The 144179-nt window shown below is 41.2% G+C and overlaps 7 protein-coding genes and 2 long non-coding RNA genes across 10 annotated transcripts; 4 read left to right on the top strand and 5 right to left on the bottom strand.

The window, feature by feature from the left end:
* Window positions 1-2855: 2855 nt before the first annotated feature.
* On the bottom strand, window positions 2856-10966 carry LOC117470100 (hydroperoxide isomerase ALOXE3-like). Its single transcript, XM_034114652.1, has 15 exons — window positions 10741-10966; window positions 8723-8884; window positions 7989-8193; window positions 7789-7870; window positions 7569-7691; window positions 7338-7441; window positions 6819-6991; window positions 5425-5568; window positions 5094-5297; window positions 4287-4373; window positions 3969-4135; window positions 3732-3853; window positions 3514-3614; window positions 3174-3344; window positions 2856-3074 (listed from the first exon to the last, which is right to left on the bottom strand). Exons 1-15 carry the CDS (start codon window positions 10771-10773, stop codon window positions 2895-2897), a joined length of 2058 nt encoding a protein of 685 aa, XP_033970543.1. The 5' UTR covers window positions 10774-10966; the 3' UTR covers window positions 2856-2894.
* Window positions 10967-14785: 3819 nt separating this feature from the next.
* LOC117470099 (complement C1q and tumor necrosis factor-related protein 9-like) lies at window positions 14786-18931 on the bottom strand. Its single transcript, XM_034114651.1, has 4 exons — window positions 18896-18931; window positions 18223-18321; window positions 16451-16502; window positions 14786-15294 (listed from the first exon to the last, which is right to left on the bottom strand). The coding sequence occupies exons 3-4, from the start codon at window positions 16464-16466 to the stop codon at window positions 14900-14902; spliced, it is 411 nt and encodes a 136-aa protein (XP_033970542.1). The 5' UTR covers window positions 16467-16502; window positions 18223-18321; window positions 18896-18931; the 3' UTR covers window positions 14786-14899.
* A 4203-nt stretch (window positions 18932-23134) lies between these two features.
* LOC117469975 lies at window positions 23135-44529 on the bottom strand. Its single transcript, XM_034114472.1, has 4 exons — window positions 44098-44529; window positions 34977-35137; window positions 34660-34756; window positions 23135-25069 (listed from the first exon to the last, which is right to left on the bottom strand). The coding sequence occupies exons 1-4, from the start codon at window positions 44527-44529 to the stop codon at window positions 24980-24982; spliced, it is 780 nt and encodes a 259-aa protein (XP_033970363.1). The 3' UTR covers window positions 23135-24979.
* Window positions 44530-49675: 5146 nt separating this feature from the next.
* Window positions 49676-70792, top strand: LOC117470056 (hydroperoxide isomerase ALOXE3-like). Its single transcript, XM_034114580.1, has 15 exons — window positions 49676-49711; window positions 50553-50714; window positions 58411-58615; window positions 58734-58815; window positions 58913-59035; window positions 59187-59290; window positions 60830-61002; window positions 67155-67298; window positions 67427-67630; window positions 68351-68437; window positions 68591-68757; window positions 68873-68994; window positions 69121-69221; window positions 69391-69561; window positions 69657-70792. Exons 2-15 carry the CDS (start codon window positions 50568-50570, stop codon window positions 69834-69836), a joined length of 2010 nt encoding a protein of 669 aa, XP_033970471.1. The 5' UTR covers window positions 49676-49711; window positions 50553-50567; the 3' UTR covers window positions 69837-70792.
* Window positions 70793-85871: 15079 nt separating this feature from the next.
* LOC117470057 lies at window positions 85872-87110 on the top strand. Its single transcript, XR_004554646.1, has 3 exons — window positions 85872-86011; window positions 86136-86339; window positions 87060-87110. It is a non-coding gene; the product is annotated as an uncharacterized LOC117470057 (long non-coding RNA).
* A 244-nt stretch (window positions 87111-87354) lies between these two features.
* LOC117470058 lies at window positions 87355-87843 on the top strand. The gene is made up of 3 exons (XR_004554647.1): window positions 87355-87462; window positions 87578-87699; window positions 87826-87843. It is a non-coding gene; the product is annotated as an uncharacterized LOC117470058 (long non-coding RNA).
* Window positions 87844-108476: 20633 nt separating this feature from the next.
* On the bottom strand, window positions 108477-109559 carry LOC117469974 (putative nuclease HARBI1). Its single transcript, XM_034114471.1, has one exon. The coding sequence runs from the start codon at window positions 109557-109559 to the stop codon at window positions 108477-108479; it is 1083 nt and encodes a 360-aa protein (XP_033970362.1).
* A 3660-nt stretch (window positions 109560-113219) lies between these two features.
* On the bottom strand, window positions 113220-114444 carry LOC117470015. The gene is made up of 2 exons (XM_034114531.1): window positions 113973-114444; window positions 113220-113747 (listed from the first exon to the last, which is right to left on the bottom strand). Exons 1-2 carry the CDS (start codon window positions 114408-114410, stop codon window positions 113367-113369), a joined length of 819 nt encoding a protein of 272 aa, XP_033970422.1. The 5' UTR covers window positions 114411-114444; the 3' UTR covers window positions 113220-113366.
* Window positions 114445-117217: 2773 nt separating this feature from the next.
* Window positions 117218-136006, top strand: LOC117470014 (hydroperoxide isomerase ALOXE3-like). 2 transcript variants are annotated; one of them, XM_034114529.1, is made up of 15 exons: window positions 117218-117435; window positions 127944-128105; window positions 128674-128878; window positions 128999-129080; window positions 129178-129300; window positions 129452-129555; window positions 129902-130074; window positions 130228-130371; window positions 130499-130702; window positions 134103-134189; window positions 134343-134509; window positions 134625-134746; window positions 134871-134971; window positions 135112-135282; window positions 135382-136006. In XM_034114529.1, the coding sequence occupies exons 2-15, from the start codon at window positions 127959-127961 to the stop codon at window positions 135559-135561; spliced, it is 2010 nt and encodes a 669-aa protein (XP_033970420.1). In that variant the 5' UTR covers window positions 117218-117435; window positions 127944-127958; the 3' UTR covers window positions 135562-136006. The 2 variants fall into 2 exon arrangements, with proteins under 2 accessions (XP_033970420.1, XP_033970421.1); XM_034114530.1 differs by lacking the exon at window positions 117218-117435 and having other exon boundaries at window positions 128023-128105; window positions 128678-128878.
* The last annotated feature ends 8173 nt before the right edge of the window (window positions 136007-144179 follow it).

The following is a 144179-nucleotide window of genomic DNA, read 5'->3' as shown; positions in this document are numbered from 1 at the left end:
CCAAAGCAGAAGAAGACGAAGTGACGTCAGCGGCTCATTTGCGTAATCTTCCCTCAGGGAAAAGTACTCCGGTGTGAACGCGATCTGTACTAAATGCCCTGGGGTAATAAGTGCCGGGGCACTGAGTGCCGGCACTAAATACGGCAAAGTACTTGGTGTGAACGCGCCTATTGCTTTTTTGTGGGGGGAACCATGGATGTAGGGAACCCATGCGCAGCTCACTTCCGGGTTTTAGGACGCGTCACTTCACCGCTCTACTTCAAGTGTTAATCTGTACGCCTACTACCTAAATCTGCTTTATGGTTGTCAAGTTCTGATTGGGTTTGGTTGATTGACTCCTGCCTAAACTTGAAAAAAGGCCTGGTTCACTCCAAAGGACACACGGGACAACTCAGTCTTGAGTCTTTCCTTTTTATTTGAGATACTGTAGAGTTCTTTTAGCTCCATGCAGCTTCATTTAGCTTCCATGTTGCTCATTCAGACGTTTTAGGTTGAAAACCAGCAGTGTCTCTGGGTGAATCCTTTCCAGTCAAGCCTCTCCTTTCTGCCACTCACAGTGAAGTGTTTCTCCTTTTGTCCTCTGCTGAGAGTGTGCTGTGCATCTCCAGGTGCTTTGCATCAGGCTCATTATATACGTGACTCTTTGCTCTACTTTGAGCCACATCTGTAGTGGAACCACATATTTTAGGCTCCCTGTCACCACCTGCTGGACTGGAGCCAGATTTACAATTTGCCCTTCACTGTTTTTATCTGATATCATTATCCTTATTTTAATATTGACTTTCGTCTCGACAATGGTTTTCATAGTGTGTGTGAGCTTAACTGTATGTATTAAACTAAAACGGTAAACTTAGAACAATTACTTATTTATTGTTTAAATAAAGGTGAATGTATTCTTGAATTAATATCCCGTTATAAGCATAATATGTTACATAGTTTATCTGTTAATTATGGCTGTCTTTTCACACTTATATGGTCTTGACGTCCTCTACAGTGGACATACTGTAACATTTAAAATTACATTTAAAAAGTCTAAATTGCAAGATGTTTTTTTTAACCCTAAATAGGTAGGAAATAAAATAAACAACAATTGGTGCTCTGATACTCGTTTGATTCTGAAATCATATATATATATCCAAATCTGCAGCCTGTTGTTGTCTCATTATACCACATTGTGAATGAATTGAAAGTAAATATATACATTTTGATTTTGGTGAACATAGTTATGCCCATCAGACTGACTGTTGTTGTGCCTCCTTTCATCTTTAATGGACGTCGCTTTAAAATGACCGCTCAAAGGACAGGATTTCGAATTTATTTAAACGCCTGTTATTTCCACTCGTCTCTCCTCGATTTCCCTCCTCGACTCCACCGATCGCATCTCCTTTGGGCGGGACTAAGACGCGAGGCGAGGAGTCGAGGAGGGGGAAAATGAGAAATGAGAAAGGGATATTGACTGTATGGTGTAGTCTAAAATTACTCGGACTGTGTTTTGAAAAGTGTGGTTTGCATCAAAGAGGAGGTAGAAAGAATGAAGTCCCACTCTGTCAGAATAAAAGTGCATCAAACATCAGCGAAATCAAAGTGAACTCGACAAATAGAACTCACAGTAGATCTACATACAGCTCTGGAGACCACTGCAGCATTTTCAGTGTCTCTGGTTTTACTATGTACTGTATATATATGTGTTTGAGTAAAATGATTTTAAAGACAAGCAGAAGTTAAATAGCTTTTTTATTAATTGCTAATAGAGAAAAAGAAAGAGGAACCTTCACTAACGTTAAACACACAGTAGCTGCATTCAATATACATTAACCTGTTAAACCCTGAGCCTGTTTTTCAGGCCTCAGGCTCGAAAATGACATGCCCAGAACAAATGACTATATCTTAACTTCTAAAAGTAAATTAATAATCTTTTTTCTCAAAGCAATTATACACTTGTGAGTTGGCTGTAGAAGTGTCAGAATCAATATAGATGTTTTTATTTTAAAGTAAATTCAGATTGAACATAGTGAAAACATTTAAATGATAGTTTCCGTCTAAAAATAAAACATTACTTATAGCTGAGTTTCTTCCCGCCGGCGGGGGCAATCGGGCTTAAGTGGTTAAGAAGGTCTGAGACAACAAAATACACAGAAAGAAAAAAGAAAACATTCACCCTATTTTTTTATCAATTTGCCTGTAATCGATAAATAGGGGCCAGAGCAACACCTTACTAAATGAAGTTAACTTGTTAACCTAGGTTCAGGAGCATGGCCAACCCTGTCTCTAATCACGGCCATCTCTAATTATTCCCGGCCAAACATCCGGCCATAGCTTGTCTCCATCCTCTCAACCCACCCTCCCCCTACCATCTACCCATACGGTTCCCCTTCTACCTCATACTGAGCGATACACCTCTACATCTATTCATCCCTCAATCCTTACATCCCGTCATCCAGACATCCCTCATCCCAACATCCCTTCATCCCAACATCCCAACATCCCTACATCCCATCATCCCTCCCTTCCCTCATCCCAACATCCTCTGCCTGTCACCATTCATATTTAACTTGTGTATATTTTAAAATGTCTAATTCTAGGAATTGTCTGGGGGCCCGTAATCAGCCCGAGCAGATCATGCCGGAGACGGAACCCCCACTCTAAGTCTCCCACAGCACGTCCTCCCAGACCAGAATATCTCATCACCCCCTCCATATCAATTAATTTGTTACGTCTTGCAATAAACCTACAAACATCACACTTTTTTGGCGTGGTCCCTTCTAGTGAATTATCCATTACACCTCATCTATCTGCCCCAGCTTTTATACAGTAGTATTATATCAAAAGTACAACTGACCTCCCAGAATGTAAAATAGGTGATGAGAAATACATGGATACAATCGCAGATCTGCTTAAGTACAAATACTGTTCTCTATCTCCGCAGGGTCCAGGTATGTGTAGGGTAGTTCAAGATGTGCGTTTCTTGTTGTTATTGCTTCACTGAGGCACGACAATGCTGCTTGGAATTCCTCTATCATCTGCTTAGGCTCAGGCTCATCAAATCGTTCCTCTGGGTATGTTCCCAAGGGAATCTGCCAGAAGGATGAAATCAGGAAACAAAGTTTGTGGTAAAAAGAACAAAACATCAGGATAGGACATCCTTCTGTAAGTATTTATGACGCCAAACTTACATAGTCTGCGTATCTGTCTGAAAGCAACCAAGTAAATGCTGCTAATCTGACTGTATCGCCAACATTCGGGAGGGTCTCCAGGACCGTCTTCATGCTTGACTGCCCCTTGGTGGTTGGAGGAGGTTTGCGCAGAAGGAGCGTGCCGTTGGGGGCCCAGGAGTTGTAGTCATACTAAATGATGAAAAAAAACATTATAGAAAAAAAGGCAACCTTTACTCCATTGTAATGCTCAGCTAATGTCCTGCAAACACAATGGTTATTGTAAAGGAAACTAAAGCAGTTGGCTGGTCTGCTAAACTTATACTTGATCAATACATATTCTAATGCCCCAACTCTTTACCTGCCCACTGTTTACGGCAGCATGTTGAACCGTCGTTGTGAAGACCACCATGGTTGTGAACTTGACCACTTCCACGACAGTATGAAAGGCTGCTGGAAACCCTGTTGGCAGCACAATATGTTCATAACCACATAATGGGTTTATATTGTATCACTATGTGCATTCAAATATACTATTATTATATGTTTTATATTTACAAATGACTATGGGACAAATACCTGATGCTTTGTTTCCTAAGAAGCCATGTGTGAAGACCTCACTGATCCAGTCCTGCAGCTCAGTGTCTCTATGCACCTCACAGTCTGAGGGATAATAGTGCTCCACTACTGCCTTCACAAAGCTGGTAAACACAAAACAGTTGTAGTTTTAATAATATGAGTGCCTGAGAAAGTCTCTAATGGTGTTTGTACAATGAATCACTGTGGACAGTCACAATATCTATGAATAGGTAAAACCTTTGGATGATGTTCCACAGCTTCAGGCCATCATCTCTGTAGTAAAAGTTGGGGATAGACTCCAGTCCTCGTGCAGCGATGTTCTCCGGCAGACAGAGAGAGCTGTAGGTCATTTCAGAGAGATCCCTTCTCATGAGCTCCATTAGTCCATCAAGTCCAAGTGAACTCTAACAAATAAAAAATACACATATACCATCAGACACGTTTATTGACATCAAATTAGAAACCATCCAAAACGGCCTAATCTAAGCTGCGGTATGAATTTGATTTGATTTATAATTGTAATAAATACAGTATCTCAATTTTAAAAAGCCTTACATTACTTAAAACACCATCAGGTCCTAATAGAATTAGGCGGCCGTTAGTGTTTAAGTCAAGAGTGTGCCGGAAGTGAGGAAACAGCAGCTGAACAGACAGAGGGAAAAAATATAAAAGTCCAAGTAAGATGCTTGATTCAGTAGACAACAGGCAGAACATCATCAGTGTAACTGAAGGAACCTATAAGCAAACACAACTGAAATCAATTACAATTTTTGTATTAAAAGTTTGACTTTTTCAATACATACAAAAATAATGGTTCATAAAACCATATCCACAGATGATCTCTGAAAAGTAAGTAACCAAAAAAACAGTGAATGACAAATAACAAAACGATCTTCAAGTACAATCAAAGATACAAAAACAGTGAGACACACATGTAATACACACATGAAAGTTGTGTTTCATGCTTCAAAAGATGTGTTTTAGATGTGTGCAACATCTTCACGGATACCTCTCACCCCAGCCACAACCTGTTTGCACTTCTGGCCTCTGGCAAGCGTTTCAAAAAGGCCTTTCTTAGAGTACTGTAGTTTCCTTTGGAATTCACATGTTGTGTTACGTTAATCTCAGCATAGTCACATACTTTGCATTCAACCTCGAAAAGTAATAGGGTTTAATCAAGGACACTTCTTTGCAAGCATTCCTCTTTTTATTTTGAAAATGTCCTGTCTCAGCTTCACTATCAACCATCTCTATTATAGACACAATATACCATAAAATCAATCAATACAAATTATAAGCATTATTTCAGAACAAGGGAATACAAAAAACCTGCACTACCTCTGTTGTGTGGAGTACTTATACCTTGTACATTGGGTGAATCACAGGGAAGCTGCGGAGAGCTGCAAGAGCGAAAACCTCTGCCAGAAAGTGAGTTCTCATGAGGTGATGGACTGTTTCGTGATCCATGCAATCTGCATTTTTTATGAACATCTTGGCTAGCAGCCAGTCAGTTTCTGGATCACTGGGCAGGAAGATGGGGTTCTTCTCAGATGGTTGTTGATTCAACTGGAAATTGATAAGAAATGGATTATTAACTCTCCCTTTACGATACCTCAAAGACGGTTTTCCATAGACTGACCATGGTAAAGACCCATAACATTACATGCTGGCTTTTAAATGGATTTTACAGTACCTGTATTGCAATTGGCATCAGTTTGTTTTCTGGGTTCACGTTGAGCAAACAGAGACCAGCAGTCACGTGCAGAGGTTCACCATTATAGGCTGCGGGGGGAATTCCATCCATCTTCTTCTGGTCATAAAGGAACATATTTCCTTTCTGGAAAGACATCAGAAAGAAGTGTTTAAAACATCGAGAGGTATTGCAGAATTGTAATAAGTCAAGGAAGCAGTGGCGACTGGTCATTAGGGGCAGGTGGGGCATAGCCCCACCTAGTGTCAGCAGAAAGTATTACAAATAATGATTACAAAAATGCAAAAAAAAAAATAAAAAAATATATAAAATATATTTTAAGATCATGTTTAATCATCTGATTCGTCTGTACATTGCTGTTTTAGTCTGTGTTCTTCTAATTAGTGTGTCTACAGTCCCAGTGTGTGCCTATTGAGCTGTTTAGAGCCATGTGGGACAAAACCTGATCATGCCCCTTCCTCTCGCTGTGAAGTGAACGTGACTGTAAAAACTACACTGCGCATGCTCAGAGTATTTTGTAATGTAATGTGTGTGGCAAAAAAATAATGACCAGAGGGGCACGGAGCTACCATCCCCACCATACGTCATCTCAAATCATTCAGAGCTGATTGGCTGTAAGTACGAGTGCCGCGAAAAGTGTGCTGTGTGAAGAGGAGACGAGAGAGCTGCAGTGACGCGTCCTAAAACCAGGAAGTAAGCACAAAAGATCAATGAGATTTCTCCAGAGGATTTTAGAAAATAGCTCAAAATAAGATCTGTGGGAAACGTACCTGTTAGATAAATGCACGTTTTGATTAGCCGGATAACATCCACATGTCTACCCTACTTTTATAATTTTTTTATCATAAATCTATGGATTAGATTTATGATAGACTTTTGAAACTACAAGAAGATAAGGAGGACTTTTACAAAAAAGTAATAGAAATGTTTGTCCAGAAGGATAGGAAAATGGACTTCATCTTCAAGTCAAGGTAAGACCGCCATTTTATTGAAAATGGGATCTTACTAAGAGAGAACAATTCAATATTTAAATGATAAAATTACATTTTTTGGGTATCCTTTTGTTGAACTGTCTGTTTAAAATTAATCGAAGCATCAGACAAAAAAAGCTTTTGAAAATAATATTATATTTTGGTTTAGGTCAAAATATAATATTTGTAAACCTGAAGAGTCAGTGCCAGTGCCTCACCAACCATGAACCTCACTGCACGTCACTGCAGAAGCTTATATATAGACATCTAAGTTTTTTGTGCCCCACCACTTTTGTACATATAAAAACGCCACTGCAAGGAAGTATGACAGAGGGATGGTAAATGGACAAATCGTGATTCCGAAACAAAGATTACCATCCATTTAAAGTTAATCTTCATTCATACCTCCATTTCCTTCTGCAGAGAGCTTCCCTCTTCCAGGAACGGCTTTACCATTTCCTCTGTGACCGGGAAGTTTGTGGGAAGCTCTGAGCAGCGCTTTATAACACCGGGGTTGACTCCATTCAGGAACTGATATCCATAAAAGTCATCTTCCATCCAGTGGTCTGCAACATACTCTGGAAGAATAGCAATTGATATATACAAAATATAACATAATTATATATTGGGTTTAATAAGAATAACAATTGGTACATTTAATAAATAATATAATATGATTTATCTAAAATGTTTTTGGGTGTTTCAGGTTCAACATAATCATCATTGTCATTGACTGTAAAGCAAGAATGTTGGTCAGGTATTTAAATAATTGGAACTTTTACAGAAATACTTAACTTTGTAGAAAACAAAACATTTTACAGAACAGAAAAAACATCTACTGAATATCTATCTGTTGTTATGAAACCATGACATAGATGGGGTGAGTTACACTGACAACTGGTTACTGGGATAAAAAGAAAATACCTGACATTGTTGTCTTTTTAAAACAGAATATGTTTTTTATGTCTTCAATGCTCTCCCATTCTGCAGTAGATCCGTGCAGCCCCTTAACCTTGAGTTCAATAGCACTGAAGTAAAACAAGGAACAATTAGAACACAGGAATAAACAACATACAGAAATGAATGGCAATTTACCCTTTCCCTCAATATATAGAAATCTAAAGAATAGAGCTGTATAATAAGAAATATATACACATTTTTTTTTTTGAGTAATTGATGTCAGCTGTTCTGGAATCGGAGAAGCGGATTTCAGCTGGGATCTCAGACACGTCATTGAAACTGTTGATATGGGGTAGTCCTTCACCCATACTCTTCCATCTAATAAAACAAACAAAGTTACCCAAAAGCACAAAGACATTTCTCCAGATAAACTTTGGCGACAAACGGCAGCTCTACTGCACATATGGAAACTTACAGGAACAAGCTCTTTTTGAGCATCAGCTCTTTCTTCCGGTGGTCAATCAACAGGGGGTGATCATCCTCAAAAGCTTTCATTGCTGAGACATGAAAAGAACATTATAGCAGTCAAATTTAAATGTCCAAAGCCAACAAGATGTACAAAAACTGACAATAATTATCTATATTAATCAGTTATTTGGGGACATTGATGCAGACCTCTCCCTCCTCTCAGCTCCACCATTTCTCCCCTGCCAATCCATCTGTAACAGGGGTAAAGAATAACATCTCCTTCTGGAGTCGTCACCACCATTTTGGAGAAGTACCACTCATCCTCTGGGAGACATAAATACTGGTCCTTCTCAACCTTAACCAGCAGAAGTTTGCCCAGAGAAAAACTGGTTTTCAAGGTGTAGCTCCCTGGCTTGGAATAAGAATAAGAATAATTATTATATTATGATACAGATTATTAGAAGCCTCAGCCAAAACCAGATTGATAGCCCATTACGTCAACTGGCTGGGTTGATATTTACAGTATAGAATACCAGAGCCCAGTTTGTTAACATTAAGGTTTTTTCTTTTATAATAGTGGCTTATTTCAAATGAGTCCTCTCACTCTCACCACTAAAGTTAAATTTATCATTTGACTGTACCATAAATGTAAAAGGCCATTAGATTGTGTTTATATCATCGTTGCACATTGAGAGTAAGAGTTATAGCAGTTAACGTCACATAGATCACACGTTAAAGGATTTGGCGACTCATTACAAAAATGTGGCTTACTGTATTACAGATCAATATGGGTTTAAGGTATTTTAAAGATGTTGAACTAGTGTGGTATACATTTGCGCTAAGTCTTGCACTAAATTATGACTTAAAATCTAAAGTGCTTACTTGATGATGCAATCTGTTATGTACAGACAAGTGCAGATGTTTAACTGGGTTTTACTTACTGCCCCTGTTTGAAAGTCGAAGCCATAGTTGTCCATCAAAGTTCGCTCACTCTGCCCCTCAGTTCCAAATAAGGTGACATAAATGTAGTCCGATGTTCCTGCATATTCCACGTCACCCGTTGTTATCTCTAGCTTGTACTCAGCCATGGTCACCTGTGGAGACTGTTTGGAAAAATAAACTCATTTGAGTCTCTTAATTTACAGAATGAAGGCTCCAATACGCAGCAAAACAAAACAATGCTGACATTGCCTGTGCATTGTGAACCTTCTTTCATGAAAACATTTGAAGTTGGATACAATGCATTTACCCAAAACATGTTTTTTGAAACTCGAAATATTTGTCCACAGGCATCCAAAAACCTTATTATTGTGGCAGTCGCCGCAGAGGGGAGGATAGGTGAATGTATTTGTTTAAAGTTGGTTTGATTACACCCAGGGGCGCTCCTTGCGAACAGGCAAGGCAGGCAACTGCTTGGGGCCCCGGACCAGAAGGGGGCCCCCAAAGAAGGTAAATTAAGAAGGTCCACAGCAACGACAACATGAAACACCCTTTAATTTACTGCAACGACATGTCGGGAATCCCCCTCAAGGCGGCCCCATGCATAGCGCGCTGTAAAATGCTGCTTCTCATCTTAAGTTTTGCTGTCGGCTGTGCGTGGTGATGAAAAGCTGGTTCGAGGGGCCCCCCAGTGAATGTTCGCCACTGATTACACCATTCACAATTCCGACAAGCCACCTTGGGAGTTTCACCCAAGGAAATATGAACAGGTTTTCTGTTATAGATAGGACACACAGGTTCGAATACTAATGGAGCAGTGCCCTGTACTACGAAGCCAGTTCAACAGACCCTGGATATGTTTGAGTTACCCGGCTTAACTAACCCTAACAAACGACATCTCGCTAAGCGGTCCTACGACGCTGGTTATCAACTCGGTAAATCAACCCAGGGTTTCTCTTTCCGGCTGAGAGCGCGTTCACGTGAAAGGAGCAGGGTTATCAATATTTGACCAATCACAAACAGGGACAAGCGCAGCGTCATACTTCCTGAATGAAAAGTAAACTGTCACGTTAGACAAATACGAAGAAGTTAAACTTTAAACATCCATGATTTAAACACTTTATCCAGGATAAAAGCCACCTGCAAGGTGTAGGAAGAACAGCTGGTTGAATGCATACATTAACAGGTTTATGATATCACTGCCCCGTCTCCTAAAGACACGAGTGGATCTGACTTTAATTACATTTGACTCGAGTGTTTCGTCAACTTAATGTGTTGTTTTAAATAATACTTCTGCATACAGTATGTGACACTGTGAGTGTTGCACGGCCAGATACGGCTCGAGAAGCTGACTCAGATAAGGAAATATATGATACATTATGATGTGATATGATCTGATATGAATGATAATGGGACACATCGATGTCTGCACTCACAGTGTCGCGGACTGTACGTAATGTTACTTTGCTCCGGTTACTTCTGTTGTGGCAGATATTTAAGTAAGCTTTCTTAACGCTGATGTTATAATAGTCGGATTGCTCTGAAGATGGGAGGTGATATTCTATACAGTAAATGTTCATGTTCACACAGTAGGTGATTTTTGCCAGACCTCTTTCCTGCATACGGCAGTTTAAACTGTATTTATTTTATCCTGTAATATGACTTGATAGCTTTAAACTCCGCACACTGAGCTCTGATTGGTCAGCAGGCGGTGCTTTCACTGAGTTGATCTCTTATCTGAAACTCTGAAGCAGGTTTGGTGTTCAGCATAAGTTACCATGGAGATCTACCCCTGTAAGAAGTGAACCAGCGTCGTAGGACCGGAAACCCAGAGTTAACCCTGAAGTTACCTTCGCTAACCGAAAATCCGGCTTCGTAGTACAGGCCTCTGGTTTGGTGGTTTCAATTTATCAAAAATATACAATTTTATTAAGCACAAGTCAATTGTTAAAATGCAGTTTAAAACAGTCACACAGGGCTGTAACACAAAGGGGAAAATGAATTAGGGGCTGAGGCTTACCAGTGGGGAGATAGGGTCGACGGGGGAGCACATCACACACAAAAGAAGGGAGGAAAACCACCAGCTTCAGCTCTCAGTACCTACGTTGGGAAACAAAGAGGGAAACGCAGTTAATGGGGGCAAAATACGTAAATCAAATAATAAACAAACACAATATCAAATATGTTCTCATAAACAAAAGATGATAACAACTAATATAGGCACTTAAAATAAAACAAATCACAAGAGAAAAGGTTCAGTCAAACAAAATAAACAATTAACTAGAACAAAATAAACAAACTAGTTTAAATCAAGTTGGCCAAAGTAAGAAAACATGATAGAGGGAGTTAGCCCCATAGTTCAGTGACTTCCACACTTCAGTGTTTCCTGAAGCGAGCAATGTTGGTGTATAGGCTACTGCCTGAATAAGCTTAATGAAAGACAGGTTTTCCTGTAAATTAAATCATTTAAAATTCTTAATATGTTATTTTCTAAGGTCACATTGTTCTGTTGTCTTACATAATACACTTCAGTAAAAAACATCTTAGTTTTACATTTTTTCTCTTGGATTTATTTGCATTGCATTGGATATTGAGTTAATCCAAAACTGAGAGAAAGTAATCAGGTTACATTCAAAATCAAATTCAAAAGCTTGTATTGTCATTGTACAGAATACAACGAGATTTATCGTTACTGCTCCAGCGAGTGCTTTAAAAACAGACATATTAAAACACAGATTAAAATGTCTGACAGTTACGACCAGCAAGTAGTACATATTTTGTAATGAATAATTGCAATGGGTAACATTGTACAAGTAACTCCCCCGACTCTGATAGTTTACGCTTATAAATGACATCAACAAAAATAAAGAGAACATCCTTTTAGCAGTAATTTACATTTCACTCTCTTCACTTGACTTTCATTGCATTTCTCAAATCAATGCAAAACAAAAACATAATAACTCTAAACGAATAATTTGCAAATCCTTTTAGTAAAAAGTAATGAGGTGGATTGACTGAATAGATCGCCGTACAGCGCACACCGATCAGGCTTTCCTATTGATGACGCCGAGAGGAGAGAGCTTCACGCTCTTTATGGCTGTGTTGACAGGCGGCACCCGGAAGACCCTCCACTAAGCAAGGCAAAGCAGGGCTAAGTATCAATACGCTGGCAAATTGCAGAACTTTTCCTGAAGCGAGCAATGTTGGTGTATAGGCTACTGCCTGAATAAGCTTAATGAAAGACAGGTTTTCCTGTAAATTCAATCATTTACAATTCTTAATATGTTCTTTTCTAAGGTCACATTGTTCTGTTGTCTTGCATAATACACTTCAGTAAAAAAACATCTTAGTTTTTTTTTTCTCTTGGATTTATTTGCATTGCATTGGATATTGAGTTAATCCAAAACTGAGAGAAAGTAATGAGGTTACATGTACTGTATAGTGTATTTTGTTATGAAATAATTGCAATGGGTAACATTGTACAAGTAACTCCCCCGACTCTGATAGTTTACCATTATAAATGACATCAACAAAAATAAAGAGAACATCCTTTTAGCAGTAATTTACATTTCACTCTCTTCACTTGACTTTCACTGCATTTCTCAAATCAATGCAAAACAAAAACATAATAACTTTAAACGAATCATTTGCAAATCCTTTTAGTATTCTTTTTATGGGTCTAACTGGAACAAAGAGCTTCTTACCTGTTGCTGCCTCCACGAGAATGTAGGTCATGCTATAGGAACGTCTGGTTTTATAGGAACCAATTCATTCAGCCCGGAGGCTTTTTTTGATGGCATTTAGATTCCCATGGGAAAGTTCACTTTGGAATAACAACAGCAAGCACATACATGTACATTAATTACATACTATTAATTGAATGATGTTCCAACAGAATCAGAAATCCTTTATGTGTCCCACAACTGGGACATTTACGGGTGTTACAGCAGCAAAGGTGCAGTGCAAAACGAAAAAGAGTAGAATTACACATCGAATAAAAAAGGCAAGCACATGTTATTGACATCTTTCCATATGAATCAAGAACATCTGTCCATATGAATCAAGACAAATATACTTTTAAAGTGAAAAGGTTAAGGCTACTCCTCTGACTGTATGGGGTGAGTTACTGAAAACACAGTTAAAGGAGATAAACATTTGTTTTTAAAAGTACTACATTAAGATTAAGATTATACGTTACGATATAGAAAATGATTTACATGTAATCTGGATGTACCAAAATACTACGTACAGTATACTCTTGCAGAGTAATCAAAATAATCAAATCAAATATTTGCACTCATTTCATTTCATTTCAAACCTTTATTTAACCAGATTGGTCCCATTGAGATCATAGATCTCTTTTTCAAGGGAGACCTGCAGAAAGCACTATTGTTCTGGAAAGTGGAAAGCTGTCAAGATGAACTCAATCTAACTGGAACAAAGAGCTTCTTACCTGTTGCTTCCTGCACCAGAATGTAGGTTATGCTATCGTAACCTCTGGTTTGATGGGAACCGATTCATCCAGCCCGAAGGCTGTTTTTCACGGCATTTAAATTACCATGGCAAAGTTCACTTTGGAATAACAACGGCAAGAATTTTTTTTCTTTACATTTTTGTCTTTTTTTTAATGAAGGATCATTATTGCCGCGATTGCTCTTCTAATTTAATGATATTCCAACAGAATCAGAAATCCTTTATTTGTCCCGCAACTGGGACATTTACAGGTGTTACAGCCGCAAAGGTGCAGTGCAAAAAGAAAAAGAGTAGACTTGTAGACTAAAAGGCATCACTGTTAATCTTCCCATTTGAACAATATATATTTTTCTTTTAGAAAGAGAGCGGACTTATCACTGTTACTGATGTCAGTCCTCTCTGGTGTTTGGAGTTATGTCTACAGCTGTCTGCAATTTAAATTCATTACAAAATATTAAGTATTCGGAGGCCCAAGTGAAGGTTACAAATGGGGGATTCAGCACCTTCAGATCTACAGGTTTAATGACAACTGTAGAGGCATCCGGAGAGAGGTAAGAAAGCTAATGCTATGCTAACTGAGTGCTAACAAAACGTTGGCGTATCATGCACAAGTAATCTCCCAGTATATGTAAATAATTTGCAATATTCCCTGTTTTAAATTATATTCTCAGACTCAGTGTAGTGGTTTGTGTTACTGTAGTTCCGCAGTAAACAGTCAGACGGCTGACATCCAACACATTGTGCATAGATTGGCAATGTTTGCTACGTCTCCCTCGTTTGCCTGTTAGTTTAAAAGAATAAGATGTAATCCTGTGGTCCTCTTTTTTGTTTTGTTTGTTGGTCATTGGAGTGGCTGTTAAAGCCAGCGTCATAGCAGCAAAATAACAAAATTAAAACTGTGTAGAGGTAGGGTGTAGAGGGAGGTTTGGAATTGGGACTAACAATCAGAATCAGAAACAGGTTTATTGCCTTGGTGTACATGGTGCATACTTAAACACAGTTAAAGAAGATAAACACATTTTTTTTTTAAGTACGATATTAAGATTAAGATTATACGTTACGATATAGAACATTATTTACATGAAATCTGGATGTAACAAAGAACTACGTACAGTATACTTTTGCAGAGTAATCAAATTAATCAAATCAAATATTTGCACTATTGTTCTGGAAAGTGGAAAGCTGTCGAGATACTAAGAGAGGTAGCTTGTGTACAAATGTGCAAATCAAACAAACAAAAACACTAAATTATCTCCATAATTCTGGTTGCAATAAATCTATAACTATTGTTGATTAATGTGTTTATAACTTAAATGTATTAGTTGTTAAAGTAAAAAACTGTTGGATATACATCCTCGGATATATGTTGATTTATATTTTTTATTAATAATCTGAACCTGCAATGTACGTCATGATGTCAGACAACTGTAATGGAGTTAATAAGAACAATATCTGCCATAGTGGTGTACTAGTTTAATGTTGCAGAAAATGGAAATACACAAGTAGCCTACAACAACCTCAAATAAGCTTAACCAAACTTGAGTAAATTAATGACATTATCATATTCTAATTGATATGAAATGAAAACCACATTTAGTAAAGCATTGATATTTTTTATTGAAAGCACAAGGTAACATTCATGTTACACACTTCATCCACTGATATATGACTGAAGTTGCACTCACCAGACTTTATTAATGCTTTGATTAACCCAAACGAAACCCAACAAAAACAGTTTCGTTATCTTCAGTTGCAAAGATATTGTTTCTGCCCGGCCCCCACAGATTCACCCACACCTTGTCGTCTCCAGTCAGTTGGATCACGCTGCTCATGCTGGCCACCTCGCTGTACTTCTGAGGGAGAGTGGAGTGATACAGAGACACAACTTTCTGACCATTTTTGTATATAGCACACTGTCCACACCCAACCACAGACACATGCATACTGAAGTGATAGAAGCCGTCCCGTGGGCATGTGAAGATCCCAGTGTCGGCCCTGTATCCCCCTCCCTCGTTGATCAGCACCGTGGCAAACTTCAGCACTCCATTGCCAGGCGGGTAGCTGTCCTCCACTTTGAGCTTGGCAGTGAAGGCCACAGTGCCTAGAGAGTGTGCAATGTAATGATAATAAGAACAAGGCATGCAATCAAAAGCAACAAAACCTTTAAAATTGTGCCTGAAAGGGGCCCTATTCCGCTCATTTTCAGGTTCATATTTATATTTTGAGTCTCTGTGACATGTCTGCATGCTTTAATGTTCAAAAAGCTCTTTATTTTTCTCATACTGCCTGTGCTGCAGCACCTCTTTTCACCCTCTGTCTGAAACCAAAGCCCAGTCTGCTCTGATTGGTTAGCTGGCCGACTCTGTTGTGATTGGTCAACTGCTTAGAGATGTCCCGCCCCTTAGCCTATCACGTACAATGTGATAGAACACTAGCGAAATATTAGCACGGGTGTTGCATAGTGATGTCACTAGTCCAATGGAGGCGTTTCATGCAGGGTGGGGGAGTGTTTGGGAGAGAAACTCCCTCTGGAGGGAACACAGGGATTTAAGCCTTTGCTAAAGCACCCAGGAGGGGGCGCCCCTGCCTTTCTATCGACCTGCTTCCCATCAGAAAGTGTGTTTGACTCTCTGATCTAACCCTTTTACCATGTTCACATTTTGCACCTTTTGGTTCAGTTTGGGTCAAAATGCGCCACGACAATATTTGGGTCTAAAAATACAGAAATAGAAATATATCTCTAAAATTCCCAACAATATAGGAAACATTATTGTTTGGAAATACTCTCTGTTCGATCACATTTAACAATGCAATTATTTTGTGATAAAGTTGTTATTTATAGACTTGGGTTGCATATTCACGCTTATTTAGCAAAATACAAATTAACATTTTTTTTTATTGATGTTTATTATTAACTGTATTTTCTTATAATCAAAGAAAATATGAATATTTGATTCATTATTTAATGGAAGCATTTCAACATGTGCCTCTCCTTCGCTCTGCCACCTCTTCATTAGTGCATGTCCGGTTTGTGCACGTGTGTGTGTATTTCGGGTAATTGTAGAATAACACCAGAGTAAAAACTGTACTTCTCCTCTGGGATTAATAAAGTTCACTTTAACAGAAAATAAGCGAAGAGTTTCAGGTTGTAAAAAAATATCATTTTACTATTTCCCTTCCAGTGAACATTTTAAACTGGTTCAAATATTAATAATAATGATAATAATAATAATGTTTACATGATGTGGTTGTTTTACCTGATGGACAATCCATGACAAAAACTGCTGCTGATGATTGGGTGAGTTTTGACTGTAAAAATAATAAAGGTAACACCACAATATCAGTAATTTTACTTTCTGCAAGCTGACACTTTGTAGACTTGTGAAATAAAATTGAATTACAAGATTATAGTCATGTGAGTAAAAGGCATATTAGTTTACTGGCTTGGTGAGTAACAAATTACATGTAATGGATAATTAGAAAAAATAACAAAAAACCATGTAAGTAAAAATCTAAGGGCTCAGATTGTATTTCTTCTGTGTAAACTGTACTGTTCTGTAGGCTAATACTTCAAGTGTGAATCTATACGCCTCCTGCCTGAATCTGCTTTATGGTTTTCACTTTCTTTGGTTCATTTGTTGAACCTGTATGTTTGTAAGATAGTATGTGTGAGCTTAACTGTGTGTATTAAACTAAAACGGAGCATTTTCTGTAAACTAAGATTTTATTTCTGCTTTTTTGAACTGTAGTATGTGCTCATGTGTTTCAATGTTGGTGGCTACTGCCTGAATATGATTAATGAAAGGCAGGTTTTCCTGTAAATTAAATCATTTAAAATTCTTAATGTGTTATTTTCTAAGGTCACATTGTTCTGTTGTCTTACATAATACACTTCAGTAAAAAACATCTTAGTTATAAATGTTTTCTCTTGGATTGATTTGCATTGCATTGGATTTTGAGTTAATCCAAAACTGACAGAAAGTAATCAGGTTAGTAGGCGACGCAAAGCTGGCCAGAAGCAGCAACCAGAAGCAACAATGATGTAGCCCAAACACTAGGCAGGATCAGCAGCACATGTGACGTTACTGCAGACAAAAACACTTTCTCCGGTGAAGCAAAACAGCACATGTCCCTTAAACATTGGATTGGCCCTAGGTTTATGAATAAATACAAATACAGCGTTAATATTAAGAAAAGTAATGAGGTGGATTGACTGAATAGATCGCCGTACAGCGCACACCGATCAGGCTTTCCTATTGATGACGCCGAGAGGAGAGAGCTTCACGCTCTTTATGGCTGTGTTGACAGGCGGCACCCGGAAGACCCTCCACTAAGCAAGGCAAAGCAGGGCTAAGTATCAATACGCTGGCAAATTGCAGAACTTTTCCTGAAGCGAGCAATGTTGGTGTATAGGCTACTGCCTGAATAAGCTTAATGAAAGACAGGTTTTCCTGTAAATTAAATCATTTACAATTCTTAATATGTTCTTTTCTAAGGTCACATTGTTCTGTTGTCTTACATAATACACTTCAGTAAAAAAACATCTTAGTTATAAATGTTTTCTCTTGGATTTATTTGCATTGCATTGGATATTGAGTTAATCCAAAACTGAGAGAAAGTAATGAGGTTACATGTACTGTATAGTGTATTTTGTTATGAAATAATTGCAATGGGTAACATTGTACAAGTAACTCCCCCAACTCTGATAGTTTACCCTTATAAATGACAACAAACATAAAGAGAACATCCTTTTAGCAGTAATTTACATTTCACTCTCTTCACTTGACTTTCACTGCATTTCTCAAATCAATGCAAAACAAAAACATAATAACTCTAAACGAATCATTTGCAAATCCTTTTAGTATTCTTTGTATGGGTCTAACTGGAAGCTGGAGCTTCTTACCTGTTGCTGCCTCCACGAGAATGTAGGTCATGCTCTAGGAACGTCTGGTTTTATAGGAACCGATTCATGCATAATGAAGCACTGGAACTCCCTCCTCCAAGACCTCTGTGACTCTGAGTCTCTCACCCTGTTCCAGTCCCGCCTCAAGACCCATCTCTTCTCATCAGTACACTCATAGCCCCCTCCATCGTTCCCTGTCTGTCGTTCGTCGTTCGTCTGTCCTTCCTGCACCAGAATGTAGGTCATGAGTAGTTGAAAGACAACTGCTTTTGTCAAAAAGAGATTGATTAATAAGCCATTCAATGATGATAGTATGACTTGTTTCGGTCACCTGTTGTTGTAATGCCCTCTATAAGGTAATGTTCTTTAATAGTGTGGGATAATACTTAGACCCTCCAGAAAAAAACAGGGCTAAAATCCTTGATTATGCGGGCTAAAATCCTTGATTATGCGATTAAACATGCAGGGTTTTTATGTGATTTTATGCGGTGAAGTTGCGAAATATGCGGAAATATGCGAAAAGTTGCGAAATATGCGGGAAGCGGAAAAAAGGTAATTCTTCTCCCACACCCTGTTACTAGGCTACTACTGAATGAAAGTGAGCCCTTTTAAAGAGTTCCTATGATAAACAAGCATACTAGAAGCAAGCTACATCACAAAGTGTTATTTATGTATTTATATATGGGCTATTTTAATCACTCTCTCACACACACACACACACACACACTCTTCTCCGCCTCATTCTGTTTTCATTTACTCGTTCGTTATCTGACCAGCTTCAATCTTGTAGGCTACTCACCTCGTTTCTTGTAGCCCTCGAAAGGGTTTTGGAGGTTGATGCCTCGGTGAACGTGAGTTGTTTGGCTTTCTTGTCCGCAGCAGCAGAAAGCATTTTCGAATGTTTGAATGAATCAAAGTGGGTCGTCACCGTCGATTTTATCTTATGCTCCAACACACAGTTGCACGGGGTGCAGAATAGTTTCCCCCCACTTTCGTGCAAGACATCAGGGTACTGCTTTGCCCGGTCTTTAGCAGAAATGTTCGTCGGTAAATGAGATGGATTCGATTTTTTGATCTTGGTGTGTTCTCTCTCGTGTGAGTTCCACACGTTCACTCTACGGTGTTGTTTACCTTCCGTGATTCACGTCAAGACGAGTTCACTTTTTTTTTTCTCAACTTTGTGTCTTTTTTTTTATCTTATGTACCACATGTAATTTAATAATTAATCTTGAATTACTAATAACTCTAAAGAAGGCAACAATTTCCAATGTGAATTAAGGTTAATACTTATCCAAAGTGTGTGTGTGTGTGTGTGTGTATGTGTGTGAATGTGTGTGTGTGTGTGTGTGTGTGTGTGTGTGTGTGTGTGTGTGTGTGTGTGTGTGTGTGTGTGTGAGACAATTCTTTCTCAATGTTCTTCCAATGAAACTGTCACCCTGTCAGGGTGTGTGACTTCCACAGAACTGATAAAAACACTCCCATAAACACACATGATGTGTGGACTCATTTGGTTTTGGTGATTGTTTTAGCATGAATTCAGTATCATTTCCCTTGGAATATGACTCCTCCCAGGTAATGATTGCACAATGACCCACAGCATCTCTGTTCCATTAATGTCATTGCATGTAGAGCAGCCATAGCATTTCTGTGACTGCACTCAGCCGGACTGTAGCAGGGCAGAACTGGGTGACTTTTAGTGAAGCCGTCCAAGGCCATAGACAAAATGGAACCACGTACTAACAAAAGGGACACAATAGCCGCGTTCACACCGGAGTACTTTTCACCGTACTTTTCGCGTTTAGTTCCGTTAGTACCCCTTATGTCGCGTTCACACCAAAAAGAGCACTTAATCTCGGGAACTTTTACCCCCATTTTTAGTGCCTGCTGAGAGATGGTACTTTCCTGGGGGAAAAAAGTGCCCCAGTTCTGGTTGGCTGGGCGAATTGCAAACCACGCCTCGTACAACTCTGAAATGTTTTGTAGAGCCGCCATTGTATTATCCTCGCATTAGCATTATTAGCATTAGGCTCAATCGGCTAGCTGATTCTGGTAGACGGCGGTGGCAACACTGGACTGTGACTGGACGAGAGATGGCAGAGGGAAGTGACGAGGCAGGAAGCGAGTTAGGAGACATGGACGTAACAGGCGCAGGCGGGAGTTGTGAAAATGGAAAATGGGATATAGTGAGGAGAAATAAACGTAAAAAGGGAGGAAATACTAATTCGGATGAGAGCAATAGTGAGGGTGAAAGGAGAGAAAGAGTGGTCGGAAATAGGCAACAGGAGTTCATGGTGGTTGTGAAACTTGCGCAAGAGGGAGCTTCGTTTGGCGTGTGGAACCCAATACGGTTAACTAAATCCATCAGTAAAGAAATCGGGGAGGTGATGAGTGCTAAAGTATTGAGGAATGGATCAATGTTGATCAAATGTAGGGATAGAGAGCAACAGGGGAAAGCAATAACGATGAGTACTGTGGAGGGTAAGAAAGTGGAATGTTCACTGTTCAGTGGTAGAAAGCTAGTCAGGGGAGTTGTGACAGGAATCCCCGTCAGAATATCATCTGAGGATGTGAAAGGGAATATAACAAATGCAAGAATAAGTGATGTCAAACGCATGAAAGCAAACCGCAATGGGATCAAAGAGGATAGTCTTTCGGTTCTGATCACTTTTGATGAAAAAAGTCTTCCGGAAAAGATACTCATTGGATATATGTGTTATTATGTGAGACCGTATGTTCCACCACCACTAAGATGTTTTAAATGTCAGAGATTTGGACATGTGGCGGCAGTGTGCAAGGGAAAACAAAGGTGTGGCAGATGTGGTGGAGATCATGAATACGGCAAATGTGAGGAAGGGGCAAAGCTGAAATGTTGCAATTGCGGAGGGGAGCATAGCTCAGCGTACCGTGGATGTGAGGTTAGCAAGAAAGCAGAAGAGGTGCAGCGAGTCAGGGTGACGCAGGGAGTTAGCTATGCAGAGGCAGCAAAGACAGTTTCAGGAGGAACGCAGGTTACAATGGAAAACAACAAAAAGAGCAAAGAAACAGAAAAAGTTCACAACTGTGTTAAGTTGAAGGAGGACACTCTGATAGTGAGTAAAAGAGAGTTTGTACTGTTTATGGCAGAGATTATCAACTGTTCAGCGCAGACTAAAAGCCGGAATGAAAGAATCAAAATAATTGTCAAATCAGCTGAAAAGTACCTTGATGTGAAAGGGATGCACTGGGAACATGTGAAAGATATCCTGAATGATGACATCCAACAATCTCAGACATGGAGTGGATCATCCTGATGGTGTTAATTGTACTGCAGTGGAATGCTAGAAGTTTAATTGCAAATGGACAAGAGTTCAAAAAATATATTGACAACCTGGGAGAGAAACCTAATGTACTTTGTATCCAGGAAACATGGCTGAAACCACAACTGGATTTTATTGTGAAGGGATATACTGCAGTTAGACGAGATAGGGACTCTGGCAGAGGGGGAGGAGTTGCAACATTCATACAGAGTGGTATAAGTTACAAAGTTATGCATGTAAGTACAGAGCATGAGGCAATAGTTATAAGGGTATGGAATGATAGAGGACCTATAGATATAGTAAATTATTATAATCCATGTGGGAAATTAGATCAAAGTATATTAGAGGATGCTGGGGGTTCACTGCAAGACAAAGTAATATGGTGTGGGGATTTTAATTCACATAACTCGCTATGGGGAAGCAGTAGCACAGATGCAAATGGTGCAGTAGTTGAGGAATTTATAGATGACCACGGGCTAGTGTGTATTAACACTGGGGAAGGAACACGATATAATTGCACGAAGAATATAGAAACAGTACTCGATCTGACATTTGTATCTAGTGCTATAGCAGGTATAAGTACATGGGATGTGGTAAAGCATACTACAGTGGGCAGCGATCATTATCCGGTGATGACTAAAGTTGGAACCAACATGAGTTTTGAAAAGGAAAAGAAAATTCCTAGGTGGAAATTGGGAAAGGCTAATTGGGATGCCTTTCAAGTTGTAAGTACGAATAGATGTAAAACACTTCAAGAGGAACATTTTGATGATATAAATAAATTAAATGATGAGCTGGTCAAGGTTATCATTCATTCAGCTAAAGAAACAATTCCGAAAATTGCAGGAGCTAGGCGTACCAAGAGTGTACCCTGGTGGAATGGTGAATGTAGCAAGTCCATTAAAGACAGAAATAAAGCATTCAGGCAACTCAAACAACTCCATTCTCAGGAAGCTTTGAATCAGTATAAAAGGGCCCAGGCTATAGTAAGGAGAACAATAAGAACGCAAAAACGCACTTTTTGGAGGCAATATTGCAATAGTATTGGAAGAGAAGTACAGCTTGCAGATGTTTGGGGCATGATTAGGAGAATGGGGGGAATTCGAAGGAATTATGAGTTGCCAGTTTTGAGCAGAGGGGACATAATGGCTGTCACAAACTTAGGAAAGGCGGAACTTCTAGCACAAACATTTAGGAAAGTTCATAGTTCGGATAACCTTACAGAGGAAGCCAGGCAGTGCAGAAATAATACACTAATGGAAAACCCGAGAATATTGGATAGAGTAGAAGTGTTAGGGGATCAGTTGGACCTGCATTTTAGTATGTTTGAGTTGAGAAGAGCAATTATTAGTGCTCGTCAAACCACTCCTGGGAAAGATGGTGTTTGTTACAAAATGTTGGAACACATGACAGATAACACTCTAGTCATTGTGTTAAGGTTGTTTAACAGGGTGTGGGATTCTGGCCAACTTCCTTCAGTGTGGAAAGAAGCGATAATAGTGCCCATCCGAAAGCCAGGGAAAGACCCTTCAGATCCATCTAGCTACAGACCTATTGCCCTGACATCTCATTTATGCAAAATTATGGAAAGAATGGTTACAGAAAGGTTAACATATATCTTAGAAAGTAAAGCTCTGTTGTCCCCATATCAAAGTGGGTTTCGTAGGGGTCGGAATACAATGGATTCTATATTGTGCTTAGAATCAGACATCAGGAAAGCACAGACTAACAAGGAAGTAGTGATTGCAGTCTTCTTTGATATTGAAAAGGCTTATGACATGCTCTGGAAGGAAGGACTACTAATCAAGTTAAAATCATTGGGAATTGGTGGTAAAGCATATAATTGGGTTATGAATTTTTTACTGGACAGGAAAATACAAGTAAGAGTAGGTGCAGAGTATTCAAGTGTTTATGCTGTGGAGAATGGTACTCCGCAAGGTAGTGTATGTAGTCCGTTGCTGTTCAATATAATGATACATGACATTTTTAATCAAGTTCATCCAAGTGTGGGAAAATCTTTGTATGCAGATGATGGGGCTTTGTGGGCAAAAGGTCGCAATGTAGCACATGTTGGAAAGAAAATACAAGCTGCAATAGTTGAAGTGGAGAAATGGACAAATAAATGGGGATTCAAACTGTCAGTAGCTAAAACGCAGGTCATTTGTTTTACAAAACGGCATAAAATTGCTCCTATATCGTTAAAATTGTATGAGCAACCTCTTGAACAGGTTAATACAATAAGATTTCTTGGTGTTTGGTTTGACGGAAAGCTAACATGGAGCAATCATATAGGCAAAGTTCAAAATAAATGTAAAAAGGTCAACAATGTACTTCGGTGTTTGGCGGGACAGGAGTGGGGAGCGAGTAGATCATCACTTCTGAATATATATTGGGCACTCATGAGACCTGTAGTAGATTATGGGTGTATAGCGTTCATGGCAGCAGCAGAATCAAACCTTAAAAAACTGGATGTCCTACAAGCTCAGGCCCTGAGAATATGTAGTGGAGCTTTTAAAACATCTCCAGTATCAGCAATACAGGTGGAAATGGGAGAAATGCCTTTAAGGATAAGAAGAGTTAAGTTAATGTTGGCATACTGGGTAAACCTTCAGGGGCATTGTGATAGTCATCCTGCGAAAAGTATTTTGAAAGACTGCTGGGAGCACAATGAGTCACATTTAACAAGTTTTGGATGGATTGGTGATGTTAAAGCAGCAAGTATAGGTTTGAATAAAATACAGTATTGCCCCACAGTTCCAATCTTGTCCATTCCACCCTGGTTATTCCCATTGCCAAGGGTAGACCTCAATATACAAAGGGAGTTGAAGGAAAAGAAAGAACTACTACCAGTATGGCGCATAGTCCAGAATTATTTTGCAAGTAATTACTCAGACTCAACAATCATATTTACAGATGGCTCCAAAGATCCAGAGACAGGGCGTGCAGGGGCAGCAGTTTATATCCCAGTGAGTAATACACATATAAAGAAAAGGGTAACAGACCATGTGTCAGTATACACGACAGAGTTGTGGGCATTGGTGTTGGCATTGAAATGGATAGAGGGGATAGAAATACATAATAGTGTAATTGCATCGGACAGTTTTTCAGCATTATCGAGTATACGATCAGGCAGATCTTCATTTAGAATGGACATAATAAATGAAATATTTCTAATTTTATATAAAATGCAAATCAAAGGCATAGCAACTAGTTTCATCTGGGTTCCTGCTCATGTTGGTGTGGAGGGTAATGAACAGGTGGATATTCTGGCCAAACAAACACTCAGAATTATGAACATAGACATAGAAGTTCCACTTAGCAAAGCGGAGGTTAAAACATTCATACATAAATATGCACAAACAACATGGCAAGAACATTGGGACCTTAGTGATACAGGAAGACATCTTTATAAAATTCAAAGGTATGTGGGGGATGGAAGGAAGGTGGGGTTTAAAAGAAGGGAGGAAAATGTCATTTCTCGGATGAGAATAGGTCATACAGGTCTCAATCATACATTGAGTAGAATAGGAAAGCATCCAACCGGAAAGTGTATACACTGTAGCCAGCCAGAAACTGTGGAACATGTTTTAATGATTTGTGGGAAATATAGTGTTCAGAGAGGTGTGTTTTTCCAGACACTGAAGAGGGCAGGATTCAGTGACTTGTCGATGCCGGGGCTGTTGGGGAAAACATCAGGCAATATTTATTGTGAGATTATTAAGTTTTTAAGAGAAACTGATACATTTAAAATAATCTAGAGTTTTGGTTCTTTTTTGTTTTGGTTTGTTTGGTTTGTTTGTTTGTTTTGTTTTTGTTTGTTTTGTTGTGTTTTATTTCTTTTGTTTATTGTTTTCTGGATAGTCTCTTGTCCACACTCCAGTCCAGTTGGTGGCGGTAATGCACCTATAAGTTGGTTTGCCAACCGCCAATAAAAACTAAAGAAGAAGAAGAAGAAGATTATTAGCATTAGCATTCGCCCAGCGCACAAACGCAGAGAGACTAATTTATGGCAACACAAAACAAAACATGGGAGCGGTGGAGACAGTGTTAATTTCGTCAACGAAAACTATGACGAAAAATGTTCGTCAACGACCTTTTTTACATGACTAAGACGAGACGATAACGAGCTAAAAATAGATTCTTGATAACGAACATTTGACGAAATGTATATTTAGTTTTCGTTGACGAGACGAGACGGGACTAAGGTGTTAATGGTGGACTAGCGGACATTCAAAATGCAGCATATTTTCCCCCAATTGCCCGTCTTGTCTGTCAAAATGCATCTTACATTTCTAACTTGCAATATCATTATTTCCGCTCTCTTCACTCCAAAAGAGCGATCTCCCTGTCTCTCTCTGTGTGTGCGGGGGGCGGGGCCTAACAGACACGCTGCAGCGGCACACAGAGATCTGCCGGGGACGGAGCGTTCAGAAGTATAGAGACACTACAAGGCTCGATGTGGACAAAGCTCGTTTGCCATGTTTTCGCGTTAGCGCGTTGACACGAGTAGAGTAGTCTGTCCAAACAGCCGGCTAAAAGGCGTCATATTCAGTCGGAGAAATGCACAATTTTCGACTTCCTTAACCTGTTTCACGCCTTCCCCCCGGTACCGGGCGGATAAACGCGTCATTTGCAGGAAACAACGTCTAAGGAATCTTAATATTGAATAAAACTATGAATGTGTTATATCCATGTAACGGGAAGAAACTCAGCTAACTGATCTTTTTAATTTTTTTTTTCAAAAAAAACCCACAATGCTAGCACTCAGCCTCTGAATTAGCCTCGATCGAAAAAACGGGACCGACAAAGACACATAAACTCACTCAGAACTCCCTTATTACTTATCCTAGATGCACAACCAAACACTATTTTTTGGTGTCCTGGAGACACTGAATCTAACGGTGCCCACCTCAACACTCAGTGATAAACATTCGCGACGCTATCAACGAAAGCGTACATCATCACATGTGGAGCTCAGAAGCTAAACACGTAAATATATCTTACCTTGGTCAAAAGTGGTCTTCAATGGCATTAAAACGATAAAAAAACGATGCTGCAGTTAATCCATAGGTTCATCCTATGTGTCTGTGCCTTCTTTGAAATTATTTCTGATAATCCATAAGCAATACAACTGCGTTTTAGTTAACTCCAGAAGGAGACATTCCTCCAGTTTAGTTTCGCTTTCCACACGCGAAGCGGCAACATTTTTTCTTTACAATGTGTGTCTATGTAAGTATCCTCCTTCGATTCTATTGGCTCTAACGGTCACAAGGGTATGTCAACCAACCAGATCGAGCAAGGGGGGCCAGAGATAGGTCAAATCCACCCAAATGACCCCAGATGGCCCAGTTTTTGGCTAAATCTCTCTAAAAAGGTCAAATTTCACTTGTTTTGCATCAATCTTGATACAGGGTACTTATTATATGTTGTACTTTGGATTCCTAAAGCTTTTAGTCTACTAACCCATCATCCAAGGGTAGTTTTCACTATCTGTAAAAAATAATTTTTGGACGGACACTATAATTTACAGTTTTTTACTATGTAAAATCTGAATTTTCTTTAAAATAAAAAACATTTATATTGATTCTGACACTTCTACATCCAACTCACAGGTTTATCATTACTTTGAGAAAAGATTATTAATTTAACCCTTTTAGAAGGGAAGATATGGTCATTTGTTCTGGGAATGTCATTTTCGAGCCTGAGACCTGAAAAACAGGCTCAGAGTGGAACAGGTTAACTCGTAGCTCTGTTGCCCCAATTACGAGTAACGTTATCACATCAGGTGTGCAGAGGTGGGAGAAGTACTCAGATCTTGTCGCTAAGTAAAAAAATACCATAGTGTAGGCAGAGTTCCTCAAGTCAAAGTATGATCATCAAAATATATTTAAAGTAGCGACAGTAAAAGTAGTGATTGTGCAGATTGTTCCATTTCAGAATAATATATATGATATGTTTTATAATGATTGATCATTAAAGTGTTCTCAAAGCTGGTAAAGGTGCAGCTAGTTTGAATGATATATTATATATCTGTATACTGCAGGGTAGCTTGTGAATTTACTAAAGTCTGAGTTAACACTTGATTATATTTCACATCATTCATCCACATCTGTAAAGTAACTAAAGGTATTAAATACATGTAGTGGAGTAGAAGTACACCATTTAACTATGAACTGTAGTGGAGTAAAAGTACACAGTAGCAAAACATTTAAATACTCCAGTAAAGTACAAGTACCTCAACATTTTACTCAAGTACAGTACAATATTTTAACATAATTATATATATTTAATTTATTTCACATTTTAAATAAAGCAATTAATTCGGTTAACAATTTGTTAGTTTTTTCCTTTAAAAAATAACAAAAAGTAAATACAAGAATACCGTTAAAGTACCGGATCGATAAGCAGTATTGATAAGACTAGCAGTACCGTAGAAAACCTTAATGATACCCATCCCTAGATATTACACAAGTAAAGTGTTAAGAGAGTGAAATGTTGCTTTACGAATTTCAACACTTGATGCTGTCCCCTTGATTACAATGTCAGATACCTGTATTTGCCTAACTGAATTGGTTTAAAGAGAGAAAACATTTTGACTAAAAGTTGACTAAAATGTAATTTTTCATCGACTAAAAGTAGACTAAAACGTTTTGAGTTTTCGTCGACTAAAACTAGACTAACACGTTTTGAGTTTTCGTCGACTAAAACTAGACTAAAACTATGAAGGATAGAAATGACTAAAATGTGACTAAAACTAATTACCATTTTCGTCTAAAGACTAAGACTAAGACTAAATCAAACAGCTGCCAAAATTAACACTGGGTGGAGATGAGGAGGTGTCGGCGTTCTGGCGATTTACTCGGAAGGCTTCAGTAGAAGCTGCTGGGACTCCCAGCAGCTTCCACACAAATTATGATTTTTTTTATGATATCACTGCTGCCCCGTCTAAGACACGAGTGGATCTGACTTTAATTACATTTGACTCAAGTGTTTCGTCAACTTAATGTGTTGCTTAAAATAATACTTCTGCATACAGTATGTGACACTGTGAGTGTTGCACGCCAGATACGGCTCAAGAAGCTGACTCAGATAAGGAAATATATGATACATTATGATGTGATATGATATGAATGATAATGGGACACATCACCGTCTGCACTCACAGTGCCGCGGACTGTAGGCTACGTAATGTTACTTTAATCCGGTTACTTATGTTGTGGCAGATATTTAAGTAAGCTTTCTTGACGCTAATGTTATAATAGTCAGATTGCTCTGAAGATGGGAGGTGATATTATTCATTTTCACGTTCACACAGTCGGTGATTTTGGCCGGCCGTCTTTCCTGCAACGGCAGTTTAAACTGTATTTCCTTTCTCCTGTCATATGAATTGATCGCTTTAAACTCCGCACACTGAGCTTTGATTGGTCAGCAGGCAGTGCTTTTATCCTGGAACCTATCCTGCTCCGGAGGCTAGCCGTTCAGAATAAGTTATCTAGCCCGCTAAAAAGTGAACCAGCTTCGTAGGACCGGAAACCCCTGAAGTTAGCTTGCTAAACGAAAATCTTGCTTCGTAGTATAGGCCCCTGTTCTCTAATCTCTACTAGAATAAGATAAGTGTGCATGTTTGGGTATTTTAACACACTTGTATGTACCTAATCTTATTATCCTTTTCATTACAGAGCTGAGAAAATTGTGTATTGATTAGATTCTGATCCGTGCAAGTCCAATTTTGACTGACTTTAGTTCTAATGTTAATTTGAATTTGAGTTCAACCCATAAGTAATTCTTTAAATTAACTCAAAATGTCTCATGATGATGGATTAGTGTTCCACATTTGTTCCACTAATTTGTTTTACAATTAGGCCAAAGGTAAAGAGAGACATTGATGGCCTTGTGTCCCTTTTGTTAGTACGTGGTTCCATTTTGTCTATGGCCTTGGACGGCTTGAACCGCGCCCCGTAAAACTCCACCAACGGAGAGTAGTTTGTTTTGAAAAGCAGTTATGGCAAGCATCAATAAATAATCGAAGCGGTGGAGTGATGAGGAGGTGTCGGCGTGGTAACAACCGGAAGACCAGTAAATGGTACGAGCGCTTGGATTCTCTGCTAGGCCACAGACCTTTTCTCCGGGACAGCATCGACCTTCGATTCGGGCACCATGGTGTGGGAGGCCGCTCAAACGGCGGATTCAGTGGGCGACCACGACGAAGGTAAAATCAACTACATGCACTGGTGTTTTAATCTGCACAATAATGGTCTCAGATGTACTTTTATTTGCTCAGTAGATCAAGCTAGCCTTGCTAGGCTGAACTGGCTAACACCGGCCCCGAAATGGCTAATAACATCTAGCTAGCTAGATATTCTCGGCCGCTATGAAAACGTTTTGACTTGTGAATAACTGTGCAGTGTTTTTGCAGGAAACGGAGGACAAGATGCTCACGATGATGGAGCGCCAGGCTGAAGTGTTGAAGCGGCAGATGGAGCGCCAGGAGCACCAGGATGAAGTGTCGGTGCAGGATGAGCGACTAACCACTTTTCAGAATGGGTTTCTGGAAGTGCTTTCCCAGCTAGTGAAAGCCAACAGGTCTTCCTCCCTATAGTTGCCACTGTTAACAATGTCTGCTGCTGAGCCTATCTCTACACCTGGGACAGTTCATTTTGTATTGTTTTTATTAATACTGACACACAACTTTGCACTAAGGTGTGTATGTTGCTGAGCCTATCCCTACACCTGGGACAGTTTATTTTTATATTATTGTTATTACTGTTATTATATAGTCTTGATACAACTGACACTTTATTTTATATTGATAATGTTAACTTACATGTACAACTTCTATTTTATTTACATAAAAAATGTGAACTTCTATTTACTGTTATGTCTTGAGAGAGAGAACCTACATGGCAATTAAACAGATCCTGTATCTTGCTTATTTCTCCTGACACTTTATCTTTAGTGACCTGTGTAGCATCCTATACATCACATGTAAGTGATTATTCTGATACCATCATGTTTCATCAGTTATAAACTGGCGAAGCTTTATTTGTCATTTATTTATCATCAATGTTGCAACCTTGTGGAGGAATGGCAGGGGCTCATACACAAATATGATAATTTATATCATTTTAAATATTATTTGACCTAAAACTAAATGTTTTTATGATTATCCTCTGAGGAGGACATGGGGATTTGCAAACTTTTAATTCCCCCCCATTTTACACAACACAAAATGGAGTCCACTATGGGCCAAAACTAACATGTAGGTTTCCATAGTGTTTATGGCAGACGGATGCAGTGGGTCTCAGGAAGATATATAATGAATAATAAAGGTGGGTTTGCTGCTGAGCCTATTTACTGTGCATACAACACACTTGGCAAGGTTTATTGTTATTATATTGGCACACTGAACACTATTGTAATGTTGCCTGTCTTGACTGGAAAATAAAAGAAAGAAACAAAAGTACTGTACAAAAGATCAGCTTTATTGTCAAAATGTTTACAATGTACAATTTACACGCTGTTCAGATGCCTCATAAGGGCTGTGCGCGTGTCTTGCCCCCCAGCCTCGGCAATGGCTGGCGCTGGCCCATCAAGCTGGGTTGCCGGTAAGGCAGTCCATTCGTCCCTGTACTCATCATCATTACTTTCACAAAGGTTATGTAATATGCAACATGCTGCCACCTGGATTTTGATCTTGTCTATCTTGCAGTCGTTTCTTTTCATCAAGCACCACCACCTGCCCTTCAGTCTGCCAAAAGCGTTCTCCACCACTACTCGTGCTCGGCTTGTTTTGTTATTGTACGCAAGTTGCTCAGGCTGCATTAACTCAGTTACAAAGCTGTATAACATGAGCACAAACAGCACAACTTCAGTCGACTCCATCTCCATCATGTCTGAGGTCGGAAAGGTAAACAACAGACGCCTAATGTACAGCGAGTGGGTGGGCGTCGCAGTATACGCGGGAATTTTTTCTTCTTCTTCTTCTCTTGTTTTTGTAGCGGATTGCAAACAACTTTAAGGTGCATACCGCCACCTACTGTACTCGCCGTGAAGTGGTTTGTGGCCTGCCAGTAAACCCAAAGCAGAAGAAGAAGAAGTGACGTCAGCGACTCATTTGCGTAATCTTCCCTCAGGGAAAAGTACTCCGGTGTGAACGCGATTGGTACTTAGTGCCCTGGGGTAAAAAGTGCCGGGACACTGAGTGCCGGAACTAAGTACTGCAAAGTACTTCGTGTGAACGCGCCTATTGTCTTTCTTGTTTTTAAAGTATATGCTTTGCATTTTGTGTCTGGTGCCAAAACTTGCTTCAATTGTCCCTGTTTCCGTACTGTATCTGCTCTATGACCAAGGTATATTTCCTGTGGCTTAATAAGATGAAACTTTTCTGAAAAGTGTTTGTTTATTTTAAAATTGGTGTCTAATTCATCGAACATATGCTTGGCACTTTCAAACTGTCTTTTATTACTGGTAGAACAAGTTCATTATCAAGTGGTACCCCAATATTACATACATACAATGTTGATTATTCTTTCAGAACTAGCTAAATACATGGGTAAAGGTTCTACTTGAGCCCAATTTGAATACCATAAAGAAAGTATTAAAGCCAGCTCAAGCTAAATGTCAACAAGTTTGAACCTTGTGCAGACAAGCTGTATACACACACACACACACACACACACACACACACACACACACACACACACACACACACACACACACACACACACACACACACACACACACACACACACACACACACACACACACACACACACACACACACACACACACACACACACACACACACACACACCACACACACACACACACACACACACACACACACACACACACACACAGAGATCATATTGTCTTTCTTGTTTTGAAAGTATATGCTTTGCATTTTGTGTCTGGTGCCAAAACTTGTTTCAATTGTCCCTGTTTCCGTACTGTATCTGCTCTATGACCAAGGAATATTTCCTGTGGCTTAATGAGATGAAACTTTTCTGAAAAGTGTTTGTTTATTTTAAAATTGGTGTCTAATTCATCGAACATCTGCTTGGCACTTTCAAACTGTCTCATGTTTTGGAAATCTTAGACCTAGTCAATACTCAGGAGATATTACAATCAGAATGATCAATCAATAAAATGGTGGAAACAGAGTTGTCTTTCTGGATCTTTATTTGAAGCTTCAAATAAGGCACAGGTCTTACGGAGTACAGAGTATTCTGAAAGAGTGCGCACAGAGAGAGAATTGCGCATAGGTTTTATAGCATCTTTGTTAGTCCACAGTTCAACAATAACTCGTGACCTGTCACTCTGGGGGGGCTGGATGGGCAGATAAGCTAAAACCCACATTCCAGAGGAACAGAAGCCACACATGGGCAAGGTAGTAAATCAGGAACTTAGTAAAACAGGAACTGGGTAAAGACAGATGGAAGTGTTGAAACTCTAACCCCCAATGTGTTAAGGCCAGGTGAAATGAGGACAGCAGGAAGTCATAGAGAGTTCAGAACAGATATAAACAAGGAATGAGGAATTCATTGCAAGACAGGGGAAACAAACACAGGAACTTGTTTGAGACACTTGGGGACACTTCTTCACTTTTGCTTATGACCCTGTTTCACCCCCAGACATCCCTAAGGCCAGTTATATGTTGAACAGAAGGCATGAATTAAAATACCTCCACATGGGGACAAACTGCATAACATTTTACCATATTAGGTAACACATAAATTTAGTTTGCACATCATATAAAGTTTACACTACATATAAGTATACACTGTTATAAAGTTTTCCACTACACTCATTACTGGTAGAACAAGTTCATTATCCAGTGGTACCCCAATATTACTGAGTACTGATGTCACTGACTTTTGTAAGTCATCTACAGTTGTTTTTACAAGTTCTTTAACCTGTTAAGCCCTGAGCCTGTTTATCAGGTCTCAGGCTCGAAAATGACATTCCCAGAACAAATGACCATGTCTTCCCTTCTAAAAGGCTTAAATTAATAATCTTTTTTCTCAAAGTAATGATAAACCTGTGAGTTGGATGTAGAAAAGTCAGAACAATATAGATGTTTTTTATTTTAAAGAAAATTCAGATTGAACATAGTAAAAAACTGTAAATTATAGTGTCCGTCCAAAAATTATTTTTTACTTATAGTGAAAACTACCCTTGGATGATGGGTTAGTAGACTAAAAGCTTTAGGAATCCAAAGTACAACATATAATAAGTACCCTGTATCAAGATTGATGCAACAAGTGAAATCTGACCTTTTTAGAGAGATTTAGCAATTTGGGTGGATTTTCCATATCTCTGGCCCCCCTTTGTCGATTTTGGTGATTGACATCTCTTTATAACCGCTAGAGCCAATAGAATCGAAGGGGAATCTCCCCACACACATACATGGTAAAAAAAAAGAGGTGGGGGCTTCGCGCATGCAGTTTTGCATCAGAGCAAACCTATCTCTCGCTCTGACATCTGGAAACGGAAAAGCAGTTTTATTGCTTATGGATTATCAGAAATCATTTCAAAGGGACACAGACACATTGGATTAACCTATGGATTCACTTCAGCAGTGTTTTTATCGTTTTAATGCCATTGAAGACCACTTTTGACCAGACTACGACACAGGTAAGCCATGTTAGCGTTTTTAGCTACCTAGCGCCACATGTTTTGATGTCTGTTTTTGTTTATAAAGTCGCAAGTTCGTATCATAGAGTGATAATGTATGTACCCATCGATTCTGTGTCATCTCACGATCAGATCGATGGGTTGGATGTGCAGAATGGATAAATAATAAGGTTTTATGAGTGAGTTTCGGTGCAGTAAATCTGTTAGCATTTTTCGCTCGTTGCTAATTCAGAGGCTCAGCGTTAGCATTGTGGTTTCTTTGTTGAAAAAAAAAAAAGAAATGATCAGTTAGATGAGTTTCTTCCCGTTACATGGATATAAAACATTCATAGTTTATTAAATGAACATGCCCTCAGACACTGTTTCCTGCAAGAAGGGGGTGCAGTGGTAAAGTGCTATTTTTATAAGTGGGGAGTGGACCTGACACCCTCTAGGGGGGTCCGGGGGCATGCTCCCCCGGGAAGATTTGTTTTTAAATATTGAAGTTAAATGTAATTTAGATGTTGGCCCTAGCCTGTACTTTCACAAAGTCATTGAGACAAAACTGCTGTTTTCACACTAAAATGAATTATTAAATTAAATCAGAATTTTCAATATTTTTCGATATTTTAGAAAAAAACGTTATACTCACAAAGCCTTCTCCATAGCCACCGATTTGAACATTCAGCTGAGGGAATATAGTGATGAGATTCTTCGCAAGGACCACGTTTTCAGTGTTGGATGGATAACTAAGGACAAAAATGTGAGCTATTTATTTTTCCTTTTCAAAAAGAATACAAAAAGTTCTAGCATACACATATTACAAATGCGTGATGATAAAGCAATTGGTTATAAAGAATGTCCTTTGTATCAAGCAAATAAAAAAACAAATGTGCGATATTTTTATAACCAATATATCACTTAAATGCAAAAATTATATATAAACACATTTCACATTCATATACTTACAACCCATGCCTCTCCACCAAGTCAGAGATGCAAACTTTGACAAGTTTGAGCCTGGTCTTCTCGGTAAGAATGCCATTAGTTTGCAGTTCATCAAATACTTCTGGAATTTTCTTCTTAAGTAGATCAGTTAGGCCATTCAGAAGAACTGGTTCTTGTGTAGGCTGAACAAAACAATAAGAGCAAGCACAGCACAAAGTAAAGTTCTGACCTGTGTGATTTTTTGAAACACAATTTAACAAGCATGGTAAATGTATACCTGAGTTTGACAGACTTCTCTTAGGACAGGCTGACGATCCGGTGCTTCAGAAAAGTGCACTTGGAATCTGTCAAAGTTACTTATGTTCTCACTTCTATCAACATCTATAAACTCTTGGAAGTCTGTGTTGTATTTTAAAATTCTATCAAGGACAAATCAAAATTCACCTGTTACTTCCAGGAGATGGTTTGTGCTTTGGACATTGTAGATTTTTCTTTTAATTTCCTTTCCATTCTTAAATGAAATTGCAAGGACTTTAACAGAATCCTGCTGCTCATTCCCGCTTCCTGGAATTATAAGAAAAATACAAATTCATCCTGTTGTTGACTAATCATATTATGCCAGATTAAATTAAATTAAATCATCTATCATCTTCTAGTTAAACCCATTAATACACACATTATATAAGTTATAAGCAGTATGGTAATTTTAAGCTAATTAACTTCACCAATAAAGACAACTTCTAGAGAAGCACAGGGGAGATTCTGCTCAGCCTCCTGTGGCATTTTCTCCTGGAGGCTGGGTATTTCTTTATATTTTTAATTTGTATTAAAAAACATCTCTCCGCTGTTGTCAGTGAGTATTTTACAAAGACTGAAACAGCGCCCCTCTTAATTTATGTGTGGTGAAACATAGTATTGCATGCTGCACTCACTCTATAGAGAACAGAGATGCTGTGGGTCATTGTGCAATCATTACCTGGGAGGAGTCATATTCCAAGAAAAATTCTACTGAATTCATGCTAAAACAATCATTGGAATTGGAAGAACATTGAGAAAGAATTGTGGTGCAAGAAGTAAAAAACACACACACACACACACACACACACACACACACACACACACACACACACACACCCGAGATGCGGCCCGACATATTCGCAGCACCATCGAAGCAAAATCCCCTGAGACGCTCCAGTGGCAAATTCAAGCGCAGAAAAACATCCTTTATGCAAGAAAAAAGTGTTTCTCCAGTTGAATCAGGTGCACTGTAAAATCCAAGGAAAGCATTCACTGCCTCAAGTTTTGAATCCACGTATTGCAAAGTAATGAAAAATTGCTCTGATGTACTTATATCAGTGGTCGCATCTGCAGTAAGACCATAGAAAGAATGCTCTCTCGCTTCGGACACGATTTCTCTTTGAACAGCATGGGCTGTCATTTTGTACCGTATCGGACATCCAGTTGTCTCTTCGCTGCAGCCACCCCCGGCATTTTGTCAATGTAGATGTCCGCTCCATCATGAGTTTCCATAGCACCCCATCTCGATTGTTATGGCCTCTTAATGATAGTCCTAAGCTGCCGATGAATCTTACTGATCTGAATATTAGCTCTAGGACTGTTCTGGCCGTTGTTTGCTCTTTCTCAACTATGTCCGACAGTAGAGCATTAATGGGAGTGTTGTTGAGCAGCGAAGCAAGCATTCTCTCCGATTCTGAGTGAATGTCAGACAACTCGTGCTGGCTAAACTTTGTGGTTGCTTTACGCAAGTTACAAAAGCCTCCTACTGTAAATGAACTTGTCTTTCTGTCATTATGTCTTAAGCCCTTCTCTATGGCTTTGCAGCAGGTGAAGCAAAGAACGGTGTCTTTCTCCGTGACATAATGCACCCATTTCCACCGGGTAAACCAGCTTTTCTGAAATGACCGCTCGAAGGTCTCTGTCCCAATTTTCCTGAAAACGTATGTCTGGTCGACACGGCTCATCAAACCCCAAAACGTTAGGTGTCGGGTCTAGCTTGTCAACTGCACCACCTGGTGTGTGGCCATGGCTAGCGTTAGCCACAGCTGAACTGCTAGCTCCAGTTTCGTCGGTGCTGCTGCTAGGAGGCTGGTGCTCGTTGGTGGTTGTTGTGGTGGTGGTGTTGGTGGTAGACAAATGTCCTGCCCCTGCATCTTCTAATTCAATATTTTTAGCAGATTTAGCGTTTTTAGAGAGAAAAAATTCCGAGATAAGTTTTTGCGCCATGTCAGTTAGTTGTGTTGTTGTGCGTCACGTTAAAAGTAGCCGACTAAAAACTAACAACAAACTTTTTTTCCACATCTTTTTTATTTTTCTTCCCTTAAGCAAAATAATTTATTATATAGTTTTAAATTATCATTTTAATAATAATATATAATATAAAATATAATCTCAGGCACAATGAAATGAAATAAATATATATAAAATAAAAAATGTTTTCGCAATGTAATGATAATAAGAACAAGGCATGCAATCAAAGGCAACAAAACCTTTGAAATTGTGCCTGAAAGGGGCCCTATTCTGCAAATGTTCAGGTTCATATTTATATCTTGAGTCTCTGTGACATGTCTGCATGCTTTAATGTTCAAAAAGCTCTTTATTTTTCTCATACAGCCTGTGCTGCAGCACCTCTTTATATGATATATCCAGTCTCTGATAGTATTACGCAAAGTGTTACGTGATTATGAGAGTGCTCTCATACTTGTTTGATTCTGAAATTGTATATATTTATATAAATATATATACAGTATAGATATATATCTGTGTGTATATGTCCGCATCTGTAGCCTGTTATTGTCTCAATACCGCACTGTCAATTAATTAAAGTAAATATATAAGTCATCATGAACACAGTTCTGTCCATCAGACAGAGTGCTGCTGTGCCTCCTGTCATCTTCTTCTTCTTCTTCTCTTCGTTTTTTGGCAGATTGCAAACAACTTAAAAGGTGCATACCGCCACCTACTGTACATGAGTATGAATCATCATATCATACCAACTCTTTAACCTATGATCTAATCAAAATAAATAAATAAATCAACAAAAAACAAAAAACAAAACATGAAATAAATAAAACAAAAATAAAAATCTATGTTCTTTCTTGACCTAATGTTAAATTCTTTTTCCTACCCCAGTTTCACTCAAGAATGTAAACAGTGCCTTTCTGGTAGCTCTTACTCCCTCTCCTTTTGTTCCCAAAATACCAACCACACTCCATTCCCTCTCTGCCTCTAAAACTTTAGCCTTTAGTTTTTCTCTTTCCGCTTTATATATGTCACAATGTATCAAGATATGTTCTACATCTTCTTTTACTCCACAGTTCCCACACTTGTCACTGTCACTTTTCCCCATGACATACAAGGTACCATTCAATGCTGTGTGATTTATTCTGAGTCTAGCGATCGTGATTTCCTCCCTTCTGTTTCTTTCTTTATAAATATGAATTGTAATTGTCTTTTGTACTTTGTGATATTCTTTGCCTTTCTGGTCTTTCTCCCACCTTTTCTGCCAGATCTCCATCCCTTTCTTCTTAATTACTGCTTTTCCTTCTCCTTTTCCAAGTTGAACTGGTAATGTTATTTCCTTTTGTAGTGCACTTTTTGCTAATTTATCAGCACACTCGTTCCCTTTCACCCCCTCATGTGCAGGCACCCAGCAGAACTGCAGATCTATGCCGCCTCTGTGCAGTCTTAACAGGCTATGATTCAGTTCTATGAGAATGTCTTCTCTGGCAGTTGTTGTTGATTGTATGCTTTGTAATATGGACAATGAATCTGTGCACATCACCACCCTATCTGGTCTGACCTCTTCAACCCACTGTAATCCTATTATTACTGCCAGCATTTCTGCTGTGTACACTGATAATTGATCAGACGCTCTTTTTGCAATAGATATTTTAAATTCTGGGATGTATATACCAATTCCAACACACTCTTCCTTGTTCTTAGAACCATCTGTGTAAATTTGTAGGCAATTGTAATACTTTTCATTCAGATACATACTTGTTTTAATTCCCACTTCATTTACTTGCCACTCTTTTTTCCTTTCTACAATACTCATATCTATTTTAGCTTCTGGGAAAAGCCATGGGGGAACACTGCTAAATGGGGTTGCTTTAGCAAACGTGATATTGTCCACTCCATATGCCCTCGTTCTCTCCTTACTCGTCCAGCCAAACCCACGTCCCTGGAATTTTGCATATTCCCAGCAATCCTGTAATATTCTGTTTGAAATATTTCCTTCTCCACTTCCTTGTAGCCTGACCCAGTATGACAGAGCAAGTTTCTCTCTTCTGATCTCCAGAGGTGTCTCTCCTGCTTCTATCAGAACTGCATTGATAGGGGATGACTTTATCGCTCCAATACACAACCGCAATGCTTTATATTGTATTCTATCAATTTTTAAAAGCGATGTTTTTGCTGCTGCTCCATACACTATACAACCATAGTCTATTGTGGACCTCATAATTGATCTGTAAATGTCTATTAATGCTTGTTTGTCTGCGCCCCAGTTGCATCCAGCTACAGCTCGCAATAAATTTAATACTTTTTTGCATTTTGTTTCCACTTGTTTAATATGCATTTTCCATGTATATTTGCTATCAAACCACAGTCCTAGGTATTTGAACTCATTCACCTTTGTCATTGGACGATCATATAGTGTTAGCTGTTGGCCATCAATCTTGCGTTTGTTTGTGAATACCATGTAGCATGACTTGCTTTCTGACATTTTGAATCCCCAGTTATATGACCACCTCTCCACTTTTTTAATCGCTCTAGCTATATTCTCCATTACGTATGGGGCATTTCTTCCCCTCATCCAAATAGCCCCATCATCTGCGTATAGAGCCGATTGAATGCATGTGTCTAAACATGTAAATATATCATTGATCATGATGTTAAATAATATTGGACTGACTGCACTCCCTTGGGGGATACCATTTTCTATTTCAAAATAGTTGGAAATATCTGCTCCAACCTTTACTCTAAATGTCCTGTCTGTTAAAAAGGCCCTTACCCAATTGTACATTCTCCCTCCAATACCCATTCTACTCAATTTGATCAGTAACCCATCCCTCCACATACAGTCATACGCCTTTTCAATGTCAAAGTACACTATTGCCATTATCTCTTTCATTTTCAATGTTTTTTCCACATCATTACTCACTCTTACTAAAGCATCTATTGTGGACCGCCCTTTACGAAATCCGCTCTGAAAACTACTCAGCAGCCCTTTCTGCTCCAGTACATGTGAGAGCCTACGGACAATGATCTTTTCCATCCATTTACATAGGTGTGATGTAAGAGCTATTGGTCTGTAGTTACTAGGGTTAGCTGTATCTTTCCCTGGCTTATTGAATGGTAGCACGACTGCTGTTTTCCACAAACTTGGCATATCTCCTTCTCTCCAGATTTTATTGAAAAGACTCAGCACCATTGTCATAGTTTCCATAGGCAACTGTCTAAACATAGCATAACATAGCTGGTCTTGTCCTGGGGCTGTATAACCTGTACCTTGTAAGGCTATTTTGAGTTCTGACATTGTAAATTCCACATCAAGAGCTGACCTATTATCCTGTCTCTTCTCCTTCACGTTTTCATTCTCTGCTAGTAACTGCTGTTTTTGCTGCCTATGAATATCACTGAGATGTTCCCCGCTATGTACTGCTGCAAGTGTCCTTCCTAACATGTCTGCCTTCTCTTTATCTGTCACTGCCAGCCTCTCCCCATCAACCAAAGCTGGAATTTTAATGGATTTCCTTTTCCCACTCATCCGCTTAAACATGGACCAGACATCACCTAATTTTACTCCTCTGCCAATGGTAGAACAAAATTCTCTCCATGTTCTTTTTTTTGTGTATTTGATTGTCCTTCGAGCAGCTGCCCTTTTCCTTTGAAACTCTATAACATTATTTTGTGTCATGTTTTTCTTTAATTCTCTAAATGCATTATTTCGCTCTTTAATAGCCCTGCTGCATTCCTCATTCCACCATGGCACCACTTTCTTCCTACCCTTGGTTGTTGTTTTGGGTATACTGTTCTCTGCTGCATTTAGAATATGTTGCGTTATTTGGCTTGTAATGACCTCTATGCTTCCCTCTGATGTTAGCAGGTGTACCGACTCCTCACACCATATCCTAAATTTCCCCCAATCAGCTTTAGCAAAGCACCACCTGGTTATTGCACCTCCTTCCTGTATATATACATTAGTATTCATTTTAGTAAGCACTGGATAATGGTCACTTCCTACTGTGGATTTATTCAAAACAAACCATTCGCATGTATGAACCAAACAGTTTGACACTAATGTCAGATCCAGGCATGAAACTTTCCCCCTGTGTACATCTACTCTTGTGCCATGTCCATCATTAAGGCATACTAGTGTTCTTTCCTCCAGCATTTCTTCCACTATATTTCCGTTACTGTCTGTATGGTTGCTGCCCCATAGACTGTTGTGTGCATTGAAATCACCACACCAAACTTCCTTCCTATGTTTATTGCCTGCTATTTCTTTAAATATATCAGTGGTTAGATTTTTACATGGGTTGTATAAATTGATTATCCTAATGTTATCTTGTTTCCTAGGGTTGCAGATTTCCACTATAATACACTCTATATCATCAGGAGATTGCACCTCCCTATATGCCACACCATCTTTGAGAAACGTGGCACACCCTCCACCATTTTGATTATTATCTCTATCATGCCTTATACAGCTAAATCCTGGAATGACAAAGTCTAATTGAGGTCGTAACCAGGTTTCTTGCACACATATTACCTCAGGGACTACCTCTAGATCATATATATATTTCTTGAATTCTTGACCATTAGCTATGAGGCTTCTTGCGTTCCACTGTAGTATGTGCAGCACCATGATTAAGGATCTAACCCTCATCCTGATTTTCATTTTCCCCAGCTCCATTTATAGTTAGCATTGCATGTATCTGATCTGCTTTAATATCTTTCATGTCAAGGAATTTTCCAGCTGCCTCCACAATGGCTTTGATTCTATCACTTTTCTTTTTTAACTGCAATGCAACATTTACAGTATGGCATATAAATACCACAAAATTCACCTTTTTCACTCCTAAAACATCATCATCCTCTTTACTCTTGGTGGCGCTGTGGGGTTGGATTTGAAGATTACTTTTTGGTGTGTTCCTGACATTTTGTATTGTAATGCTCTGCTCCATTCCACTAGGGTTCTTATTGATTGTTACTGTTCCCCTTACTTTCTTTATTGCTTCTGCGTATGAAACTTTGTTTGTAATCTTAACTCTCTGCACCTCTCTGGCCTCTCTCTGCACTTCACAACCTCCAAACGCAGCACTGTGATCTCCTCCGCAGTTACAACATTTAACCTTTGCATCCTTTTCACATTTTCCATACTCATGTTTTCCTCCGCATCTCGCACACCTTAGCTGTCCTTTACACTGCTGCGCTGTGTGCCCCATTCGTTGACATGCGTAGCACCTGAGAGGTTTGGGGATGTACTCCCTAACCATGAAGTTCAAATATCCCATTTGTACTGCCTTAGGTAAGATTCTCTCAAACTGAATGAGAACTGATAATGTTTCTTTGAGTGTACCATCCCGTTTGCTTTTAAGCCTTGTGACTTCCACTATTTTGCCTCCTTTTAATTCACTTTTCACATCTTCCATTGACATGTCCAATGGTACTCCTGAGATTACTCCTCTCAGTTTCGCCATTGCTCCTGGAACATGCGCCTTCATTTTCTCCCCATTCAGTGAGTTCATTCCCAGAATCTTTTCCTGCTGCTGTTTGTTATTGGCATGTATCAATACCCGCTTATTGTTCATGAATTTAGCAAATTTAATTTTTCCAATCTCTTTTTCAATTGCTTTGGTAAGTTTAATCGGGTGGTAATGCCCACCATCCTGATTCAATTCTATTACCACTTTCCACTCGTGTTCTATTTCTTTATTCAACATTGCTTGACTGTCATTTTGACTGACTCTTGATTTTTTGTTTTGCTTAGCCTCGTCTGCTTCACCCGACCAATCCGACCAACTTCGAGCTCTTACTGAACTATCTCTGTCTCTCAAAGATCTTTTCTTCTTCGCAGCTTTGGCTATCATCCATTCCATATTGTGTCTTTGGCTACCATCTGAGCTGGTTGACATGATGAAACACTCAATGTACAGTTTATGCAAATCCGCCAAAATAACAGTCCAATGCTACCGTTTCTGTATGTATCCGAATTTCCGATTCTCTGTGAACTTTCTGCCACGCGTCTCCAACTTCACTTCCTTCTTCCGGCCGATCCCGGATCACCGATCATGCTCCGTCCCTCAGTCACTTTCAGCAACGCAGATTTGAATCTGCCAATCAGATCAATCTATTGCTGGAGAGGGGGGGGGGCTCCCCGAAATCAGCCGGAAGTGGCGCATTCGAATACTGTTTGGGCTGTCTGCCGTGGATGGGCTTCGTTCCACTCCAAATAGCCGGTCGGCCGTAATATATGCATAGATATATATGCGTGCATATATGTATATATATATGCGTGCATATATGCATATATATATATATATATATATATGTGAATATATATATGCATATATATATATATATGCGTGCATATATGCATATATATATGCGTGCATATATGTGTGTGTCTATATATATTTATAAACTGTATATTATTTTCCATCATTCAATGGACAATTTGTACTTTTTTTATATATAGGCTACCATCAAACATATGTTCATATAAAGTGGGTAACTATACAAAACGAAGTGAGATAACTGTTTATGAATATCTGTTCAATTTTATGTAAACTTGTGTAACTCATGAAAGATAAATGAGTGTTTCAATAAAACTATTACATATAAATGTATAGTGCAGTTTTTGTTTTCATTGCAATATATTTTTTTTATATGTATCAATATATAGCCATACATGGTCCATGCATATATTGCAATATATTTAAAAATATAAGGACTACTTTCCCATATATGGAAATGTATGATCCAATATATTGTATTATATTTACCAATATATTACAATATATTTTTGTTTCATAAGGGTGTCTAGCTGAATAGCGGAGTCAGGGATGTTGTTGTGGAGCCATGTTTCCGTGAACACGTAAACACAGCAGTCTCTCACCTTACGCTGGGTTGATTGTAGTAGGCGTATGTTGTCTATCTTGTTATCCAGTGAGCGGACATTTGCCATAAGTAGTGATGGAATTGCCGGCTTGTGTGGGCTAGCCTCTAGCCTAGCCTGGATACCTCCACGTTTCCCCCTCTTCTGCTTCCTCTCACATCGTCGGCGGCGTCTCCTTTCCGGGTGGGGCTCGACGCGAGACGGGTAGCAGAGGAGCTTCAGGCGGCTGAGTTCCTCTACGAGTTTAGCTTCCAAATTGAAGAAGGTTGATCTTCTTCCAAGAAGAAACTCACGGCTGTATTGTTGTCCTTTACGGTATAAGTCCAACGGAGACGACGAACAAAGTGACAAACTCGACAGATCTGACGAACAAGACGAAAACACTGTTTTTTCTAGACCGCGAGGGGCCGCTGCGACTGCTCGCGCCGCCATCTAGTCACCTGTTGCTATTGTATTTTGACTTGGTGTCTTTATTATTTTTTAAGGATTCTTTTTAATCCTCAATTTTTGTTAAACCTTAATAAATCCGGTTTGTACTTTGTACACTTCGACCCAAACTCCTGGTCTCTCTCTCGTGGTTTCTGAAGGTATCTGCTTGGTTTTAGAGTGAGGTAAGAACACCCTTCCTTGGAAAAAGCTAACATTAGTTGATAATTTGGATTTAAATTGTTTAAGGGGAATAGAAACTCTGCTATGGTTAAACTATAGCTTCACATTGGTTACTGTGGTTGAGGTGGTTTTGATGAATGTTGAAATATGACATATGCTCTGCTGATGTGGTAATATCACTGCTGTGATATTAAATATTTGACTCTGGCTGGTGATGTCACTGCTGTGACATTAATGTTTGACTCTGGCTGTGTTTGATATTACATTTGCATTGTTTTGATTGATATTTGGGGATCAAGAGAGGGTGGGGTTAGGGACTGTGGGTTCTGAAGCTGCCCTAATTACCAGGGAGTCTCCCATTAACAGAGGGATTCTCCTCCAGGGGCAGTTTTGATACTGCTCTGGGGTTCTACCAGCCCACCAACACCTACTACACTATCCACACCGTTTTGCTCGAGTCACCAATTTGATGACTTTGGACTCGACTTGACAAAATCACAAAACACTTGCGACTCGACTTGGACTTGAACACCAATGACTCGGGACTTGACTTGGACTTGAGCCTTCTGGCTTGAGGTGACTTGATAATTTAATTCAGGGGTCTCCAACACGCCGATCGCGAGATGCCGCTAGAAGAGCAGACTCCCGTCGGGGAGAGCAGAATCTTCAGCCGCTGCAACTCTTGCTGAGAATCCATGCAGGCAGGGGCGGGACTTTATTTTGCTGAGCCACCATGCGGCCAATCATATGCGAGGACACACTAGGATCATACCATTATGTGAAAGAAGGGTGGGGGGCAGACGCTCCAAAGACAGCAGGTGTAGTGGTACAGGCCACATACACAGAGCGACGGGGAGACGGGGAGACGGATTTAAATGCAAGCGCTTCGGAAAAAATCAAGAAATTTGCGAAAACCGAAAAAAGAAGCAGCTTCTGGCTGCATTTCAATGATATTGGAGAAAGCAAAGCTGAGTGCAGGATTTGTAAAATGAAAATAGCCTTCAGAGCAGGGTTTTTATTTTGGTAACCACTCAGGATTTATTGTCAGAGGTGGGAGAAGTTCAGATCTTGTACTTGAGTAAAAGTACCAGAGTGTAGGAATACTCGGTTACAATAAAAGATCCTGCATTCAAAATGTTACTAGTAAAAGTACAAAAGTATTAGCATCAAAATATACTTAAAGTACCACCTGCAGAGGGATCTAGATTCAGGTGTTCTTTTCCCCATAGAGACCGCCTCGCTGCACATTATCCCTTGCATAAAGATAGATTGTGGGTCCCTTATAGCATGTTGTACACAGTGGAAATAAACATTCTGGTTACCTCAACATCAGGGATCTTATACATTAAACTCCTTCTGAATCAAACCGTCACGGTAGCCTTACCTTACTGACCCCTCTTACAATAGAAGAAAAACACGTTACTTTACCAGCAGAGAGAAAATGGATTATTAAATGATTAATGTGACTAATAGTAGTTAGCAGTTTAATTATTAAGTATTATTCTGTTGATCGATGTCATTACATTTGTTGAAAAGCACATAAGGACTTGTTTAAGACTCGTTTTGTCAAAGTTTAGGACTTGGACTTGACTTGAACTTTCCCATCCTGACTTGAGACTTGACTTGGACTTGAGCGCAAAGACTTGAGACTTGACTCGGACTTGAGCGCAAAGACTTGAGACTTGACTCGGACTTGCAAAACAATGACTTGGTCCCACCTCTGGAAATAAGTGATAGGACGGGCAGCGTGGTGTTAGAGGCCACGTGGTAAACGCCCCCCTAAGCAGATTACGTTGATCTTGCGTGTAGATTCTGGGGGGTTTTGAAGTCCTAAAAAGATTGGACGGCCGTTCACCGGAGCCTTATCAGCTCCGGAGTTCGGTATCGGAGACGGCCTAGATATTAACATTGGTTGTATCGAAGCTAGATTCCTTTTCAATATGATTGGAGACGAAACAGCCAATCAGAACGTTAACAATTCATGGGCGCCTCCCGCAACCAATTTCTTGATTGGCAGCAAAAACAACCAATCACAGCAGTGCTTCTCTGGCTGGCTCTGTCCAATCACAAACAAGAAGTGTTCTCCCTAAAGGAATACCCTTTCCGTAAAAGTTGAAATGTTGAAGTGTTTTGTGAAAAACGGTGGTGTTTTCTGAAATGCTGTAGTGTTTTCTGAAATGCTGTGGTGTTTTCTGAAATGCTGTAGTGTTTTGTGAAATGTCGTTGTGTATTGTGAAATGCTGTGGTGTTTTCTGAAATGCTGTAGTGTTTTCTGAAATGCTGAAGTGTTTTCTGAAATCCTGTAGTGTTTTGTGAAATGCTGTGGTGTTTTCTGAAATGTTGTTTTGACTTGCACTTCAGGGCCACCGTAAACATAATACATTTCACAGTAATTATAATAAAAAATAAAAACGATTTCCTTAAAAGATTATGGTTCGTCATCACGCTCGTGACCCCAGGGTGACACCACCAGCTCGCAGCCCGCCGATTTAGTAGCAGCTCTTTCCCTCAAGAACGCAAACGAAACAGCTCTATAATGGCAGGCAAAAAAACGTTACTTGACTTATTTTCTAAAAAGTATATCATTCACGAGAAGAAAGACAACCTGTACAACCTGTTGTCTGTACCTGTACACCTGCCACAAGTGCGCGCATAACATTGTTATTCCAAAGTGAACTTCCCCATGGCTAAATGCCATAAAAAACAGCCTTCGGGCTGAAAGAATTGGTTCCTATTAAACCAGACGTTCCTATAGCATGACCTACATTCTCGTGGAGGCAGCAACAGGTAAGAAGCTCTTTGTTCCAGTTAGACCCATACAAAGAATACTAAAAGGATTTGCAAATGATTCGTTTAGAGTTATTATGTTTTTGTTTTGCATTGATTTGAGAAATGCAGTGAAAGTCCAGAGTGAAATGTAAATGACTGCTAAAAGGATGTTCTCTTTATTTTTGTTGATGTCATTTATAAGGGTAAACTATCAGAGTCGGGGGAGTTACTTGTACAATGTTACCCATTGCAATTATTTCATAACAAAATACACTATACAGTACATGTAACCTCATTACTTTCTCTCAGTTTTGGATTAACTCAATATCCAATGCGATGCAAATAAATCTGAGAGAAAACATTTATAACTAAGATGTTTTTTACTGAAGTGTATTATGTAAGACAACAGAACAATGTGACCTTAGAAAAGAACATATTAAGAATTTTAAATGATTTAATTTACAGGAAAACCTGTCTTAGACGGGCAGTGATATCATAAAACTGTTAATGTACGCATTCAAACACTTTTTTTGTGTACCAGCTGTTCTTCCTGCACCTTACAGGTGCAACTGTGTTGCTTTTATCCTGGATAAAGTGTTTAAATCATGGATGTTTAAAGTTTAACTTCTTCGTATTGTCTAACGTGATAGTTTACTTTTCATTCAGGAAGTATGACACTGCGCTGTCAGTACGCTTGTCCCTGTTTGTGATTGGTCAAATGTTGATAACCCTGCTCCTTTCACGTGAACGCGCTCTCAGCCGGAAAGAGAAACCCTGGGTTGATTTACCGAGTTGATAACCAGCGTCGTAGGACCGCTTAGCGAGATGTCGTTTGTTAGGGTTAGTTAAGCCAGATAACTCAAACATATCCAGGGTGTGTTGAACTGGCTTCGTAGTACAGGGCACTGCTCCATTAGTATTCAAAGCTGTGTGTCCTATCTATAACAGAAAACCTGTTCATATTTCCTTGGGTGAAACTCCCAAGGTGGCTTGTCGGAATTGTGAATGGTGTAATCAAACCAACTTTAAACAAATACATTCACCCATGGGCGTCGCAGCCATTATATGAGGGTCCCCCACTTTTTCAAATGATTAGTTTAGACCCCCCCACTTTTACTATGCGGAAAGTCCGTGAATCGGTCTATCCACTCGCCACACTTTGTAGAGCGCTGTGTCAGTGCTTCACTATCAAATGAAATCCATTCCACTTGCTTATTGAGAGAATACCCAAATCAATGAAACTCCGTACCATGTTTTCACTGCTACTTTGTACCAAGGCAGATTCTCACATAGCGCCCGCATGTTCAAGGAGTGTTGTCATAGTTGGACGGCTCAGATCTGTTGTATGAAGCGATGCCGGTAGCGGAGGTAAGGCACACACACCAAATGTTCAGGAAATGGTTAATACAGCGAAAATCAAAGCTGACGATCTCTTTGTTTTGATATGTTTTCTCCCCCAGACAACATGGACATAAGAACATTTTTTTCAAAGAAGAGGAAAGTAAGTCATCAGCTGGTAGCAGTTAATCAGTTAACAGTGATGGCGGCGTCTCAATTCTGGAGAGGAGTTTCGTCTTTATGTCATGATAGAGAGATACAAATACTGAATAGTTTAGATGAGAAAAGGCATCGAAATGCCAGGTTACTAGTATTTATCATGTAAACAGGGAACATGAATAACCCGATCTCTCTGTGCTCATGTAAACACCATATCCCCAATATGATAATAACCGGGATAATACTCATAAACGGCTTACTGATGTCCATGTAGAGACGCAGTCAGTGTGTTTTACTGGAGCCTCAGTTCGATAAGAGATTATTTTCTGAGTTCTTTAACTTAGGTACTCTCTCTCAAAATGGTAATGTGCATTATGTTTTAATTATACTTCTTATCATTCAGAAGCTTTTTGTGTGTGTTTATGTTTTACTGAGTGCTTATAGGCTATTTCCATCCCAGTATTCAGTTAACTATTTATTTTCTGTGCACATTACATAGACTAGCTAATATTCTACCTACTGCTTGGGACTTTGAGTCTTCAAAATGTCCAATGTCACAGACTGGGACTTACTTTAGAGTCAGTTGTATTTACATTCAGTATGACTTGTTATGATTCAATGTTAAAGAGTATACTGCTCAATAAATAATGATCACTTCACCACCTCTCTTGACATCTAGGCACTTGAGAGTGAGTCAGAGGCAGAATACAGGGACAGTGGAGAGAGGTCCATTGCTGAGGTGAGTGATGAAAGGGAAATGACAGTTGAGAGTAAATTGTGATGTGGACTCTCATCCCAGGATTTTAAGGAAATCAGTGGGGATATTGAACAGGAAACATTTCAGTCAAGGGGCATCATATGATCAATATAGACAGAAGAGCAACATTTATTTGAACATTTAAGTCAATGATACCATTCCTAGGTGAACTTAACATCCGTATGGAGTCAGATCAGTCTCAATATTAATAAATGCTCACAGAAGGATTCACAAATGTATTTTGCGATTTATATATAAATGACTCTCCACAACAATATCTCTCAATGCACTCACACATATATTTATTGTTGTATATAAATGTACAAAAAATGGGCATTTAAACTGCTTTTTATTAATTCAAAGACAGCTCTGAATTAATAATCAAATATGTTTCCTTTCTTTACTACTGGATGAAATTACAAAATGTACCCATCATTTCCCTCATGCTAGTATAGCCACATAAAAGTATCAAACCACCTGTTAAAATGCACCAGAATACAGGAAATCTATTTTTTTTTTCTCCCCCACACCCCCCGTTAAAAATGTCCCCCCCACATTCAGGATGCTTCCTACGCCCATGCATTCACCTATCCTCCCCACTGCGGCTACTGCCACAATAATAAGGTTTTTGGTGCCTGTGGACAAATATTTCGAGTTTCAGAAAAAAACATGTTTTGGGTAAATGCATTGTATTCAAATTAAAATGTTTTCATGAAAGAAGGTTCACAATGCACAGCCAGTGTCAGCATTGTTTTGTTTTGCTGCGTATTGCGTATTCATTCTGTAAATGAAGAGACTCAAATGTGTTTATTTTTCCAAACAGTATCCACAGGTGACCATGGCTGAGTACAAGCTAGAGATGACAACGGGTGACCTGCCATATGCAGGAACATCGGACTACATTTATGTCACCTTATTTGGAACTGAGGGGCAGAGTGAGCGAACTTTGATGGACAATTATGGCTTCGACTTTCAAACAGGGGCAGTAAGTAAAACCCAGTTAAACACAACCCGGTATCACAGCAAGACGTGAACATGTGACGATCTACCATGCTGGGAGACGTGAATATGTCACGGTTTCGTCCCTTCAAACGTGACGGTTACACGGTATTGTTAACATGGCCCAACCAGTGGAGAAATACCCGGAAGTGCCAAGCAAATGGTCTACCGCGCCTATTGGTCGGTTTTTATTGTCAAAATTAGATGTTTTTAATTTATTTGTGAATCGTCACACTCGATTTCGCCGATTTTCTTGTTGCCCTAGCTGGTCGACACCTCTTTTAGCAGAAACAAAGGCTACATTAATGTATTAAATCGATGTTAATCCATGTGTGTGGATCATAGACTGTATAACAAGTCTGACAAACAGGAAGCACTGCCACCAAAACTGAAAACGTGACGTGGATCATAAATATATCAGCAATTAAACAACATCTTACATTTCTTTTCACACAATACGTCTCCTTGCAGTATCAATACTAATTCGGCTGACTTTTATATTTGATCCAATTGGTAGATAGCGGTGCACAGCTGATAGAAAAGGACTTACTTTAAGATATTACTGATTTTCTTTGAATATAAGAATGTAAATACTGAGTTGAGAGAATAGTCAGGGGATTTGGGTGATGGGAGACACATCTATGGAATCACAATTTCAATAGCTTACTGTTAAATGACGGATATACCTTTCTGTCTGTGATGTTTTACAAATCAGATATTAGAAGTAAAACATGTGAAATAATATAGCAATATCCTGTACAATTATGTGAAAACATGAATAAAACTACACATCTTCAGATGTTATACATACACAAGTGTCCTACACTAATAATACAAAGTTATTATGGCTGTGTGTACCTTGTGTGCACCGCCTAGTGGTTAAAGCACGTTATTGAATTAGTTGTGTATATGATATGTCAATGAACCTTAGAAAATCTTGAAATCTTGAAAGGGATATGCAAAATAGCCATTATATACAGTCTTTAATTAACTATTAGTAGAGAATAACGAGTAATGAATATACTTTATAGGGATCTGCAGATAAATGTTTAGTCTTCTCAAGCAGCAACTATCAAATATCTCTCCTGATTGTTGGCACTTGACAATCACCTTTCCCTGAATTTTACTCAGGTGTAACTAAAGCCTGATTTAAGGGTTGTTTATATTTCACATCATTAATCAGAATCTGCAAAGTAACTAAAATAAATGTAGTGGAGTAAAAATACCAGGTTAACCTCTGAATTGTAGTGGAGTAGAATTGCTGTTTTGTTTAGTAATGGATATTGAATATGGAATAAAGGTTTTGACAAGACCTGGTGTAACAATAATCAAAAAGGACATTAAAAGAGCTCCAGATGTTAATGATCTAAACAAAACAGCACACCTGAAATGTATATTTAAATACTTTATTAAGGGCAGTGAATTAGTTTTTTCTGTATGTTTTTCAAATCAGTGTTATACAGTAATGGCGCGTTTCCACTACAGCGCGGAGCACGGTTTAAGAGGGCTGTGACGTCAGCGGCCCGTCTTTGGTTGCGTTTCCACTTGGCCTAGTACCGGCCGGCGGGTCCTAATTCACAGTTTTTCTGGCCTCATAAAATCGTGGGTCTAGGGCCAGAGACAACGAGGCTGAGTCGGGCTGAGTATGCTAAACTAGAGAGAGAATCGCTGGTAAGGGGGCTACAACTACAACAAGATGGACATATTTGACCGTGATTTAATTGTAATACACGTTTCAAAATGATGCCGAAGTAACAACATACTGATACCGGTTAGTAAAAACCATGAATTAATGCTTTGACAAGTCTGCAGACAGACGGCAGGGGAAAAACCTTTTAAAATGCGTGTTTTCTAAATGGAGATTGGCTAAGCTAACGCAGTATATGCTCCGACCGTCCACGCTCACATCAACGGCCTATACAGACATAAATAAAGCAGCGACTGTATTCGCCATGACACAGGCAGTCTGTGGTTTGTACTTGTTTAACTTTTGTCTAGTTTCTGAACATATATGAGGAGCTGTGAGCTCTGAGTGCTAACAGCTAACGGCTGTGTTGTTTTTCTGGGGTTCTCATTGAAGATGACGTCACGGCTCCGCCTACACTGCGTTACTATAGATACTACCCCAGTTCCTAAACTGTAATGGAAATGCGCCATAAAGTGAGCCAGTCCTAATGAGGCCTAGCCATACCGAGCGAGGCCGAGCGAGGCCGTGTAGTGGAAATGCGCCACAAGTGTCATAGACAGTGTTACATTGCTATTATTATCCTTAAAATATATGTAAAACAAAACCACTTATGATCTTTTTATTTGAGTGGTTTACTAATGACAGTTAATTCTGTTTTTGCTATTGATGGTTTCATTTTTGTGAAAAATAATAAAATAATAAAATTCAATAACGTGCTTTAACCACTAGATGTGCCTTTCTATCAGCTGTGCACCGTTATGGTGTAAATACAGCCTATCTACCAATTGGATCAAATATAAAAGTCAGCCGAATTAGTATTGATACTGCAAGGAAACGTATTGTGTGAAAAGAAATGTAAGATGTTATTTAATTGCTGATATATTTATGATCGACGTCACGTTTTCAGTTTTGGCGGCAGTGCTTCCTGTTTGTCCAGAAGTCTTCTCATCAGGGCTCTATAAATACAGAACTACGGCAGATATGTCATATTTAATGAAGCCGAACCGTGTATTACAATGCCGTTATGTGATGACTTTCAAAGAGAAAAGCAAGCACACTCTGAGCAAGGCCTCCTAAGGGTGCCCCGAACCAGGCTAAAAACTAAGGGGGACCGTGCCTTTGAGGTGGTGACCCCAAGGCTTTGGAACAAACTCCCCCAGACACTAAGAGCCTCTGCCTCAGTAGAGATTTTTAAGGGGCAGTTAAAGACCCACCTCTTCCGTCAGGCCTTTGGGGCATCGGAGGAGGTGAATTAGTAGCTGTCTTTTATTGGTGTTTTATCGTATGTTTTATCCTATGTATTACCTGCTGTTGTTTTATGCCTTTTTATGCCTTTTATTCTACATTTTAGTTGTACTGTGAATTGTGTACTGTACTGTAAAGCACTTTGTACATTCGTGTTGAGAAGGGTGCTATATAAATAAAGTTTTACTTACTTACTTACACTCGGAATAAAGTATTATTTTATTTTTTTTAAATGTTTTCGGATTTCACATCGCATAAACACCATTTCCCAACGTGCATTGCGGCTAAACCATCGAATCACCGAGCTGAGGACCTTGCCTACGTCTGTTTCCGGTATTTTTTATGACGTTTGTATTTTGTTATACACACATTCCTTCACATTTAAATTTAATTATAAAACGGACAAGTAAAATCAAGCAATCTGATTGGTTCTTACCCGTGGTATACTGAGCGTATACCACGGGTAGAATTGTAAGTTACTTTTCACAACAACTCAGTATCCCTCCGCGTCTGAGATAAACAGTATACAGTTGGACTGAAAAGCAAACTGCCTGCAGTTTGCTTTTCAAACTGGAACAAGAAAGCAGCGGAGAAGTAACGGGGCAGAAACCCTCCTTTTTACGCAACGGTCCAGACATAGACATCAAACGGCAAAAACATATTCAGTGTGCAGTTCCTTTGGCATTAGGGCAGGGATATTTAGATACTTTCCAAGGTTTGACATAATGAGTTGTGCTACTTTTAAAGCAAGCAACGATGTTTTCAAATCTGTAATCAAAAAGGTCCGCAAAAACATTTAAGATTAACTTCGACCTCCGGGGGGGGGGGGGGGGGGGGTCTTACGGAGGAGTGGATTGAGGAGTGCCTATCTCTAGAACAAAAAGCACCTAAACGAAGACATGCAGAGCTACGTGAAGAGCAGGTAGACCAACTGGAAAAGTATCACCATTCAAAAGCTTTCTGATGCCGGTCTTGAAACAAAGCAGAGAAATGATGACCGTTAGTGGCCACAGGTGCGAAAGCTCTCTCCAGAGCTACTGGAAGCCGAATCTCGGGGACCGGAGAAAGTGGAGCAATATTCTCGCCACGCCAAGCAACAGCCTAGAACAACCTCAACCTATACAAGTGACCACGTAAGCCATGCTACTGATGCTGGACAGTTTTTCAGTGAGTGCACAATAAACGGCAACATACACATTAATGTAAATAAATAGCCAAATAATGGATCAACGCTCTCTGTCTAATATGTTCGCTAGCTGTTGTTAGTGTTGTTGCATAGCAACCACCTCGCACTATGTTTCGTGCAGAAGGCAACAGAGGGACTATTTTATTTTGAACATCATTATTTACTAATAAAAACTATTTAAATTAGAGTGTGTATTTTTCTTTCATATTGCCACACTTGGTAACCGTTTTATAAAAGCAATAGCTCACTTCAGGCCGTGATATATGCTCATTATATCACAGCTAAGGGGGTTGTCGACCCTCCGCTTCGCGTCGGGCCGAACCACGCCCCTTAGCTGTGATATAATGAGCATATACCACGGCCTGTCGTGAGCTATTGCTTAATTATAAAACGGACACGTCAAATCAAGCAATCTGATTGGTTCTTAGCCGTGATATACTGAGCGTATACCACAGGTAGAATTGTAAGTTACTTTTCACAACAAGTCAGTATCCCTCCGCGTCTGAGAAAAACAATATACAGTTGGGCTGAAAAGCAAACTGCTTGCAGTTTGCTTTTCAAACTGGAACAAGAAAGCAGCGGAGAAGTAACGGGGCAGAAACCCTCCTTTTTACGCAGCGGTCCAGACATAGACATCAAACGGCAAAAACTTATTCAGTGTGCAGTTCCTTTGGCATTAGGGCAGGGATATTTAGATACTTTCCAAGGTTTGACATAATGAATTGTGCTACTTTTAAAGCAAGCAACAATGTTTTCAAATCTGTAATCAAAAAGGTCCGCAAAAACATTTAAGATTAACTTCGACCTCCGGGGGGGTCTTACTATGGAGGAGTGGATTGAGGAGTGCCTATCTCCAGAACAAAAAGCACCTAAACGACGACATGTAGAGCTACGTGAAGAGCAGGTAGTAGACCAACTGGAAAAGTATCACCATTCAAAAGCTTTCTGATGTGGGTCTTGAAACAAAGCAGAGAAATTATGACCGTTAGTGGCCACAGGTGCGAAAGCTCTCTCCAGAGCTACTGGAAGCCGAATCTCGGGGACCGGAGAAAGTGGAGCAATATTCTCGCCACGCCAAGCAACAGCCTAGAACAACCTCAGCCTATACAAGTAACCACGTAAGCCATGCTACTGATGCTGGACAGTTTTTCAGTGGGTGCACAATAAACGGCAACATACACATTAATGTAAATAAATAGCCAAATAATGGATCAACGCTCTCCGTCTAATATGTTCGCTAGCTGTTGTTAGTGTTGTTGCATAGCAACCACCTCGCACTATGTTTCGTGCAGAAGGCACCGGAGGGACTATTTTATTTTGAACATCATTATTTACTAATAACAACTATTTAAATTAGAGTGTGTATTTTTCTTTCATATTGCCACACTTAACCGTTTTATAAAAGCAATAGCTCACTTCAGGCCGTGATATATGGCCATTATATCACAGTTAAGGGGTGTGGTTCGGCCCGACGCGAAGCGGAGGGTCGACAACCCGGCCTGTCGTGAGCTATTGCTTAAATGTACATTAAAGTATTTCGTGAGGCCTTCTAAAATGTTTTTAAATATAACTACGGTTCTAGTTGAAGAGTTTGTAAATTAACATGAACCGAAGCTGTTGCCTGGCACAACGTCACGTCCGTTAATTCCACATCCACACCTTTATATATACAGTCTATGATCCACACACATGGATTAACATCGATTGAATACATTAATGTAGCCTTTGTTTCTGCTAAAAGAGGTGTCGACCAGCTAGGGCCACAAGACAATCGGCAAAATCGAGTGTGACGATTCAAAAATAAATTTAAAACATCTAATTTTGACAATAAAAACCGACCAATAGTCTTGGTAGAGCATTTGCTTGGCACTTCCGGGTATTTCTCCACTGGTTGGGCCATGTTAACAATACCGTGTAACTATCACGTTTGAAGGGACGAAACCGTGACATATTCACGTCTCCCAGCATGGTAGATCGTCACATGTTCACGTCTTGCCGTGATACCGGGTTGGTTAAACATCTGCACTTGTCTGTAAATAACAGATTGCATCAACAAGTAAGTACTTTAGATTTAAAGTCATAATTTAGTGCAAGACTTAGCGCAAATGTATACCACACTAGTTCAATACCTGTAAAATACTGTAAACCCATATTGATCTGTAATACAGTAAGCCACATTTTTGTAATGAGTCGCCAAATCCTTTAACGTGTGATCTATGTGACGTTAACGGGCCGTCTCCACAGCAGCGTTAAACAATCTTGAAACGCTTCTGCCCATTCACTTTGAATGGGGTGACGTCACTTTCCCTCACTTTTCGCCGAAATGCATTGTGGGCAGGCGAGCGGAGATTTTCAGGATTTTGAGGATTCAAAGTTGAACAATGTTCAACTTTTGAGGCTGAGGTGGAAGCGTCAGCCAATCAAATCCCGTGTACGCAAATCTGACAGTTCAAGCTCTAGCCAATCAAACGGCGTGTATGGTGGGAGAGAAATACCGCAGGTCATTTCCTCATATTCCAAAAAATGGAGGAGAAATTAGCGGTAGCGAATCAATCACCCGGTGCTTTATGACCAGACCTACCGGGATATAAACCGGAGGAGCCAGGCATGGAGGGAGGTGGCAGAGACAGTGGTAGGTTTTCGCCTGTTTTGGGAGTTTATATCCAGTTTACTTCGGGCTTTTTTGCTTCGTATGTCGCGGGCGGGAGATTCATGTGATTGGTTGCTCGCAAAAAATCCTCAAGCTTCAGATACGCCCACCTCCAAGATTTTTTTAACGCTGCTGTGGAGACGGCCCGTAACGGACCGTCTCCACAGCAGCGTTAAAAAAATCAGGCGAAAACCTACCACTGTCTCTGCCACCTCCCTCCATGCCTGGCTCCTCCGGTTTATATCCCGGTAGGTCTGGTCATAAAGCACCGGGTGATTGATTCGCTACCGCTAATTTCTCCTCCATTTTTTGGAATATGAGGAAATGACCTGCGGTCTGGCTCTCCCAGCATACACGCCGTTTGATTGGCTAGAGCTTGAACTGTCAGATTTGCGTACACGGGATTTGATGGGCTGACGCTTCCTCCTCAGCTTCAAAAGTTGAACATTGTTCAACTTTGGATCTTGAAAATCCTGAGAATCTCCGCTCGCCTGCCCACAATGCATTTCGGCGAAAGCGAAAAAAAGTGACGTCACCCCATTCAAAGTGAATGGGCAGAAGCGTTTCAAGATTTTTTAACGCTGCCGTGGAGACGGCCCGTAACTGCTATAACTCTTACTCTCAATGTGCAACGATGATATATTTACATTACAGTCAAATTATACATTTAACTTTAGTGGTGAGAGTGAGAGGACTCATTTGAAATAAGCCACTATTGTAAAAGAAAAAACCTTAATATTAACAGACTGGGCTCTGGTATTCTATACTGTAAATATCAACCCAGCCAGTTGACGTAATGGGCTATCATGACATGTAATACAATGCTGACCACTTTAAAAAGATAATTTGGTTTTGGCTGAGGCTTCTAATAATCTGTATCATAATATAATAATTATTCTTATTCTTATTCCAAGACAGGGAGCTACACCGTGAAAACCAGTTTTTCTCTGGGCAAACTTCTGCTGGTTAAGGTTGAGAAGGACCAGTATTTATATCTCCCAGAAAATGAGTGGTACTTCTCCAAAATGGTGGTGACGACTCCAGAAGGAGATGTTATTCTTTACCCCTGTTACAGATGGATTTGCAGGGGAGAAATGGTGGAGCTGAGAGGAGGGAGAGGTCTGCATCAATGTCCCCAAATAACTGATTAATATAGATAATTATTGTCAGTTTTTGTACATCTTGTTGGCTTTGTAAATTTAAATTTGACCGCTATAATGCCCTTTTCATGTCTCAGCAATGAAAGCTTTTGAGGATGATCACCCCCTGTTGATTGACCACCGAAAGAAAGAGCTGATGCTCAAAAAGAGCTTGTTCCAGTAAGTTTCCATATGTGCAGTAGAGCTGCCGTTTGTCGCCAAAGTTTATCTGGAGAAATGTCTTTGTGCTTTTGGGTAACTTTGTTTGTTTTATTAGATGGAAGAGTATGGGTGAAGGACTACCCCATATCAACAGTTTCAATGACGTGTCTGAGATCCCAGCTGAAATGCGCTTCTCCGATTCCAGAATAGCTGACTTCAATTACTCAAGAAAAAAAATGTGGGTCAATATATGTCATTAAATGTGTATATATTTCTTATTATACAGCTCTATTCTTTAGATTTCTATATATTGAGGGAAAGGGTAAATTGCCATTCATTTCTGTATGTTGTTTATTCCTGTGTTCTAATTGTTCCTTGTTTTACTTCAGTGGGATTGAACTCAAGGTTAAGGGGCTGCACGGATCTACTGCACAATGGGAAAGCATTGAAGACTTAAAAAAAATATTCTGGTATAAAAAGACAACAATGTCAGGTATTTTCTTTTATCCCATTAACCCAGTGGTTCCCAACCTGGGGGTCGCTATTGCAGGGGGGGCGCGTGAAGCTTGGGAAGAAGTTGTAAACAAACATTGTTTGCTCGTAAAATGTATACATTTGTAACACAACCGGCAGTTAAAGTGTCTCTCTCTCTCTCTCTCTCTCTCTCTCTCTCTCTCTCTCTCTCTCTCTCTCTCTCTCTCTCTCTCTCTCTCTCTCTCTCTCTCTCTCTCTCTCTCTCTCTCTCTCTCTCTTCGTCTGTGTGGGGGGCGGGGCATCTCGCTCACAGCCACACCGTGCACACAGAGATCCGCCGGTGAAGAACATAGCGTTCAAAAGGGACAATCTACAGAGCTCGATGTGGTCCATGCTCGTTTGCCATAAGTATTTTCTCGGAAACGCGAGCAATCTGTCCATCAGCCGGCCAAAAGGCATCATATTCATACGGAGAAATGCACCGTTTTCAACTTCCTTAACTCGGAGTTCTGTTGCCCCAATTAAGTGTAAGGTGGGAGAAATACTCAGATCAAGTACTTAAGTAAAAGTAGTATACTGCAGGGTAGCTTGTGAATTTACTCCAGGTGTAACTAAAGTCTGATTTAAGAGTTGATTATATTTCACATCATTCATCCAGATCTGTAAAATAACTAAAGGTATACATGTAGTAAAAGTACATCATTTACCTCTGGACTGTACTGGATCAGAATTACAAAGAAGCAAAAGTGGAAATACTTAAGTACCTCAATACAGTACTTGAGTAAATCTACTTAGTACCACCACTGCAGGAATGTTACGTGTGCTAGCAGCCCATAATCCAAACTATACATAACATTAATCAATATGAATTCTGTTCTCTAATTTGTTTAGTTTTCCCCTAAAATATTACACAAATAACCTATAAAAATACTGTTAAAGAACCGGATCGATAAAATGTATTTGTAATTGTTTCAATTAAGCCTCATTATTTCACAGTGGCACAGGATCATCTGCCAATACAAGCACTTTTGTTCATGTTCAATCCATAATAATTTATAAAATTATAGTTGGATCTTTTTGTCTTGTTATTATTAGCAGAGAAAATGTAATGTTTGTACAACTATATACAATTCATTCTACCAATCTCGGTGGGAACCGGATTAGGGGGGGCTCGAAAATATTTCCAATTACACAAGCGGGGCCTCACTGAAAAGGGTTGGGAACCACTGCATTAACCAGTTGTCAGTGTAACTCACTCCATCTATGTCATGTTTTCATAACAACAGATAGATATTCAGTAGATGTTTTTCCTGTTCTGTAAAATGTTTTGTTTTCTACAAAGTTAAGTATTTCAGTAAAAGTTAAAATTATTTAAATACCTGACCAACATTCTTGCTTCACAGTCAATGACAATGATGATTATGTTGAACCTGAAACATCCAAAAACTATTTAGATAAATTATATTATATTATTAATTAAATGTACCAATTGTTATTCGTATTAAACCCAATATATAATGATGTTATATTTTTAATATATCAATTGTTATTCTTCCAGAGTATGTTGCAGACCACTGGATGGAAGATGACTTTTATGGATATCAGTTCCTGAATGGAGTCAACCCCGGTGTTATAAAGCGCTGCTCAGAGCTTCCCACAAACTTCCCGGTCACAGAGGAAATGGTGAAGCCGTTCCTGGAAGAGGGAAGCTCTCTGCAGAAGGAAATGGAGGTATGAATGAAGATGAACTTCCCAGCTAGAAATGTTTGGTTCTAAAAACATTCTGAGAATGTTACCATTCACTGTTCTAGGAATGTTTTCAGCGGGAAGTTTTCTTTTGGTTCCCAGAATGTTCTTCTGAAAGGTAGGATAACGTTCTCTAAAAACATTCTTAAAATGTTTGGTAATAATTTTCTTAAGATGTTTTTGATAACATTGTTCGAACATTATGCCCTACTATTCTTAACCTGTTACGCACCGCCCCCCCCGGTACCGGAGCATTCCTAGAACAATGAATGGTAACATTCTCAGAATTTTTTGAGAACTAAAAATGTCTAGCTGGGAAGTCACACATGCCACCGCAAACATGCAATATCTGCTTACAGCTTATCATGAATTACGTGCTTGTTTGTTTTTCTCAAAAGGAAAATATGGTGACATCAGATTTTTTTTAAAACATCCTTTTCAAACAAATGCAACAAATTAATTTTTTAAAGCGCTCTAGAAATAAATCTGACGTTGATCATGACCGTGTTAATATTTGCCATCACAGGAACGTTTTATAAAAAAAGAATAACATCCTGAAAACATTTTCAGAATGTTTCTTGGAGAATGTTCTTAATTTGATATCATGTAACATTGAGGGACCGTTTTATAAAGAATATCTTTAATGTGTTGCCCCAACAACGTCCAAAACACATTCTTAGAATGTTATAGGCAAAACATTCCACCTTTGTTAACATATCACATTAAAGGAACATTTTATAAAAAAACTTTCTGTCATCTCAGGCCTTAATAACATCCTCAAAACATCCTCTGAATGTTGCAGTTAAAACGTTATATATTAGTTAACTTTAAACTGGAAGCTGAAAGGTTCAGATGTCTACATCAACGAGCATCTGACCAAGTACAACGGCGACATAGCCAGAAAGGCTCGCTTCATGAAAAAACAGAAGAAAATTCAGAACACCTGGACAACAAACTGCAAAATATTTATAAAGCTAAACGGAACACCTGAGGAGGCCAAAGTACTGGTCATCAGAAACATGGAGGATCTGGATAAATACCAATAATCTTCATGTTCTGGACCACACATAAGGTAACAAGCACTTACACACAACCATGACTCACACTGAATGGAGGCAATCATCTTCAAAAGGGGAAAATATTAATATGTCTCAGATGATCAAGGAACAAGACCAACTGTTGCTAAAAACATTTGAATACACTGACTATAAAACAAAAGATCTGGATTATGAAATAGACCCGGACAATAATTTCTTCTCTTCTATCATCAACAAATGCTGTTATTACACTGATCAACAGTACAACCAGAGCATATCATCAGAGGGCAAGCTATCTATTATTCACTTCAACAGCAGAAGCATGTATGCAAACTTTAATCTCATCAAGGAATATTTAAATCAGTTTCAACAAACATTTAGCATCATTGCCATATCTGAAACTTGGATCACGGAGGACAAAGGCATAGACTTTGAGCTGGAGGGTTATGAACTCAGATACATAAATAGACAAAACAAGGGTGGAGGAGGAGTAGCCTTGTATGTGGACAATACTTTAAAATATAAAGTGATGAATTATATGTCAACAGTGATTGATAATGTATTGGAATGTATCACGATTGAAATCTGCAAAGAAAAAAATGAAAAATGTAATCATCAGTTGTATATATAGAGCACCCGGCTCTAGTATTGAGATTTTCAAGGACTGGATGGAGGAAATATTCTCAAAAGTGATTCATAAAACAGTTTTCATTTGTGGTGACTTCAATATTGACCTTCTAAATCCAAATAATCACAGCATGACAGAAGAATTTATCAACACAATGTACAGTATGGGTTTATATCCAAAAATTACTAGACCCAGCAGAATCACATCGCACTGTGCTACTCTCATAGACAATATATTCACAAATGACATAGAAAACAATACAGTAAGTGGACTCTTAATAAATGATATAAGTGACCACCTACCAGTATTTGCAGTTTATGACAGAAACTATAGTAATAACATGCCGGACAAAGCTATTCAATACAGACGAGTTAGATCAGAGGAAGCAATGAACGCTTTGAAAAATGCCTTACTGGCACAAAGATGGGATGATTTATACAAAGAAAACAATATTGACAGTGCATATGATCAATTCCTGAGAATTTTTTTATCACTATATAATACATACTGCCCAATTGTCAAATACAGTAGAAAAATGAAATATGCAGAATGTCCATGGATCACAAGGGGTTTACAAAATGCCTGTAAAAAGAAAAATTCATTGTATAGAGATTTCATGCGAAATAAAACAAAAGAGACAGAGATTAGATATAAAAAATATAAAAATAAATTAACAATTATAATAAGGACCTGCAAAAGTGAATACTATCAGAAAATACTGGACAAAAATAAAAACAACATTAAAGAAATATGGAGCATACTGAATAGTATTATAAAAAATGGGTCTAGAAAAAGGAGTTATCCTACTTACTTCATTGACAAGGATAAGGAAGAGGAAAATATGGATGTTGTATCCAACAGTTTCAATGATTTCTTTGTAAATGTTGGACCTGAATTAGCAGACAAAATCCCTGATGGAGGAACATCAGAAAATAAGCTGGAAAACTTAATAAAACTGAATCCTTTCTCAATGTTCCTCACAGCAGTGCATGAAAGGGAGGTAGTTGATATTGTAACGAAATGTAAAAACAAAAAATCTACCGATTGTGATGACATTGACATGACTGTATTAAAAAAGGTTATAGATGTTATTTCAAAACCATTAACACACATATGTAACTTATCATTCCAAACTGGTGCATTTCCTAACAAAATGAAAATAGCAAAAGTCATACCTTTGTTCAAAGCTGGGAACAAACATCACTTCACAAACTACAGACCTGTCTCACTTCTACCACAATTCTCAAAAATTCTTGAAAAGCTTTTCAATAACAGACTGGACAATTTCATAGAAAAACACAAACTTCTCACCGAAAGTCAATATGGATTCAGAGCCAATAGATCAACATCGATGGCTTTAGTAGACTCACTTGAAGAAATTACTAGCTCAATTGACCAAAAGAAACATGCAATTGGAATATTCATTGACCTAAAAAAGGCATTTGACACGATTAATCATGACATATTAATAAAAAAACTTGAACGTTATGGAATCAGGGGTGTAGTTTTGGAATGGGTAAGGAGTTATTTAACCAACAGGCAACAGTTTGTGAAGCTGGGAGAGTGTTGTTCTTCATATTTGGACATTACATGCGGTGTCCCCCAGGGGTCAGTATTGGGGCCAAAACTATTTATTATGTATATTAATGAAATATGCAATGTATCGACAGTACTCAAGTTTGTTTTGTTTGCTGACGACACTAATATATTTTGTTCTGGGGACAATGTACAGCTACTATTGGAAGAGATCACAGCTGAAATATGCAAACTAAAGTCATGGCTAAACAGTAATAAGTTATCATTAAACTTGAATAAAACAACATTAATCATATTTGGAAATAACAATACACAAGCATCCATTAAGATAGATGGGATTTTCATTGAGAGAGTTAAAGAACATAAATTCCTTGGAATCACAATTGATGAGAAACTGAGCTGGAAACCACACATAAAACATATTCATTCCAAAGTCTCAAGAAGTATTGCAATATTAAACAAGGCAAAACAGATTCTTGATCAAAATTCCCCTCTACATTCTTTACTGTTCATTGGTTTTACCTTATTTAAGTTACTGTGCAGAGGTTTGGGGCAGTAATTATAAAACTACAACACAATCCCTATTTATTCTACAAAAAAGAGCAATAAGAATTATTAAAAATGTCGGCTATAGGGATCATACAAACCCATTATTTTTAGAGCTAAAATTATTAAAACTGTCAGATCTTGTTGAATTCCAAATCGCACAAATCATGTTTAAGGCAAAAAACGTTCAATTACCTGGGAATATTCAGATATTGTTCAATGAAAGACAAGGGAATCATTATTTACGGGGTTCATTTATATTCACTAATGTTAGGGTGCGCACAACAAAGAGAAGTTTTTGTGTTTCTGTTTGTGGGGTGAAGATCTGGAACAATTTGAGTGAAGAGCTAAAGGGATGTCCAAACATAAAACTATTCAAAAAGAGGTATAAAGACACAATTCTCACAAGGTACAGGGATGAAACTGCTAAACCATAACTGTTTGTATTCTTGTTTTGTATTTTATTTGTGTTTGTATGAATTTGTGTATGTGTATATATATATATATAAATATAAATATATAGAGACCATTGTCCTAACTTGCCTGTATATATTATATATTATTATATTATATATTATATCAATTATTCAAGATTATAAGTATACGTTTATATTGTATGTTAATGTAAAAAAATAAAAATAAAAATAAAAATAAAAATAAAAAAGGGAGAAGGGGTCGGATTAAATAAGTGTAAACTTCTTCCGACCCCTTTTCGGACGTGTAATTAGCTAAAGCTTTGTTGTTTATTGTTTATTGATATCAGACAATGATACTGCAGATTATTCAATTATTATTTAAATGTTTCGTTTTGTTATTGCATTCATTTGTATAGTACTGTATCATGTCTGTATCACCTTTTGTTTCATTTGTATTTTCTTTGGTTTTACACGCTCGAAAAAAATAAATAAACTAAACTAAACTAAACTAAACCTTATAGGAACATTATTTGAAATAATAAACATCCTAAAAAGGTTCTTTGAACATCAGATTAAAACGTTTCTTTAAAACATTATTAGAACCTGTAGGTAATAGGGATGTGCATCTCCATCACTGAGGCCGATGCGATGCGCATCTCGATACGTTGCCAACAATACGATACATTAACGATACATTTGAAACACCAGGCGATGCGATACGATGCGATTCACCCCTGTTGCGATACAGTTGGATACGATTTGATTCAACATTTTGCGATTCGGGGCGATACGATTCAACATGATGCAAAATAATGATACTTCAATATGGTACGAGAGGATTTTTGTTTTATTGCTTATATGCAGCAAATCATAAATTAACAAAAAAGTGCTTTACATATTTGGTTCTCTCTACTAGTACTGCGCATCCCATCATGCTGTTTCTTTTTTACCTTTTTTACCTTAAAAAACTCTCCAGAGAACAGTACAATTGTATAACAACTCACAGTTAAACAATTTAAGGATGCATTGCCCATGATTAACAATGTGCAAATAACAACTACCATAGTGCAATGCCCATACAACTGGCAGCCTGATGTGCTTAACACTCATTCATAGGCTAACTCACCAGTGAGCAGAAAGCAGTGGTGTGGTTTCTATATGAACAATAAAAAATACATATAACCTTTCACAAACAGGTATTTCATAACTGCTTACAATTGTAAGGAAGACATTTAAACTAGTATTGGCAGTCACAGGCTGACTAAACACCACTCTATCTGACATAACACCTCACTGAGTGATTTAACTCATATGTCTAACTTTCAGGTTTCTCTTTTCAGCCGCAGACCCCATGTCGCCTCTTTATGTGCGTCTCTAAGTTCCTCGTACTACTTGTGTACTTTAAAGCGGCACGGCATCGTTTACAATTTGCGAGCGATTTTTCAAGTTGACCGTCTTTCTTGAAAAATCCGAAGTGTTGCCAAACGTTTGATTTGTAGGTATTTTTTGGTGTGCTGTGTTTCTCTTTGTCCTCGACTTCCATGTGTGTTGATAACTGAGACTCTCGGCCTCCGTAGTGTGAAGCAAAGATCAAAGATCGTCTCTGCTGAGTGCTGACAGGATGAGAGGATATTATATGAATGAATCGTTTTTTTAACGATGCAAAGACGCTACAATCGATGCATCGCGAGTTCAACCCAAACTGTAGCCGATGTGCACTCTTTCAACCGGTGCACTCGCATCTTGAACGTTTATGCCGGTGCACCGATGCGAATCGATGAATCTTAACATCCCTAGTAGGTAATGTTAGCCAAAGTTGTGAGAACGTATCTGGGTTTAAATGGATAATAATCTATGTTTCGGAATCACGATTTGTCCATTTACCATCCCTCTGTCATACTTCCTTGGCTTATTACAATGCGATAATGCGATACCTCTCGATGACTTAAACACTTCTTTCTTGTGTCTTTCCAGAAAGGCAACATGTTCCTTTATGACCAGAAGAAGATGGATGGAATTCCCCCTGCAGCCTATAATGGTGAACCTCTGCACGTGACTGCTGGTCTCTGTTTGCTCAACGTGAACCCAGAAAACAAACTGATGCCAATTGCAATACAGGTACTGTAAAATCCATGTAAAAGCCAGCATGTAATCTTATGGGTCTTTACCAATCTTCAGTCTATGGAAAACAGTCTTTGCGGTATCGTAAAGGGAGAGTTAATAATCAATTTCTTATCAATTTCCAGTTGAATCAAAAACCATCTGAGAAGAACCCCATCTTCCTACCCAGTGATCCAGAAACTGACTGGCTGCTAGCCAAGATGTTCATTAAAAATGCAGATTGCATGGATCACGAATCAGTCCATCACTTCATGAGAACTCACTTTCTGGCAGAGGTTTTTGCTCTTGCAGCTCTCCGCAGCTTCCCTGTGATTCACCCAATGTACAAGGTATAAGTACTCCACACAACAGAGGTAGTGCAGGTTTTTTGTATTCCCTTGTTCTGAAATAATGCTTATAATTTGTATTGATTGATTTCCAGGTATATTATGTCTATACTAGAGATGGTCGATAGTGAAGCTGAGACAGGACATTTTCAAAATAAAACGAGGAATGCTTGCAAACAAGTTTCCTTGATTAAAGTCCATTACTTTTCGAGGTTGAATGCAAAGTATGTGACTATGCTGAGATTAACGTAACACAACGTGTGAATTCCAAAGGAAACTACTGTACTCTCAGAAAGGCCCTTTTGAAACGCTTGCCAGAGGCCAGAAGTGCAAACAGGTTGTGGCTGGGGTGAGAGGTATCCGTGAAGATGTTCAAGACATCTAAAACACATCTTTTGAAGCATGAAACACAACTTTCATGTGTGTATTAAATGTGTGTCTCACTGTTTTTGTATCTTTGATTGTACTTGAAGATCGTTTTGTTATTTGTCATTCACTGTTTTTTTGGTTACTTACTTTTCATAGATCGTTTGTGGATATGGTTTCATGAACCATTATTTTTGTATGTATTGAAGAAGTCAAACTTTTAATACAAACATTGTAATTGATTTCAGTTGTGTTTGCTTATAGGTTCCTTCAGTTACACTGATGATGTTATGCCTGTTGTCTGCTGAATCAAGCATCTTACTTGGACTTTTATATTATTTTCCTCTGTCTGTTCAGCTGCTGTTTCCTCACTTCCGGCACACTCTTCACATAAACATTAGAGCCCGCCTAAGTGTATTAGGACCTGATGGGGCTTTAAATAATGTAAGGATTTTTAAAATGGATATATTTATTACAATTATAAATCAAATCAAATTCATACCACACCTTGCAGCTTAGATTAGGCCGTTTTGGATGGTTTCTAATTTGATGTCAAGAAACTTGTCTGATGGTATATGTGTATTTTTGATTTGTTAGAGTTCACTTGGAATTGATGGACTAATGGAGCTCATGAGAAGGGATCTCTCTGAAATGACCTACAGCTCTCTCTGTCTGCCGGAGAACATCGCTGCACGAGGACTGGAGTCTATCCCCAACTTTTACTACAGAGATGATGGCCTGAAGCTGTGGAACATCATCCAAAGGTTTTACCTATTCATAGATATTGTGACTGTCCACAGTGATTCATTGTACAAAAACCATTAGAGACTTTCTCAGGCACTCATATTATAAAAAATACAACTGTTTTGTGTTTACCAGCTTTGTGAAGGCAGTAGTGGAGCACTATTATCCCTCAGACTGTGAGGTGCATAGAGACACTGAGCTGCAGGACTGGATCAGTGAGGTCTTCACACATGGCTTCTTAGGAAACAAAGCATCAGGTATTTTTCCCATATTCTGAAGTCATTTGTAAATATAAGACATATTATAATAGTATATTTGAATGCACATAGTGATTGACAATATAAACCCATTATGTGGTTATGAACATATTGTGCTGCCAACAGGGTTTCCAGCAGCCTTTCATACTGTCGAGGAAGTGGTCAAGTTCACAACCATGGTGGTCTTCACAACGACGGTTCAACATGCTGCCGTAAACAGTGGGCAGGTAAAGAGTTGGGGCATTAGAATATGTATTGATCAAGTATACGTTTGTCAGACCAGCCAACTGCTTTCGTTTCCTTTACAATAACCATTTAGTTTGCAGGACATTAGCTGAGCATTACAATGGAGTAAAGGTTGCCTTTTTTTCTATAATGTTTTTTTTCATAATTTAGTATGACTACAACTCCTGGGCCCCCAACAGCACGCTCCGTCTGCGCAAACCTCCTCCAACCACCAAGGGACAGTCAAGCATGAAGACGGTCCTGGAGACCCTCCCGAATGTTGGCGATACAGTCGTCTTGGCAGGAATGTTGTGGTTGCTTTCAGACAGATACTCAAACTATGTAAGTTTGGCGTCATAAATACTTACAGAAGGATGTCCTATCCTGATGTTTTCTTTTACCACAAACTTTGTTTCCTGATTTTATCCTTCTGGCAGATTCCCTTGGGAACATACCCAGAGCAACGATTTGATGAGCCTGAGCCTAAGCAGATGATAAAGGAATTCCAAGCAGCATTGTCGTGCCTCAGTGAAGCAATAACAACAAGAAACTCACATCTTGAACTACCCTACACATACCTGGACCCTGCGGAGATAGAGAACAGTGTTTCTATTTAAGCAGATCTGCGATTTTATCCATGTATTTCTCATCACCTATTTTACATGCTAGGAGGTCAATTATACTTTTAATATAATACATACTGTATAAAAGCTGGGGCAGATAGATGAGGTGTAATGGATAATTCATTAGCAGGGACCATGCCAAAAAAGTGTGATGTTTGTAGGTTTATTGCACGAAGTAACAAATGAATTGATATGGAGGGGGTGATGAGATATTCTGGTCTGGGAGGACGTGCTGTGGGAGACTCAGAGTGGGGATTCCGTCTCCGGCATGATCTGCTCGGGCTGATTACGGGCCCCCAGATAATTCCTAGAATTAGACATTTTAAAATATGAAAGTTAAATATGAATGGTGACAGGCAGAGGATGTTGGGATGTAGGGATGAAGGCATGAGGGAACGGAGGGATGAAGGGATGTAGGGATGAAGGGATGAAGGGATGTTGGGATGACGGGATGTTGGGATGAATGGATGTTGGGATGAGTGAAGGAAGGGATGTAGGGATGTCTGGATGATGGGATGTAAGAATTGAGGGATGAATGGATGTAGAGGTGTATCGCTCAGTATGAGGTAGAAGGGGAACCGTATGGGTAGATGGTAGGGGGAGGGTGGGTTGAGAGGATTGAGACAAGCTATGGCCGGATGTTTGGCCGGGAATAATTAGAGATGGCCGTGATTAGAGACGGGGTTGAGGCGTGGCCATGCTCCTGAACCTAGGTTAACAAGTTAACTTCATTTAGTAAGGTGTTGCTCTGGCCCCTATTTATCGATTACAGGCAAATTGATAAAAAAATAGGGTGAATGTTTTCTTTTTTCTTTCTGTGTATTTTGTTGTCTAAGACCTTCTTAACCATTTAAGCCCGATTGCCCCCGCCGGCGGGAAGAAACTCAGCTATAAGTAATGTTTTATTTTTAGATGGAAACTATAATTTACTTTTTTTTACTATGTTCAATCTGAATTTACTTTAAAATAAAAACATCTATATTGATTCTGACACTTCTACAGCCAACTCACAAGTGTATAATTGCTTTGAGAAAAAAGATTATTAATTTACCCCTTTTAGAAGTTAAGATATAGTCATTTGTTCTGGGCATGTCATTTTCGAGCCTGAGGCCTGAAAAACAGGCTCAGGGTTTAACAGGTTAATGGATATTGAATGCAGCTACTGTGTGTTTAACGTTAGTGAAGGTTCCTCTTTCTTTTTCTCTATTAGCAATTAATAAAAAAGCTATTTAACTTCTGCTTGTCTTTAAAATCATTTTACTCAAACACATACCTATACAGTACATAGTAAAACCAGAGACACTGAAAATGCTGCAGTGGTCTCCAGAGCTGTATGTAGATCTGTGACTTCTATTTGTCGAGTTCACTTTGATTTCGCTGATGTTTGATGCACTTTTATTCTGACAGAGTGGGACTTCATTCTTTCTACCTCCTCTTTGATGCAAACCACACTTTTCAAAATACAGTCCGAGTAATTTTAGACTACACCATACAGTCAATATCCCTTTCTCATTTCTCATTTTCCCCTCCTCGACTCCTCGCCTCGCGTCTTAGTCTCGCCCAAAGGGGATGCGATCGGTGGAGTCGAGGAGGGAAATCGAGGAGAGAGGAGTGGAAATAACAGGCGTTTAGAGAATTAGAAATCCTGTCCTGTGAGCGGTCATTTTAAAGCGACGTCCATTAAAGATGAAAGGAGGCACAGCAGCAGTCAGTCTGATTGGCATAACTATGTTCACCAAAATGTATATATTTACTTTCAATTCATTCACAATGTGGTATAGTGAGACAACAACAGGCTGCAGATTTGGATATATATATATGATTTCAGAATCAAACGAGTATCAGAGCACTCATAATAACGTAATACTATCAGAGACTGGATATATTTCCCTCACCTCTCTCTGGTCGCTACAAAGGGGAAAACGTAATTACGGGCCAAACGTTTTATTTACTAACAGTAAGCAGGGGAAACCAACCAACTGAGACCTGTCACATGCACACACACGCACCGACAGCATATCTCAGGCTACAGCCGTTGTGTATTTTATTATGTGAAGTACTAGTGTCTTCCAATTGTTTTTATTTGTATTTCCTACCTATTTAGGGTTAAAAAAAACATCCTGCAATTTAGACTTTTTACATTTTATTTTAAATGTTACAGTATGTCCACTGTAGAGGACGTCAAGGCAAGGCAAGGCAAGGCAAGGCAAGTTTATTTATATAGCACCTTTCAACACAAGGTAATTCAAAGTGCTTTACAAAAATGGAAGACATTTAAAAAATGGCATTTAAAATCAGTCATTAAAAAGAAAAGATAATAAAATAAAAGTAAGCAGAGGCAAGAGCAAGCAGAAAAGCGTCTGCACTGTAAGAAAGATAAGACATAAGCCATATAAGTGTGAAAAGACAGCCACAATTAACAGATAAACTATGTAACATATTATGCTTATAACGTGATATTAATTCAAGAATACATTCACCTTTATTTAAACAATAAATAAGTAATTGTTCTGAACATTGCTGTATATTTGATCACTATAAAACTAGTTTGATTTTTTTACCTCAATATCAAATGCATTGAAACACATGAGCACACACTACAGTTTAAAAAAGCAGAAATAAAATCTAAGTTTACCGTTTTAGTTTAGTATAAGCTCACACAGACTATTTTACAAACATAGGTTCAACAAATGAACCAAAGAAAGTGAAAACCATAAAACAGATTCAGGCAGTAGGCGTATAGATTCACACTTGAAGTATTAGCCTACAGAACAGTACAGTTTACGGAGAAGAAATACAATCTGACCCCTTAGATTTTTGCTCACGTGGGTTGTTTTCCCCCCCCCTAATTATCCCCCTAATTATTTATTATTTTTACAGTCAAAACTCACCCAATCATCAGCAGCAGTTTTGGTCATGGATTGTACAGAACCCACCAAAGTTTCTCTTAAACAGAAAATAAACGAAGAGTTTCAGGTTGTAAAAAAATATCATTTGACTATTTCCCTTTCAGTGAATATTTTAAACTGGTAACAAGTAAAACATCAGGTAATACAACCACATCATGTAAACATAATTATTATTATTATCATTATTAATAATATTGTTACCCGTTTAAAATGTTCACTGAAAGGGAAATAGTCAAATTATATTTTTTTACAACCTGAAACTCTTCGCTTATTTTCTGTTCAAGACAAACTTTATTAATCCCAGAGGAGAAGTACATGTTTTACTCTGGTGTTATTCTACAATTACCCGAAATACACACACGTGCACAAACCAGACATGCACTAATGAAGAGGTGGCAGAGCGAAGGAGAGGCACATGTTGAAATGCTTCCATTAAATAATGAATCAAATATTTATATTTTCTTTGATTATAAGAAAATACATTTAAAAATCAAATCACAAACAGTTAAAAATAAACATCAATACAAAAGTTAAGCGTGAATATGCAACCGAAGTCTATAAATAACAACTTTATCACAAAATAATTGCATTGTTAAATGTGATCGAACAGAGAGTATTTGCAATCAATAATGTGTCCTATATTGTTGGGAATTTTAGAGATATATTTCTATTTCTGTATTTTTAGACCCAAATATTGTCGTGGCGCATTTTGACCCAAACTGAACCAAAAGGTGCAAAATGTGAACATGGTAAAAGGGTTAGATCAGAGAGTCAAACACACTTTCTGATGGGCAGCAGGTCGATAGAAAGGCAGGGGCGCCCCCTCCTGGGTGCTTTAGCAAAGGCTTAAATCCCTGTGTTCCCTCCAGAGGGAGTTTCTCTCCCAAACACTCCCCCACCCTGCATGAATAAATGTGTCTACGTATATCCTTTATTTAACCAGGTAAAAAGACTAAATTAAAGATTAAAATCTCTTGTCCAAGAGTGACATGGCCAAGAAGGGCATCATGAACAAAGTTACAAAAGATAAAACACAGACAAGACAGGCAGACAAATACAACTGTAAAACACAAATAAAATGGCACATTAGCCAGTCAATATGCGAAATAAAACAAACTATTAAGTAAGATTAATGCAGATCTAGATCCCTCCGCTTCGCGTCGGGCTCCTGATCAGCCTGTCGGTGTTCTTTTCCCCATAATGACCGCGTCGCTGCACATTATCCCGCTTATTACATGGCCACATTCTCAACAAAGTAATGATATGACTCCCACTATTAATTTAAATGCTTTTATGGATTTAGAAAATGATTTTATTGATTTAAAAAATAGTTGTATGTTGTAGTGCCGAGAGATAGGAGTCGGAGGCGGCGCTTCGAAGTAGCAAATGGGAACTTTAATGAGCAGCAGAAACGGACATGTTGTCGGGTCACAGCCCAGGAAGAGAAGAGAAAGCGAAAGGGAGGAGGACAGAGGCCGTAGCCTCATCCCAATACCCCTCCTCGACTCCTCTCTTCCCCTCCTCCGGGACTTGACCCGGAAATCGATCAAGACACGCCATTTTGAAGGACGTCCCAATAGCTGAAATGCACACGGAGGAGTCGAGGAGGGGTGAGGGAGGAGGGGTGAGGGAGGAGACGAAAGGGAGGATACACGAGAGCAGACTACGCGGAAGTGTTTTCACTACTCGCATATAAAAGCCCCGCCCCCACCTTCACAGCTGGTCGATTTCAACACAGGAAAACGGAGAACTGGAAGAATGAGTGGAAAAGCGTCACATAAATGTATAAGTGCTCACAGCTCCGTGGGAATTATTATGTGCAATTCATTTCTTAAGGTTATACTAACAATTTAAGTCATGTTTAATGATCTTGAACGTCACTAAAACATAGCTATTAAGAAAGCTATTTCATAAATGGCTAGATCTTGATAAATAACAATTATTTGTTTTGTTTTGTGTTAAGATATTCAGGAGTTCAATTATTTAAAATTCACAGTCCTGAATGTGGGTTTGTGGTAAATGTGGGGATCTACAGGACACACATTTTCAGAGTAAAGGCTTTCACATTATTATAATTATAATTTTATTGAAATGTACATTTTACACCAAAACGGAACACAAAAGCAGGACCAACCATCATACATTGAATTCCTTGACTAAAAAGAGAAAGCTTTATCATTTAAATACATATTTAACAATAAATGGGCCGGTTCTAAGGGGTTATTCAGTTAAACCCAATGAGAGGGGATACAGCTGTGCACATGTCATCATTAACAGACGTCGTTTAAGAGTGACGTTTGAGTGAACGAGGACATCCCAATTAATACCTGAGGACTCCTCTGTCCTCGCGTCACCTCCTCGTGTCTCTCGCTCGCATCTTACGGAGGCGGAGCTAAGACGCAAGGAAGGGACGCGAGTGAGGGAAAGGAGGAGTCGAGGAGGGGTATTGAGACGAGGCTCGTGTCTCAATAGAGTGGCGAAGTCCCTCCCTTTCCGGTTGAGCCCCATGGGACCTTATTTCGGAAAAGTTATGCATTGAAGTCAATGGAGAGAGAAAGATTATCTTTCGATCCCGTTTGAATTGTGCCACGAATTACACATATGATGTTTGTCAATTTAAAAGATAATTTTGCAAGTCAAAAAAATTAAAATGTGTCGTAAAACTGTGAAGTAACACATTTGTTTGTGTGAAAGGCTCAATGAACTACATCTCTGGTCAACCACACACGTCACCAAGATGGCCGTCACTACTGTCTTGTCAACAAACGATTGACTATCACCACAATGAAACACGTCCTGAAGAATGTCATGCAAAGCCTGCCTTCCTTTGATTCTCTCTGAACTGCCTGGTCGTTTTAATGTTTAATGTCAACCATTTGTGCAGATAGCATGAAGTAGAAAAGATCGCCGATGCTAACGTTAGCGTTAGCATTTCTCCCCCGGAATTAAATGGTGTATTATAGAATGATCACACCGGTGACAGTACTATTCAAAGGGTTCACGAAATATGACTACTACTCTTACTGTTTAACATTTTGGGTTACTTAATGTTACTTCATGTTAAGGCTAATACAAATGACAAGGCTGTAATGCTAACTAACGTGCTAGCTACTAGCTAGGTAGCTAACTTGATCAAGCCACTCCTGGTCGTTTCATCAGACGGGAAGCAAAAGAACGAGCAAGACCCATTGCTGGTATAATAACAACCTGGTACTAAGCACACAGGCATCTTGTTAAAGTTATCTTATCTTAGCCAGCGCCATATAGATAGATTATATCTATATTGCGCTGATCTTAGGTATCTGAATGGTGGAGGTAAACAATTGTGACATCACTTACGCGACTCTGGGATTTGTAGTCTTTCTAGTTACGTATTTTTCATAGTCTTATATTTCAACAGTTTTACGACAAACTGTGACTTTTTTGACATGGAAATGATTTTTTAAGATTGACAAACATCATATGTGTAATTCATGGCACAATTCAAACGGGATCGAAAGATAAGTTTTCTCTCCCCATTGACTTCAATGCATAACTTTTCCGGAATAAGGTCCCATACCCCGGAAGTAAGTGGGAGGGACTTCGCCACTCTATTCAGGCGTTTCATCCTTCGAAGGGTGCATTCGTAGACCGCATACGTCACTTCCGCCGAAAGAAGGCTGTCCCAATTTAAAAAAAAGACGAGACTCCTCCGAATGCGGCCCACGAATGCAGCCTTCTTTTCCCCAATCTGAAGGATACATCTGATGTACACTCCGCGGCCTACCATATCCCAGGGTGCAATGCGCGCAGGGAAGAATGAGTTTTTTTCAAATGAAATGGCTTCCGGTCTCCCCAGCAGAGTGGATTTAAAAGCAGCAGCAAGCGGAGGAATCACTAATAAATGTGAGTATTGGGTTTTAACTTACTTTAAATTAACTAATGTCACACACGTCAAAGCCAAGGGACATTAAAACGTACATTTTCGTTAAATAATACGGATAAATATGTGACGCTAACTAGCTAGCTGGACGTACTGCACTGTTGTTTACACTTATTTTTAATTCAATTCAGAAGTTTACTAAAGTCATACAGACATCTTGGCTCTGTTATAGATAAGTTATAATGTATATTAAATAGACCAAAGTGAAAACATTTAGACCGGTATAGCCTACACTACAGTACGGTGGGATTTATAAAAGGCTACCCTGACGTGTATCTGCTGTTAGCTTTATTTATTTCTCTGACATGTTCCAATGTTTTACTGTTTATTAAACTTTGGGACAACATTACAACCTTTGTGTTCACCTCATGCTGCTTTGAGGTAGGGCTAAAAGAAAAGCCTATTTTAAATATTTCCACCATCTTTGATCATCTTTTTACTGAGGTTTTAACCATTATTTACAACATGTGTACATAAGCAGTGGACTAATAGGATATCTCTAGGTGATTACACTGTCTTCAGTTTAATTTTATTAATACAAAAAATAGGTCATAGAAAATGTTTAATTGTGTATTTCAGCAGAGCGGGGGGTCACGGTGCTGCTGGACCTGGAGGTGCTGACCTGGAGTCAGTGGGACATCATCTGGGCTGGTTTAGGGGAAGAAGGAGAATAATCACAGCTATTAAGATTAGAACACTAATATTGTTAAGAATCAATCTATACAACATGCTTTTGTTCATTTAAAAAACATATTGTTTTATTAGTACAGAAAAATTAAGACTTATTTTAAATATGAAATAATATGATTAAATTACATCAGCAATAGCCTATATAATTTATATAATATTTAATTTATAATTTCTCTTTATTTCATCGCCGATGGTGATCTCCAAAAAATGTAAAAGTAAAAGTAAAGTTTCTGGATCCTTTTCAGCTGAGTTAGCTTGTAAGCTAATTTGCTAGCAGGCTGCTGGAGCAGCGCAACCGAACAGCGCCTATCACGTGACGTAAATACGAAGCGCTCCGTAGGTTAGACCGTCTCATTTCGTAGGCCGCTCGGTCCAGCCTACCCGGTCTACGTGGGCTGGGTCCTCCGTGGACCGCGTAGGCTGCGTACTCCGAAGGGTGCAGCCCCTGAATTGAGACACGGCCACAGTATATACCCCGGAGGTACCGTAAACATATGTGTCCGTGCGGAAACAATACCCCCAACCTGTAGTTCCTTGATTGAATTATGTAACCCCGTTAATTAGTGATCACTACACAAGCCCCCCCAGAATTCAACCATGGACACAATCCTCGCGTCCGGGAGGAAGCACCACAGGGGCCGAGGAGGGCGGGGCCGCCGGCGAGGGCCGGGCCATGGAACGGGCCGTCGGATGGGGGCCGCAGGACAGGGTAGGGGCCCTAACGAGGGCGAGGGCATCCCCACCGGGGGGTGGGGGGCGGGCCGGAACGGGCCGTCGTCAGGGGGCCGCAGAAAGCAGGGTCGATGTGTTGCGACGTGGGGACAGGCGTGAACATCCCGGTGGTCCCCAGCAGGGAAGAGCGCTGCCCGGCCGCAGGCGAAGGCACAGCGGCGGCGGGTACGAAGTCCTCGGGAGGAAGGAGCCGTGTCCCCGGGAGGAGGGAGCCGTGGACAGGGGAGAGGCCAGACGGGGCGCCGTCCGAAGCCGCCGTCGAGGCGAACTGTGAGCCGCGGTTAGAGGAGAGGCCAGGCAGGGTCCCGAAGCGCGCCACCCACGGGCCGATGAAGGCATGGGCGACGTCCGAAACCGTAGAGTCGAGGCGAGACGGGGTCCAGAAGCGCGCCACCCACGGGCCGAAGAAGGCATGGGCGACGTCCGAAGCCGCCGTCGAGGTGGTGAAAAAGCGAGAGGGTCCACACGAGGCCGACCAGACATGATCGAACCTCCTCTCCGGCACCACAAAAAAAAAAAATCAGATGTCGATAGCCGCTAGCTGCTAGTCGTTAGCCGTCGTCATCAGCCGTTGCTAGCTGTCGTCGTTAGCCGTTGGTAGCTGCTAGCCGTCAGCTGTCGTGGCTAGCTGTCGTTAGCCGTCAGCTGCTAGCTGTTAGCAGTCGTGGCCAGCCGTTCTCGACGGCCGTTAGTCGCTGTCGGCGGCCCCGGAGCCTCTGCCAGGCGGCGTGCCCCCACCAGGGAAGGTGCTGCAGCGTGTAGTGGCAAGCACCTCAGGGGTAAATTGTCGGGCGGCCAGGAAGAACCGGCTAGTTTCTTCGGCCAAAGCGCGGGGCTCAACACTAGCCGTGTTAGCTAGCGCAGCCCGGACACGCAGCCGCATGTCCCGAAGAAACAGCTCCACGAGGTAGAAGACGGGTTTCTCCATACCTGGCAGGTCGCGGGAATGGCGAGCGACGTCCTCAGCCATTCCGTGGGGCGCACCGAGCCTCAGTCTGTGTGCACGTGGCAGCCACGGACGTCTCCAAGAATCCCCGGCATTTCGAGAAAAGCTGCGCTTTTTGCCGTGTTCGGTTCAGTCTCGGATCCTTCACGAGACTTATCACATCAGGGTCACCAATGTAGTGCCGAGAGATAGGAGTCGGAGGCGGTGCTTCGAAGGTGCAAATGGGAACTTTAATGAGCAGCAGAAACGGACATGTTGTCGGGTCGCAGCCCAGGAAGAGAAGAGAAAGCGAAAGGGAGGAGGACACAGTGGGTGTTTCTCAATCGCGAGTACGCTTGCTTGGTAGCACATGTCTGCCGAGCATCTTGCTTCAGAAGCGAGTCAAGAATACTTCCTGGCATTCGGAAAACGAAGTGTGGAACACGCTAGCAAGTGTGCAGGAGGGCGTCATATGAGAGGCCCCCGCCTTACATCTTCCGCCAAAGATTTGGGGAATTTGGTCCGTGCGCAAAGCATTGTGGGGATTTTAAGACCGCGGAGTCTACTCATGTGCAGCCTCGATATTTCTCCAAACGGAGTACGCCGGGCTCGGTAGATTTCCAAGTATGCTGGAGATTGGAACAGTACTTCGGCGGCACTCGATGACGTAGTGTGCTTGAAATAGTGGCTCTGAAGCAGCTTTACTCGCGATTGAGAAACACCCAGTATATACCCCGGAGGTACCGTCAACATATGTGTCCGTGCGGAAACAATACCCCCAACCTGTAGTTCCTTGATTGAATTATGTAACCCCGTTAATTAGTGATCACTACAATGTATTGATTTAAATTGACATGCATCCGCTAAGGAAAATAGTCCGTTGTTACCGTTTGAAAAACGTAGCAACGGCAGGAAGGCGGAGCTTTTTGATTACAGATTTGAAAACATCGTTGCTTGCTTTAAAAGTAGCACAATTCATGATGTCAAACCTTGGAAAGTATCTAGATATCCCTGCCCTAATGCCAAAGTAACTGGCAACTGAATATGTGTCGCCGTTTGATGTCTATGTCTGGACCGCTGCGTAAAAAGGAGGGTTTCTGCCCGTTACTTCTCCGCTGTTTCCTTGTCGCTCTTGTCTTGTCAGTTAGAAAAGCAAACTGCATGCAGTTTGCTTTTCGGCCAAAACTGTATACAGTTAAATCGAACGGACTTCTTTGTGCAGATTTGAGCGTCCTTAACAACGGTCAATAAATCCTTGACAGCGGTCTGTCTGTTCTGGATTAACAACGTGTCACGTGTTCTGAATTGACCAATCAGAATCGAGTATTCAACTAAACCATGTAATAAGTAACGGCCCGTCCACACAGCAGCGTTAAAAAAATCTTGGAGGTGGGCGTATCTGAAGCTTGGGGATTTTTTGCGAGCAAGGCACCAACAACCAATCACATGAATCTCCCGCCCCCGACATACGAAGCAAAAAAGCCCGAAGTAAACTGGATATAAACTCCCCAAACAGGCGAAAACCTACCACTGTCTCTGCCACCTCCCTCCATGCCTGGCTCCTCCGGTTTATATCCCGGTAGGTAAATAGGGACTGGTCATAAAGCACCGGGTGATTCCCTACCGCTAATTTCTCCTCCATTTTTTGGAATATGAGGAAATGACCTGCGGTATGTCTCTCCCAGCATACACGCGGTTTGATTGGCTAGCGCTTGAACTGTCAGATTTGCATACACAGGATTTGATTGGCTGACGCTTCCACCTCAGCTTCAAAAGTTGAACATTGCTCAACTTTGAATCCTGAAAATCCTGAAAATCTCCGCTCTGCTGCCCACAATGCAGTTCGGCGAAAAGTGAGGCAAAGTGACGTCACCCCATTCAAAGTGAATGGGCAGAAGCGTTCCAAGATTTTTTAACGCTGCTGTGTGGACGGTCCGTTTAAGGGATAATGTGCAGCGACGCGGTCATTATGGGGAAAAGAACACCGACAGGCAGATCAGGAGCCCGACGCGAAGCGGAGGGATCTAGATCGGCATGAAGGTGTATACAGCCAAACTGTATACAGTTCAGCCAAACTGTATACAGTTCAATCGACCGGACTTCTTTCTGCAGATTTGAGCATCCTTAACAACGGTCAATAAATCCTTGACAGCCCTCTGTCTGTTCTGGATTAACAACGTGTCACGTGTTCTGAATTGACCAATCAGAATCGAGTATTCAACTAAGCCATGTAATAAGTAAGGGATAATGTGCAGCGACGCGGTCATTATGGGGAAAAGAACACCGACAGCGGAATTAGGCGGGGACCGAGGTCCGGAGACTCCACCTGCACACGAAGCCATCCTCATCAACTACTGCGTCACCCGGATACGAGTCACTGTCCAAACTACTCACAGACTGCACCGAGCGCTGACATTGGCGCCCGGTGACCATCAGATTTGACGACGCTGATTGGCTGAAATTATGTTTCGGCGGCATAGTTTACAGATAGCAGCAACAGACTCAGCTGCTAGTGGCTGCTACTGCACTGGTTGAGGGTGTCACTACCCGATCGGTCCACCTGCCCGATCTGTACTGCGCATGTGCGAGATGGTCCGCCATATTGGACAACTACACACGGCAACTCTACTAGGACACTTGACACAGTGGCTTTTGGCAAAGCAGAAAAAGAACCGAGAGAGATTATTGTTATTACAACGTGACTTCACTATTATTTAACAACTCTTTTTATTGGGTTCTTTTATTTGGGGTTAAGTACATTGTCAGAATAAGTGAGAAATGGATTTAACTTCTGTTAGACAGCTATCATACTGAATAAATATTTACTCTGAATGTATGCAAAAATGTATGGCATATAGCTGTCTAACAGAAGTTAAATCCATTTCTCACTTATTCTGACAATGTACTTAACCCCAAATAAAAGTTAAATAATAGTGAAGTCACGTTGTAATAACAATAACTCATCTCAATCAGATCTTTTTCTGCTTTGCCAAAAGCCACTGTGTCAAGTGTCCTATTAGAGTTGCCGTATGTAGTTGTCCACAATATGGCGGACCATCTCGCACATGCGCAGTACAGATCGGGCAGGTGGACCGATCGGGTAGTGACAGACATAGATATATATAAACATGGTTGTCTGTGATGTATTTTCCAACGGTTATAGCTCCTGTCTTGTCCCAGCAACACTACACGGTTTGCAGCTCCACCACATTTTTGGTTTATCTTCGGTGTCGCTTAAAATCTGCTTCCCATCGGACTAAAACCTCCATGTAATCTGAAGACAGATACTTGAAGTTATTTAAACCTTTTGCAAACTTTATGTTCTTTCTTGCTCTAGCCTTGCCAGTTACATTGTACATAACACATATATTATCATTATGCTAACTGGTTGTTCGTGTTAGACGATGTAGCTTTTTCATTTCTGAGTTATTGCTATATGTAAATAAGCCTGTTTGTAAATAATCCTCAGAGAAACAAAGAAAAAACACAATGTATGACGTTTTGTGCTGTGCTTCTTTTTTTTAAATTGCATTTATTCACAGTTCAGTTTGAAATGCTGTAGTGACTTGTATTGAACCACTTAAATATTTATAATTAATGCTACTGAAAAGATGCTATTAATGACCAGAAACACATTATCTACAGTTTTTATATCCCACATGCAGTTCACTGTAAAGCCACTTGGTGGAGGTGTTGGTTCACAAAACATGAACAGTTTTAAGAAAGAAAAAAAGAAAGACCAGTTCTGAGAATACAAATTCCTGGTACAGTTGTAGATGTTCAGGTTGATAAATAATATTTTCCACACTGAAGATTATGGAGGTATTGATCAGTCTTCTCATATTTTTAAGCCTTAATTTCTCCTTTCCCCCCCCCCCTCTAACATCACCAGAAGTCATAATTTAAGGGGTCATTTCTCGAAAAAATGTGCCCCCTGACCCCCCACATTGGTTGTCTTCTATATGTCAACAGCCCCACCAAAAAAAAAGTCCACCAGCCGCCACTGGTGCAATGGTGTACTCGGTATCCACATCCAGTAATAAATCGTAAGGCACAATGGTACACAGTATCCAAGCTCTTTAGGCACTGGTCGGAGGCATTTATGTATAGCAAATCACCATAATCTAATACAGGTAAAAACGTTGCAGATATCAAATGTTACCTTGTCTGAAAAGAGAAACAGGATTTATTTCTGTAAAAGAAACCTAATTTAATTTTTTGCTTTGAAACAACATTTTCGGTGTGTAACTTGAAAGACAAGTTCTGTTCAATAAGAAATCTCAGATATTTGTAAGTAGTGGGCGTGGGCAGTGTGCTATATACAAAAGTTGTGTCTCTGTATCACACCACTCACCCTGTGAAGTGCAGCCAGGTGGCCAGCACGAGCAGCGTGATCCAACTGACTGGAGACGACAAGGTGTGGGTGAATCTGTGGGGGCCGGGCAGAAACAATATCTTTGCAACTGAAGAACTGACGAAACTATTTTTGTTGGGTTTCGTTTGGGTTAATCGAACCATTAATAAAGTCTGGTCAGTGCAACTTCAGTCATATACCAGTGGATGAAGTGTGTAACATGAATGTTACCTTGTGCTTTCAATAAAAAATATCAATGCTTTACTAAATGTAGTTTTCATTTCATATCAATTAGAATATGATAATGTCACTAATTTACTCAAGTTTGGTTAAGCTTATTTGAGGTTGTTGTAGGCTACTTGTGTATTTCCATTTTATGCAACATTAAACTAGTACACCACTATGGCAGATATTGTTCTTATTAACTCCATTACAGTTGTCTGACATCATGACGTACATTGCAGGTTCAGATTATTAATAAAAAATATAAATCAACATATATCCGAGGATGTATACCCAGCAGTTTTTTTATTTTAACAACTAATACATTTAAGTTATAAACACATTAATCAACAATAGTTATAGATTTATTGCAACCAGAATTATGGAGATAATTTAGTGTTTTTGTTTGTTTGATTTGCACATTTGTACACAAGCTACCTCTCTTAGTATCTCGACAGCTTTCCACTTTCCAGAACAATAGTGCAAATATTTGATTTGATGATTTTGATTACTCTGCAAGAGTATACTGTACGTAGTTCTTTGTTACATCCAGATTTCATGTAAATAATGTTCTATATCGTAACGTATAATCTTAATCTTAATATCGTACTTAAAAAAAAAATGTGTTTATCTTCTTTAACTCTTTCTGATTCTGATTGTTAGTCCCAATTCCAAACCTCCCCCTACACCCTACCTATACACAGTTTTAATTTTGTTATTTTGCTGCTATGACGCTGGCTTTAACAGCCACTCCAATGACCAACAAACAAAACAAAAAAAAGGACCACAGGATTACATCTTATTCTTTTAAACTAACAGGGAAACGAGGGAGACGTAGCAAACATTACCAATCTATGCAGAATGTGTTGGATGTCAGCCGTCTGACTGTTTACTGCTGAACTACTGTACAGTAACACAAACCACTACACTGAGTCTGAGAATATAATTTAAAACAGGGAATATTGCAATATATTTACATATACTGGGAGATTACTTGTGCATGATACGCCAACGTTTTGTTAGCACTCAGTTAGCATAGCATTAGCTTTCTTACCTCTCTCCGGATGCCTCTACAGTTGTCATTAAACCTGTAGATCTGAAGGTGCTGAATCCCCCATTTGTAACCTTCACTTGGGCCTCCGAATAATTAATATTTTTAAATACATTTAATTGGCAGACAGGTGTAGACATAACTCCAAACACCAGAGAGGACTGACATCAGTAACAGTGATAAGTCCGCTCTTATCACTGTTACATTTAATATGAAAAATATACATTGTTCATATGGGAAGATTAACAATAATATGTGATGCCTTTTAGTCTACAAGTCTACTCTTTTTCTTATTGCACTGCACCTTTGCGGCTGTGACACCTGTAAATGTCCCAGTTGCGGGACAAATAAAGGATTTCTGATTCTGTTGGAACATCATTAAATTAATAGTACGTGATTAATGTACAATTACAGTATGTGCTTGCTGTTGTTATTCCAAAGGGAACATTCCCATGGCTAAATGCCATAAAAAACAGCCTCCGGGCTGAATGAATCGGTTCCAGACGTTCCGATAGCATGACCTACATTCTGGTTTAAAAAGACAACAATGTCAGGTATTTTCTTTTTATCCCATTAACCAGTTGTCACTGTAACTCACCCCATCTATGTCATGGTTTCATAACAACAGATAGATATTCAGTAGATGTTTTTCCTGTTCTGTAAAATGTTTTGTTTTCTACAAAGTATTTCAGCAAAAGTTAAAATTATTTAAATACCTGACCAACATTCTTGCTTTACAGTCAATGACAATGATGATTATGTTGAACCTGAAACACCCAACAACATTTTAGATAAATGATATTATATTATTTATTAAATGTACCAATTGTTATTCGTTTTAAACCAAATATATAATTATTTTATATTTTTAATATATCAATTGCTATTCTTCCAGAGTATGTTGCAGACCACTGGATGGAAGATGACTGTTATGGATATCAGTTCCTGAATGAACTCAACCCTGGTGTTATAAAGCGCTGCTCAGAGCTTCCCACAAACTTCCCGGTCACAGAGGAAATGGAGAAGCCGTTCCTGGAAGAGGGAAGCTCTCTGCAGAAGGAAATGGAGCTATGAGTGAAGATTAACTTTAAATGGATGGTAATCTTTGTTTCAGAATCACGATTTGTCCATTTACCATCCCTCTGTCATACTTCCTTGACTTATTACAATTCTGCGATACCTCTCGATGTCTTAAACACTTCTTTCTGATGTCTTTCCAGAAAGGCAACATGTTCCTTTATGACCAGAAGAAGATGGATGGAATTCCCCCTGCAGCCTATAATGGTGAACCTCTGCACGTGACTGCTGGTCTCTGTTTGCTCAACGTGAACCCAGAAAACAAACTGATGCCAATTGCAATACAGGTACTGTAAAATCAATTTAAAAGCCAGCATGTAATGTTATGGGTCTTTACCATGGTCAGTCTATGGAAAACCGTCTTTGAGGTATCGTAAAGGGAGGGTTAATCCATTTCTTATCAATTTCCAGTTGAATCAACAACCATCTGAGAAGAACCCCATCTTCCTGCCCAGTGATCCAGAAACGGACTGGCTGCTAGCCAAGATGTTCATTAAACATGCAGATTGCATGGATCACTAAACAGTCCATCACCTCATGAGAACTCACTGTCTGGCAGAGGTTTTCGCTCTTGCAGCTCTCCGCAGCTTCCCTGTGATTCACCCAATTTACAAGGTATAAGTACTCCACACAACAGAGGTAGTGCAGGTTTTTTGTATTCCCTTGTTCTGAAATAATGCTTATAATTGGTATTGATTGATTTTCAGGTATATTATGTCTATAATAGAGATGGTTGAAAGAAAAGCTGAGACAGGACATTTGTAAAATAAAAAGAGGAATGCTTGCAAACAAGTTTCCTTGATTAAACCCCATTACTTTGGAAGGTTGAATGCAAAGTATGTGACTATGCTGAGATTAACGTAACACAACATGTGAATTCCAAAGGAAACTACAGTACTCTAAGAAAGGCCCTTTTGAAACGCTTGCCAGATGCCAGAAGTGCAAACAGGTTGTGGCTGGGCTGAGAGGTATCCGTGAAGATGTTGCACACATCTAAAACACATCTTTTGAAGCATGAAACACAACTTTCATGTGTGTATTACATGTGTGTCTCACTGTTTTTGTATCTTTGATTGTACTTGAAGATCGTTTTGTTATTTGTCATTCACTGTTTTTTTGGTTACTTACTTTTCATAGATCATCTGTGGATATGGTTTTATGAACCATTATTTTTGCATGTATTGAAGATGTCAAACTTTTAATACAAACATTGTAATTGATTTCAGTTGTGTTTGCTTATAGGTTCCTTCAGTTACACTGATGATGTTCTGCCTGTTGTCTGCTGAATCAAGCATCTTACTTGGACTTTTATATTTGTTTCCTATGTCTGTTCAGCTGCTGTTTCCCCACTTCCGGCACACTCTTCACATAAACATTAGAGCCCGCCTACATTAGGACCTGATGGGGCTCTCACTAATGTAAGGCTTTTTAAAATTGATATATTTATTACAATTATAAATCAAATCAAATGCATACTACACCTTGCAGCTTAGATTAGACCGTTTTGGATGGTTTCTAATTCGATGTCAATAAACGTGTCTGATGGTATATGTGTATTTTTGATTTGTTAGAGTTCACTTGGATTTGATGGAGTAATTGAGCTCATGAGAAGGGATCTCTCTGAAATGACCTACAGCTCTCTCTGTCTGCCGGAAAACATCGCTGCACGAGGACTGGAGTCTATCCCCAACTTTTACTACAGAGATGATGGCCTGAAGCTGTGGAACATCATCCAAAGGTTTTACCTATTCATAAATATTGTGACTGTCCACAGTGATTCATTGTACAAACACCATTAGAGACTTTCTCAGGCACTCATATTATTAAAACTACAACTGTTTTGTGTATACCAGCTTTGTGAAGGCAGTAGTGGAGCACTAGTATCCCTCAGACTGTGAGGTGCATAGAGACACTGAGCTGCAGGACTGGATCAGTGAGGTCTTCACACATGGCTTCTTAGGAAACAAAGCATCAGGTATTTTTCCCATATTCTGAAGTCATTTGTAAATATAAAACATATTATAATAGTATATTTGAATGCACATAGTGATTGACAATATAAACCCATTATGTGGTTATGAACATATTGTGCTGCCAACAGGGTTTCCAGCAGCCTTTCGTACTGTCGAGGAAGTGGTCAAGTTCACAACCATGGTGGTCTTCACAACGACCGTTCAACATGCTGCCGTAAACAGTGGGCAGGTAAAGAGTTGGGGCATTAGAAAATGTACAGATGTAGCACTCCAGATAGGACTCCAGCTTACAGCTTCCTGCCTAAGACCTGCCTAAGACCAACGTCTGGGAATGTTAAGCCCTCCCACTATTTTCCAAGAGGGCATTGCCAGATTTTCAATTTCAGGATTTAACCAGGAGATGGCGCTTCATTCACAAATACAGAAAGACAACTTTTCATGGACTTTCAGTTGTGTTTTGAAGAGCATTTGAACACATCAATATTTTAGATCAAATAAAGTATATCTAATCTTGTAATTCAATAATATATAGTCTTTATATATTAAATAATCATAATAATAATGTAAATGTTTACATTACACTTCTTTATTTGTTATGCTCATACTTTTACCTTTACAATCGTTTGCTTTAATATGCAGTATATTTTTTGTTTGCTTCCTCCTGCTCCCTTTCGGACACATACTGTATGATTTATTATTATTATGAATATGAAGATATTATTAAGATAAGATAAGATAAGATGTTACTTTATCGATTGAACATTTTAGTTTAGAATGTGCTGTCCCACGGTAATTCAGAAGGCTCACAGGTCACATTCCGACCATTATTTAAAACAATAAGTGCTTTCACACTGTCTACAGTTTGATTTGTATAGAGGGAGCTGTGGCTGAATGGCCGGCGATTAGGTGTGGCGCATTTATCATTAGGTGATCAGAGCTGCCTGCCTGCCGGCAGATTTCATTTAAAAAACAGGTCTGATTTTAAGACTATTTCTGCGCTCATAAAGAATGATAAGAATAAGAATAGTGAGTGAGTTTATTTAAGGTAATTAGGTAGAAGCCCTTTTTTATCAGTAACGAATTTAGCAGTTGAACATAAAAGTCAACTAACTGAGTGTCACTTGCAATGACAGTGTTGTGTTTTTATTTTATGAGCCTTTTACATTAAAAATGGTTGTTGAATATATAAATATTATTATGAATATGGATAAATACTAGGCTATTTATTATAAACGTTAGTCCTTAACAACTATCACTGTGTATATCACCATTCTAAATAAATAAGTAATTAGATACCTACCATTACTGCGCTCAAGATAAAAGACCTTTGAAATGTCATATATGAGCTATCGTCCCGCTGTTTTTAGATAAGAATGAACTATTAACAATAGTATTGTAGTGCAGAGAGATAGGAGTCGGAGGCGGTGCATCGAAGGTGCAAAAGGTAACTTTATTGAGCAGCAGAAAAGCACATGTTGCTAGCTTACAGTCCGGGAAGCATACACGTCTCAAATATCCATACAAAAATATTTTGTTATTTTATTTTATTTTAAATAAAATGAAGGACATTATTGAAGTATTCGATGTTCTCGCGCCCAGGAGAGGAGCTTAGAATGAAGAGACTAATGGAGTCTCCGAAAAGGTTCAAATTGGTTGAGTTTAATTAAGTAACGTGGTTAAAGAACAAGCATGGGTAAGGAGAGACAAAGCCGGTGATGTCTTCAGGGTAGGCTGCAGCGAAGAAAAGAGAGCGAGCTGTCCTCTGTCATCCGTTTTTATCCACGTCTCGTTGTCTACCGCTGTGCAGATAGTGGGCCATCCTCCTCGGTCTTCGATGTTCGACATCGCGTAAAACAGAGGACTTCAACATTCTGTATTCCCTGCCTACTTCCTCAAGCCTTTTCTCCTCCTTATCTCTTTCATGACTTTCTATTTAATACCTTATAAACAGCTGTAATCGTTAGTTTAAAACATTGTTCGCGGCATGCTGACCGGATATGAAGGATTTTCAGAATAAAAGCTTGGCATTGAGACTTTGAGAACTTCCGGGTTTTTTCACAATAAAACAGCTTTTAAAACTGACGATATATTTTAGACTAATTATGCTATTAAACATTGATTTTAATTTCTAACAATCCCTCCTTTCACACCTTTTAAGGTGTGAACACAATACTGAAATTAATGAGTTCTTCATCTGTAAACATTGATTTTAAATTTCTAACAATCCCTCCTTTCACACCTTTTAAGGTGTGAACACAATACTGAAATTAATGAGTTCTTCATCTGAACTTTGCATAGTACATAACTCATATCAAAAACATACAATCAGAATGGAATGGTTTAAATAACCGTCATTAAAATACAAAAAATACAACAAATAAAAAAAATATTTTGGCTGGTCTTCAATCATAAAAGTTTTCTTTGTGCATAACTTCTAGTGTTAACATTCAATATCATGAATAGCACCACTTAGCTTGGTATCAGAACATTTCTTACTCCCTCTTTTCACAGAAATCCTTCTCATACTACATTCAGTGTTAAGGCACTTGTTTTTACAAAGTATAAAAGAAACAAACTTTTTTTTTAGAATAGTAAAAAGTAAATAAAAAATACACCATCTTGGAATAGTATAAAGTAATAAAGAATACACCATCTTGGAATAGTATAGTAAATTGCATTGATTCCCTTCATATTAGCATTGTAGCTGGTTCTTCCTTCAAATGATTTTATCATTTGAAGTATCACATCATTTGGACATTCTTTGAACAATCTCATCATTTATCATCCATATCATTTAACATCATTTACACACTGTTATCATTTTCATCAATATCTGTATATGGGTTGGGTCTTCTTGTTCTGCTAGCAATTGAAACTGTTCCCTTATGAGAAATGTACCCTCCCCCCTTTCATACTTTTTAAAGTACGGACTAATTACCTCCAGCATGTTCCCCTAACAGTGGGACTCTGTGTATTTCAGACCTCCAGGGCGGAGACCGTGAAAATCACCTCCCTCTGCCCGCTCACAGACCCCCAAAGTACGGACTAATTACCTCCAGCATGTTCCCCTAACAGTGGGACTCTGTGTATTTCAGACCTACAGGGCGGAGACTGTGAAAATCACCTCCCTCTGCCCGCTCACAGACCCCCAAAGTACGGACTAATTACCTCCAGCATGTTCCCCTAACAGTGGGACTCTGTGTATTTCAGACCTCCAGGGCGGAGACCGTGAAAATCACCTCCCTCTGCCCGCTCACAGACCCCCAAAGTACGGACTAATTACCTCCAGCATGTTCCCCTAACAGTGGGACTCTGTGTATTTCAGACCTCCAGGGCGGAGACCGTGAAAATCACCTCCCTCTGCCCGCTCACAGACCCCCAAAGTACGGACTAATTACCTCCAGCATGTTCCCCTAACAGTGGGACTCTGTGTATTTCAGACCTCCAGGGCGGAGACCGTGAAAATCACCTCCCTCTGCCCGCTCACAGAGCCCCCAAGGACGGACTAGAGACCTCCAGCAGCAGTCCCCAACAGTGGGACTCTGCACCTCCAGGAGAGACCAGGGGGAAATCACCTCTCTCTGCCCGCTCACAGAGCCCCCAAGGACGGACTAGGGACCTCCAGCAGCAGTCCCCAACAGTGGGACTCTGCACCTCCAGGAGAGACCAGGGGGAAATCACCTCTCTCTGCCCGCTCACAGAGCCCCAAAGGACGGACTCATGACCACCAGCATGTCCCCATAACAGTGGGACTCTGTGTATTTCAGACCTCCAGGGCGGAGACCGTGAAAATCACCTCCCTCTGCCCGCTCACAGACCCCCAAAGTACGGACTAATTACCTCCAGCATGTTCCCCTAACAGTGGGACTCTGTGTATTTCAGACCTCCAGGGCGGAGACCGTGAAAATCACCTCCGTCTGCCCGCTCACAGACCCCCAAAGTACGGACTAATTACCTCCAGCATGTTCCCCTAACAGTGGGACTCTGTGTATTTCAGACCTCCAGGGCGGAGACCGTGAAAATCACCTCCCTCTGCCCGCTCACAGAGCCCCCAAGGACGGACTAGAGACCTCCAGCAGCAGTCCCCAACAGTGGGACTCTGCACCTCCAGGAGAGACCAGGGGGAAATCACCTCTCTCTGCCCGCTCACAGAGCCCCAAAGGACGGACTCATGACCACCAGCAGCAGTCCCCATAACAGTGGCACCTCCATAACCTTGCACTCACTTCACTTGTCTCACACACACCCAGGGGGAAGAAAGAGGACACATTGGAGCACACATTGACCCAGCAGTAAGTCCTCAAAACGTGGGTAAAGCTGTGTCAAACAGTGGGGTAACATGTTTCAAATGACAGCACGGTGCTGCTTGTTGGCAGGCTGACTCACTTCACATGTCTCACACACACCCAGGGGGGGAAATATAACACTTGTACCCAGGAATAAGTGTTTGAAAGGCGGGGAAAAGTTGTTTAAAATAGTCTGATACCTCCAGGGCGCATAACTGCACTTTACAAGCCAGAAATAATGTTTAAATGGTCGGGGAAAGTATTTTTAAATGTCTGGAAGAGAGTTTTAGCCAGTCATTTTGCACGAAATCATTTAACATTGACGCTCTCCTGGAAATGCACATATTCTGTGCATTTTCAGGAGAGCGTCAATGTTAATCCTGCAAAATGACTGACTAAAACCCCGGAATAAGTGTTTGAAAGGCGGGGAAAAGTTGTTTGAAATAGGCTGATACCTCCAGGACGCATAACATGGGTAAAAAGTGTGTTAAAAGGTCGGGGAACATGTTTCAAATGACAGCAGACTGGTGGTTGTTAGCAGGCTGGCTCAGTTCACTTGTCTCACACACACTATAGTAAAAAGTATTATTTGGAGTCTTAGCTTCAGGCATAGAATGTTTTCTAACAGAAAAACATCGGCCATAATGTCCCTGTACCCGCACCGCACTATAACAGTGCTGCCTGCGGTTCATCACTCTCACCTGCGCACTCCCACTAGCCTCCTCCCTAACGGGAGCTGTAGCTGGGGCGGCGAATGGGGAACTTGTACAGTCATCAACATGTGCAAGTGTATTGTGGAAACAAAGGACACTCAGACTTGGATACAGATCAACACCATCTTTATTTTAAAAGTTTTGACAGAGATCTGGGCATTAAATAGACAGATAACTCCGCGAAGATGGAGTTCCCCACCCGGGTGCTCTGCTGTTGCGGAGCCTGCCTCGGTTGGGCAGCCCCTCCCCGTGATTGCCGGTATGCCGGTGCCACGGGGTGGGCCGTAGAGGTGGAGGGCGCTGCAGCTAAGGGACCCCCGTGCCGGCGCCTCTCCCTCCGCTTCACTGTCGTACTACGCTCCCTCCGTTGCATGGCATGCAAGGGGGGCACGTAGCGGAGCCTGAGGAGGAGCCAGCGATAGCATGCGGCTAAGCTGGACTCTCTCCTCCTCTAGGCGGCTGACTGGGTGACCGAGGAGACCGACCCAAAGAGCCCCTCCGTGGACACGGGGGCTCCGAGGAGATCTCTCGGTCCTTTTTTAGATAGGGCCGTGAGCCCTGGCCACACGTGACGAGACGCCACTGTGGCCAGGGAAATCATCCGCCCTGCTGCGGTGGCCACGCCATAAATCAGATTACTCATCTGACTAACAGCGTGGTCCGAATAATCGCTCTCGTCCTGAGACGGGAGGGCGGGGGCGTCTGCCTGAGGGTGATCAGGAAGACGCCAACACGCCAAGATTATCGGGGCCTTCGTTTTAAATGGCTGCTGCCATGTCGCCTCCACACACCGCCATACCTCTGGCAGCTGGGGCGAAACGAAGGTCGGCTGCGCCGGATGCACCGGGCCATAAACCCCCGATCTCAGGCGGTTTACAGGCCTCGGTGGCAGCGGTGGGGGGAGCGGTAAACCTACAAGCTCCGCCGCCAGAGTCATCACCGCTGGGAAATCCATCCGCGCAGAGCTGAGAGTTGGACCTCCGGATAGCGAGGCGTCCTCGTCGTCGATCATCGGAACCGGGGCCGTCTGGCCCCACGGCAGGGAGAACCGGAACGATGTCCCCTCGCTTCCCGAATTGCCCATGTCAACGACGTCGAGATCCAGCTCCTCCGACTCCTCCTGCGGGGCAATCTTCTCCAGGAAGTGCTGCCCACGATGCTCCCTCGTGCGCCGCGGGATCGCCTGACAGGCCGAGCACGCCGGCGTCGAGCCCATACCGTTCATCGCGTGGTCGGGCCCCAAACACGTGAAGCAGAGGGGGTGCGGATCGACTCCTGAAATCAGGTTCGGACAATTCGGGCAGGTCCTATGGTCCAGCCATACTCTCTCTCTATTACTTTCACTTCAATACGTCTTACGTCTTCTGTGGAATCACTTCCGCTTAGCTGAAGAGAACAAGGATAGCAGTCAGGAGGCGAGGCCTCCTTTTATACGGTGTGATGCGCGCGCATTCAGGTAGGCCCGCCCTGGGCCGGCTACGTCTATAGAAGTCTCAGTGGGAGAATGCACGCGGGATAAGGTAGTACCCATAGAGTCCAGTAGAGGGCGGAGCCTGTGAGAGATATAACAATATCTTTGCAACTGAAGATAACGAAACTGTTTTTGTTGGGTTTCGTTTGGGTTAATCGAACCATTAATAAAGTCTGGTCAGTGTAACTTCAGTCATATATCAGTGGATGAAGTGTGTAACATGAATGTTACCTTGTGCTTTCAATAAAAAATATCAATGCTTTACTAAATGTGGTTTTCATTTCATATCAATTAGAATATGATAATTTACTCAAGTTTGGTTAAGCTTATTTGAGGTTGTTGTAGGCTACTTGTGTATTTCCATTTTATGCAACATTAAACTAGTACACCACTATGGCAGATATTGTTCTTATTAACTCCATTACAGTTGTTTGACATCATGACGTACATTGCAGGTTCAGATTATTAATAAAAAATATAAATCAACATATATCCGAGGATGTATACCCAGCAGTTTTTTTACTTTAACAACTAATACATTTAAGTTATAAACACATTAATCAACAATAGTTATAGATTTATTGCAACCAGAATTATGGAGATAATTTAGTGTTTTTGTTTGTTTGATTTGCACATTTGTACACAAGCTACCTCTCTTAGTATCTCGACAGCTTTCCACTTTCCAGAACAATAGTGCAAATATTTGATTTGATGATTTTGATTACTCTGCAAGAGTATACTGTACGTAGTTCTTTGTTACATCCAGATTTCATGTAAATAATGTTCTATATCGTAACGTATAATCTTAATCTTAATATCGTACTTTAAAAAAAAATGTGTTATCTCTTCTTTAAAGGGGACCTATCATGCAAAATGGACTTTTGAACGTCTTTTATAAATGAATATGTGTCCCCGGTGTTCCAGGGAACTCACCAAGTGTGAGAAAACACAACCCTGTCTATTTTCCTCCATACCCAAATCTCTAAAAAAGGGGCTGCAACGGATCTGATAAAAACTGATCCAGATTTGAACACTTCTATGTCGTCACAGAAGTGGCGCTACGGCTATTGGGCCAACTCTCCACCTATCAGGGGAATGTGGGGTTGGGCCACGGCCGGCCATTGCCGCTCGAAAGTGCTGGAGACGCTGTAGTACATATGCCAGGCCTGTAAGTGGCGCTGTAGTCTGCCACAAAAGCAGTGAAGAAGACTTCCCGCCCATAGTTACCATGGTTACCCTTCTGTTTATTCTCCGCTGTGGCTTTTTTTCTCCCTCCCCGAGGCAAGCGTTTGCTCCCGCTGCTTTAATTCAATGCAATCCCTCCCCGTCGAGGCAAGCCCTGTAATTCTCTCCGGTTAGTCCACCAGCAGATGACAAACACCTACCTCTCCGCCTCTTTCAAGGAACGAGGGGACCGTGCGGCAGAGTTTCAGTTTCAGTTTCTTTCGCCGGTCAAGATGTCCGTTAAAGTTTAAATCTTCCGGACAAAATTAGAAAAGTGCCGGTCAAAGGTCTTCTTTGTTATTTATTGAGCTTTAAAACAAATGAATAACTACTCTATATAATAAAACACGGAGGACGGAGATCTCTTTTTCTCCCCCTCTTCTGACAGCCCAGCAGCTGATCAGAGCACATCTCCCCTCTCCTGCAGGGGGGCGTGGTCAGCAGAATCAGACCCGTAGACAGTAAACAGCACATAGAGCGAAATGAGGCATGGCTAAAATGCATGATCTGTTTGGTATTTTGAAAACAGAAACGTATAAATATACCTTATATAGGTATGGCCTTACAATATATAATTTAAATATAGCATGATAGGTCCACTTTAACTGTTTCTGATTCTGATTGTTAGTCCCAATTCCAAACCTCCCCCTACACCCTACCCCACCATTACTTGTGCATGATACGCCAACGTTTTGTTAGCACTCAGTTAGCATAGCATTAGCTTTCTTACCTCTCTCCGGATGCCTCTACAGTTGTCATTAAACCTGTAGATCTGAAGGTGCTGAATCCCCCATTTGTAACCTTCACTTGGGCCTCCGAATAATTAATATTTTTAAATACATTTAATTGGCAGACAGGTGTAGACATAACTCCAAACACCAGAGAGGACTGACATCAGTAACAGTGATAAGTCCGCTCTTATCACTGTTACATTTAATATGAAAAATATACATTGTTCATATGGGAAGATTAACATTAATATGTGATGCCTTTTAGTCTACAAGTCTACTCTTTTTCTGCACTGCACCTTTGCGGCTGTGACACCTGTAAATGTCCCAGTTGCGGGACAAATAAAGGATTTCTGATTCTGTTGGAACATCATTAAATTAATAGTACGTGATTAATGTACAATTACAGTATGTGCTTGCTGTTGTTATTCCAAAGGGAACATTCCCATGGCTAAATGCCATAAAAAACAGCCTCCGGGCTGAATGAATCGGTTCCAGACGTTCCGATAGCATGACCTACATTCTCGTTGAAGCATTGAAGACAGAAAAAAAAATTTTTGGTTTAAAAAGACAGCAATGTCAGGTATTTTCTTTTTATGCCATTAACCAGTTGTCACTGTAACTCACCCCATCTATGTCATGGTTTCATAACAACAGATAGATATTCAGTAGATGTTTTTCCTGTTCTGTAAAATGTTTTGTTTTCTAGAAAGTATTTCAGCAAAAGTTAAAATTATTTAAATACCTGACCAACATTCTTGCTTTACAGTCAATGACAATGATGATTATGTTGAACCTGAAACACCCAACAACATTTTAGATAAATTATATTATATTATTTATTAAATGTACCAATTGTTATTCGTATTAAACCGAATATATAATTATGTTATATTTTTAATATATCAATTGCTATTCTTCCAGAGTATGTTGCAGACCACTGGATGGAAGATGACTTTTATGGATATCAGTTCCTGAATGGAGTCAACCCCAGTGTTATAAAGCGCTGCTCAGAGCTTCCCACAAACTTCCCAGTCACAGAGGAAATGGTGAAGCCGTTCCTGGAAGAGGGAAGCTCTCTGCAGAAGGAAATGGAGGTATGAGTGAAGATTAACTTTAAATGGATAATAATCTTTGTTTCAGAATCAGGATTTGTCCATTTACCATCCCTCTGTCATACTTCCTTGACTTATTACAATTCTGCGATACCTCTCGATGTTTTAAACACTTCTTTCTGTTGTCTTTCCAGAAAGGCAACATGTTCCTTTATGACCAGAAGAAGATGGATGGAATTCCCCCTGCAGCCTATAATGGTGAACCTCTGCACGTGACTGCTGGTCTCTGTTTGCTCAACGTGAACCCAGAAAACAAACTGATGCCAATTGCAATACAGGTACTGTAAAATCAATTTAAAAGCCAGCATGTAATGTTATGGGTCTTTACCATGGTCAGTCTATGGAAAACCATCTTTGAGGTATCGTAAAGGGAGAGTTAGTAATCAATTTCTTATCAATTTCCAGGTGAATCAACAACCATCTGAGAAGAACCCCATCTTCCTGCCCAGTGATCCAGAAACTGACTGGCTGCTAGCCAAGATGTTCATTAAAAATGCAGATTGCATGGATCACGAATCAGTCCATCACCTCATGAGAACTCACTTTCTGGCAGAGGTTTTCGCTCTTGCACCTCTCCGCAGCTTCCCTGTGATTCACCCAATTTACAAGGTATAAGTACTCCACACAACAGAGGTAGTGCAGGTTTTTTGTATTCCCTTGTTCTGAAATAATGCTTATAATTTGTATTGATTGATTTTCAGGTATATTATGTCTATAATAGAGATGGTTGATAGAAAAGCTGAGACAGGACATTTTCAAAATAAAAAGAGGAATGCTTGCAAACAAGTTTCCTTGATTAAACCCCATTACTTTGCAAGGTTGAATGCAAACTATGTGACTATGCTGAGATTAACGTAACACAACATGTGAATTCCAAAGGAAACTACAGTACTCTAAGAAAGGCCCTTTTGAAACGCTTGCCAGAGGCCAGAAGTGCAAACAGGTTGTGGCTGGGGTGAGAGGTATCCGTGAAGATGTTGCACACATCTAAAACACATCTTTTGAAGCATGAAACGGGGGGTTACGTATTGTAACCCTAGTTATATAAACACAGGCGGAGCCCTCTACTGGACTCTATGGGTACTACTCTCTATCATGCTGTGCGTGCTTTCACCTACTGAATTTACGTAAACGTAGCCGGCCAATCGGGGTGAGCCTACCTGAATGCGCGCGCAGGCCCACAGTATATAAGGCGGCTCCAGCCGCCGCCCCACTATCGTATACACTCTTCAGCGAGCGGACTAGGAAAGACAGGGCCTCCAGGTAGAGGGCTCCGCCTGTGTTTATATAACTAGGGTTACAATACGTAACCCCCCGTTATATCTCTCACAGGCTCCGCCCTCTACTGGACTCTATGGGTACAGTGGGCGGAGCCCCGATGTATAAACGCCCTGTCGTCCAACAACATCGACCCACCACACCGTCCCTGACCGGCTTTTGGCTAATATCCACTGCATCCCCACTTCCTCCCATCCGGTTGTAACCGTGGAGAAGTCGGGGCCGCAACTTGGATAAGGCACACTCACACACGCTTACCTCGTGTAGAGTGTGCATGGAAAAAAATTGTGCGGAGACTCCGTCTGGAGCCTACCGCGCACCATGTTCCCCAGGTCCTCAGGAGCATGGGAAAACATAAGTCCACCACATCCCCCACACTCACACACGCTCCGTGTAGAGTGGGCATGGACAATAGTGAGGAAGGCTCTCCCAGCCTGCCCATGGGCAGGCGGGGAGAGTCCTCCAGCCCTGTATGGGGCTGATTGTACACCATGTCTCCCGAGTCCCTCAGGAGCATGGGAAAACACAAGTGTTTTATGTCCAGGGGGGGGGGTCAGATACCTGCTGACCCACAGCCACCCCCCTCTCACCAGTCATGCGTTGCCTCGGCAAGCACCGACGACGAGAAGGAGCCAGACATGTCCAGGGGATAACATTTTATGAAGGGGCCTGGCGTAGACCAAGACGCCGCCGTGCATATATCTTCTACACTCACGCCGCTGAATAAGGCTGTTGACACAGCCACAGCCCGTGTAGAATGTGCACGGACCCCAGTGGGGAGGGCTCTCCCCGCCCGTCCATAGGCATGTGTAATGCACCTGCATAGCCATCCTGTTAGGCGCTTCTTTGAGAGGGCTTTTCCAGCCACACCATCCCCAAAGCACACAAACAGTTGTTCAGTGCGCCTAATGGCAGCCGTGCGCTCTACATAGCATGCTAGCGCACGCACTGGGCAGAGGAGGTGCAATTTAGCCTCCCTGGCCCCAATATGGGGTGGAAGATTAAAGCCACCTAACTGAATAGCCCTTGCTCTGAATGAACTTCTGATACTCTTAGGAGTAAAGGAGTGGTTCGGCCTGAGTGTCGCCCCGCTACGGTCACCCCGGATCAAAAGACAACTTGGGTGTACCGACAGAGCGGTCAGCTCGGACACTCTTTTAGCCGAAGTCAAGGCAAGTAGCAATGCTGTCTTCCATGACAGTGCTACTAGGGAGGAAAGCTCCAGAGGCTCAAATGGTTCTGTGACCAGAGCCTCGAGCACCAACGGCAGGTCCCACTGCGGGGCGGAGGCGTGCACTACCGGGCGCTGCCTCCTGACCCCCTGCAAAAACCGCGTCATAAGCGGCTGACTGAAGGCTGACCTGCCTCCAAATCCCTCATGGCAGGACGAAATGGCTGCTGCATACACCTTAATTGTGGAATGAGCCAGCCCCCTGTCCACCAGTATCTGTAAGTAGGTAAGAATAGAGCCCAGCGTGCACGACAGAGGCTCTAGACTCCTTCCTTCACACCATCGCCGGAATCCCGCCCACTTTGGCCTGTAACAAGCTGTGGTGGATTCTGCTCTTGCTGCTTGGATAGTCTGAATAATGTTATCAGACAGCCCCACCTGTCTCAGCCTGTCCCTCTCAGGAGCCAAGCCTGGAGAGGTTGGCCCAGAGTGGGTAACGCCCCTATTGCACCTGCTTCCTGAGACAGCGCTCCCCAGACCTGAGGAATCGCTCAGGGCTGGCCCACCATCATCTGTGTAACCCCCGCGTTACCACGGCGCCAGGCGGCGATCTGGGGCCACCAGGATGATTGACAGCTGTTCCCGCCTCACCCTCTCCAGGAGGGGGGGGATAAGGTGCAGCGGTGGAAAGGCGTAAAGCAGCTTTCTTGGCCATGGCTCGTGTGCAAACGTGTCGACCCCCAAGGGCGGGTTGTCCCACCGAGCCAGGGAGAACCACAGGGCACAGTCGCTGTTGCGCCGATTGGCGAACAGGTCCACCTCTGCTCTACCGAACTGAGTCCAGACCTGCTTCACCACCTCCGGGTGAAGCCTCCACTCGTCTGGCAGGGGTCCGCCTCTTGACATGAAGTCGGCCCCCCTGTTCTCCCGTCCCGGGATGTGAAGAGCCCTTAGAGACAACACAATCTGTGAAACCCACAGCCACAGGTTCTCTGCTGCGGTCAACCAGGCTATTGAGCGGACTCCGCCCTGCCTGTTGATGTACGCCACTGTGGTGCGGTTGTCGCTCCTTACTAGCACCTGTTTGCCCTGTATTAAGGGTTTGCAGTGCTGTAGGACCAACATCACTGCTTGCAGCTCCAGGAGGTTGCTGTGCCGCCAGAGGCCAGCAACCACCCACAGCCCTTTCTAGACACGTCCCCCCCCATCCTGTCACTTTCTTTTTCTTTGAAGCGTCTGTGAAGACTGTGATATAGGAGGTTGCCTGCCCCAGTGGAGCTCCCCTCTGCAGATTCTCTGGGGACCCCCAGAATCGGAGGTTGCTCTCTACTGAGGGGGGGGGGATGGCCACCAGACGTCGTTTGTGTCTTAAGATCTAAACGAAGGCCGGTAAACCACATCTGCATGCGATGTGCATGCAGCAGTCCGAGTGGCACTACGGAGTGACCAGCCGTCATGAGACCCAAAGTCTGCATGATAATCAAAGCTGTCACCGTCGCCCCCTGACGCAGCCTGCAGACTGCCCGCAGCAGCGATGCCTGTCTGCTTTCTGTCAGGGTGACACGTAGTCTGCCTGCATCGAGCATCACCCCCAGATATTCTACCTGCTGGTGAGGTATGGGGGAGCTCTTCTTCCAATTGACCGCAACTTCTTTTTCAACCCAACTTGGTTAGGTGTAGGATCAATTGGGCTGTGTGCAGTATTGCCCATTCCCTGGACCTGGCCATAACTATGAGGTCGTCCCTCATGCCATGGTCCCGCAGCGGTTGCAGCGTCATGGCTGAACGTGCATGGGGATAGGGAGTAGCCGAACGGCAGTCTGTTGTACTCGTAGGCTACCCCCTGGAAGGAAAAACGCGAATACTTTCTGTGCTCTTGGAGCAATTTCGCCATGAAAGTAAGCGTTCTTCAGGTCGATGGTTGTGAACCAATCGCCTGGCTGCACCAGTCTCAGTAACTGTTTCATAGTTAACATATGGAACTTCTTGCATGCAATGTGCTGGTTCAGGCATTGAAGATCCAGAATGGGCCTGAATTCTCCTGTCTTCTTGGGAACCAGGAAGTACAGGTAATAATGCCCCTTCTCTCTGACTTGAGAGTGCACATGCTGAGAGGAAACCTCCTCCTGGGATGACAGATGTGCTTCTCTCCTGCCTCTGAACGGAGGAGGGATGCTGCAAAACTGGAGTGAATAACCCAGTCTCAGTGTCCTGTCCATGCGCTCTGTTAATACACCACTGATTTTCCATTCCCCATAACATTGTGTTAGGGGATGTGCAATCAGCTGCGGCGCCGCAGCTATGAAGCTGTGGTACTCTCTGGTGGCCCACTCCGCCGTCAAACCCTCCATAAAAGGAAGTTTGACCCATGGGGGGCTGACACAGAAAGGGCCGTTTTTCTATAATGTAGTTTCCACTCAGAGAAAAAAACAGCCGATTTTTAACTGAGGTCCCTGAACGCACCACGGCATGCTCCCGTGAGAGCGCGCGCTCCACCATAATGCTGTTTTCTCTTAGAGAGAAATAAGCATTAATCGGAGCTTCTTCTGTCCATGAACGCGCCGTGGCCCGCTCTCGGGGGGGGGCCGCGCGTCGTCATAATGCCGTCTCTTGAAACGGACATTATGGGGAAATGTGGAAAATGTGGAATGTGGAGAGACCACGCCAAAAAAGTGTGATGTTTGTAGGTTTATTGCAAGAAGTAACAAATTAATTGATATGGAGGGGGTGATGAGCAGGGTTCGAGTTATGTGGGAGCCAATGGGAGCTGAGCTCCCATAAGGAGGGGTCTGAGCTCCCACGGACGCAGTGAAATCATACATCTGTGGGGGTCGCTAATACATTACCAACAACTATTATTTTAATCACAAATAATGCATGTGTCAATGTAATGAGTATTATTGAAAAGAAAAACATGTTTTCCAAAAGAACAACGCATCTCTTGAATAAGAATATGCCTGCGCTGCACCTTCAAGGTGCGCAATACTTTATTGCACAATCTATGCCTGTGAGCGTGCTGCGCGAGCCGAGATGATGTGTGTGTGCGCAGTTGAACCTTTTCATACAGGGCCGTGGTAAGTAGGGGTGCTGAGGGTGCTGCAGCACCCCCTGATGGAGGACAGGGAATATGCACGTCCACAAGATTAAATGGAAATATAATACAAATATAATACAAAAAAAAAGAATTTTCGGCCTTGATGTTCACATTCATAATTAAGTAAAGGTAACAACCTTTTCACCCCGGTTACATTTTCCATGTGCCCTGAGAGGCTCAGTGAGGTAAAGGACTCTGAGTGTTTAGATAGTTCACTTTAGTCTAAGTTATCTCAGTGGGTCTCAAACGGTTTGATCACAAGGCACACCTTTATAATTATTAGGATAAATAAAAACAGGTTTGAAATCATTCCAATGTATACTATAGGACAGTAAACCAACAATATCCTTTAAAACTGGAGAGATTAAAAAATATGGATAAATAAATAAATGTTAACTGGTAAAATAAGATATAAATGAACCAGCAAAAATCTTGCCTAGGGCAGCAAATGGGTCAGAACCGGCCCTGGTGTCATCCCCACAGCACATTTGAAACATGTTCCCACGGCTATGTACAACAATACGCCCAAGCTGCCCCTCCTTAAAAAAAATGACAGCTAGTATCGACCTCATTGTTTTGTTTTTAGAAAAACAAAAACTAGGTGTGTCTTGTTCTTGTTCTATCAGATGTTTCATGATTCAACATGTTTTTACACTTTCCTGTTTAGATGTGTTTGTTCTCATTGGGCCGTATGAAACAACATGTTTTATTCCAATGCTCAGTTGCTCTAGGTTGGATTTCCTACTAACGTAATAGACACTTTGGACATTTATTAATCCTAGTAGATTGTGAGCCATCACTAGGCAAGGCGAGGCAAGTTTATTTATATAGCACCTTTCAACACAAAGCAATTCAAAGTGCTGTACACAAATATAAGACAATAAGATCGAACAACACTAACATGTGTAGTCAAATTTGTCTGAAAATGATTTAGAAATGTTGCTTCATTTGGATGGAAAATTTGCGAGGCGAAAATGTACCTCACTCTTAGTTTATGAAATCATCAACTCACTATAGAAAAAAATGAAAATTGGCATCAACAGCACGAAAACCGGTTGCAACCATGTTGTCAAAGTAGCAGAAAAAGAGCCGATGTGATGTACTGCCCGCTTGTTTGTTTGAGAGCTTGAACAACAACTGACAAGTGAAGAAATGCATGGATGAAATGTTGATGTGTGGTTCAGTTGCCTCTATATGCATTGAATAAAAACTGATGATTATTTGCGATGCATTTATGTGAAGCAGTATTTTATTGGTGTTGCTGGTTAAGATAAGTATGATGTAACTATTTTATAGACTAATATGTAGCTTTATCAATAATGCCGTGCCACATTTTATAAGCTATTTGTTTTGAATGTAAAGTAGTGAAGTGGGAGTTTAAACTAACAGAGATTTCATAAGTAGAGCTACTTCCTTAGGCCCGGGCAGCCGAAAATATGTTTTGTGTGCACAATTTTGGGCCTTTGGGGACTCCGTAGAATCACCGCAGACAATTACATTTCAGGAAGTCACTTTGGAGGTTCCACATGAAACATAAAACAATAAAGGACATCATACATTATATTTACAAGATACATTTACATAGTTATAGACATTTACAAGTGCCCATAGTATCAACGAGCATTTCATTTAGCCTAGTTTTAAAAACATGCAGAGGAATGAGATTGCTCAGTTTCAATTCTTGCTGAAGATTGTTCCAAGCAAGTGGAGCTGCGCACATAAAAGCTGTCTTACCTAAGACAGTCCTTGCTCTTGGCACATGCATACTATAGGACAGTAAACCAACAATATCCTTTAAAACTGGAGAGATTAAAAAATATGGATGAATAAATAAATGTTAACTGATAAAATAAGATATAATTGAACCAGCAAAAATCTTGCCTAGGGCAGCAAATTGGTCAGAACCGGCCCTGGTGTCATCCCCACAGCACCCCCCATTTGAAACATGTTCCCACGGCTATGTTTTCATATTTAAGTTTGTAGCAAGTGGAGGGCTGCTGGCAGGCCCGGACTGGCCATCGGGAGGGCCGGGAGGTTTCCCGATGGCCTAGCGATTTTTTTTTTTTAATGTAGGCTATTGTGAACGCAACGCTGCGCAAATGTGGGTTTGCCTCACACAGGGTGACTGTCTGTCTACATGATGTGGCATCTGTTTCATATGGGTGTTTCCATAGATCTAGTCTCTTTATTTCCCCCTCAAAATGCACCAGATTGATGCATTTAACTCCAAAATTAAAAAAATATCTTACCAGGGATTTGAGGTCCACCCCCAAAATATGTTCACATGGATAGGTTCTCAAATACATTTGCAATTTTTAAATAGTAACGTGTGTGTGTGTGTGTGTGTGTGTGTGTGTGTGTGTGTGTGTGTGTGTGTGTGTGTGTGTGTGTGTGTGTGTGTGTGTGTGTGTGTGTGTGTGTGTGTGTGTGTGTGTGTGTGTGTGTGTGTGTGTGTGTGTGTGTGTGTGTGCAATGGAAGACACTGTTCTCTCAAAAACATTGATAAGAGTAAAGGGGTAAACTGTGACATGTAAAGAAACGATTTTCACTAACACTGGTACTTCATATTTCTACCAGATGTAAAGTTTTACATACATCAAAATGTAACTGAAAGTATCTTAGTAACACCAAAACAGCAAGAAATCTGTAAAGTAATCAAAAGAAAACTGCAATGTTTCACTGAAAAAGTGTTAAAAATCACAAACTGCCATTAAGGAAACCCCATTCCTTACAAAGTACGTCATATCCTAACAGATGTCAATTTTTACATACATCAAAATGTAACTGAAAGTATCTTAGTAAACACAAACAAATCATTGATGTTAACAAATACTGGATTGTCTTACTGAAAAAGTGTTAAAAATCACAAGCTAACCATTTAGTCACATTCTTAAAGAACATATATTCAGACAAAGCACTTATTATAAGCGTATCTTATGATCGCGTGCTGCAGTGGAAAAGCACCATTACAGTACCTTGGTGAGAGAATAAAGCAAAAATCAGTAAATGTATCAAAAAAACGACCTTGTTTCACTGCCTTAGGCCCCGGCTCCACGAGGACGAAAACGGCAAAACGCATCGGAGTAACGCAAATGCAACCGCAACAAACCTTCCGTCCCCACGCAATATACACCGGATTGAGTCAAGCTCCACGAGACGGCTCCGTTTACATCCAAACGCTGTAAAAGCTGCAGTACATATGCCGAACCTGTATGTGGCGCTGTAACTTCATCCACCAAAAGCAGCGAGTATAAGATCCCCCCTGGATGTGTAAGGCACAAACAAACAAACAAACACACAAGGTGGAAGATGGCTGATGTTTGTGCAAGAAAGGAGGTCTTTTCGTGGACTGATGATGAGGTAGAACTTCTACTTCGGGTCACATTAGTATACAAAACTTCACTAATACAGGACAATGTTGACTGGGAGTCCTGCAAGTTGAAGTATAGCGATATAGACAACTTATTTCAGGCGCAGTATCCGAGGACCGACACAGGGAAGGATTTCCCTCACAGCGTGGGGGCCATTACAAAGGCCCAGCTTGCCGCCAAGCTTAAACAAATCCGCATAAAGTACAGGCATGCGGTGGACACGAAGCGTCGGAGTGGCCAAGGACGTGTTGTGCACATGTTTTTTGAGCTGTGTGAAGAGGTCTGGGGTGGCTCGCCTGCAACGTGCTCCCTTCGCTCGGGCATCGAGACGGTGGACCTGGAAGCGTCGTCTTCCGGACCAAGCTCACCACGGAGTTTGGAGTGTTCCAACGATTCGCCACCGCCAGAGTTGAGCGAATCCAGCTGAAGTCTGCCAGCTGCTGCAGTTGTACAGCATCGCAGGAATCTGCTCCAGGTATGTTCATGATTTCAAGCTTAACGGACTTGCTACATACTACGATACAGTACCTTCCACAGAAAAACTGAACACGTTTAAGCTTTGTAAAAGTAGAATGTATTGAGAACTGTTGTATTTGTAAAAGTAGAAGCTATTGCACAACATGCCTTTGGTCTTATGTGATCTGGTGGTCCTATTGTGTAATAATAAAAAAATGCTCTGGTTTATTCAAGGTGCAGCTGAACGGCCATAGAAGTGACCGCTTGAAAAAAAAACTTCCTGTTGACCATGCCGTGCAGGAAGACCTCAAACTCAAAAGGAGGATGATGGAGCAAAATCAGACCCGCATCGCAGAAAACTTTGTTCAGATGAATGCCAATATTCGGGAGGGCTTTTCCCTGATGAGGGAATTCATGCATGCTCAACCCCACAGCAGCATTGGTGGACAATTACAAGAACAGTCACCGTACCTGTATAGAGGGCCACAGCCTGGCTACACACCAAGCCCCTCTGCACCACAACGGCACACGAGGACCCCTGACCCCACACGGCAACCATCCCAGTATTCATACAGCCAGTCACTCTTTGAAGACGACTGTTGAAGCACAGAGCTTCAGTTTTTGTTGCACTTTATATGTATATAAAGAAAGTCTGGAAGTGGGTGCAGCAAATGTAACTTTTTTTATTCCAGTGAATATTTTTTGTTGCCAGTCAAGGTGTTCTATTCCTTGTTTTACTGTGAACATGAGGACTGTTAAAGCACAGAGCTTCAGTTTTTGTCCAGTTAAAGTCTGGAAGTGTTTTTAACTTGTTATTCCAGTGAATTTTTTTTGTTGCCAGTCAAGGTGTTATATTCCTTGTTTCACTGTGAACATGTGGACTGAAAGCATTTAACTTTTTATTCCATAAATGTACATATATATCATTATAGCTCTTGCAACTCTGCTTAATAAAAAACATTGCAAAATAACAGTCTTGTCTCTCATGTCAATGTACTCCAATAGCACTCTTCACTGTCTTTCCCTCATTACAGTCAGTGAGATATCTATTGCTGGCCAAGTTGACTGATAAAGCAGTGAGCTTCAGTTTGTGGCGTAGTAAGCCAGTTGTTTAACCCATAAGAACCCGGACCCGTTTCTACTTTTGGGAACATTGAGAACATAATTAAGACATATATAGACCATATTTCTGATAAATAACCCCCCCTAGTGTCATATAACTCATAACTTCAATAATGAGGATGCGTTTTTGGTTTAAATAGGTTAGAACATTGTTTGAACTGAAGAATAAAGGATATATTAACTAAATGTAATTGAATCAGCTAAATGAACTGAGCAGATCATAATCATATTTCTAATATGTATAATATGTCACTCCGGGTTTCCTGTGAAAGTCAGGGTGGAACATCAGTGTAACTTTACAGAACATTAAAGTTCATGTGACACCGTGCCACGTTGGTTCCTTATGGGAAAGTATAAATATACATATGATAATTAAGACATCTATATACTATATTTCTGATAAATAACCCCCGCTAGTGTCAAATATCGGAAATGTCACATGTTGCACTTTTAGTTCAAAGAAAGTCTGGAAGTGGTTGCAGGCAATTTTATTTTAAATTTCACACTTTGAACATTGGAGAATCACATATTTTGTTGCTTAATGTTACATACATTAAGAAGTACTAAGTAAAAACAAAAAAAAATGGTCACTGAAGGAGCTGCACAGTGAATGTAACAAATAATGTTTATCAGATGTTAACACAGTAACCTTCCAAAAAAAAAAAATACAGTCTGTCTTTTATGTAGTCCTACGGGTCAATGTAAGCCGTAAGCACTCTCCTCACTCTCTTTCCCTCCCCCTCATTACAGTCAGTGATACCTATTGCTCTGTGTGGGAGGCTGTAAATCCCTTTCACCTTGCATTGTTCCCAACACAGACTGAACATCCACAGCCTCCTTACTGGCCTCACAAAAATTGTGGAGGACAAAGCAGGAGTAAATGACATGGGGCAGGTCAACCAAGTTTATGTCCATCGGCCTTCTAAGTGCAGCAAATCTGTTCTTGAGGCGACCAAAAGCACACTCAATGACCATACGTGCCCTACACAAAGTTAGCCCAAAGTACTGTTCCTGAACTGTGGAGCCACCGGTTGCATATTCCTTCATCAGGTACGGCAGCAGCGGGTAGGCAGGATCACCAAGAAGATAAATTGGTATGGCCTCCTCCTCGTCCACAATCTGTTTTCTCAGAGCAGGGATCTTTCCAGTTTTCAAGTACATGTTTACCTTTGAGTTAGCAAACACCCGTGCATCATGCACACTCCCAGGCCACTTTACCACGACATCCATGAATCGGTACTTGTAATCACAGACGGCCTGTACATTAAGGGAATGTCTGCCTTTCCTGTTGATGTAGTCAGTGGGGTTGTTAGATGGCTGCTTGATTTCGATGTGGGTTCCGTCCACTGCTCCTAAACATTGGGGCATGTGATGAGCATGATCGAAGCCCTCAACCAGATCCGCGGTCTCGGGCTCAGTATAAGGCAGCTTGATATATTTTGGACCCAGGTGGATTGAGATCGCTCTGCACGTCTGCCTAATAATGCGGGACAAAGTCTGGCGCGAAACACCGAAGGCGTTAGCAGTCTTCCGCATCCTTCCCCCATCGCTCAGGTAATACAGTACTAACGCAACCCTTTTCAGTGGATCAATTGGTGCCCTCATGGTTGTTGTTTGCCTTTCAATATATGGGCACAGTTCTTCGGTCAGGGCGACGACAGAGGCTCTGGACATGCGGAAGTTCTCCCTCCATTCCTCATCCACGACAACGCCATTGACAAAATTGTCCCACCAACTGCTGCTTCTGCCCGGTCTTACCCAAAACCTTCTCCTGGTTGCCCTTCGGGTTATTCCCCGCGGTACTCTTAGCAACATGTAGATCATGTTCTCCATGTCCTGTTGTTGCTGATGGATGAGCTCCTGTAGATGTTGCACAAAGAACTGTAGCATGGTCAGTAGCGACTGGAGCACGATAGCAACCCTGCGATCCGCCATTGTTGTTGTTAACGAAACACATCAGCAATGATGCGGGGTACGCGGAGAGGTGGGAAGAGGTGGGAAGAGGTGGGGAGAGGTGCAGAGAGGCGGGGCTATGAAAATGAATGACTGTATAGGCGACTCCACGGCCCCGTTGGACCCCCCAGAGCGCTCCGTTCCCAGATCTATCCACCTTTGGACCCGTTGTCGTTTGCGGGGTCTGTTTCTACGTTTCCCTTACGGCCTCGTGGAGCTTAGAGGGCTATACGCATGAGAAATATGCGGATTCAACCCGTTTTCGTCCTCGTGGAGCCGGGGCCTTAAAATCACAAACTGCCATTTAGAGTCACAGTTTGTGTGTGGGTGTGTTTTTTTGTGTTTGTGTGTGTGTCAGGCCCCGGCTCCACGAGGACAAATACGGCAAAACGCATCGGAGTAACGCAAATGCAACCGCAAAAAACCTTCCGTCCCCACGCAATATACACCGGATTGTGTCAAGCTCCACGAGACGGCTCCGTTTACATCCAAACGCTGGAAAAGCTGCAGTACATATGCCGAACCTGTACGTGGCGCTGTAACTTCCTCCACAAAAGCAGCAACTTCCTCCACAAAAGCAGCGAAGAAGAATGGTTGTCATGGCTGCACTTCTGTGTATTCTCCGCGGTGGGGGCCGACAGAACCGGGCAGAGTTTTTCGCCGGTCAGCGTGTGTTAAAGTTTAAATCTTCCGGACAAAATTATAAAAGTGCCGGTCAAAGGTCTTCATTGTTATTTATTGAGCTTTAAAACAAATGAATAACGACGATATAATGATATATAATCATCAAATAAACACGGAGCCTGTCTCTTTTTCCTCTCTTCTCACAGCGTCAGTGTCTGTCTCATGCAGCAGCTGATCCTGTAATGAGTGACCCGACAGTAAAAATGAACATATTTATAACTAGTTTAGGTAGTTTGAGAGGTAATTAAAATAGCTAAGGGTGATGATCTGACTTGAAGTGTGTGTTTTGCTCCCGCTGCATCACAGCGGCAGGAGCTGCGTGTCTCCGTCCTGTCAGATTAGACTTCACTCGCGTTTATGTCCATATCGAGAGAAAGATAAATAATCTGAATTCAAGGAGGAGCTCCTGTAGATGTTGCACAAAGAACTGTAGCATGGTCAGTAGCGACTGGAGCACGATAGCAACCCCGCGGGGGAGAGGCAGGGAGAGGCGTTTCTACGTTTCCCTTACGGCGTCGTGGAGCTTAGAGGGCTATACGCATGAGAAATATGCGGATTCAACCAGTTTCCGTCCTCGTGGAGCCGGGGCCTTAGGCGCCGTTTACACAAGGAGAAAACGGCTTGTATCTGCATAGTTTCGCGTGCGTATAGCCCTATTATTTAGACGAGGCCGATAGAAACTGACCACACAAACGATAACGGGTCCCAAGGTGGATAGATTTGCAAACGAAACGCTCTGGGGGGTCAACCGAGTCCGTTTAATCGCCTCTATACGAATATTGCCTGAAAAAATAACGACAGCCCCGCCTCTTCGCACCTCTTCCCACCTCTCCCCCGCCTCATTGCTGATTTGTTTCTACAACAACAACAACAAGAATGGCGGATCACAGGGTTGCTGTTGTGCTCCAGACGCTACTGACCATGATTAATATGTTAGTGATACAACTACGGTGCTTCTACGACAACCACAAGCAACTAGTGGACATGAAGAACCACATACACGACATGTGGCTAAATCCACCGCGGAGAACAACCAGAAGGGCGACCAGGAGAAAGTTTTGGGTAAGACCGGGCAGAACTAGCAGTTGGTGGGACAATTTTGTCAATGGCGTTGTCGTGGACGATGAATGGAGGGAGAACTTCCGCATGTCCAAAGCCTCTGTCGTTGCCCTGACTGAAGAACTGCGCCCATATATCGAGAAGAAAACTACAAACATGAGGGCGCCAATTGATCCACTGAAAAGGGTTGCTGCGGTTCTTTATTACCTGAGCGACGAGGGAAGGCTACGGAAGACTGCTAACGCCTTCGGAGTTTCCCGCCCGTCTTTGTCCCTCATTATTAGGGAGACATGCAGAGCGATCACCATCCACCTGGGTCCAAAATACATCAAGCTGCCTTTTACTGAGCCTGAGACCGCGGATCTGGTTGAGGGGTTCCATTGTACACATGGCATGCCACAATGTTTAGGAGCAGTGGACGGAACCCACATCGAAATCAAGCAGCCATCTAACGACTCCACTAGTTACATCAACAGGAAAGGAAAATATTCCTTTAATGTACAGGCTGTCTGTGATTACAGGTACCGATTCATGGATGTCGTGGTAAAGTGGCCTGGGAGTGTGCATGATGCACGGGTCTTTGCTAATTCCAAGCTAAACATGTACTTAAAAACTGGAAAGATCCCTGCTCTGAAAAAACAGATTGTGGACGAAGAGGAGGCCATACCATGTATGTACATAGACTGTACATTTTTTTTAAAGGTGTTTATTAAGATGTGATAAACATTCTTTGTTACATTCCCTGTCCTCACTGTGCAGCTCCTTCAGCGACAGGCTGCTGTACAATATTCATATACCTGGCTAGGTATATGTACCTGGCTGCTGAATCTGAGGACTGTTACAGGATTTTTTGTATTATATCCTAACTGTTTTTAGTACTTTTTAATGCATGTCACATGTGTGAAACTAAGCAAATAACTATGTGATTCTCCAATGTCAAAAGTGTGAAACTAAAAATAAAATTGGCTGCAACCACTTCCAGACTTTCTTTGAACTTAATGTGCAACAAATGTCATCATCCTCATGAATGAAGTTATATGGCCCATTCTACCGAGTCAGGTTGTCCATATATATTTTGTACCGTATTTATTTACACATATAGTAAAAGAACCGTACATTTTGATATGGTATTTTCAGACTGTATTGGCCACTAGCGAAACATAGTACATACACTGTAGTAAAAAACTATTATATTAACCTGTTAAGATTGTGTTACCTTCCCTTCTCTAAATAGTATTTTAACCAATATTTGAGGATTTTCAGTAAAAGTAATATAAGCAAATGTTGAATCAAAGTTGAATTTATACAATTCATAAAAATCATAATGCAAACTTTCTTTGTGAAATGCATAATACTGATCATATTGATTCCAGAGATGAAATAGAAGGGAATGAGGCTATAATGGGTAATTTTTTTGGTATTTTGAGCAAAACACTTCATAGACATGTTTTTTATATATCTGAGACTATAATATATGCCTAACAATAGTTTGGGCTTTACCATTAAGGCCCAATGTGACATATCACAGTTCAGATATTTGACACTAGGGGGGGGTTACTTTTCATAAATGTGGTGTATTTAGTTAAAATTAGGTTTACAAGGTGAAAAGGACTTACAGCCTCCCACACACTGATATAGATATCTCACTGACTGTAATGAGGGAGAAGGAAAGAGAGTGAGGAGAGTGCTAGCGGAGTACATTGACCCTTACATGAAAGACAAGACTGTTCTTTTATTTTAATAAGGTTTTTTATTAATAACATTATTTATAAATGTGTACACAGTAAAAGGGAAAAAAATACCTTACCTTTGCTAGCTAAAAAAAAAAGGCTTAAAAAAAAAGTGATTCTCCATTTGTACAAAGTCTGGTGGAGTTAAAAATAAAAATGTTTACAGACTTCCTTTGACCAAAAAGTGCTGTGAAAAAAAAAGAAGCTCACTGCTTTACTGCTCCTCCTCATCCAGTGACCGCCTGAATGAATATGGAGGAGATTGTTGCTGTGGGGTGTGTGGTACAGAGGGGTTTAATCTTGGTGTGGCCGTGTGTGGCCTTCGGGGTGGGTATGAGGGCACCTGGAAGTGTCCATATCCACTGTTGTTAGTATGAACTTGCATGAACTGGCTCATCAGGGAAAGGCCATTCTGTACAGTCACATTAATGTTGTCCATGGTGTTGTTCATACGATCCATGCTGGCTGCGCTGCGGCTGGTTGCTTCCTCCATTAAGTCCAACATCCTGCTTTTTAATCGCAGCTCTTCCTGCACCGCATGTTCAGCTGGAAGCTTCCTCTTCATGCGGTCACTTCTGTGGCCGTCCAGCCGTGCCTATAATAAACCAGAGAAAGTTTGAATTACTACACAATAGGACCATAGCCACCAGATAACAGAACACAAAAGGCATGTTGTGAAATAGCTCTCAATACATTTTACAAATAAAACAGCTCTAAATACTTTCTAATTTTACCAAGCTTAAACCAGTTCAGTTTTTCAGTGGAAGGTACTGCATCATAGTATATAGCAAGCCCTTTAAGATTGAAATCATGAACATACCTGGAGCAGATCCCTGCGATGACTCACAACCGCAGCAGTTGGCAGAGTTCCGTTGGATCTACTCGACTCTGGCAAATCCGTGGAATGCTCCAAACTCGGGGATGAACTTGGTCCGGGCGACGACTCTTCCATGTCGAACAAGTCCCCTTGTACCTGTTTTAGTTTCGCTGTAAGCTGGCCCTGTGAAATTGTGTTCTTCTCGTGAGGGAAATCTTTTTCAGTCGGGGTCCTCGGATATTGCGCCTGAAATAAGTCGGCTATCTCCGTATATTTAGGCTTGCAGGACTCCCAGTCTACATTATCCTGTACCGTCGTCTTATACTCAAGTGTTACACTTAAAAGAAGTTCCACCTCGTCGTCGGACCACGAAAATAGCTCCTTTCTTGCGCGAATAACAGCCATCTTCGTTTGTTTGTTTTGTTTGTGCCTCACACACATCCGGGGGGGATCTTACTCGCTGCTTTTGGTGTATTTTGTGGCGGAAGTTACAGCGCCACTTACAGTCCCGCCATATGTACTACAGCTTTCGAGCGGTCTCGTGTGGAAGTACAGCGCCACTTACAGTCCCAGCATATGTACTACAGAGTTTCCAGCGGCCTCGTTTGAACAGACACGTTAAATGAAACAAATGCATGTGAACGGAAGACTTTTTTGAATACGAATACTGTGCATAAAACGCAAACGGCCTCGTGTGAGCGGGGCCTTAGTGTGTGTTGCATGTGTTTTGTGGAGGCGGGACTAAGGTTTATGAGGGTCATAAATCACTCTCTTTGTGTAGTACTTAATCTCATTTTGACAAACAGTTGTCTTTCAACTACAGTCATGCAACGATTCATTCAGCCCGCAGGCTGTTTCTCATGGCATTTATATTACCATGGGAAAGTTCACTTTGGAATAACAACGGCAAGAATGTTTCTCTACATTTAATTAATTAATTTGTATTTTATGAAGGATCATTATTGCCGTGATTGCTCTATTAATTTAATTAAATCAGAATCAGAAATCCTTTATCTGTCCCGCAACTGGGACATTTACAGGTGTTACAGCCGCAAAGGTGCAGTGCAATAAGAAAAAGAGTAGACTTGTAGACTAGCCTGTTAAGCCCCAAGCCTGTTTTTCAGGTCTCAGGCTCGAAAATGAACTTTCCACAACAACTGACAATAACTTCATTTCTAAAAGGGGTAAATTAATAATCTTTTTTCTCAAAGTAATGATAAACCTGTGAGTTGGATGTAGAAAAGTCAGAATCAATATAGATGTTTTTTATTTAAAAAAAAATTCAGATTGAACCAACACATTCTCACTCCCAACTCGGCCTATGTTGACGTCAGGGTCCCTGTCGTCACTTTCCAACGCAAGGGGGGGCCCTTTAGCGTGGAGTTTCAACTATCAGGGAGTCCCATTGACTTGCATAGAGGTCCCTGAACGTTGGTAATAGACGAGTTGGGATCGCGGCGAAATGCTCTCCGCAGATCGATTCTCACAGCGTTTATCAACCTTTTTCTTACTCAATATCAAGCCACACTTATTGTTTTTACTTCTTTATTTTAATTGAATAATTTCGGGCTTTTGTTGCTGTCAGTTAGCGGGAGAGTACGAAGCTCAGAATACTGAAATCTGTATTGTTTCATCGTTTTTTCCTTCGAATTTTGTATTATTTTCTAAACCACACGCTGTTACGCCGCCTACACACGGCGGCGTGCGTTGCCACTTGGCGGTGGGCGTGTCTTGATACTTGTACATTTTGTATTTCTCTGTTATAGACCACACATACATATAGTCCAGGGCTGCCATCTTTAGAGTTCAGCTTGGAGTGAGATGACAATATTCGATTTTGGTACACTGATTAATTTTGTTGCTATTAATTGTGTATTGCACCTATTCCATTAACCTTTACTCTTTTCAGTGAAAATATTATATTTTGTACTGTTGATATGTGTCTATGAACTGTTCATGCTTATCTTTATAGTTGAATGTATTTTAATTACACTTAGACCTGTTTACATCCTACTATCTCGCAACTATAGCCTGTTGTGAATAAAGTTTAATTTCATTTACACCCAGTCTCTGTGGCCTGAAATCGACTATGGAGGATACATCAGTGTACCCTCGGTTAAAGCTCCTCCAGAGAGACTCCTCTCTCCTCTCTCTCCCCTCTATCCCCTCTCTACTCTCTCCTCTACATCAGTGTACCCTCGGTAATAGCTCCTCCAGAGAGACTCCTCTCTCCTCTCCCCTCTAAATCAGTGTATCCTCGGTTACGGCTCCTCCAGAGAGCCTCTGCGATAATCGATCCTTGACGAGCCTTTAGAGACATTTGTTTTCCTTCGAGGCAGCGCGCCGACATCCGTTTCCGGGTCGCTGCCGGAGGACCGAGGAGTCGAGGACGCAAGCATTTGAGAAATGACAAACAGCTCATTTCGGAGCACGTCGCCTTGACGCCGGGACGACCGGCGACCCTCCCCGACAGGCGCACAGACGCGAAGGCCCGCCCACAACTGCGTGCACGTCTGTGACCGCAGTTTTAATTTGGATTACTCTGCAAGAGTATACCGTAGTATTTTGGTCCATCCAGATTACATGTAAATAATTTTCTATATCGTAATTTATAATCTTAATCTTAATGTAGTACTTTTAAAAACAAATGTTTATCTCCTTTAACTGTGTTTTCAGTAACTCACCCAATACAGTCAGAGGAGTAGCCTTAACCTTTTCACTTTAAAAGTATATTTTTCTTGATTCATATGGACAGATGTTCTTGATTCATATGGAAAGATGTCAATAACATGTGCTTGCCTTTTTTATTCGATGTGTAATTCTACTCTTTTTCCTTCTGCACTGTAACTTGGCTGCTGTAACACCCGTAAATGTCCCAGTTGTGGGACACATAAAGGATTTCTGATTCTGTTGAAACATCATTAAAGGTGGGGTAGGTAAGTTTGAGAAACTGGCTCGAGATACACTTTTTGTTATATTCCATGGAATGCTCTTAACATCCCGATAGCAATGAATATCTTAAGTGCTTTGACAAAAAATCCATTAAAAAATGTCATCTGTGGAAGCCGTAGTACGTAGCCCGGCTTAAATAACTGGATGGCCTACCTGCCTGTCAGCCTTCCATCTGTGCACAAACTTATCGTGTGCCCTCATTGGTCATGTGCGCGTTCGTGTGTGTTGGAGGAGGGGCTCTGTAAGGAAGTGGCAGATTTTTTCCGGCTGTGTATTTTCAAATTCTAGCGCACTCAAGCTGGTTTCTCCAAAATTACCTACCCCACCTTTAAATTAATAGTATGTAATTGATGTACAATTACAACAGCAATGTGCTTGCTGTTGTTATTCCAAAGTGAACTTTCCCATGGGAATCTAAATGCCATCAAAAAAAGCCTCCGGGCTGAATGAATCGGTTCCTATAAAACCAGACGTTCCTAGAGCATGACCTACATTCTCGTGGAGGCAGCAACAGGTAAGAAGCTCTTTGTTCCAGTTAGACCCATAAAAAGAATACTAAAAGGATTTGCAAATAATTCGTTTAGAGTTATTATGTTTTTGTTTTGCATTGATTTGAGAAATGCAGTGAAAGTCAAGTGAAGAGAGTGAAAGGTAAATTACTGCTAAAAGGATGTTCTCTTTTATTTTGTTGATGTCATTTATAAGGGTAAACTATCAGAGTCGGCGGAGTTACTTGTACAATGTTACCCATTGCAATTATTTCATAACAAAATACACTATACAGTACATGTACTACTTGCTGAATGTAACCTCATTACTTTCTGTCAGTTTTGGATTAACTCAATATCCAATGCAATGCAAATAAATCCAAGAGAAAAAATGTAAAACTAAGATGTGTTAGGTTCACTCACCAGCAAAGTGTTGCTTTAACTGCACGCCTTCCTGCTTGTGTGTGTGTGTGTGTGTGTGTGTGTGTGTGTGTGTGTGTGTGTGTGTGTGTGTGTGTGTGTGTGTGTGTGTGTGTGTGTGTGTGTGTGTGTGTGTGTGCGTGTGTGTTGTGTGTGTGTGTGTGTGTGTGTGTGTGTGTGTGTGGTGTGTGTGTGGTGTGTGTGGTGTGTGTGTGTGTGTGTGTGTGTGTGTGTGTGTGTGTGCGTGTGTGTGTGTGTGTGTGTGTGTGTGTGTGTGTGTGTGTGTGTGTGTGTGTGTGTGGAAAGACAATGGGAGACACTGTTCTCTCAAAAACATTGATAAGAGTAAAGGGGTAAACTGTGACATGTAAAGAAACGATTTTCACTAACACTGGTACTTCATATTTCTACCAGATGTAAAGTTTTACATACATCAAAATGTAACTGAAAGTATCTTAGTAACACCAAAACAGCAAGAAATCTGTAAAGTAATCAAAAGAAACCTGCAATGTTTCACTGAAAAAGTGTTAAAAATCACAAACTGCCATTAAGGAAACCCCATTCCTTACAAAGTACTTCATATCCTAACAGATGTCAATTTTTACATACATCAAAATGTAACTGAAAGTATCTTAGTAAACACAAACAAATCATTGATGTTAACAAATACTGGATTGTCTTACTGAAAAAGTGTTAAAAATCACAAGCTAACCATTTAGAGTCACATTCTTAAAGAACATATATTCAGACAAAGCACTTATTATAAGCGTATCTTATGATCGCGTGCTGCAGTGGAAAAGCACCATTACAGTACCTTGGTGAGAGAATTAAGCAAAAATCAGTAAATGTATCAAAAAAACGACCTTGTTTCACTGCCTTAAAATCACAAACTGCCATTTAGAGTCACAGTTTGTGTGTGGGTGTGTTTTTTTGTGTTTGTGTGTGTGTTAGTGTGTGTTGCATGTGTTTTGTGGAGGCGGGACTAAGGTTTATGAGGGTCATAAATCACTCTCTTTGTGTAGTACTTAATCTCATTTTGACAAACAGTTGTCTTTCAACTACAGTCATGCAACGATTCATTCAGCCCGCAGGCTGTTTCTCATGGCATTTATATTACCATGGGAAAGTTCACTTTGGAATAACAACGGCAAGAATTTTTCTCTACATTTAATTAATTAATTTGTATTTTATGAAGGATCATTATTGCCGTGATTGCTCTATTAATTTAATGATATTCCAACAGAATCAGAAATCCTTTATCTGTCCCGCAACTGGGACATTTACAGGTGTTACAGCCGCAAAGGTGCAGTGCAATAAGAAAAAGAGTAGACTTGTAGACTAGCCTGTTAAGCCCCAAGCCTGTTTTTCAGGTCTCAGGCTCGAAAATGACCTTTCCACAACAACTGACAATAACTTCATTTCTAAAAGGGGTAAATTAATAATCTTTTTTCTCAAAGTAATGATAAACCTGTGAGTTGGATGTAGAAAAGTCAGAATCAATATAGATGTTTTTTATTTTAAAGAAAATTCAGATTGAACCAACACATTCTCACTCCCAACTCGGCCTATGTTGACGTCAGGGTCCCTGTCGTTACTTTCCAACGCAAGGGGGGGCCCTTTAGCGTGGAGTTTCAACTATCATATATACATATATTAAATATATAAAGGTGTGCTCTCCCTAGCTCTCTCTCTCTCTCTCTCTCTCTCTCTCTCTCTCTCTCTCTCTCTCTCTCTCTCTCTCTCTCTCTCTCTCTCTCTCTCTCTCTCTCTGTCTCGCTCGCTCTCAGAGGCTGTGTGCTCCTCCGTGGCGATGACGGCTTGCGTTAAAAAATAATAATAAACATATTTGTAAAGTGGGGGGACACAAACGGGATTTCGAAAAGAGCGGGGGACATTTCCCCCCTGTCCCAGGTGGTAATTAATATATATGCAAGTTGCAACACACAGAGTAACACTCTGCCCCTCATGTGTTGTATAGGCTGGCATGATAGGCTGTTCAATGGGGCTGATGTGTTGTGTAGATTCTGCCAGAAGGAAAATCAGCGGGGAGGTGCCACATTGCTTTTCTTCCCGACTGCAACGCTGGTCCCGCAAATCAAGCAAGAACGTGATTGGTCGATATTCATTGTGGGGGTGGGGGGAGGAGGGATAGAGTTGTAGTAAGTAGATAGAGTTCGCTATGATTTAGGTTTCGTTTAAGCATAGGGTAGATTCTTTTAATTACATTTCCTTTTTTGTTTTGTGTATTTTATACATTTTGGATTTGCTTGGCAAGCTATTTTTAGAACATGCCCTGCGGGCGACTCACGTTGCCCCTGCGGGCGACTAAGTGCCCGCGGACACCGTGTTGGCTACCCCTGAACTGAACTCTGGGGCTAACTCCCTCTATCATTTGTTCTTACTTTGGCCATCTTGATTTAAACTAGTTTGCTTATTTTGTTCTAGTTAATTGATTATTTTGTTTGACTGAACCTTTTCTCTTGTGATTTGTTTTATTTTAAGTGTCTATACAAGTTTTTATCATCTTTTGTTCATGAGAACATATTTGATATTGTGTTTGTTTGTTTGTTTGTTATTTGATTTACGTATTGTAACATCTTGGTGAATACAAGATCTTTGATTACGGAGATCACGTTAATGACGTAATGCATGTGTGCATGTTACGCGCCAGTTGAATAAAGATGGACACTCGGAATGTCACAAGTAGTCCGCTTCATCTGTTTATGTAGACACTTATATGTCCATAGAACAGAATATTACATGGTGTCAGAGTTAGTTCAGTTATCATCGACCTGACGACGGAAGATGGAGAACACAGGCGTTCCAACACCACGAATGGACTGGGACTCGTCTAATCTGCCGGACGCATGGAGAAAATTGCGTGAAAAACTGCTATGTCACAGTCCAGACTTGACGCTAGAGAAAGCCATTGACATTGCACGTTCACATGAGCTATCACAGCAGCAGCTAAAGACAATGCTAACCCCCGCTGCTAGCCACGACAGTCGCTCTGCTCACGCAGTTAGCAGAAAACCTTTTAGAGCAGACCAAGCATCCCGTGGGCACAAGACGACATGGAATGATCGTAACAGCACCGTGAGGAGCAAGGAATGTGGAGCATGCGGGAGGGAGCACAGTCGCACTGAGGAATGTCCAGCAAAGGGTCGCCAATGCAGCAAATGCAATAAGCCCAACCACTTTGCTAAAGTGTGTAGGTCACAAACACAGCAGCCACAGACGAGATATAATCCCAGAAAATTGCATACCATCTCAAACAGTGCCGAACAGTCACTAGAAGAACCAGAACTCTATATTGATGCTATCATAAAAGAGCATGAAAACACAGATAGAGAACAGGCATATGCAGAAGTAGAAATAGGAAAAGCGAGGCACAAACTGAAGTTTAAAATGGACACTGGTGCTCAGACTAGTATTATACCAGCAGACACATTCCGCGAGATATATGGAAGTGTAATACTAGGCCCCCCATCAAGCAAACTCTCAGATTATGGTGGGCACAGGATAAAAGCAGAAGGAAGATGTAGGCTGACATGTAAACACGGTGAGAAAACAGCCATGATAGGTTTTGACATAGTCCATACAAATGCTCCACCTCTGTTAGGCTTAAGAGCATGTCTAGATTTAAACCTAGTCAAAATGATACATGTAGTTGATGCAAAGCCGATAACACACACAACCATGATGGAAGAGTTTGCTGATGTGTTTGAAGGCATCGGACTGTTTCCTGGAGAATGCAGTTTCCAACTCAAACCCTCTGTACCACCAGTGGTATGTCCACCTCGTCGCATCCCATATGCTCTGCGTGACCGGCTCAAGAATGAGTTGGACGACATGGAAAAACTGGACGTTATCCAAAAGTCACAGAGCCAACTGAATGGGTTAATGCACTAGTAGTGTTGGAAAAGCCGAAAACAAATAGGCTGAGAATATGCCTAGACCCCCGCGCCCTGAACAAAGCCATCCAAAGACCCCACTATCCACTCCCTACTCTAGATGACGTCACACCAAAACTGGCTGGAGCACAGTATTTCAGTGTACTAGACGCCAGATCTGGATACTGGAATATAAAACTCACACACGACTCATCTATGCTAACCACGTTCAACACGATCTACGGCAGGTACCGTTTCAAGAGACTGCCTTTTGGAATCATATCTGCACAGGATGAGTTCCAGAGGAGAGTGGATGAGGCCTATGAGGGGCTTCCAGGCGTTGCCGCCATCGTAGATGACATCATAGTCTACGGCCGCACCAAAGAGGAGCACGACGCTAGCCTGCGTGCCATGCTGGAGAGAACCAGAGAAAAAGGCATAAAGCTGAATCAGGACAAGTGCAAAATCTGTGTGCCTGAGGTAAGCTATTTTGGGCACAAGCTGACACGAGAAGGCATCCGCCCTGACCCGAACAAGATTAAGGCCATCAAAGAAATGCCTAACCCACAAAGTAAGGCAGAGTTGGAGACCATACTGGGCATGGTCACTTACCTTTCCAGGTTCGCCCCGAGAATGTCAGAGGCAACAGCTCCACTCCGGCAACTGATAAAGGAAAACAGTGAGTTTGTGTGGGACTCAAATCATGATGCAGCCTTCCAACGAGTAAAAGACATCCTAACACAGGAGCCTGGCCCAGTACTCACCTACTTCGATCACACAAAGGATGTGAAGTTACAAGTCGATGCTTCCAAACACGGCTTAGGAGCTGTCCTGCTCCAGGAAGAGAAACCAGTCGCATACGCATCAAAGACACTGACTGAAACTGAAGAGAACTATGCTCAAATCGAAAAGGAGCTATATGCAGTGCTCTTTGGATGTAGGCGGTTTCATCAATACCTGTATGGACGACAGGTGATCGTCGAGTCAGATCATAAGCCACTTGAGTCAATCATGCGTAAGCCCTTAGCAGCTGCACCACCGCGTCTGCAACGCATGATACTGCAGCTACAGAGATATGACATCACTATCGAGCACAAACCAGGAAAACAAATCCCCGTCGCAGACACTCTGTCCAGAAAGCCACTTGAGTGTTACGACCGCTCCATGAGTGAGGGCATGGACTACCAAATACACACTGTGATCAGCAACGCTCCGGTAAGCGACCGCAAAATGGCAGAGATCAGAGCCGCTACAGCCAAAGATGAGCAGCTCTCATGCCCCTTTCACACCGGCGCTTTTCCAGCTCCTGCTGGGAGCTAGAGCCTGAAAAGCGCCGGTTTTTCCTGTTCACACCGCAGCGGCGGCGCGTCATAGCTCCGGAATGCGGTTCACTTCCAGCTCCAAAAAATTGTCGGTCCAGAGGCAAGAGCTTCGGAGCTATGACGCGGCGTCGCTTACGTCTCTTACGTCGAGGCGTGCAGGAAACCTTACTTTGACCATCCGTTCGCTGTTATTGATCATTGTGGAGATACATGGGCTGTACAGGTTGTCATGTCCGACTATCAGAAGTAGAATCATAATGAAAAATACGCCGGTAAAATGTGCCTGTAGAAAACGGCTTAGCAAGTAGTCAGTTTAGCTTCGGTTGCTATGCTAACATCACCCATGTTATACCAGAGAAACTTTCATAACAGCGTTGTGATGCCAAACAGCGTCAATTCAGACTGACACACATTCACTTAAGGGGAACTGGGGATATGTATCAGCTGCTTGTGTGACAGTCAGACAGTGAATACTTTAGAGCCGTGTGAGCTAACCCGGAGCTAACGGGAGAATAAACTCCCGTGGAAGTGCAGCCAGCACTGCAGCGGTCGGTAAATGCCGCTGAAACACATTAATAAACAATGAACCACGGCACTCTGGAGAAAAGTATAAGGTTGGAGAAGTCGTTATTTAATTTAATCTGGCTTCGTATGATTAAAAGCAACACGACCCGACGCAGTCCCCGGCCCGTTGTTGTTGTGGGAGAAAATCAGCGACGTAAACTGTGACGTCATGACGCAGCAGCGGCAGCTCTGGGCAGTGTGAACAGAGCGGGAGCTGAAAAGGGAAACGGGAGCTGAACCAGAAAAGCTCTCGCGAGGAGCTAGAAAGTGAAAAGCGCCGGTGTGAAAGCCGCATCAGTGCTGAGACAGGTGATCCAAGCAGGGTGGCCCGAGAAAAACAAAAAATGTCCACCTGCAGTCTCAGAGTATTGGAATCATAGGGATGAGATATCAGAGACAGATGGCATCCTACTGAAAGGAGAGAAAATCATCGTGCCGCACTCACTCAGGGCTGAAATGCTTTCACGCATTCACACTGGACACTTAGGGATGGAAAAGTGCAAACAACGTGCAAGAGATGTGCTGTTCTGGCCAAGGATGGGTAAGCAGATAGAGACATTAGTAGGGACCTGCAGTACCTGCCTTGAGCGACGCAGCTCACTCCCAAAAGAGCCTATGATGTCACACCCAATCCCAGAACAACCTTGGCAAGTAATAGCCACTGATCTGTTCACATGGAACAGTACTGACTATGTAGTTGTAGTTGACTATTATAGTAGGTTCTTTGAGGTAGAAAAAATCACCAGCCTCACCTCCTCAGTAGTCATCCAAAAGCTGAAGGCCATGTTCGCTCGATTTGGAATACCGCAGACACTAGTCAGCGATAATGGACCTTGCTACAGTTCACAAGAGTTTAAAACTTTTGCTCATGCATGGGACTTCAAGCATGTCACAAGCAGTCCTCTGTATCCACAGAGCAACGGGCTAGCAGAAAAAACAGTTCAGACTGCCAAAGCTCTCATGGACAAAGCACACGCTCAGAGAACTGACCTGTACCTCAGCTTGTTGGAGTATAGAAACACACCAGTGGATGGTTTGAAATCGCCAGCGCAGCTACTCATGAGCAAGCGTCTGCGTTCCATCCTTCCCACCACTGAAAAGCATCTACAACCAGAGCTTGCCTGTCACAGCACCGTTCACAGCAGGAGAAAACAGTGTCAAACACGACAAAAACAATATTATGACAGGAATGCCAGATCACTGCCTGCACTACCAGTGGGAGCCACGATCCGCTTCCAGCTTCCAACAGGGACATGGAAACCTGCAACAGTAGTCGAGCCAGCAGGTACCCAGAGATCCTACAACATCTGCACGGACGGAGGTCACAAGTTTCGGCGCAACAGGCGTCACCTTCTACAAACGTGTGAGAGTGACACAGATCAGGAGACTCCATCAGACGAGCAGTTGGAGCCTGAGAACACTGAGACTTTGCAGCAGGACACTGAGAAACGCAATTGTCCCACACAAACATACTCCTTGTCCCACATTTGGTTTGTTGGGACCTGGTCACCCTAACTACGAAGCCGTTTTTTTTTCCGGTTAGCGAAGGTAACTTCAGTGTTAACTCAGGGTTTCCGGTCCTACGACGCTGGTTCACTTCTTACCGGGGTAGATCTCCATGGTAACTTATGCTGAACACCAAACCTGCTCCAGAGTTCCAGATAAGAGATCAACTCAGTGAAAGCACCGCCTGCTGACCAATCAGAGCTCAGTGTGCGGAGTTTAAAGCGATCAATTCATATTACAGGATAAAATAAATACAGTTTAAACTGCCGTATGCAGGAAAGAGGTCTGGCAAAAATCACCTACTGTGTGAACATGAACATTTACTGTATAGAATATCACCTCCCATCTTCAGAGCAATCTGACTATTATTACATTAGCGTTAAGAAAGCTTACTTAAATATCTGCCACAACATAAGTAACCGGAGCAAAGTAACATTACGTACAGTCCGCGACACTGTGAGTGCAGACATCGATGTGTCCCATTATCATTCATATCAGATCATATCACATCATAATGTATCATATATTTCCTTATCTGAGTCAGCTTCTCGAGCCGTATCTGGCCGTGCAACACTTACATTGTCACACACTGTATGCAGAAGTATTATTTAAAACAACACATTAAGTTGAAGAAACACTCGAGTCAAATGTAATTAAAGTCAGATCCACTCGTGTCTTAGACGGGCCAGTGATATCATAAAACTGTTAATGTACGCCAGGGGCGTCGCCTGGACCTGAAAACATTCGGGGCTTAGCCCACAGTGGCAGCGACACTACAGTGGCATTTTTTACTGCAACACTCCCCACACGCACACACACAGTACACCCGCGACTGTTACAATGAAGGCTCGATAATCAGCTCACGGCATATAGGCAGGGGTAAAGTGGTTTTATGAGTGGGGGGCGGACCTAACCTCCTCTAGGGGGGTCCGGGGGGATGCTCTCCCGGGAAGATTTGTTTTTAAAATTTGAAGTTAAATGCATCAATCTGGTGCACTTTGAGAGCAAAATGAAGAGATCTATGGATACCTCTCTCAACACCCATATGAAGCAGAACTGTAAACAGATGTACTTTTTCTTCATGGATATTTTACTAATCACTCCCCTTTTAAACTCTATTCTTGTTTTACTGCCATATAGTATTTCATAACTGTTTTTCCTTTATTCTCTTATTTTTTTTATAACTATAATGATCATATGAAGGTGTGCCGCGGAAATAATCTTTTGAATAATTTGTGACTAAACCGTTTGAGACCCACTGAGATAACTTAGACTAAAGTTAAGTATCTAAACACTCAGAGAGACCTTTAGCTCACCTGAGTCTCTCAGTCTGAGAGGAGAGGACTCTCCTCCAGCTTGTTGTGGAACAAACAGCTCCTTATGTCCGTTAGTGCGTTATGTCCCCCTCTCTCTTTCTCTCTCTCTCTCTCTCTCTCTCTCTCTCTCTCTCTCTCTCTCTCTCTCTCTCCCTCTCTCTCTCCTCAGAGCTATCGTCTCTACATCTCTCCTCTCTCTCCTCTCTCTCTCTCTCTCTCCTCTCTCCTCATCTCTTCTCATCCAGTCTCTCTCTCTCTCTCTCCTCTCTCTCTCATCTCCTCTCTCTCCTCTCTCTCTCTCTCTCTCTCTCTCTATCACACTAAATGCGCTATTGCCACACACACACAGAGCCGAGCTTGAATGACACAAGCACACGTTTATTTCCATGCAACTCTCTGATTGGTCTGGTGTCATGCCTCTGTTGCATTCACTGAACACGGGAAATTACAGTGCTGCCGTCCTCTCGTGTCATGATGAGGTTCACGTAAAGCACGGTTAATGTATTATATTATTGAGGGAGAATTGTCCGGGGCTACAGAAAAAACATTCGGGGCTAAAGCCCCGGATGCCCAGGCCAGGCGACGCCACTGATGTACGCATTCAACCAGCTGTTCTTCCTGCACCTTGCAGGTCCAACTATGTTGCTTTTATCCTGGATAAAGTGTTTAAGTTATGGATGTTTAAAGTTTAACTTATTCGTATTTGTCTAACGTGATAGTTTACTTTTCATTCAGGAAGTATGACGCTGCGCTGTCAGTACACTTGTCCCTGTTTGTGATTGGTCAAATGTTGATAACCCCGCCCCTTTCACGTGAACGCGCTCTCAGCCGGAAAGAGAAACCCTGGGTTGATTTACCGAGTTGATAACCAGCGTCGTAGGACAGCTTAGCGAGATGTCGTTTGTTAGGGTTAGTTAAGCCGGGTAACTCAAACATATCCAGGGTCTGTTGAACTGGCTTCGTAGTACAGGGCACTGCTCCATTAGTATTCGAACCTGTGTGTCCTATCTATAACAGAAAACCTGTTCATATTTCCTTGGGTGAAACTCCCAAGGTGGCTTGTCGGAATTGTGAATGGTGTAATCAGTGGCGATCCTAGAGTCGGTGGGGGCCCTAGGCAAACATTGCCCCTCGAACCAGCTTTTCATCACCACGCACAGCTAACAGCAAAACTTTGGGCCCCCTTCTGGTCCGGGGCCCCAAGCAGTTGCCTGCCTTGCCTGTTCACAAGGAGTGCCCCTGGGTGTAATCAAACCAACTTTAAACAAATACATTCACCTATCCTCCCCACTGCGGCTACTGCCACAATAATAAGGTTTTTGGATGCCTGTGGACAAATATTTAGAGTTTCAAAAAACATGTTTTGGGTAAATGCATTGTATCCAAATTCAAATGTTTTCATGAAAGAAGGTTCACAATGCACAGCCAGTGTCAGCATTGTTTTGTTTTGCTGCGTATTGGAGCCTTCATTCTGTAAATTAAGAGACTCAAATGTGTTTATTTTTCCAAACAGTCTCCACAGGTGACCATGGCTGAGTACAAGCTAGAGATAACAACGGGTGATCTGCAATATGCAGGAACATCGGACTACATTTATGTCACCTTATTTGGAACTGAGGGGCAGAGTGAGCGAACTTTGATGGACAACTATGGCTTCGACTTTCAAACAGGGGCAGTAAGTGAAACCCAGTTAAACATCTGCACTTGTCTGTACATAACAGATTGCATCATCAAGTAAGCACTTTAGATTTTAAGTCATAATTTAGTGCAAGACTTAGCGCAAATGTATACCACACTAGTTCAACACCTGTAAAATACCGTAAACCCATATTGATCTTTACTACAGTAAGCCACATTTTTGTAATGAGTCGCCAAATCCTTTAACGTGTGATCTATGTGACGTTAACTGCTATAACTCTTATACTCTCAATGTGAAACACTGATATAAACACAATCTAATGGCCTTTTACATTTATGGTACAGTCAAATGATACATTTAACTTTAGTGGTGAGAGTGAGAGGACTCATTTGAAATAAGCCACTATTATAAAAGAAAAAACCTTAATATTAACAGACTGGGCTCTGGTATTCTATACTGTACATTTCAACCCAGCCAGTTGACGTAATGGGCTATCATCACATGTAATACAATGCTGACCACTTTAAAAAGATAATCTGGTTTTGGCTGAGGCTTCTAATAATCTGTATCATAATATAATAATTATTCTTATTCTTATTCCAAGCCAGGGAGCTACACCTTGAAAACCAGTTTTTCTCTGGGCAAACTTCTGCTGGTTAAGGTTGAGAAGGACCAGTATTTATGTCTCCCAGAGGATGAGTGGTACTTCTCCAAAATGGTGGTGACGACTCCAGAAGGAGATGTTATTCTTTACCCCTGTTACAGATGGATTGGCAGGGGAGAAATGGTGGAGCTGAGAGGAGGGAGAGGTCTGCATCAATGTCCCCAAATAACTGATTAATATAGATATTATTATTGTCAGTTTTTTTACATCTTGTTGGCTTTGTACATTTAAATTTGACTGCTATAATGTTCTTTTCATGTCTCAGCAATGAAAGCTGTTGAGGATGATCACCCCCTGTTGATTGACCACCGAAAGAAAGAGCTGATGCTCAAAAAGAGCTTGTTCCAGTAAGTTTCCATGTGTGCAGTAGAGCTGCCGTTTGTCGCCAAAGTTTATCTGGAGAAATGTCTTTGTGCTTTTGGGTAACTTTGTTTGTTTTATTAGATGGAAGAGTATGGGTGAAGGACTACCCCATTTCAACAGTTTCAATGACGTGTCTGAGCTCCCAGCTGAAATCAGCTACTCCGATTCCAGAACAGCTGACATCAATTACTCAAGAAAAAAAATGTGGGTCAATATATGTCATTAAATGTGTATATATTTATTATTATATAGCTCTATTCTTTAGATTTCTATATATTGAGGGAAAGGGTAAATTGCCATTCATTTCTGTATGTTGTTTATTCCTGTGTTCTAATTATTCCTTGTTTTACTTCAGTGCTATTGAACTCAAGGTTAAGGGGCTGCTAGGATCTACTGCAGAATGGGAAAGCATTGAAGACATAAAAAAAATATTCTGTTTTAAAAAGACAACAATATCAGGTATTTTCTTTTTATCCCAGTAACCAGTTGTCAGTGTAACTCACCCCATCTATGTCATGGTTTCATAACAACAGATAGATATTCAGTAGATGTTTTTCCTGTTCTGTAAAATGTTTTGTTTTCTACAAAGTTAAGTATTTCTGTAAAAGTTAAAATTATTTAAATACCTGACCAACATTCTTGCTTTACAGTCAATGACAATGATGATTTTGTTGAACCTGAAACCCCTAAAAACATTTTAGATAAATGATATTATATTATTTATTAAATGTACCAATTGTTATTCTTATTAAACCCAATATATAATTATGTTATATTTTGTATATATCAATTGCTATTCTTCCAGAGTATGTTGCAGACCACTGGATGGAAGATGACTTTTATGGATATCAGTTCCTGAATGGAGTCAACCCTGGTGTTATAAAGCGCTGCTCAGAGCTTCCCACAAACTTCCCGGTCACAGAGGAAATGGTGAAGCCGTTCCTGGAAGAGGGAAGCTCTCTGCAGAAGGAAATGGAGGTATGAGTGAAGATTAACTTTAAATGGATAATAATCTTTGTTTTCAGAATCACGATGTGTCCATTTACCATCCCTCTGTCATACTTCCTTGACTTATTACAATTCTGCGATACCTCTCGATGTTTTAAACACTTCTTTCTGATGTCTTTCCAGAAAGGCAACATGTTCCTTTATGACCAGAAGAAGATGGATGGAATTCCCCCTGCAGCCTATAATGGTGAACCTCTGCACGTGACTGCTGGTCTCTGTTTGCTCAACGTGAACCCAGAAAACAAACTGATGCCAATTGCAATACAGGTACTGTAAAATCAATTTAAAAGCCAGCATGTAATGTTATGGGTCTTTACCATGGTCAGTCTATGGAAAACCGTCTTTGAGGTATCGTAAAGGGAGAGTTAATAATCAATTTCTTATCAATTTCCAGTTGAATCAACAACCATCTGAGAAGAACCCCATCTTCCTGCCCAGTGATCCAGAAACTGACTGGCTGCTAGCCAAGATGTTCATAAAAAATGCAGATTCCATGGATCACGGATCAGTCCATCACTTCATGAGAATTCACCTTCTGGCAGAGGTTTTCGCTCTTGCAGCTCTCCGCAGCTTCCCTGTGATTCACCCAATGTACAAGGTATAAGTACTCCACACAACAGAGGTAGTGCAGGTTTTTTGTATTCCCTTGTTCTGAAATAATGCTTATCATTTTTATTGATTGATTTTCAGGTACTATAATAGAGATGGTTGATAGTAAAGCTGAGACATTTTCAAAATAAAAAGAGAAATGCTTGCAAACAAGTTCCCTTGATTAAACCCAATGACTTTGCGAGGTTGAATGCAACGTATGTGACAATGCTGAGATTAACGTAACACAACATGTGAATTCCAAAGGAAACTACTGTACTCTAAGAAATACCTTTTTGAAATGCTTGCCAGAGGCCAGAAGTGCAAACAGGTTATGGCTGGGGGTGAGAGGTATCCGTAAAGATGTTGCACACATCTAAAACACATCTTTTGAAACATGAAACAAGGGGTTACTTATGGTAACCCTTGTTATATAAACACAGGCGGATCCCTCTACTGGACTCTATGGGTACTTCCCCTTGATCCTATCATGCAAGCATTCATCCACTGAGACTTTCTAGGCGTAGCCGGCCCCGGGGCGGGCCTACCTGAATGCCCGAGCATCTCACCGTATAAAAGGAGGCCTCGCCTCCTGACTGTCATCTTACACTTCTCTTCAGCAAGCAGCATAGGACAGACAGGGCCCCTGAGTAGAGGGCTCCGCCTGTGTTTATATAACAAGGGTTACCATACGTAACCCCTCGTTATATCTCTCACAGGCTCCGCCCTCTACTGGACTCTATGGGTACAGTGGGCGGAGCCCCGATGTATACACGCGCTGTCGTCCCACAACAACACTGTTCCATCTCACTGTTTCTGACCGGCTTTCTGGTTAGCAGCCGCTGCGCCTCACTCACCTCTCCCTCGGTCGTAACCGTGGAGAAAATTGAGGCTGCGGCTGACAGAGCACACCCTGACGCGCTTACCCCACGGAGGTGTGCTATGACGTGGAGGACTCCCCCCCCCATGCCCTTAAGCAGGGGGAAAGAGTCCTCCAGCCCCTATGAGCCCATGTAAGCGCATTACGCCCGGGGAGGGGGTCAGATGCCCACTGACCCACAGCCCCCCTCCCTCCTCACCAGTCCTGCGTTGCCCCAGCAAGCACAGACGATGAAAAGGAGCCAGACATGTCCAAGAGATAAAACTTTATGAAGGGGCCTGGCGTTGACCAAGACGCCGCCGTGCATATGTCCTCCACACTCACTCCGTTAAATAAAGAGGTGATCCGGGGACCCCAGAACCGGAGGTTGCCCTCCACTGAGGGCGGGATGGTCACCAGACACCGTTTGTGTCTCTTGAGATCTAAACGCAGGCTGGAGAACCACCTCTGCAGGCGGCGCATATGCAGTAACCCCAGCGGGACCACAATGTGAGCAGCCGCCATGAGACCCAGGGTCTGCATGATAGTCAAAGCTGTCACTGTTGCCCCCTGTCGCAGTCTGCAAACTGCCCGAAGCAAGGATGCCTGTCTGCTCTCTGACAGGGTGGCGCGTAGCCTGCCTGCATCGAGCACCACTCCCAAATACAACGCCTGTTGGTGAGGTATGGGGGAGCTTTTCTTCCAATTGATCGCAAAACCCAACTTGGTTAGGTGTAGGATCAATTGGGCTGTGTAAAACATTGCCCGTTCCCTGGACCTGGCCATAACTATGAGGTCGTCCAGATAAAAGAAAACTCTCATGCCACGGCCGCGCTGCGGCTGGAGCGCTGTGGCCACATATTTGCTGAACGTGCGTGGGGACAGGGAGTATCCGAACGGTAGTCTGCTGTACTCGTAGGCCACCCCCTGGAAGGCAACACGCAAATACTTTCTGTGTTTCGGAGCAATCTCGACATGAAAGTAAGCGTCCTTCAGGTCGATGGTTGTAAACCAATCGCCTGGCTGCGCCAGTCCCAGTAACTGTTTTATAGTAAACATCCGGAATTTTCTGCGTGCAATGTGGAGATTCAGACTGCGAAGATCCAGAATGGGCCTGAATTTGCCTGTCTTTTTGGGAACCAGGAAGTACAGGGAATAATGCCCCCCCCCCTCTCTGTCTTGCGTGCGCACAGCAGACACTGCCTGTTTTTGCACCAAGGCCTGAACCTCTGCTGAGAGAAAACCTATCTCCCCTTGGGATGATAGCTTTGCCTCTCTTATGCCTGTGAACAGAGGAGGGATGCTGCAAAACTGGAGTGAATAACCCAGTCTCAGCGTCCTGTCCATCCACTCCGTTAACACGCAGTTGCGCTTCCATTCCCCATAACACTGTGTTAGAGGATGTGCAATCAGCTGTGGGGCCCCAGCGATAAAGCTGTGGTACTCTCTGGCAACCTGTCCCGCCGCAAAACTCCCCGCGAAGGGAAGCTCTGCCCATGGGGGGTCGACACAGAAAGGGCCGACTCTCTACTGAGGACCTTGAACGCACCGCGGCGCGCTCTCATGGGAGCCCGCGCTCCGCCATGATGCTTTCACCCAAACAGTGAAATGCATCAAACTGAGTTTTTACACTCTGCGTTAAATGTTTTCTAACCCTGCTACGCCGGCAATAATGTCCCTGTACCCGTATAGCACAGTTTATCACTCTCACCCGCGCATGAAAGGGCGCGGGTGAGACACTCCGTGTCCGAGTGGTCCTGCACTCTGAGGATTCCGGCCCATGTCGCCACCGGAGCCTTCGTTCTCAGTGGCTGTCGCCAAGTGGCCTCCACACACCGCCAGATGTCTGGCAGGGGGGGTGAAACGAAGAAGCCCTGACGTAGGTGGCTCACCGGCCTCGGTGGCAGCGGTGGGGGGAGCGGCAAGCCTGCACGCTCCGCCGCCATAGTCATCACTCAGTCCTGTTGCGCAGACCTGTGCTGCTGGCCTTCCTGGCGGTCGCCGGAAACATCAGACGACGAGGTGTCGCCATCGTCGTCCCTCTCCCCGACGAGCGGACCCGCCCGGTTCGCTGGTATGGCGAACACGAAGGGCACTCCTTCCTCGAGGTCCTCCATCTCCACCACGTCGAGCTCTGGGTCCCTAGAAAGTCTCAGTGGATGAATGCTTGCATGATAGGATCAAGGGGAAGTACCCATAGAGTCCAGTAGAGGGCGGAGCCTGTGAGAGATATAACACAACTTTAATGTGTGTATTACATGTGTGTCTCACTGTTTTTGTATATTTGATTGTACTTGAAGATCGTTTTGTTATTTGTCATTCACTATTTTTTTGGTTACTTACTTTTCACAGATCGTCTGAGGAAACTGGTTTTATGAACCATTATTTTTGTATGTATTGAAGAAATCAAACTTTTAATACAAAAATTGTAATTGATTTCAGTTGTGTTTGCTTATAGGTTCCTTCAGTTACCCTGGTGATGTTCTGCCTGTTGTCTGCTGAATCAAGCATCTTATTTGGACTTTTATTTATTTTTTCTCTGTCTGTTCAGCTGCTGTTTCCTCACTTCCGGCACACTCTTTACCCAAACATTAAAGCCCGCCTAACTCTATTCGGACCTGATGGTATTTTAAGTAAGGTAAGGCTTTTTAAAATTGATATATTTATTACAATTATAAATAAAATAAAATTCATACCACACCTTGCAGCTTAGATTAGGCCGTTTTGGATGGTTTCTAATTTGATGTCAATAAATGTGTCTGATGGTATATGTGTATTTTTGATTTGTTAGAGTTCACTTGGACGTGATGGAATACATGAGCTCATGAGAAGGGATCTCTCTGAAATGACCTACAGCTCTCTCTGTCTGCCGGAGAACATCGCTGCACGAGGACTGGAGTCTATCCCCAACTTTTACTACAGAGATGATGGCCTGAAGCTGTGGAACATCATCCAAAGGTTTTACCTATTCATAGATATTGTGACTGTCCACAGTGATTCATTGTACAAACACCATTAGAGACTTTCTCAGGCACTCATAATATTAAAAATACAACTGTTTTGTGTATACCAGCTTTGTGAAGGCAGTAGTGGAGCACTATTATCCCTCAGACTGTGAGGTGCATAGAGACACTGAGCTGCAGGACTGGATCAGTGAGGTCTTCACACATGGCTTCTTAGGAAACAAAGCATCAGGTATTTGTCCCATATTCTGAAGTCATTTGTAAATATAAAACATATTATAATAGTATATTTGAATGCACATAGTGATACAATATAAACCCATGATGTGGTTATGAACATATTGTGCTGCCAACAGGGTTTCCAGCAGCCTTTCATACTGTCGAGGAAGTGGTCAAGTTCACAACCATGGTGATCTTCACAACGACGGTTCAACATGCTGCCGTACACAGTGGGCAGGTAAATAGTTTAAGTTTGGCAGACCATCCAACTGCTTTCGTTTCCTTTACAATAAACATTCCGTTTGCAGGACATTAGCTGAGCATTACAATGGAGTAAATGTTGCCTTTTCTTCTATAATGTTTTTTTCCATAATTTAGTATGACTACAGCTCCTGGGGCCCCAACGGCACGTTCCTTCTGCGCAAACCTCCTCCAACCACCAAGGGGCAGTCAAGCATGAAGACGGTCCTGGAGACCCTCCCGAATGTTGGCGAGACAGTCAGATTAGCAGCGTTGTTTTGGTTGTTTTCAGACAGATACTCAGACTATGTAAGTTTGGCGTCATAAATACTTACAGAGGATGTCCTATCCTGATGTTTTCTTCTTTTTTACCACAAACTTTCCTTTCTGATTTTATCCTTCTGGCAGATTCCCTTGGGAACATACCCAGAGGAACGATTTGATGAGCCTGAGCCTAAGCAGATGATAAAGGAATTCCAAGCAGCATTGTCGTGCCTCAGTGAAGCAATAACAACAAGAAACGCACATCTTGAACTACCCTACTCATACCTGGACCCTGCGGAGATAGAGAACAGCGTTTCTATTTAAGCAGATCTGCGATTGTATCCATGTATTTCTCATCACCTATTTTACATGCTGGGAGGTCAGTTAGACTTTTGATATAATACATACTGTATAAAAGCTGGGCAGATAGATGAGGTGTAATGGATAATTCACTAGCAGGGACCATGCCAAAAAAGTGTGATGTTTGTAGGTTTATTGCAAGAAGTAACAAATGAATTGATATGGAGGGGGTGATGAGATATTCTGGTCTGGGAGGACGTGCTGTGGGAGACTTAGAGTGGGGGTTCCGTCTCCGGCATGATCTGCTCGGGCTGATTACGGGCCCCCAGATAATTCCTAGAATTAGACATTTTAAAATATACACAAGTTAAATATGAATGGTGACAGGCAGAGGATGTTGGGAAGTAGGGATCAAGGGATGTAGGGATGTAGGGATGAAGGCATGAGGGAAGGGAGGGATGAAGGGATGTTGTGTGGCGCAGTGGATTAGTGCTTTGGTGTTCGGATCAGGGGAGCACAGGTTCAAACCCCACTGCAGTCAGCATGTCGTTGTGTCCCTGGGCAAGACACTTCACCCCAAATTGCTCCTGTGGGGATTGCCCACAGTATCTAGTATGTAAGTCGCTTTGGATAAAAGCGTCTAACAAGTAACATGTAATGTAATGTAATGTTGGGATGAAGGGATGTAGGAATTTGGGATGAGGGAAGGGAGGGATAAATGGATGACGGGATGTATGGATTGAGGGATGAATGGATGTAGAGGTGTATCGCTCAGTAGGAGGTAGAAGGGGAACCGTATGAGTAGATGGTAGGGGGAGGGTGGGTTGAGAGGATGGAGACAAGCTATGGCCGGATGTTTGGCCGGGAATAATTAGAGATGGCCGTGATTAGAGACGGGGTTGGGCATGCTCCTGAACCTAGGTTAACAAGTTAACTTCATTTAGTAAGGTGTTGCTCTGGCCCCTATTTATCGATTACAGGCAAATTGATAACAAAATAGGGTGAATGTTTTCTTTTTTCTTTCTGTGTATTTTGTTGTCTCAGACCTTCTTAACCACTTAAGCCCGATTGCCCCCGCCGGCGGGAAGAAACTCAACTATAAGTAATGTTTTATTTTTAGACGGAAACTATAATTTAAATGTTTTCACTATGTTCAATCTGAATTGACTTTAAAATAAAAACATCTATATTGATTCTGACACTTCCACAGCCAACTCACAAGTGTATAATTGCTTTGAGAAAAAAGTTTATTAATTTACTTTTAGAAGTTAAGATATAGTCATTTGTTCTGGGCATGTCATTTTCGAGCCTGAGGCCTGAAAAACAGGCTCAGGGTTTAACAGGTTAATGTATATTGAATGCAGCTACTGTGTGTTTAACGTTAGTGAAGGTTCCTCTTTCTTTTTCTCTATTAGCAATTAATAAAAAAGCTATTTAACTTCTGCTTGTCTTTAAAATCATTTTACTCAAACACATACCTATACAGTACATAGTAAAACCAGAGACACTGAAAATGCTGCAGTGGTCTCCAGAGCTGTATGTAGATCTACTGTGAGTTCTATTTGTCGAGTTCACTTTGATTTCGCTGATGTTTGATGCACTTTTATTCTGACAGAGTGGGACTTCATTCTTTCTACCTCCTCTTTGATGCAAACCACACTTTTCAAAATACAGTCCGAGTAATTTTAGACTACACCATACAGTCAATATCCCTTTCTCATTTCTCATTTTCCCCCTCCTCGACTCCTCGCCTCGCGTCTTAGTCTCGCCCAAAGGGGATGCGATCGGTGGAGTCGAGGAGGGAAATCGAGGAGAGACGAGTGGAAATAACAGGCGTTTAGAGAATTAGAAATCCTGTCCTGTGAGCGGTCATTTTAAAGCGACGTCCATTAAAGATGAAAGGAGGCACAGCAGCAGTCAGTCTGATTGGCATAACTATGTTCACCAAAATGTATATATTTACTTTCAATTCATTCACAATGTGGTATAGTGAGACAACAACAGGCTGCAGATTTGGATATATATATATGATTTCAGAATCAAACGAGTATCAGAGCACTCATAATAACGTAATACTATCAGAGACTGGATATATTTCCCTCACCTCTCTCTGGTCGCTACAAAGGGGAAAACGTAATTACGGGCCAAACGTTTTATTTACTAACAGTAAGCAGGGGAAACCAACCAACTGAGACCTGTCACATGCACACACACGCACCGACAGCATATCTCAGGCTACAGCCGTTGTGTATTTTATTATGTGAAGTACTAGTGTCTTCCAATTGTTTTTATTTGTATTTCCTACCTATTTAGGGTTAAAAAAAACATCCTGCAATTTAGACTTTTTACATTTTATTTTAAATGTTACGGTATGTCCACTGTAGAGGACGTCAAGGCAAGGCAAGGCAAGGCAAGGCAAGTTTATTTATATAGCACCTTTCAACACAAGGTAATTCAAAGTGCTTTACAAAAATGGAAGACATTTAAAAAATGGCATTTAAAATCAGTCATTAAAAAGAAAAGATAATAAAATAAAAGTAAGCAGAGGCAAGAGCAAGCAGAAAAGCGTCTGCACTGTAAGAAAGATAAGACATAAGCCATATAAGTGTGAAAAGACAGCCACAATTAACAGATAAACTATGTAACATATTATGCTTATAACGTGATATTAATTCAAGAATACATTCACCTTTATTTAAACAATAAATAAGTAATTGTTCTGAACATTGCTGTATATTTGATCACTATAAAACTAGTTTGATTTTTTTACCTCAATATCAAATGCAATGAAACACATGAGCACACACTACAGTTTAAAAAAGCAGAAATAAAATCTAAGTTTACCGTTTTAGTTTAGTATAAGCTCACACAGACTATTTTACAAACATAGGTTCAACAAATGAACCAAAGAAAGTGAAAACCATAAAACAGATTCAGGCAGTAGGCGTATAGATTCACACTTGAAGTATTAGCCTACAAAACAGTACAGTTTACGGAGAAGAAATACAATCTGACCCCTTAGATTTTTGCTCACATGGGTTGTTTTTCCCCCCCCTAATTATCCCCCTAATTATTTATTATTTTTACAGTCAAAACTCACCCAATCATCAGCAGCAGTTTTGGTCATGGATTGTACAGAACCCACCAAAGTTTCTCTTAAACAGAAAATAAACGAAGAGTTTCAGGTTGTAAAAAAATATCATTTGACTATTTCCCTTTCAGTGAATATTTTAAACTGGTAACAAGTAAAACATCAGGTAATACAACCACATCATGTAAACATAATTATTATTATTATCATTATTAATAATATTGTTACCCGTTTAAAATGTTCACTGAAAGGGAAATAGTCAAATTATATTTTTTTACAACCTGAAACTCTTCGCTTATTTTCTGTTCAAGACAAACTTTATTAATCCCAGAGGAGAAGTACATGTTTTACTCTGGTGTTATTCTACAATTACCCGAAATACACACACGTGCACAAACCAGACATGCACTAATGAAGAGGTGGCAGAGCGAAGGAGAGGCACATGTTGAAATGCTTCCATTAAATAATGAATCAAATATTTATATTTTCTTTGATTATAAGAAAATACATTTAAAAATCAAATCACAAACAGTTAAAAATAAACATCAATACAAAAGTTAAGCGTGAATATGCAACCGAAGTCTATAAATAACAACTTTATCACAAAATAATTGCATTGTTAAATGTGATTGAACAGAGAGTATTTGCAATCAATAATGTGTCCTATATTGTTGGGAATTTTAGAGATATATTTCTATTTCTGTATTTTTAGACCCACATATTGTCGTGGCGCATTTTGACCCAAACTGAACCAAAAGGTGCAAAATGTGAACATGGTAAAAGGGTTAGATCAGAGAGTCAAACACACTTTCTGATGGGCAGCAGGTCGATAGAAAGGCAGGGGCGCCCCCTCCTGGGTGCTTTAGCAAAGGCTTAAATCCCTGTGTTCCCTCCAGAGGGAGTTTCTCTCCCAAACACTCCCCCACCCTGCATGAATAAATGTGTCTACGTATATCCTTTATTTAACCAGGTAAAAAGACTAAATTAAAGATTAAAATCTCTTGTCCAAGAGTGACATGGCCAAGAAGGGCATCATGAACAAAGTTACAAAAGATAAAACACAGACAAGACAGGCAGACAAATACAACTGTAAAACACAAATAAAATGGCACATTAGCCAGTCAATATGCGAAATAAAACAAACTATTAAGTAAGATTAATGCAGATCTAGATCCCTCCGCTTCGCGTCGGGCTCCTGATCAGCCTGTCGGTGTTCTTTTCCCCATAATGACCGCGTCGCTGCACATTATCCCGCTTATTACATGGCCACATTCTCAACAAAGTAATGATATGACTCCCACTATTAATTGAAATGCTTTTATGGATTTAGAAAATGATTTTATTGATTTAAAAAATAGTTGTATGTTGTAGTGCCGAGAGATAGGAGTCGGAGGCGGCGCTTCGAAGTAGCAAATGGGAACTTTAATGAGCAGCAGAAACGGACATGTTGTCGGGTCGCAGCCCAGGAAGAGAAGAGAAAGCGAAAGGGAGGAGGACAGAGGCCGTAGCCTCATCCCAATACCCCTCCTCGACTCCTCTCTTCCCCTCCTCCGGGACTTGACCCGGAAATCGATCAAGACACGCCATTTTGAAGGACGTCCCAATAGCTGAAATGCACACGGAGGAGTCGAGGAGGGGTGAGGGAGGAGGGGTGAGGGAGGAGACGAAAGGGAGGATACACGAGAGCAGACTACGCGGAAGTGTTTTCACTACTCGCATATAAAAGCCCCGCCCCCACCTTCACAGCTGGTCGATTTCAACACAGGAAAACGGAGAACTGGAAGAATGAGTGGAAAAGCGTCACATAAATGTATAAGTGCTCACAGCTCCGTGGGAATTATTATGTGCAATTCATTTCTTAAGGTTATACTAACAATTTAAGTCATGTTTAATGATCTTGAACGTCACTAAAACATAGCTATTAAGAAAGCTATTTCATAAATGGCTAGATCTTGATAAATAACAATTATTTGTTTTGTTTTGTGTTAAGATATTCAGGAGTTCAATTATTTAAAATTCACAGTCCTGAATGTGGGTTTGTGGTAAATGTGGGGATCTACAGGACACACATTTTCAGAGTAAAGGCTTTCACATTATTATAATTATAATTTTATTGAAATGTACATTTTACACCAAAACGGAACACAAAAGCAGGACCAACCATCATACATTGAATTCCTTGACTAAAAAGAGAAAGCTTTATCATTTAAATACATATTTAACAATAAATGGGCCGGTTCTAAGGGGTTATTCAGTTAAACCCAATGAGAGGGGATACAGCTGTGCACATGTCATCATTAACAGACGTAGTTTAAGAGTGACGTTTGAGTGAACGAGGACATCCCAATTAATACCTGAGGACTCCTCTGTCCTCGCGTCACCTCCTCGTGTCTCTCGCTCGCATCTTACGGAGGCGGAGCTAAGACGCAAGGAAGGGACGCGAGTGAGGGAAAGGAGGAGTCGAGGAGGGGTATTGAGACGAGGCTCGTGTCTCAATAGAGTGGCGAAGTCCCTCCCCTTCCGGTTGAGCCCCATGGGACCTTATTTCGGAAAAGTTATGCATTGAAGTCAATGGAGAGAGAAAGATTATCTTTCGATCCCGTTTGAATTGTGCCACGAATTACACATATGATGTTTGTCAATTTAAAAGATAATTTTGCAAGTCAAAAAAATTAAAATGTGTCGTAAAACTGTGAAGTAACACATTTGTTTGTGTGAAAGGCTCAATGAACTACATCTCTGGTCAACCACACACGTCACCAAGATGGCCGTCACTACTGTCTTGTCAACAAACGATTGACTATCACCACAATGAAACACGTCCTGAAGAATGTCATGCAAAGCCTGCCTTCCTTTGATTCTCTCTGAACTGCCTGGTCGTTTTAATGTTTAATGTCAACCATTTGTGCAGATAGCATGAAGTAGAAAAGATCGCCGATGCTAACGTTAGCGTTAGCATTTCTCCCCCGGAATTAAATGGTGTATTATAGAATGATCACACCGGTGACAGTACTATTCAAAGGGTTCACGAAATATGACTACTACTCTTACTGTTTAACATTTTGGGTTACTTAATGTTACTTCATGTTAAGGCTAATAAAAATGACAAGGCTGTAATGCTAACTAACGTGCTAGCTACTAGCTAGGTAGCTAACTTGATCAAGCCACTCCTGGTCGTTTCATCAGACGGGAAGCAAAAGAACGAGCAAGACCCATTGCTGGTATAATAACAACCTGGTACTAAGCACACAGGCATCTTGTTAAAGTTATCTTATTTTAGCCAGCGCCATATAGATAGATTATATCTATATTGCGCTGATCTTAGGTATCTGAATGGTGGAGGTAAACAATTGTGACATCACTTACGCGACTCTGGGATTTGTAATCTTTCTAGTTACGTATTTTTCATAGTCTTATATTTCAACAGTTTTACGACAAACTGTGACTTTTTTGACATGGAAATGATTTTTTAAGATTGACAAACATCATATGTGTAATTCATGGCACAATTCAAACGGGATCGAAAGATAAGTTTTCTCTCCCCATTGACTTCAATGCATAACTTTTCCGGAATAAGGTCCCATACCCCGGAAGTAAGTGGGAGGGACTTCGCCACTCTATTCAGGGGTTTCATCCTTCGAAGGGTGCATTCGTAGACCGCATACGTCACTTCCGCCGAAAGAAGGCTGTCCCAATTTAAAAAAAAGACGAGACTCCTCCGAATGCGGCCCACGAATGCAGCCTTCTTTTCCCCAATCTGAAGGATACATCTGATGTACACTCCGCGGCCTACCATATCCCAGGGTGCAATGCGCGCAGGGAAGAATGAGTTTTTTTCAAATGAAATGGCTTCCGGTCTCCCCAGCAGAGTGGATTTAAAAGCAGCAGCAAGCGGAGGAATCACTAATAAATGTGAGTATTGGGTTTTAACTTACTTTAAATTAACTAATGTCACACACGTCAAAGCCAAGGGACATTAAAACGTACATTTTCGTTAAATAATACGGATAAATATGTGACGCTAACTAGCTAGCTGGACGTACTGCACTGTTGTTTACACTTATTTTTAATTCAATTCAGAAGTTTACTAAAGTCATACAGACATCTTGGCTCTGTTATAGATAAGTTATAATGTATATTAAATAGACAAAAGTGAAAACATTTAGACCGGTATAGCCTACACTACAGTACGGTGGGATTTATAAAAGGCTACCCTGACGTGTATCTGCTGTTAGCTTTATTTATTTCTCTGACATGTTCCAATGTTTTACTGTTTATTAAACTTTGGGACAACATTACAACCTTTGTGTTCACCTCATGCTGCTTTGAGGTAGGGCTAAAAGAAAAGCCTATTTTAAATATTTCCACCAGATTTGATCATCTTTTTACTGAGGTTTTAACCATTATTTACAACATGTGTACATAAGCAGTGGACTAATAGGATATCTCTAGGTGATTACACTGTCTTCAGTTTAATTTTATTAATACAAAAAATAGGTCATAGAAAATGTTTAATTGTGTATTTCAGCAGAGCGGGGGGTCACGGTGCTGCTGGACCTGGAGGTGCTGACCTGGAGTCAGTGGGACATCATCTGGGCTGGTTTAGGTGAAGAAGGAGAATAATCACAGCTATTAAGATTAGAACACTAATATTGTTAAGAATCAATCTATACAACATGCTTTTGTTCATTTAAAAAACATATTGTTTTATTAGTACAGAAAAATTAAGACTTATTTTAAATATGAAATAATATGATTAAATTACATCAGCAATAGCCTATATAATTTATATAATATTTAATTTATAATTTCTCTTTATTTCATCGCCGATGGTGATCTCCAAAAAATGTAAAAGTAAAAGTAAAGTTTCTGGATCCTTTTCAGCTGAGTTAGCTTGTAAGCTAATTTGCTAGCAGGCTGCTGGAGCAGCGCAACCGAACAGCGCCTATCACGTGACGTAAATACGAAGCGCTCCGTAGGTTAGACCGTCTCATTTCGTAGGCCGCTCGGTCCAGCCTACCCGGTCTACGTGGGCTGGGTCCTCCGTGGACCGCGTAGGCTGCGTACTCCGAAGGGTGCAGCCCCTGAATTGAGACACGGCCACAGTATATACCCCGGAGGTACCGTAAACATATGTGTCCGTGCGGAAACAATACCCCCAACCTGTAGTTCCTTGATTGAATTATGTAACCCCGTTAATTAGTGATCACTACACAAGCCCCCCCAGAATTCAACCATGGACACAATCCTCGCGTCCGGGAGGAAGCACCACAGGGGCCGAGGAGGGCGGGGCCGCCGGCGAGGGCCGGGCCATGGAACGGGCCGTCGGATGGGGGCCGCAGGAGAGGGTAGGGGCCCTAACGAGGGCGAGGGCATCCCCACCGGGGGGTGGGGGGCGGGCCGGAACGGGCCGTCGTCAGGGGGCCGCAGAAAGCAGGGTCGATGTGTTGCGACGTGGGGACAGGCGTGAACATCCCGGTGGTCCCCAGCAGGGAAGAGCGCTCCCCGGCCGCAGGCGAAGGCACAGCGGCGGCGGGTACGAAGTCCTCGG

This window comes from Trematomus bernacchii, unplaced genomic scaffold, assembly GCF_902827165.1.
Source record: "Trematomus bernacchii unplaced genomic scaffold, fTreBer1.1, whole genome shotgun sequence".
In the NCBI taxonomy this organism is placed as follows: domain Eukaryota; kingdom Metazoa; phylum Chordata; class Actinopteri; order Perciformes; family Nototheniidae; genus Trematomus; species Trematomus bernacchii.
Note: the sequence above shows the minus strand (reverse complement) of the source record. Positions and strands in the feature narration are given on the sequence as shown.

Excerpts from the sequence above, each read along its gene's own strand:
- LOC117470100 (XM_034114652.1), bottom strand. The coding sequence starts at position 10,773 with ATGTGCTCCCCCGTCGACCCTATCTCCCCACTG. Across the intron at positions 7,871-7,988 it reads GGAGCTGAGAGGAGGGAGAG|CAATGAAAGCTTTTGAGGAT; the intron begins GTCTGCATCAAT and ends TTCATGTCTCAG. Across the intron at positions 3,854-3,968 it reads CTGTGGAACATCATCCAAAG|CTTTGTGAAGGCAGTAGTGG; the intron begins GTTTTACCTATT and ends TGTGTTTACCAG.
- LOC117469975 (XM_034114472.1), bottom strand. The coding sequence starts at position 44,529 with ATGGCGGCGCGAGCAGTCGCAGCGGCCCCTCGCGGTCTAGAAAAAACA. Across the intron at positions 35,138-44,097 it reads TACAATCAACCCAGCGTAAG|CCTACACAAGAACCAGTTCT; the intron begins GTGAGAGACTGC and ends TGTTTTGTTCAG. Across the intron at positions 34,757-34,976 it reads TTGGTGGAGAGGCATGGGTT|TTATCCATCCAACACTGAAA; the intron begins GTAAGTATATGA and ends TTTTGTCCTTAG.
- LOC117470056 (XM_034114580.1), top strand. The coding sequence starts at position 50,568 with ATGGCTGAGTACAAGCTAGAGATGACAACGGGTGACCTGCCATATGCA. Across the intron at positions 67,631-68,350 it reads TGATTCACCCAATGTACAAG|CTGCTGTTTCCTCACTTCCG; the intron begins GTATAAGTACTC and ends CTGTCTGTTCAG. Across the intron at positions 68,758-68,872 it reads CTGTGGAACATCATCCAAAG|CTTTGTGAAGGCAGTAGTGG; the intron begins GTTTTACCTATT and ends TGTGTTTACCAG.
- LOC117469974 (XM_034114471.1), bottom strand. The coding sequence starts at position 109,559 with ATGGAGAACATGATCTACATGTTGCTAAGAGTACCGCGGGGAATAACC.
- LOC117470015 (XM_034114531.1), bottom strand. The coding sequence starts at position 114,410 with ATGTGTGTGAGGCACAAACAAAACAAACAAACGAAGATGGCTGTTATT. Across the intron at positions 113,748-113,972 it reads ATCGCAGGGATCTGCTCCAG|GCACGGCTGGACGGCCACAG; the intron begins GTATGTTCATGA and ends GGTTTATTATAG.
- LOC117470014 (XM_034114529.1), top strand. The coding sequence starts at position 127,959 with ATGGCTGAGTACAAGCTAGAGATAACAACGGGTGATCTGCAATATGCA. Across the intron at positions 128,106-128,673 it reads TCGACTTTCAAACAGGGGCA|CCAGGGAGCTACACCTTGAA; the intron begins GTAAGTGAAACC and ends TCTTATTCCAAG. Across the intron at positions 130,703-134,102 it reads TGATTCACCCAATGTACAAG|CTGCTGTTTCCTCACTTCCG; the intron begins GTATAAGTACTC and ends CTGTCTGTTCAG.